The sequence below is a fragment of the Trichoderma evansii genome (assembly GCF_050947405.1).
Source record: "Trichoderma evansii strain SZMC 28006 chromosome Unknown GGI43scaffold_15, whole genome shotgun sequence".
NCBI classification, from domain to species: Eukaryota; Fungi; Ascomycota; class Sordariomycetes; order Hypocreales; family Hypocreaceae; genus Trichoderma; species Trichoderma evansii.
This window is the reverse complement of record NW_028145191.1, coordinates 1-111,110: the sequence shown is the minus strand read 5'-3', so window position 1 is coordinate 111,110 and position 111,110 is coordinate 1. Positions and strand designations below refer to the sequence as shown.

Sequence of the window (111,110 nt, the reverse complement as noted above, 5' to 3'; positions counted from 1 at the left end):
AAACTAGCTGCCAAGAGCCGGGCACGGTGGTTGCCGTAACACAAACATATAGTCTTGGTGTGATCTATTCGTTCTAAGTCTTTTTAGGCAGCTTGATTATCTATACTCAGAGACTTGGCACGCAATTCGCAATAGATTGATGCTGGTAGACGTGGTGGAGGCTTCAAATAGCGAAATCGATATTAAATCCGCAGTGATAATGAAAACTATTTAAGCTGACTACATTCGCAGAAAAATATTTGGTAAATCAGAGTAGCAATCAAACCCTCATTTCATCTCCGCCATTATATAAAGCACATCACAGCAATGACCAGCATCCGTCGTCTTGCTCTCTATCTCGGAGCTTTGCTCCCGGCTGTCCTCGCCGCTCCCGCAGCCCTTCACAAGAAGCCTGATGCTGTACCTAACAAGTTTATTGTCACTCTTAAAGAGGGCGCTTCAATTGATACCGACTCTCATCTCGCCTGGGTAAACGACATCCACCGTCGTTCTTTGACCAAGCGTAGCACTGCTGGTGTTGAAAAGACTTATAACATTCATACTTGGAGTGCTTATGCGGGCGAGTTCGATGCAGAGACGATTGAGCAGATCAAGTCGAGCCCCGATGTACGTGTTCTCTATATACTAACGAAAAGAAGAAAAGCTAATCACGCTGCCAGGTCGCGTCTGTGGAGCCAGATTACATCATGTACCTGTCGGATATTGTCGAAGATAAGCGTGCTCTGACCACACAATCTGGTGCTCCTTGGGGCCTCGGCACTGTTTCCCATCGCACATCTGGGTCTACGAGCTACATTTACGATACCTCAGCTGGCTCTGGAACTTTTGCCTATGTGGTTGACTCCGGTATCAACACCTCTCATCAGCAATTCGGCGGGCGCGCCAGCCTTGGCTATAATGCTGCAGGAGGACAGCACGTCGATACCCTTGGCCACGGTACTCATGTTTCTGGAACAATTGCTGGATCTACATACGGCGTTGCTAAGCAGGTGAGTAATTTTTCTTCCTCGATCTTGTTGTTATCAATATATAAGTGTATTTAAGATTGACTCGTTACTATTAATAGGCTAGCCTAATCTCCGTCAAAGTCTTTTCTGGAGAGAGCTCCACCACCTCCATTATCCTTGACGGCTATAACTGGGCTGTAAACGACATTGTCTCGAGGAACCGTGCCAGCAAATCTGCTATTAATATGTCACTTGGAGGACCTGCCTCATCCGCTTGGACGACCGCCATTAACGCAGCGTTTAACCAGGGTGTGCTTACCATTGTCGCCGCCGGCAATGGCGACTCTCTAGGAAACCCCCAACCAGTCTCTAGCACTTCTCCTGCTAACGTTCCTAATGCTATCACTGTTGCGGCGCTGGACATCAACTGGCGCACTGCTTCCTTCACCAACTACGGTGCCGGCGTTGATGTTTTTGCTCCTGGCGTTAACATTCTGTCGTCATGGATTGGATCCAACACTGCTACTAACACAATTAGCGGTACATCTATGGCGACACCTCACGTTGTCGGTCTGGCTCTCTATCTTCAATCTCTTGAAGGCCTCACCACTCCTACCGCTGTCACTAATCGGATCAAAGCTCTGGCTACCACTGGTCGTGTAACCGGTAGCCTTAACGGCAGCCCCAACACTATCATCTTCAACGGAAACAGTGCTTAAATCGATGATAAAGTGAAACAATCAGGGGAAAGCAGCTTAGCCGTCGCGTAGTTTCCTTAAAAAAAAGATGATACCCATTACTGGGTGTGGTCGGTTCATCGATTCTGCGGCATTTTTAACTGAATTCACTTTTAGAGCGCTAAAAAAAGAATTATATAATAAATACTTGTTCTCGATGTTCAAATGAAGTTGCGTAATTTGTTCGAAAATGGCGAATATTTTAGTGGTGGGCTATAAGCCATACATGTCTTATTAATATGACGATGACTGTAATTCACAATTAAAGAAAAAGTTCGTTAAACATACAGATGAAGCATAGAAATTAAACCGGTGGTAGTAAAATGGTACCAAATAAATTATCAAGAGTAAAAATATGAAGGAAGCCTTCAAAGAGAGGATAGAACGTTTATAGGTGCTACTAACGCAGCCTGCGCTAATGACAATACTATTTAGCCATTAATACCCAAATTCTGCACGATGTCAATCAAAATATCCTGCAAAATCTTTCTCATAAATTCTTTACTAAAATATCCATCATTATAGGCCACTGAGACCGCCAGCCTATCACGGAATGTATAGCCATGGCATAACGCCGACGGGGTGGCAACAACACTGGCCTTCCACACGTTTAATACTTCGATTAGACCTTTATCGTCCCCGACGACATACTCCCGCTGAAGGTATTTTTCGACCAATCCAATAGAGCTATAGTCAAAAGGTCGAACCTCGGGCATCTCTGGTGGTGGTGATGAACTAAAAACGGCCAAAACATCTCTAGTCAGACGTCCGTTTATGTCGATTACACTCTGCAGTGAGCTTCCATCTTTCGGCCGATACTTCTTCTCTGGCACGCTTCGGTAAATAGAGTTTAATTCTCTCGAAAGATCTTTCCAATCTTTTTCCGGTTTGCCACTTGTTCCAGGTAGGATGTCTCGGACTGCTAATGGTAACACTGCAACCAGAGAAGAGGCACCAAGGTTAGGTCCAGGGCTTGGTAGATGTGGTCTCATATTGATATATAACACGCTCGCATAAGCTTGAGCAGCTGAGTGCTGGGCAAAGCGACTGGTGATACTATCAAACTCGTATGTAAAGCACTGTTTACGCTAATCTCGCGTTTCTGACATTCGGTAACTATTGCTGCAGTTGTTTCTGACTCTAAAGATATGGCAATATGGCTAGCATTTCTAGGAAGACCGCTCTTGCCGTCTGGTTTGAGAGGCAGTCCAATAGTAGGAAGAGCTTGTAAAAAAGGAGCCAGTACATCTTGAGAAATTTCTTTGAGACGAGTTGCTTCCGTAGAATCATCATCCACGTAGCCAGTCAATTGATCACCGCTTGGACTGTTTATCTCGTAGGCAACTTGCTCGATAGCGTAGTTGTCTAATGTTGTGGATAGTCCCTTAGCGATGACAGACGATAAAATGGTCATAAACCGATGTGCGAGTATGAGAAGCCCGGTACCATCAGTGATCCAATGCGGTATGTACATTACCAGTTCCTGTGAAAGGGGCAGCCAATAACACAAAGGAGTTTCGGCATGCCTTAAAGATGAAAGAAGTACATGCGCTTCTGGAATTGACGTATTAACAAAGAAAGTATTTTCAAGCCAACTGTCATGATCATATGGCCTCAAGTCAGTAGTAATGGCGTCCCCAACTGACGACGGTGCGAACACAGCACCGAATTTGGGATGTCGGTCTCGTAACACAAGCCATGTTCGCTGTAAATGTAGCACCGGTTCTGTAATGTATGAGGGAAATTGCAAGTGATGGGCTTGGAATAATCCGAAATGGGTCTTATCATAAGGTGCGCCCAATGTGGCTGCCCATTTCACAAAATGCTCGTTTGCGTCTAGAGCGCGAGTGACAATACTGGTTGGCTTTGTTCCCATTGGGGCGGCCATAGTGGCTATTCTATAAGTTTGGATCAAATATTACCTGGAAAATGATGAAAAAAAAGAAAGATTTCGCTACACAGCTGTGATTTAAGTTATTAAAGGACGGAATACTTGTAGGTGAATCGTGGATTATTATAAAATACCAAAGTAGTGGACCAAGGTAGTATCTTGCTAGCGCTTACGAGAGTTAATAGCATACTAAAGTTAAACATACTAAAGTTAAAAAAAAAAAAAAAAGAAAGAAAGAAAGAAAGTGCAGCTATGAAATAACAAACTGAATAAAATAAATAAAAATCTTTGTAGCGAATATATTTTTAGTCATTTCAGTTGCCGATTTCTTTTTCATCTTCATCCATTATTTTTTATTTTTTATTTTTGCTATTTTTTCATTTATTTTTTCATTTATTTTTTCTTTTCTCAAGCAAAAGAAAACAAAAAAAATTGTCAATCGTTTGTTCAAATATATACCTATGTTAGCACCTCTTCCCATTTCCCTTTCTTCTTCTTACCTATCCACTATTCCTTCGTTCCTTCGTTCCTGTCATCCTCCCCCACCTTTTCCTTTTCTAGACCTTTGTCTTACACCTTTTTTTTTCCTTCTCTTTCCCTTATTGTTATTGTTATTCCCTCAACGTAGCATTCTTTGATCACTATCTCGGTAATAAATTCTTACCAGTAACATCATATATATTAAGATTATCACAACGTTTTACTAATTGCTTTATATTTTTTTTTACATCCACGACTCTCTTAAAACTGTCATTATGAGTCATTATACATATCTTACTCGCATTATACAATATGAAGAAATATGTTAATATATCCATGCAGGAATAGTTTTGAATAAATTATTATTTTCATCACTATAGAGAGTATTTCGTTGCATATACCTATAGAATTATACTACCTACCTTAGTTATACTCTGCACTCCGCACTAGTATGTACATGCGGCTAAATTGGTATGGCCTTGATAGCACTGGATTTGTCGATAGATGGATGACATGTAACCGCTTGCATACTAGGTATGTACGGTAAATGCACTTACCACCCCTAAACCAAATTTTATGGCTAAAGCTGTCATTACTTGGTAGAACCATAGTTCATCTCAGTAGTTTGATAGGATAAAGCACGGGTATGCAATTCGTTACACTATTGCGTCACGCGCATCTTGCGTAAAATGAAAATGTTATTATTACCGTCTTTGCCGTCTTATCGCAATATAGACCCCGAAACTCACTAGTTCAGTTAGAAGTGAAGTAGCCGGATACGGCATCTAACGGCACTGTTAACCAACCATATACCAGATAGCTGCTTAACACGTTAGCTTAGCTTCATCTACAGTGGCTTCGATCTTTCTGAACATGTTTAATTCTTCTAGTATTTTTCGATTTCTTTATCCTCTAAAATCTGGTAAGCACTCAGGCGCCGTTATAGAATACTCAGGGTTAGTTCAAACGCTCTTTCTCCTTCAAGTAAAATGAAACTATGAGGAGTTTGTTAATATGACTTCTAAGATTTAACGGTAATCGAGTTTGACAGTTGCTTACGGCAAATTCTCATGAAGTCCACCAAATCCCAATAGGGGCCACTGACTACTGCTTGTTTGCAGATCTTGATGCATCCCCTTCATACGGCGACTACGGCTAGCGTATTGAAACTAGCAGGGAAATTGTATACATTACATCATGCAGTATATTATTCCAACACCATTGAGTTAAAGTTGTAAAATCTAGCTGTCGAAATTGCTTAAGCATAATACTGCATCGGGGTGTGTTTTCTCCTTCAGAAATAGTAGATGCACATGTTCTGCCCTTCGCCAACAGTGGCTCCGATGGTGCACCCGACTGTGTTGCAAGGGAGAGATCTTAGGATTAAGACATGCGATTATTTGCGTGAAAGAAAATTCTCTGATCCAAGATACGATAAAAAGAGACTGTGTCCTAAATATATACTATAGGCCATAGTCGAAAATGCAATTTTGGTGAACCGCCAACCATAACGGTGCTTTTCACTTTTCATAACGACGCCTCTTTGCAGTTTTATGCCAGAATTAGCACATTCAATAGGCCGACATTTATACACTAGGATGTAATAATAAACTCTAAACTCGAGATTTCGAGATTGACAGGCTCTGGGGTTATCTCCAAGTGACCATAGTACAACTTCTTAAGATGACATTTAAATAAACACGGCACCCTCTCTGACACGTCAAACCCAGGTTCTTAATGTTACATTTAAAAAGCTGAACGTCGAGTTTAAAACAGCCTATGTATTCAACGTTTATAATATAAATAAGTACCTCTGCTAATATTGGCTGGGATTATATTAGCTGTGGCGATGTTAGCTGCAATTGTATTAAGAGTAATACAAACCTGTAAAAATAGACAAAGGAGGCTATTTTTGTACTCAATATCATAGTCATGTGAGAGATTCTCATGATTGGATTAAATACGATGATTTTCGTAGGTCTTTGGTTATAAAAATTGGATATTTTGTTTCCAGCACACAAGTGATCAAGAGCATGCCGCCAATTTCGTGACTCTGCTTATCATTACTTCTTTCAATTAAAGATATCACAAAGGCATTGTATGTTATATGTAAACTTTGAAGTTAAATTTTGAACATAACGCTAAAGCAGCTTTCTATATGTATGGACTCAATCCACGATCTATAGTTTTAAGATGCGTTGAAAATATGTAGCTCGTATATATGTACCATTTAGTTAACAACCTTCAGGGTTTCGCTGAGCGGCAGCTTCTCAGGCACAGTAGTGTTGTGAGGGCCAGGCTCGTCACCATAGTTCAGGTGGGCCTTCAGTGAGTAGTCATCAGGTACCTGGAGGAACTTCTTGATCTCTGCTTCAACAGGAGGAATGGCTTGTAAGTGTTGGAGGTTTGCACCCAGACCCTCCAACTCAAGAGCAGTCCAGACGAGAATCTGAGCCATACCAGTCGCGTGCTCCGCAAACTGAGGGAACATGTGTGCAGCAGACTGGTGCTTCTCACCTGCCTCCTTAATAGCCTTGCCACTTTCCCAGAAAACAACCTGCCATTATGTTAGTATTAAGAGAGTGATTTCCTCTGACTGGTCTCTAAAAAGAGAATAATGCACCTACCGATCCATAAGATGCTTTGTGCGATTCGAAGACACCGCTCATAGTATTCCATACTGCCTCACCGGCGCCTTTCAGAATAGGCTCGGACGTCTTGATGATGATATCCCACAACTGCTTGTGCTTCTCGCCAGTAACAAGAGTAATGCGACCTGGCTGGGTGTTGTAAGAAGATGGCGAGAATGAAAGAACCTCAGAGACAATCTCTTCAACTCGCTTGTCAGAGACAGCAGAGGTGCCTTTAAGACCATAGACAGTGCGGCGATGCTTAGCAGCAGCCAAGAACTGATCAGCGGATACAGAGGGAGACATGTTGGTTATACGGTGTAATTTAGATGCAGAAAAGAGTTATGTTGGTATGATGCGAAATCTGAATGTTGTTCAATTTCTATAGCGGCTATAGCACAATAAATAAACATTCCTGAAGTCTTTTCTTTTTTTTTTAGTTATTTATAACATCCTCTAAATTAATCAAGCTTAGAAATGATTATACGCTGGCATTACGGAGTAGCTTGCTGACACATAGTTTGTAATGAGGTAGTCATTGATTTCTCGGAGAGCGTGGTTTTCAGTACAGAAAGCGGCAAACACGCCGCTTAGATAATTCCCGCGCGGGTAACGCAATAATCAGCGCCTGCTAGTCACATTTATAGATAGGCGTCAACATCTTAAGATGCTACCCGCCCAAATGATTGGTAATGCAGGCGCTTGCGGATGCAAAAAGAGTAAATAGTACACTAAGGTGCTTTTAGTCGGTTGCAGATCGGAGGAGTGCAGGACGTTGGCGACAATTTTCTGAGCGGTCAGCTCGTATCAGTAGTGGCGTGCACGCTTTTGGAGTTTGCGATGTGTGTAGTTCGTACACCGTACATCATTGGATAACAAGTGCATTATAGTTTGAAAAGAGTATCTAGGCCCACTTTGTAGGAATATATGCAAAACGAAGAGGGGAAAACAGGAAGAAGAAAAGAAAAAGAAAATACAGATAACAATAAGAAATTGTGGGTGATTACTTCCAAGATGTCGCTGCATACTCATGTACAATACAACAAACAGTGGCTTTTGTCAACAGATCTGCTGGCGTACTTACAACTGTCAAGCTGCTAGAGATACTCAAGAGCACGATTAACCCAATGTATTGGCCATGCTAATGAAGTCTCGAAAATTGTGTAGGGTAGCCGCTCCAAACGAGAAGAGTCATTATTCGCACAACACACATTCGATAATCGCACAACATTTTAGCTTTAGCCAATTAAAACCTAATAACCCTTGTTAATACCTACTTTTTACATAAGTATATTACAGTATCAATAACACTATGCTACTATACTCCTCTATAACCTTTTATAATATATCCCACTAACTGTGACCACTAACCACTATATTATAGTGCATATTATTCCCGGTTATTTCCTATAAAATCCCCTTTAAGAAAAGCTACATACTGTGCATTTTCTAACTCTCTTAAGCCTAGTGCTTATAAAAATACGCTAAAATGTTATGTGATTAACGAATATGTGTTGTGCGAATAATAGCACTCAACGAGAAGCAGAGATTAACCTATAGCTCATCTTTATAAGATATGCAGATTATTCCTCAAGTGGCCAAGGAAAAAAAAACATTTCCAAGAACAAGAGAGTAATATTTTTTTTTTTACATTAGGCTTTAAAATTTCTACATTTTTTAAGTGTACTCTACTTGAGTAATCACAAAGCATTTCAAACATTTTCACAAAAGTTAGTTCTTTTGCCATGGGCCTCAGTCGTACAGCCTCTAACTATACCACTTTGCAGATACAGGCTACACAATCATACTTAGTGTACTCCGTAGTAAATAGGCACAATTAACGATATTTTAATTATGGTTAACTACTCCGTAATAAAGCGACAAATAGCAAGTGAAGATTCTCATCATCTCTTTATCGCATTTTGTTTGGAACGTATCTTTAATTATCTTCTTCGGAAATTGCGGCGTGCACCCGCTGAATTTAACTGAGCCGCTAGCTAAGTAATTGGCAATTAATCAGCAAGGGCTCTTAAATGGGAATTATGAATAGCAATTGTTTGTGGTTAAAAAGTGATCTTTAAATTAATTTCGTCCTGGAAGCATCAGTAGTCTATTTAAAGAGTTTTATGGCCATTGTTAAGTTATGTTATACTTGATTCGAATACCACCGGAGTGCATCAATATATATTTACCAAGTGCACTACCTTTCTTGGTACTCTTACTATTTCGCCCTGGCTTAAACAATGTGTTTAGGTGTTTTGAGGCAGAAAATCGAAGCGTCCATTTTAGTGGTGGGCTGCATGCCTAAATCAAGTCTCCACAGGGAAGTGATCGATTTATCGATATGTGAACGGCTCACTCCGCTTCAATAATCGCAGATGGTTGTGCCTCTAAACATTAGCTATAGATTAAGTGACTTAATGGAGCTAATAAAACAAGAAGCCATTTTTAACAGATGTTAAATCTCAAGGTGATCAAATTATCCCAGCGCTCAGCGACTGGACGCTACAATCCTCGGCTTCTTAATGGGTTGACATCCGCTATTCTAGCAAGTTACCAGTACGTTGCGAATGGACTTGTTCCGTTAATAACATCCATAAAGTTTTGGGCTACGATGCGGTGAACTTGCTCAGAAGGATGAAGAGAGTCATAGAACATGAATGAGTCCCGGTCTCCAGGTAAATCAGTGCAATTTACTCCTCCCGAAGACCAGTGATGTATATAATCAAGGACGTTGAGGGTACTCGTGCCGTTGAGATATTTCTGAGGATTTTGGTGAATTTCTTTGAATAAAGTGTTGACGTCTAATGGTTTACATACAGATTCCCCCAGCTGTGGCATAATTATAAAGCTTCGCCCCAGAATATTGGCTAACGTCTATCATAATTTCCATTAGATGCATTATTCGTATTAGAGTTGAAATGATATATACATACATCTTGGCCAAACGCGGCCTCCATCGGAGGCATCTAATGCCTCTGGAAGTAGTAATCCAACTGGCGGAGGCGTATTATTGTGAGTTGTGAAGTAGTCCAATCTCGACTCATCAGTATAACTGTCTCCAAAAACAACAAGGTTTTCGAATTGACCTCCAAACCAAGAAGATTTACCGATGTGGTTGAGTGCGTTGGATTTGATACTGTGGTCATCTTGAGCTCCAGCTAAGCTAATTGCAATGAAGAGATGTAAGAACCGTCGCATCTTGTTATCAACGACAACTAAAAGTTGCACAGAGTAAAACGGGAAAAGATACACTGGGTAAAAACTGAATAAAAATGAACGGGCGGTTTTCAGAACAAGCTTGAAATTTAGAGGAAGAGCTCGCTCAATTGATAAGGACATAAGAATATATGTATGTAATTCTTTTTGTCTAACAAACGCGCGCACGCACACACACGCGCAGGAAAAAAAAAGAAGCACAAGATATCTCGTAGCTTAATTACTATATAAGTCTTAGCTTTAATATTTGCAAGCAGTACTGGGTAGCCAAAGAAGCAAAGCGATTCAGCTTCGGCACTGATAAACGATACTTTTGCAATCTCAGTGATCAAGCTACTCTCGTCCTTTGACAGACATTAGCCCCATACTACGTGGCGCCCAAGGGCCAGAGACCGGAATCAGTCTACTAACTATTTTAGGTTAGCATATCTGCTTGCAAATAGCAAGTTTAAAATAGCTCGGAATACGGAGTAAACTTTGTCTCTGTGCCTGCCGGATGCTATTACGGTGTCGGCGCAAATCATTTTCCGCTGCCAAGCTTTCTCAATATTAATGTTATTGGCGCTCTTCCGAAGAGCTATGAGCGGCACGGGTAGATTGAAATCTAGGAAGAGATATAAATAGAACTAGGCGATATTTGGATGGAGTGCGGCTGGTATGCTGGCTGTTTGAGGATCGATCTGATATAGTCAAGGTACCATCTTGAAACCAGCTTGCTTCCATCACCTTGATCTACTAATAATCTAGGCCTACCTAGTTATGGCTGCTTATGGTCATGGCGTTCCAGCGCAGAGGCGACTGAAAATATAGACATAAAACAATATGACCTCGAGAAATAATTTTGTAGCAAAGGCTATTGTTTAGTCATTTATAATAGTGGTTCAATGACATAGAATATTCACGTCGGGAAACGTTTTTCTTAGTTCAATACATGTATTTGGTATGTATTTATATGATAGTATTTATTTATACATAAAATGGTACATTGGCTGAATTTTTTTTTAAAAATATAACGCAAAAGGATTAAAATCTCATTTTAGTAAGCAGATATTGTTACTTCGACAGTCACTCAACCCCACTCTGCCCAACCTCTTCTCAACACAGCAAAGCAACAATGGCGAAGTTATATGGCATTTCTGACTTGCACGTTGCATATCCTATTAACTCTTCCCAGTGGGATCTTTTGAAGCCTAAACCGCCTGGTACGGGCTTGATCCTCGCAGGCGATATTGGTGAATCAGCTGCGCACTTGATTAGTGTGTTTGAGCGCGCCAAAGCTTGTTTCACACATGTATTTTGGGTCCCAGGAAACCATGAGCTCTACTCCATCTCTCCCTCCGTGGTTAAGCACCCAGCTGATAATCTTCGAGGAGAGGAAAAATATAACGCCTTAGTGGAGCTAGCCCGGCAGTACGGTGTCCTTACTCCCGAGGATGATTGGATGGTCTGGCGGAGGCCGGATGGTGTTGACGTCGTGATTGCACTCATATTTACGCTGTACGACTATTCTTTTCGCCCAGCAGACGTCTCTCGAGAAGGCGCGTTGGATTGGGCGATGGAAGACAATGTTTGGGCAACGGATGAGGCGTTATTACACCCAGACCCTTATGAATCACGGGACGAATGGTGTACAAACCTATGTGAGAGGTGGGAACAAAAGTTTTCCGAGTATGCAGCACGGTATCCAAATACTAAATTTGTGATCGTGAATCACTGGCCGCTACGAGAGGATTTGGTATACATTCCCAAGATCCCACGATTTTCCTTGTGGTGTGGGACTAAAAGGACTCAAGATTGGACGGAACCTGGGCGTTTTGGTGCCGACTATGGAGGGGCACAAGTGGTCGTAACAGGACATCTGCATGTTAGACGTACTGACGTAAAGGACGGTGTGAGGTATGAGGAGGTCAGCTTGGGATATCCAAGACACTGGGAAAGGGCACGAGATGAAAGTAAAGGGGTGAATGAGATGCTGAGGGAAATCTTACCAGGGAATGAATCTGTGACAGAAGGACAACGTGTATGGAGGCCGCGAGGCTAATACATTCCTTGAAACGCGCGAAAGCATGATTTAAGATAGCTTTATTATCGACAGTAGTTTTAGTATTTATCGAGGTATGTCCGAAAACACAATTAGCAATACCGTGAATGGCCTTTGACGAGCTATGATCCTGCACTGAGATGTGACTATACCGACGGGCGTACAGCATATCCATTTGCGAGAAGGCTTAATAGCTATTTCACGAGCTTTTGCGATGATTGTTAAAGTTTGTTTCTCCCTTTCTGTGTATTGAAATGGTCCTCGATTGTGTACTCCTGTGGATCAGCTGCGGGTGTACTTCGTATCTAGCATTTGTCTTCTTTGTTTTGCAGTATTGTCGTAATCATTTTCGTCTCTTATCTAACCAAGATGAAGGCAAATGGAGAAAATATGATAAAAAGGAAGGGTAAAAAGATCAAGAAGTCTTGGTTTCCAAGAAATCTCCGTTTCGTCGTTAGAGTGCTAACGTTACAACTTGGCCCTACGCTCACTTGTTTGTGCTTGTACCAAATAAGTTACTGCGGATGATTCCGTGCGGCTAAAGTCGAGATTAATGGCTAAAGGAAAGTCTAAAGAGCATAGTATAACTTGATGCTTATCCAGGAAAGGAAAGTACTGCTGCGGTTACTAATAACAACGAACGGCCGATTTTGCATCTTTGTGGATCCCAGCTTGGAAGCCCAAGACAGTAGGCGTAGGCAGAGAAATTACTGCCGGACGTAGGTGATGCACGGCCCCAATAGATTATGGGACAGATTTGTAGGTGTTAGTGGTATTTATTTGCACACTCTTCTTTTTCCCCTCATTTATTTATTTATTCATTTTTTTCTTTTAAGATGTAAAAGCATCGTGTCTTCATGTTCCATCCTGATGGGAATGAAGGCACGTGCTATACTAATCGTGTAAGACTTCTTGTATAGAGCTGCTTCGCGCCGATGTTACATGCCTCTCGAATGTAACCCATGACTAAGTCACAAGTTTCAAACCCATACTAGTGCGAATTATTGTAGCGCATTACTCCGTACTTGCGGTTCTTATATACCAAGGCAAGCGGGGCCTCCGCTTTTACGATTACAGCCCCTTACACTGCTAACTGCCGTCTTCAGGCACTGAAGGAGCGCTTTTTAACCATTGCCCCAGATTACTCTATGCCGCAACGAAATCCTACGTTACGCGCTTGTGAGGGGGGCAACTTTCTATTTCACCTTCCTATTAATGCATAAATTTTTATATTAAGATAAGATAAGTGATGTTCTTTCATCCGTTATCCGGCTTGTACGCACTGAAATGTGCTGAATATGAGAATCATGCGTCAAGCTTCTAATTCCTTGTACTACTGAGACCAAAAAAACCCCCCCATCTTTTGCGTGACTCTATGTATCTCAATAATTTCAGCGCGTGTCCCTACATTGAGCCGAGTTGCGGTGGGAGAAACATGTACTTTTAAAACAGATGAGCAGCTTACAAAGATTGATTCAGCCAACAAAGTAATGTCAGGAATGTAAGGTTATCATTTGACAAAATGGATGATCCATAAAAAGGAATTTAGCTCACCAGACTAAGTCATGATGCTACCTTCTTAGAATAGGCAAGGATGAGGAGAGGGAAATAGGAAGCCAAGAAATCAATGGAATACGTTCTATAAAAGCGCTCTGTATGCCTATCAATGATTACAAGTTCTCATCGGTTGGCTAATAAGGCTGTGACCTGGTCTATTCTTTCTGTTGACTTTTGATTACATAGATTGATCATTTTTACCTTACTTTATATCTTATCAGGCACCCTAATCATGACACGCCTCCTCGACGCCAGCTTTCTGCTGCTTCCTGCCATCGCATCGACGCTCTTTGGCACTGTCTCTGCACAAAATGCGACATGTGCACTCAAGGGAAAGCCAACAGGCAAAGTCCTAATGGGATATTGGGAAAACTGGGATGGATCAGCTAACGGTGTTCACCCTGGATTTGGCTGGACACCGATCGAAAACCCCATCATTAAACAGAATGGCTACAATGTGATCAACGCCGCCTTCCCCGTTATTCTATCAGATGGCACAGCGTTATGGGAAAACGACATGGCTCCTGACACTCAGGTCGCAACCCCAGCTGAAATGTGCGAGGCTAAGGCAGCTGGAGCCACAATTCTTTTGTCAATTGGCGGTGCTACTGCTGGCATAGATCTCAGCTCAAGCACAGTCGCTGACCAGTTCATCGCGACCATTGTACCAATCTTGAAGCAATACAATTTTGACGGTATTGATATTGACATTGAGACCGGCTTGGTCAACAGCGGGAATATCAACACACTTTCCACATCACAGGCCAACTTGATTCGCATCATTGATGGTGTTCTTGCTGAGATGCCTTCCAACTTCGGCTTGACTATGGCACCTGAGACAGCTTACGTTACAGGTGGTAGCATCACGTACGGCTCTATTTGGGGATCCTACCTACCTATCATCCAGAAATATGTTCAAAACGGCCGGCTGTGGTGGCTAAACATGCAATATTACAACGGCGACATGTACGGCTGCTCTGGCGACTCATACGCAGCCGGCACTGTTCAAGGATTCATCGCTCAGACTGATTGCTTAAATGCAGGTCTTACCGTCCAAGGCACCACAATCACGGTTCCATATGACATGCAAGTACCTGGTCTACCTGCGCAATCAGGAGCTGGCGGTGGCTACATGACCCCGAGCTTAGTTGGACAAGCATGGGATCACTACAACGGTGCTCTGAAAGGCTTGATGACGTGGTCAATCAACTGGGACGGAGCAGGCAACTGGACTTTTGGCGACAATTTGCTTACTCGCATTGGTTAGAACAAAATGAAGAAAGGAAGAATAGGCATTGAAGTCAATATATTTGACTTTTTACCGGAGAGATACCATGTTTGATCAATGACACACCTTCAAGCAGTATATAGTTGGACTGACTATTTAGTCTATGTACATAAAAAAATAGCTTCATAGCCTTTAATGAATACGGGCAAATATGAAAAAAAGAGCAATTTTACTTTCAGTATACTGCTCTGATATATTAAATGAAGACTCCGTGTTAAGTCGACGTTATTCGCCTGTGAAGTACTACTTACGGAGTGGTACCTAGGTAGGTACATGTAGGCGTCAGCGATTACATAATCCAAAATAATATTTTCACTTTTGTATACAAAAGTAATTCCACTAATTTTCAAACTACGTCGCTTGAATAAATACAAAAGCTCTATTGCGGACCCAAATCACCTTCATCATGAGCCAGCACAATGAGCCGAGCCGCATTGCAGCTATTATGCTTTCTTGGCTAGACCTCGAGCTGATTTCATGCACAACCATTCAAGGCCTATGGGCGGGCTATGGCCACATTTGTGCTATTTCTGCCAAACCAGCCGCCAATTGCGCGTCCGCAAAGTGGCACCGTCTCTCCAAGGCTCAGGGGAACGACCAAGACAGTGCTATCCGTCTCGTCCTAAAAATTGTCCATCCACCCACTAAAACAGGAGATGAAGGACATCTCCGTAAGATGTTCAGCTACGAAGTCGAACAGTATTTCTATGATGAAGTTGTACCCCGCCTCACCAGTAGCATTCCCGTGGCCGAGTGTTTTGCTTCGACGCGAAGTATGCGGCAAAAAGCCATTGATCACGGGATTGACCACGTAATGGCTACTCTGCTCAATGATTTAAGGCCCGAGTTCCCTGTTGCGGGTGAAAAAAGGGCAATTTTATCGAGCAACCAGGTATATGCAGCTTTGTCATGGCTAGCCAAATTCCATAGTAGCTCTTGGGCTCATTTGCCTCAAGACCTGAGCGATTTTCTTCTGCCACCGCTCGAAGAATCTACGAGGCGTCAGAAAGATGCCAACTGTGGTGGCACAAACCTCTGGCTAAACGGTGGTTATACATATCTCGCCACTAGACAAGAAGAATATAGATTGCTCGCGCATGATCACTTCTCGGAATGGTCTGATGTATTCTGCAGTTCAGTAGATGGCTTGCCATCCATTGCTGAGGCAGCCGCCGACTTTTTAACCCCATGTGGTAGACCATTTGAGACATATATTCATGGAGATGTAAAGTCTGAAAATCTCTTTTCAACTAAATCTGGCGATGATGTTGTGTTTTTCGACTTTCAATATGCGGGAATCGGGTTAGGCGTGTGTGACCTCGCAAAGCTTTTCACTTGCTCTGTGCCTCTTAGCTTGCTCACAAGCCATAAATCGACTCCTTCTTTGTTAAAAATGGACGAAAATGAGAAGATACTGCTTAAGCACTACTGGTCTATCCTGATGAGTAATCGACCTCGGGGCGATATACCTGAATATGAATGGGATGTTTTTCTTCGACATTGGGAAACCGCACTTGTAGATTGGTGTCGATTTCAGGCCTCGTGGGGCTTTTGGGGAAATACAAAATGGTTGGAGGCCAGAGTCAGGTTCATTACTCAAGATGGGGGCTGGAAAGATTGGCTTCAGCACCAGCTTCAAGTCTCTAGCAATTAAATCAGATACCCTGGTATGGCTATATATATCTAAAAGGGCTAGGCTGTTATTCTTCACTATTACAACGTAACACGGTATATGCTTTCACCAGGTTACCTCAAATGGCTCGATTATTTGGGATAAGATTATATATTGAATGGCTAGGGGGCATATTTATTATTACAAATATGCTGTCTTCCAACCTCGACATAGTTAATATTCAATACGTTAAAGATGGAGATGCAAGGATCATAGCCTCTAGAGGCCATGTCGAGTATCTTTTTATAATTGGCTCACAAGGCGACTAAATACTATGAGGTAAGGCTCAATATTTGGTAGATTAATAATCTAATAGCACATCCGGACCGACTCAACAAGGAACATTTTTAATTCTATTATATATTCAAGTTTTAATCATCTTTCTAAGTATGAATGATTTCCACATATGGAAAGAAATAGCCCATTATGAATCTCTTAACCATCCATTCTCGTTCTTATAAGTAGCTCTTCCAAAGGCTCTCAAATAGTCCTTCAAATAGTACTAAATATCTGAACACCGCTAGGGTGTAACGACAGCAACCTTGCTACGCACTGGAACATTTTCGTGCCTTCCTACCTCAGGGAAATCAGATAGCTTGACCCCTTTGCGGAATAGCAAGCAGTGCGTTGAGCCGCCGAAGTGAAACATGCCGGTCTGTTCACCTTTTTTCACATGTTGCCCCTCTTTTACGGTAATATCAACTGAGCTAACTTCATCCATACCGATAGCAATAAATGCCATTAAACCAATTGCCGGATTATCAGCTTCAATGAAGATGATGCCTCTGGTTGCTAGCGCGGAAAGGTAGCCCTGGCCAACTGTAATGCCGCCGGTATCAATTTCATGATTATTAGGATCCCCAACACCTTCAAATAGAGGTTCACTGAAGTATGTGCCGTCTTGGACGAACGCACGTCGAATTGTTCCTGAAACCGGAGAGTGCCAGCGGTGGTAAGAGAGGGCAGAGAGAAATGCCTGATAAACTGTTGCTCCCGCGAACTGCTTAGCCAGCGGATCATGTGCTAACATATCCAGCACTGAGTAAGGCTGGCCTTTGGCAAAGAATTTATCCCGCAGCTGTGCGTTCCGTTGAACATTGAACACCTTGGATTCGCATGCATTCGCAATGACGTTATCATCATCTGGGGATACCACCGGCCTTGCCTTATCGTGTACCTGACGTGTAAAGAAGTCTACAAAATAGAATTAGTATTTTCATTCTACTTGGTTTATGATGCTTAAAAAAAGAGAATTATCTGGTGATAGGATAGAGCTCGTTACACTTACCATCCCAAGATTTGTAGCCGTGATATTTTGCTGATGGCTCACATACAAACATTTCTTCAAATTTCAAGGATGACTTATAAGGGGCATTCGCAACTTGCATAACATCGTTCAGGCCAGTTTCGCCAAACCAGCCTAGCTTGTGTTCACCTAAGACCTCCGCCGATTTTGGCGTCTGTCATCAGTCCAGCTCATGTCAGCCAATTGCCAATGCCTACTCGTTTTGCGTAACGCAAGGTGATAAGAAACAGAGCTGGACTGTGTAGCATTACCTCTAAAAATTTACCCCATTCATTCAAAACCTTCTTAATTGCCTTATTCACGTCTGGGTCCAGAAATGCAGCATAGCCACTGTCAAGCCAAATTAATAAGTCATCTCACCTTTGGCGTAAGCATAGTTCAAACGCTTTGCTACCACGCGCATGCCGAGGTTCTTACCTTGGTGTACCCATAGGATAATCAAGGATCGCGCAAAAGGGAACCCCTACCACGCCTGCACTTTCGGCTGCATCTGTCCACTCCGGAGCCTTGGAGACGATGTGATTCAGCACCTGTAGCATATGGCGGTAGTCGCGGATCTGCTTTGTGCCTGTGGGATCCCGCCAATATGGTCGTTTGTTCGGAATTTCCTCAAACATTTGATTGAAGTACATATAGATTCGTGTGTTGCCTTCAATAAGCTCTTTAAATTCTTGCAAGGCCGGCGTTAACTTTTCTTCAGGATGCTTGTCGACGTGATCCGTTACGCGACGAAGATATTCCCGATGAACACGATGATCCGCTGGGAGCCAAGCGCCCGGCCTAGACGACGATTACGAAAAGAAAAAGTTAATTCCTCAAGGTTTACTGAAAATATTGCAAGAAAGATATGTGTTCATACTTGTGAACCCGCCATTGGCTTGGAATATCATGGTGATCACCGTGTTGCCAAACCATTGTGGATGAAGCAATAGAGAAGTAGAAGCTATACGAATAAACTCTGTATGAATTGATGTAGTTGAAGAGCTATGATATGACCTATTATATTAAGGATTTTGGTCTATTCTTTATATATTTTGTCAATATGCAAAGTATGACGTACGGTGGCCAGATCGTAGATTTATCAGTCCATCTTTCGTGGCTGCGGGATTTCGCTAATATATAATGATGCAATGGTGATGTGAGTGCCGCCCAATAGCAGTATTGAGAATCTGCTTGCTGCTTAATACAAGTGTAATAAGCTCCGTAATAAGCGATCGTCAGCCGCTAAGCTGCCGATTTCCCGCATGCTAGCGCAGTAGCTCGAAGTAGATGCGGTCATATCCATACTTTGTCTCTAGAGATTCGCATGCGTGAAGTAATGCGATGCCGCAACGCCTGGGGGGAAATTAGATAAAAGTAGAAGTCACTATGCTTGTACCAGTTTTTATTGTGCACTCCAATTATTGGCAGTGCTTTATGTCATCCACTTATCTGTGTGAGTGATTGTGACTTCAAAGCGTCGCTAATCAATTGAACTGGCCCACTCGAAGGATATATGATCAATTCACAAATAAGCTATGATATCCGTTCAAATGCATTTATGAATTAAGCTAGAAATGTTGAATCAAGCTTGGAAATGGTAATCAAATTTATATGATGACTCTCAGTACCCTTTCGTTCACAGGTGCCACGGCGCTACAATTCGCAAAAGAGAAACACTACACAAAGAGTCCAAATCTCAGGATATGTTTTTAATTTTAATTTTCATTCTTTGTAAAGAGGGTCACATCAAGAGTAGTACGCTTAATTTCATTTAACGGGCCTGTGAACAACACCTCGAGTATTTTGGGAAGCTCCGCTATATTACACTTTCTGTTTCCCTTTCTCTCTATTATATCACAGGGCTTAGTGGGAAAGCTACTGGGAAGCATCTGCCAAAAGTCAAAACTCTAAAAATCTGGCCCCCTTTTTGTTTTCTTCCCACATCAGCAGCAAATGTTTATCTATGAAATGAAATTGCGCTCCCAAACACTAATTTGGTGGCGTACAAAGGCAAGGCACTGTATAAAATATACACTACCCACCCCTATGCTTCCAAGAGCAAGCTGCAGGCAATACCATACCTCGCGACCTACCAATGCTGAAGACTTTCTTCTTGCAGCGCTTATTTTCACCAGCTGAGCAATCAATACCAGAGCGAGAGCCTCACATCCACCATTTTCTTTATCGCCACATCCTCTTGATTCATGTTCTAACTATGGATTCTAGCTCCAAACAGTCGGGTGGTATTAACACACGGCTTCTCATCATTTCGGATACACATGGAATGCAATTCCCGGTTGGCGTTAACGTACCTGTAGATGTGGCAATCCACTGTGGCGATCTCACTCAGCATTCCAAATTAGACGAATTCCGGGCAGGTATCAGTCAAATGGAAATGATTAACGCATCACTCAAGCTCATAATCGCCGGAAATCATGATTTTTCGCTCGATATACCCATATTTAAACGGAAGATATCTGAGGCATCCAGATTGGAATCTCTGGATGATGCACTGGTCAAAAAAGAATATGGCGACTATGGCGCAGCTCAAGAAATCATGAATGAGGCGAAAAATAAAGGCATAATTTTTCTTGACGAAGGATCGCATCGATTTTCTCTTAAAAACGGCGCTTTTTTGAAGGTTTACGCAAGCCCTTACACGCCATCGACAATATCGTCCAACGAATGGGGATTTCAGTACAGCGGTAATCACAGTTTTAGTATCGACAGCGGAACCGATGTCGCCATTACTCATGGACCACCGCATGGGCTGATGGATATGTCCGCAGAAAGAAAAAGAATTGGATGCCCGCAGCTCTTTGCAGCCGTAGCAAAAGCCCAGCCTAGGATTCATTGTTTCGGGCACGTCCATGAGGGATGGGGTTCAAAATTGGTTACTTGGAGATCCCAAATCTCAAATAGTCCCTCTCATTTCACCGATATTGATAATGACAGATCAAGGCATATTGAGAACCTATTGAGCTTGAGCGGATCAGAATTCGAGTCGCTGGAGGAAAGCAAAATAAGGGAGAGAAAAATTGCAGAATATAATTTACGTGGATATTGCCAAATCAGCCCCTCTATCGATAATACGGTCTCTCTGGAGGATGGAAAGACTTTATTCATCAATGCAGCAGTTAAAAGTCACAATGATCTAGATCAAATGCCCTGGGTTGTCGATATTCAGCTACCAGCCTACGAATCATAGATCTTGTGAAGCGTGAAGTGGTATATATTTAATGGTAGTATAGTAATAATAGCACATTATGGCGAATAGTTTTTATTAATTGGAACGCACTTTGCCCGAACCATATACTGAATGACAGGTATCGAATTGCTCAATTATCCAATATCATATAAGTCTCTTGTAATAACACTGATGAACTCATCGCAACCCGAGCAACTTCAAAGCGACATCCTCATTGTGTATACCCATAATCGCAGCCAAAATTAAACGATTGAGGTCTCCAATCTGTCCGCTACCAGCCAAAATATCTCCAATTTCTTTCTTATTTAATTTTGGAACACTTTCACCTTCCCTGGCTAACCCTTCCAATAGCCATAGAAAATCCGCCATATCTCCATAATCTTGGCGTTCTATTATCGCTGTCTCTCTTAGTCTCAAAAGATCCGCCTTAGATGCCAGGGAGCCTCCGAAGTATGGTATTGTGGTACATATCCGGTCGATATATTCACCAGCGTCGACAAGGTCTACTCGAACGCGGAAACCTTGTTTAGAGTCAAAGGCGATTTAGCCATCAGCTTCGAGACTAAATTCAGTAGCACCAAGCCTAACAGCGTTCCATATTTCGATAAGGACATCAGCAGCTGCAAAATTGTCCACGTCTTCAGTGTACTACGCGGAAGAGTCAGCTACGCTGGCTGCGCCGCCCACAAGGACCAGTTGCTGCTGTATTTTAGGCCGAATCAATAGTATAATCGATTAGAAGCACTCTGATAATGCTTCCCGTAGTGGCGACGTAATAGCCCGGTTAGATTTAGGCATTTCGAAAAAAAGAAAAAAAAAAAAATTCGAATATTTCACGTGCGAGAACTAGATGGTCTACTATAAAGTTCAAATTACTCATAATCATTTACAAGTTTTTGAAAAATGTATAGTACTCATAAATAAAGTTTGCTATCGCTACAGAAACGTCGACACGTTCTCCCCTTTTCGCGTCGACTTAGGAACAATATTTTCCGAATGGAATTTTAAGTATATATTCCATGTCGTATTTATCATTTCTTTATTCAATATAGCCAAAAGTTATGGTTACTTCAAGTTATTCTTACTATGAGACTTTAACTTGAATGGGTTCAATTCAACTAGAGAAATCAGCGACCGAAATTTCAGATAGGTTCAAATCCTCTGCCGTGCGTTTCGGCAGCGCTGGCAATAGCTCTTGTATCCATGCAATAATCTGTGGCGCCTGTAGACTGATTCGCACACCTGTCTCCGTACTTTGTATCCGTGACTTAGGGCTTGACATCGAGCTCTTATAAAAGTTGGAACCAAATTTAAAAGGGCCCCAGCCAACTGATGCCCTAGCTTCCGTCGCTGATGCCTCCAGTGTGTTCTTTAACCACTCTGTATTGCCATTAAACTCTAACTCCACATTAGAAGCGATGACAAATGCATTTGGATAACTACAAAATTGCGCATGAGCTACCTCCGCGGGTACGTCCTGCTCTACGGCTTCCTTCAAAATATCACGCCCGGGCGAAATTGTGAATCCTGGAGCGGCATCAAGTTGGTGATCTGCAAAGAGCTCTGCATGTAACCAAGGGCGCTCGATGTCGACAACCATGCAATCCATCGAAACTTCGACTTCGAGACCATCTATAGCTGAAGCTGGCTCCTCTTTATGATATGAATTGGATTCACTGACTCCCATTGACCAAAATCCCCATCCAACGCCGAAGTTTTCACTCATAGACGACTGGCTCGCCGCTTTGAGCGAGTCATACTTTGAGATGGCTACCTTCGTTGTAATGCGAGTCCATGGCGATGAATCTTTAACCATCGAGTCTTCGAGAAGATTTTCATTGGCGATAAGCTCATGGTCATTGACAGCTTTGCCATTTGCGTAAACCTCTGGTATGACAATGGTGTTTGGTAGAGGCACCAATTCAGAGCTCACGCTCTTCAATTTGGATTCAAGCTTTTCAATCTGCCATTTGATAGTTTCAATACGCTTTCTAATATAATTTTGCGTCTCTTCTTTGCCTGCGTCATCGACGGCCCGCATAGATCCAGCTTTCTGTGCTGTGAATGCTTTGTTCCAGGTATCCGCTTCGGCATTTATAGCGCCAAAGGGGTCAAAAAGCGCTTTCACGTTCAAGTCAATATTACCAGTTGATGTTGACGGTACATTGCCTTCTTTTTGGTCAGTTGTCTTACTGTCCTTCCCTGTCGATCCTTTGGTCTCCACGGTAAGTATTTTGGCGCCTTCTGCTACAAGTTTTTCGGCATCTTTCGCAGCAGAGATTTGTTCTTGATCCCACTTGTTTGCATCAGCATTCGCATAAGCCTGTTCATAGTGGCCTCGTAATTTTATACTGGCTTCATCTTCAGGCTCACTGAACTGATGTGGGATAAATTTGCCATTATCAATAGCATCGTAAAGACCCTGGTGCGAGATCAAAATATGATGGAGTCGCTTGATTTCTGCACGAAGCTCGATTATAGAGGGGGCATTGTTGAACTTTTGCCACTCATCCATCTTTTGTTGTACCAAACTGGCCCAGTTGGGAGGCACAAGGTTGACACTGTTGTATTCAGTAAGACCATCGGCAGCTAGTAGAGTAAGATTTCTGAACGCCTCTTTGCTACTTTCAATCCGCTTCATGGCAGAAGTGAGATCAACCACTCCAAAATTGAACTCCACTGTGAATTTATTTCCATACACAACCCAGTCCATGTACTTAGCTTGAATGGCTGCCTTGTAGTCGCGACCATTTATCTGCAACCATTCCAGGAAGGAATATTCCTGTTGCTCCGCGGTCAGTCCTTTATCCTTGATAGTCTGCCGGTGTCTAATTTGAGCTTCGTTGTAACGTTCAACAGCTTGGTTCCAAGACTCTTGTTTCTCCACATAAGTCTGCAATCTCGACTTCCCGGATGCGCTACAATCACTTGTCGTCAAGTATTTCATGGCTTGAGTATATCTATCGCGAACTTCGGATTGAAGTTCAGTCAGTTGTCTATTATCTTCGCTGGATGAGACAGATGTTTCGACGGAGACTAGGCAGTCTAAGGCGGCAAGATAGCTTCTCGCGACACTTTTCCCAGTGCGATCGATCTAAACACATCAACCCTTTGATCTTTGTATCTGAGCGAAGTTAACTTACTATTACTTTGCTAATTGGTATTTGGTTGTCAACTAATTGAGCTTCTGCAATTCGAACACTCATAGGTTTGATCAAATCCTTGCCTTCAGTCCAGCGAAATTCACTTTGGCATAATTAGTATAAAATAGCATACGCTGCCATCAAATACGAACATACTTTGGATCAATAATAGTTCCTGGAACTTGAACAGTCATCAGTTGTGTCGAAGACACCGTGAATGCTGAACCGATGGCTTCCCTAATCGTAGAGGCTACTGTAGTTACCGTACTGAGGGCGCCTCTGTCCTGGTTTGTTGGCTTTACAAGCTCCAGGCTTTCGCTGGGAACCGCGGAGACAACAGCAGTGGACATAATTCCATCGACGGCTGTAGCAGCAGGAATAGCAACACTAGAATTCGCTTTGTTTGACATCGTAATGTTCGACGGTTCAAACTTCGATTGTTCTAAAAGATGTCAGATTAACATTGGAAATGCAAATTTGAAGGGCTTGGCTACTCAGATGTTTATAGATGCAGGACGATATACACTATTAAGATGGAAGTGTTATAAGCTTCTACCTTCAAAATATGACGACCAGCTGGATAATTCTTGAAAAGAATGCACCAAGGGGAAATAGAGCCCCTAGAAGGTAAACCGTATTCAGCTTGGAGCCAAGATATTTTATGCCATCTTCAAAATTGGTTCGTTCTAGAAGTAGGGTCTATTAATAGTCAATGTTCTTGGCGCGCAACGTAAAAATTTGAGGGTATTGTAAATAATAACGTTAACCAGTACCATCCAAAAGCTGAACATCTAGTTTTGGTGTGTCGCATAGCTAGCCCATCTTCCAGCTAAAGCTGTACTCTACTAGCAACGTCATTTAGATGCTACATTCTAGCTGGAACTGCTATAAATTAAGGCCTGCCATTGGATGTGAAAAATAAACCAGTCATTCGAGTATATATTTTTCTTTTTTCAGCTTGCCACGTACTTGTCACCAACGATTACGCGCAGAACAATAGACTACTCGGAATGCAAGCTGAGATTGTTCAAGTGGCTTGCGCATGAACGCCATGCTCAGCGCCAATGCTTTGCAGTGGCTTGCCGTACAAAGAACCTTCTTCATCGCGGCGAATACGGACTGCATGCAGAATCGGAAGCGCATCCTGCTCGACCCAAGATGAAATAGTGTTAGTGTTCACATTTCACCTGTTTTCAATATTCTGCGAATGCTTCGCCTAAGGAAAGAAGCTATGCCCACTGTATTTCTAAGCTCTCTACCAGCCCAAAATTTGACCTGTTTGTGTGATAAATGTTCCTGAAGTCTCACTAGATGCTTCATCGATAATTTTCAGCATCCCTTCTACACTGGACTCTATTGTATCTGGAGGTCCAGAAGCAAAGCCCCATTGATCAGCGGCAAATTGGCCCGCTCGCGTTTTTACCCAACCAGGATGAAGTGCAATGGTGATGAGGCCGTGATCTTTATTTTCCAGATGCAAGGCTTTTGTCAACCAGTTTTGAGCTGCCTTACTTGGGCCATAAGCGCCACCAGGCATTGGCTCCATCTCTGCAATGCTTCCGACCGAAGAGGTAACCATTACAAGCTTTGGTGACAATGACTTTTGTAAGAGCGGCAATAGAGCTTGGAAGACTAGTAGAGGCGCAATTGTATTGGCTTCAAAGGCCGCACGAAGATCTTCGGCCGTAGTCTCGGTGGCCGGTATCAGGGGCGACGTGCCTCCAGCATTGTTGATAAGAACATCGATGTGATCGATATCGGATTTAAAAGCCTCCCTGACTTTGGCTGTGGAGTGAATCCCGAGAAATCCAGCTCCAAGATTTGTAGGTCACTACCTACAGCTTTGGGAGCTGCCGTGGTCTCGCGAGTAAGAGAAGAAGCCCCATCTTCGTTTCGAACGGTTGCAATGACAGTTGTGTTGGGGCGGGCAAGGAGGGACTTGACAATTCCAAGACCGAGACCCCGATTTCCGCCGGTCACGACGTAAACAGTATTCGAGTCATTAGCTGCCATGTCAAAAAGGTGAATGTATATCGTCGTATCCTGAGTAACTATGATTTTCAAGCAAGGAGAGAGAAATGGATTAGAGGGAATCCACAGGAGACAAGTTTCTAGCTTTCAATTATGTGGGGATACATGTTACACCAGGATAAATGAGGGTCCGTACTCTGTAGTGAAACTAGGGTGATATTCTAGGCATCCTACGCCGCGTGAGGCTAATCCCCTCATGTAATTGCCCCTGCTCCTATCTTCTAAACATGGTTTTGATAGCTGCTCACTCTGTTATAACGTAATATAGAGTTTAAGATGAAAGGCCGCAACAATAAATGAATATTTCTCGCAATATTTTGCATTCGATGTAATATTAACAGTCTATTGCATTTCAAGCGACCGCATATAAAATATATTGGAAATACAAGTGGTATATCAGTGAATTGTCAGCTATCTTCGAGGCCTCTCTACATAGTAGCGTATCAATATTATTCCAGTGCTTGGCACACCGAGCGACTAACTTGTTATTAGGGTTATCTTTCATATGTAAGTTCATGTACCAATTGAGTGATCCAGTTCAGTGCAAATACCAACAATGCTTCTCGCCCGTAACATATGCAGGCGGGGTATGCATGGGTGACTGTAAAAACCATGTGATACTTAGCCAATAAAGTATGGCTCAATCAGTGATAGGACATTTTTGTACATTGTGGCAGCGATGATTGCCGCTCAATACTTAATCTGATCCATCCGTTGGCCTGGGATCTACCACAGATTTAAGATTCATCATGAATTAAGTATACAGTTACACGAGAATAGCTTCAGCAGTCGTTAGCTTACTGTTCAGCCGGGATTGCTCATACTATTGGCCTCATAATGAACTTCAGCTTTGAACCAAGTCAGAAAACAAAATTTAGTCTCAACAAGATACTACATGCGAATCACAAAAAAAAGAAAATGTTTTTTCTTAGCTTCGAAAGAGGCTAGAGATTGAAAGGAGGAGATAGAAAGGAAACGAATAAGAAATGGAAAATTTTCCGTATATATAGGTCGCTTTCATAATTTAAACTTTCTTTTATTCCTCGCTTATATTTTGTGCGATCCTTGCTTTGCCTCCTAATATGCAGATAGTCTAGCCTTGAACCATGGCATTGTAATCTCGCTAGGAACAATCTTTACTATAATCACATGATACTTTCACCAGCAATTCAAATCCCCTGTGACGCAGTGGCTAAGCGTCTGGCAGGGTTTATGCGCGTTCATCATATAAGGTAGTCAGGTTAAATCCGGCCAGGGTACCCTTTCTAGCTAACCTTCCTATAAGACACACAATTAATAAGCAAGCCTCGGCTTGCAAAGACATACTAAGGCCATCCAGGCCGCCAACACAACACACAACACACAACACACAACACACAACAAAGCAAGCTTCAGCTTGTAATAACATAACGCTTAAGGCCTTTTAAGCCTATAATAGCAGCTATTAATACAGCTGTAAAGACCACCATCTTCCCTTTGTTACAAGAAATATAGCGAACAGCGGTCAACACCTCCAGCTATTGGTTAATAAGCTTGCTGTCTAGCTAGGCCGGTCTTGAAGGAACAAGACCACGTGGAGGTGATTAAGACAGAAACTGGCTCCTACCGTCCTATTGCCTAGAAGGGATTTTATATAACTAGCTTACTTAGTGGACGTTAATAATAAAATAAATAAACAAATAAACAAACCAGCAATGCAAATTCTTTTTCTGCAGTCACAAGGTCAGATATAAGGCCTCATACACGTCCAATATCTTGAGATCCACAAGCTAGAAGAAGGGGCACCTTTTCCTCGCTGGCGGTTACAGCGGCTTGCCCCGGTGTTGGGCCCCTGACGGGAATATGATTGGCAATTACGGTCTTGTGAAAAACTATATGATGTCGATCGTCGCTTATCATCGCAGCTCTCAATGCGAAACTACTACTTGCAAACCCTAATCGAGCACGATGGACTGTTCTTTGAACTTAGAGGGGTACAAACGAAAATATTGCCAAAGGGGAGGATAATATTTTGATGGTAAGCGAAGATTCAATTATGGTATCGCCAAATTGAACTTTGGAAGTGCAGTCGCCCAAACTTTGGCCGCTTTCTTACTCATCCTTGATCCGCAGCTAATCCTACGGTATCATCAATACGAGAACAGCTACTCTCTCGGATTCGACAGAGGAACCCTGCCTTTCAAGCATGTCAAGATTTACGAAAGTCTTCGTATATTTCTCCAGTGGCATGACGAATCAATATCAAGCTTTTCCAGCTTATCCACTGTTATTTTTTGCTCAAGCGTTGTTAATTTAGTGTATGGATAATTGCCGCCCGCTCTGAAAATATGTTTATTTTTATCCTAAAACCAATCATATATTCATTCTTTCAAAGAATTAAACCCAAATGGGCCTAAACGACTCCTTTTTAACGAGCTGTTTACTTTTCTGCGTTCAAATTGGGGTACCTGTTGTTGAACAGGCTCAAATTTAGGATGTTTAAATATATTTAATTCTTCTTAATGATATCATTACAATTCTCTGGTATCTTAAGATTACTATTATAAAACACTCGAGTGAGCAAGATGTGCCATCCCTCAAGCACTCTAACCGAGGAATGTAAGTGCAGCGTCCGCATATCGGCCCGACTTTTCTTGTGCTTGATGTTAGCTAAAGCTTGTTAGTCCACATATCTCAGCCTTTATATCATGATAGCCCGATTAGGTATATGCGTCGCCTTTTTAGGTCTAGATTCGGGCTCAGCTAGCGTCAACCGGACTTGGAGCACTGTACTCCGTATAGATAGTTTATATGCCGGGCTTTAAATGCTTATAAAAAGGCACCTTGGCCGTAAATTGAAGCCATTGAGTTTTACACATTACTCGTAATTCAGCTATCTCAATAGGTTTTATAAGAAATATTGTTCAAAGTATACGGAAATGACGGAGCCTAACATTCTCCTTCCCTCAGACGGTGCCTCTGGCGTCAAACCCGACGGGACAGCCACAGCGACCTGTCTCTGTGGTACTGTGCAATTGTCGTTTGTGAGTCCACAATGTGAGACTAATATATATATCACTAATACTTATTTATTACTAGCCTGTTGAAGGCGAAGATCTGATCAACACATTTGTCTGTAACTGCAGCGATTGCCACAAACTCAGTGCCTCCATGTTTTGTTCGAACTTCACTGTCAGCGACAAGAGTCTCAAGCACGTTCGAGGGCAAGATAAATTGACTAGATGGGCTCAGAACAAAACTATTGCGTCTGGAGCCACAATGGAAGACAGCTTTTGTTCTGTGTGTGGCAATTTGATGTATAGGAGGAGCAGCAGGTTCCCGGGAATGAGCATCCTGAGAATTGGGACTGTAGACGACTTCAACCTACATGAGTCAAAGCTGAAACCACAGTTTGAACAGTTCATAGAAAACAGAGCCAACTGGCTAGCTGGGGTACAAATTGAAGGAATACCACGTCACGCAAAGTCTGGATTCTAGGCTGTGCGGAGACGCGTGCTCTATTCGAATGACTAGCTCCGATGGCAATGTTTTCTCTGATCTATAAGTGAACCAAAGAGCGCAAATAATTGAAACCCTGTTCCCACAGCTCCTATTGGAAGAGAACTGGCTGATTTTATAATTTTCCCAATTGGTTTATGGAAATTCTATTGTAAGTAAGGCATACTACGCCATGAGAATATTAAGGAATATTTCCAAGTAAGAATCATTGAAATGGGCCGCTAGTTTCTTTTTAAAAATATTCCAACAGAGCGAATTTGCCAACGAATCCTTTTTCTCTTAAATCAAGCCTCTTATCAAACTTCTTCTAATTGGTATAAGCTTCGCATTAGTATCTGACGTGTGTGGATGGTGGATGGATTTAGGCTTGATGGCATTGAAAGTATAATGGCTCCAATCCCGCTGTAATCCGTGAACAGCGCTAAGCCGCAGAACTGGTGACGTCATTCCTCTCACACCGATATATACAGCGGTCAAAAAGAAAACTCAATTTTTGGAGTGTCAAGCGTAGCTCATATTTTGAATTCATTACTTAGCCGCCATGAACAGAGGCCGTGGTTGCTTGGGATGCAAAACTGCAAACGTCAAGGTGCGTGACTAATTCCACTTGTCGAGCACATTTGGTAACACAGTATGACAGTGCAATCTTAGCCGTCCCGCCTGTGGACGCTGCGCTCAACAGGGATTGATTTGCTCTGGCCTTCCGCTGGATGACGTATTCGTGTTTCGCGATGAGAATGAGGTGGCTAGGAGAAACTCCCAGCGCGCAAGGAGACAGCTGGGACACAGTTTCATAGCACAAGCGGAATCTTTAGACTTGGCTAATTCTACTTCTCAAAGCTGGCCACATCAAACGGCTACTGTGACGATCGGATCATCACGTTTACAACAACAATACTCGTGGCTTAGCGATCATGCACTTGCAACAGTACCAGAACCGTTGAAAAGAGATATTGAGACGAGAGCTGTAGAGCGATTTTTTGTTAATTGGACGTTACATCCCAGCAATCACGGAGGATTTCCAGGTAAGCTTATCATGCTGGGCTAGCGGGAAACTCTCGGTCTACTATTTCTATTAATCATAATATATGTAGGCTATATGCATGAACTTCCTATGCTTTTTCTAAGCGTAAAGCAAGATTCTGTCCTATGGCTTGCGGTCCGCGCGGTGGCTTTTGCAGATATAAGAAATGAGAGCGTTGGAAATGTACCATTTCACACCAAGTCACGACAACATTACGGCGCTGCGTTGAATCGCATGAGAACAGTATTAAACGACCAACAGAATCTTGGAGACGATAAGATTCTTTTTTCCATGCTATTAATTGACAACTTTGAGGTATTTTATTATCCAACTATCTGTGGAATCGTACTAACAAACATGGGATTATGCAATAGTTGATGTACCTGGGTCGAAATGATCCTTTCAGTCCCCATGGCGAGGCCATCAGGCATATAATACGCTCTAGAGACGATGGACAGTTGTATAGCCCGAGCCGCTTTTCTCTTTGGCGTTTGACTCACTATCGACTTCAATTTTGGCAAACCTTGTTCTGTGAACACCCTGATGCTCAGCAAATTGCATGGGTGAGTAAATTAAACATGGAGCATCCAGATTTGCGCATCTGTTCTTACGTTCTACATATGAACATTCTTACTGCGCTGTCAAAATCCCTCATACATACAAATGAGAATGATGAAACGATGCGACGAGAGAAGCTAGGCCGAATAAACCAACTAGCTAAAGAGATGCAAGATCTTATTTCGGCTATCGAGCAATGGATGTCGGAAATGTCTGAGCCGTGGAAAGCTAAAAAATACGACTTTCAGAATATTTTAGTTTCTGGAGATGTTGATGAAGTTTATAGCTATCCAATTCCGCGTCTTCAATATTCGCAGATTCTTGGCTACGACGACATTTGGCTGGTATGAGACACATTCAACGCACAGTACATACAATGGCACTAACTATAATTTAAGGCCTATATCTGGAATTTCCATGCGTCAAGCCAGATTGTCTTGCGAGAGTCACTAGTGGAAACCATTGAGCATGCTTCTGCACTACAAGGCAAGGATGAGCTCGATGAGAATGACGAGTCAGTTACGCTGAAGCAGCGAGAACAAGTCGACAATTTAGCCGCTACAATTCTGGAATCATTTCCTCAGCTTCTGGGGTTTACGTACAAGTATAAAAAGGCTGGACAGCCGCAAATTTCTTTACAGGGAAGGATGGTTGGACGCCTTTTTGCCCTTTTCTCTATGTGGGTAGTGCAAAGGGCCAAATTTACATCGGCCCAGCAAAAGCAGATTGCGTCCGATGTAGTGGCCTGGATTAATAACCATCATGGGTTGGACTAGTAGAAGAAATAGAAAAATGAATATATGGGTAGCAAGAGAAGGAAGCGATGAAAGTAGACTACTACTCGCCAATGTCATGAAAAAGAGTCTCTGTAAGGGGCATTGTCCGGTAAGCATCCAATTCAAGTACTCCGTGTTGGCGAACACTTTGCCTGATGGTTAGGTTAGCGCTCGCTATTAATAATAAGCGCTAGACTGCTTTGCACGAATTACTGTGCTAGTATCTGAACCTTCGCGCGTTATAGTTAATCTAACCGAATTAGGCCACTTTCCTAACGCTCAAATTTTACGTTAAATCTCAAGTGGTTAGCTCAGTATAATATAGTGAATAAGCTACTGTATTATAGTGAGTGTGCAGTATAATATAGCAGGTATTTTTAAATCAATACCATGCGTTAACAAATACAGCGCCTTCCTCTTTTAATGCCAACCTAAGCTTTCTGTAATTTAGCAAGTCCATAACTCAATTATATTGTGCAATATATTATATTTTATAATGCTGATAATTTATTATTAGAGGTAAATAAGCAGTGTTGTACGGTAGTAAATACTCAAATCTCAAATACCTAGGCTAGACTAGTAGCGGAGCCAGAGACGGTGTTAAGATTTTGAGCTTCCGTCGGCGGCGTATAGGGCGGCTCCTGTGGTGTGTTAGTGCTGTGGCAGTTATATCCTTGGCGGCATTACCACACCTAAGTCTAACTACCATATAGGATAACAGAACTTACACCTGCTTAGAACTCTTTACGAACGCGAAAAAAAAAGGGAACTAGAAGATATTGTTAAAATATCTACTGTTAAGCAGTCTTTGAGATATCAGATTAATCAAGTGATGGTAATAAAAGACTCAATAATTATACTTGTTTATTTCTGCCCTGGTATATACGTTCATAGATGCGCCAAGATCTCCCCATTTAATAAAAGATCTCCCCCCTCGTTTTCTCAGGCATGGATTGACAGTTTCTTTTTGCTTCTTAATTTGTTCCTTTACCTTCAATTTTAAGGCGCGACCGCCAAAATTGATAATATTCTTCGTGCATAGCCAATTTTGATTTAGGTGTTTACTCTATACACCTACATATGCACATTACCACACACTACCTATGTGCTAAATTCGTAGGAGCTAATTCACCACATTAAAGACGGCACTGGAGGGCAATCACTTTTCAAGTTGGCGTGCATGTTATCTTTTTTTTGAGAATTAAAAAAATTCTTTTTTATTTTGTGTAAACTATATCGGCCTAAATAGTCTTAAGGAAAGTAGGTGGGTAGTAAAGATAACTTGGTGAGAGCTGTCTTATTGCCCAAATAGAAAAGAACCAAATTCCCCTTTTCAACACACTATCTCACATTTTTCAATCCAAATCCATGGCTGACAAATTAAGCTATGCTTATCTTATAAGACTAAAAGACTCGTAAATAAGATAGCTGCATGCCTTAGACTTATGCAGACAAATTTATTTGTAAATAACTTTCTGTGATCCAAAGGCGCTGCACGACTGGTTGCCACTGCCGTTGTCCTCGCTGTTGTTGTTTCCCTATATTTTGTGGTCAGTTAGGATACTTGATATACGGACCACGTATAATGCACTTAAAAGTAGTCGCAGACGCAGTTGAGATTGAAGTTGTTTTAGGACATACCTGCTGATTGACGTTTTGGTTGTTGTTGTTGCAGCAAACAGTAATAGCGTTGCATGTATCGCTGATGTTGGAGCACTCCCAGTAGCTTGAGCCCAAAGCATCGGTTTCAGCGCTGCAGCAGTAGGGTGCGGCACCATTGCCACAAGAGTTGGACTGGTAGTTGTTGTTGGTACCCACGTTCTGGGGGGGAGGGGGGGGAGGGGGAGGCTGGTGAGATGGGCCGCTGTAGCCACCGGGAGCTGCAATGGCACCAGAGGCGGCGGTAAGAAGAAGAGCGATGGCAGTAGTGAATTGCATTTTGATTGACGGAAGTGGTTTTAATGTAAAATGAAGAGTAAGAAGTGTTGCTGTGATGATTGCTTTGCTGAGAGACTGTCTGAGATTGGCAAGAAAAATTTCGAACAAGGCAGAAAGGGCCTCTTTATACTTTTTCTTCTAGGACATTTTGCGTGATCTCGGATAATCGTTCCATGCTATTCAATAATGCGGTGAGGAAGCAATACGAAGTGGCGACGAACCGAGACTGCATGAAGAATTAAAATTCATATTCATAACACTATTGAACTTAGTTCGTATAGTTTTGACACTATTTTCAGAAAAATAAAGTTATATGCGATAAATATGTATGCTCCATGCGAGTTCGTTTCTATAATTGGCCAAAGGCGACAAATTAGAAGCCGGGGGGCTGTGCCATAGCAGATCTTGACTTGGTGTTAAGGTTTGGGGGATTTCGGACTCTAACAAATCTAAACGAATAATATATTGGTCTAATGTTATCTAGGCACTGTATCCAGACACTGGCATGTATAGTAATACAATATTATGTCCAGTCAACAGAATTCTATGTTTGCTGCACTTTATTGAGGCTTGTGAAATTGATCTATGTGTCTGAGGACTGAAGGTTTAGAACTTGCATTAGGTTGAACTTTCGGAGGTGTTGGGGCTATGGTACAGGAACGAATTTCCAATGTTGAGTAGTATCTGAAAGGGTAATTCAACAGGTGTACAGCAGTAACTAACAACTATCCAGACCATTCAACAATTTGTAATATTAACTGACCTCTGTTGGGGACTATTAACTTTGTATTATGCATGAAGTGGGACAGAGTTAGTCAACTTGAAGTAACTCATTATGGTCACATGTTTTGCTGCAGTAAATACCCCTTTAGGCTTTTGATCATCTCTTTCTTTGTAACGTGTAACTTATCTTCATTTCAGCAAAATATAAGAAAGAGTTCCTGAAAATAAAGCATTTTGTATAAATAGGCCATATTCCCTCTGTTACTTCTCAAGCTTCTCAGTACAATCAGACAAACCCTTTCACCCAATACATCTTTACCAATCTTTGAGCCTCAACCATGTATGCCTCTGTGATTTTTTATACACTTGCTGCTCTCCATGGCATCATGGCATCTCCAGTCCAAGAGACTGAAGTTGAACCTCGAGCCATTGCGCCTCGTGCACCCAGCTTAGCAGATATTCCGTTTCCAAAGATGCCAGCCCGCAACCCAAACAGTAATGCAATGGGCAGTGAGTTTTGTACGATTCCTTAACTATACTAGATCTAACTTGGACTCTAGAGCCAAGCGGAAGTGGAAGCGACTGTGGTACGAACACCCAAACAAACGCTTGTTCTGCAGGAAACCCATACTGCTGCAGCAGCGACGGGAGCGGCGGTAAGTGATGAGAAACATTTCCATCTGAGATCAACTCTGAAATCTTGTAGGCCACGTTTGCTCGAACACAACTGCGTGCGATCAGACTATTATTTGCTGCAACAATAATGCCGGAGTAGGTTAATTGGCCATTTGTTTTTTTACCATTGTAGTCATCTGACTAGTATATCTAGTTCCAAATTTGCATTGGCGACCTTGATTTCAACATGCCAATCACTATCAACATCTATGAATGAGATGCTCATTATGTCAATGAGGGTTTTGAATAAGTTGGTGGAAAATAAAGGGTATAACCTGAGTTAGCTGATTAGTATTTTGGGTATCCGGCCTAGATTCAGAATACATGAAATTATAAAACCTAGGTGAAAAATGGAAAGTGACTGTTAGCGTATGCTTACAGGTTGAGTTGTATCATAGGAATGAAAGGAAATCAATGGGAGAAACAGAAAATTGGCATTGAGAAGAAAGAAAAACAAAAACTCGAGCAAGATTGCAGCAACATCAAGCTTGGTTATTGAAGACGATCCTGTTGAAAGAGTAAGCCGACGAGCCGGCGGGAATCTTTTGCTTGGCAGGGTCCAGAACTCTATTAAATGGATAAACCAATAATAAGGGTAAGGTTTGCGGAGATCAAAGCTTGTTTCAGCTCCGGTCAGATATTAGTACACCGGGGTTAGGGGAAAAAGCCGCACATCAATTTACTTTCGCTGCAGTATTAATAAAGTGGCGTTATTTAGACTTTCGGCAGTGCTACAAAATGTAATCTGTAGGCTATGTTGCTGTAACGTTGATTGGACGGTGCCTGAGCCAAGCACGGGAGAACGGGTTTCGGCACATTGCCGACATTAAAATACGGGGTAGTTTCCATCTCTACCAGCAATTAAAATTAAACTAATATTTAGAAGACCAGTTGTTCCATTGCTATAGGCTAGCAGCGTGGTAATGGACTCGGAAAGTAGAGTTAGTCGAGGCACTGTTATACGGTAGCATGGTTATAAATAAGTAATAGTTTATGCAGCTGAGGATATCAAAATAAAACGAAGTTAAAATTTTTATAAGTAATTTAGTAAGTTTCTTTTCACGTGAGGAGAGTTAGCAAGGAGGTTTCAAAGACAAATTCTGGGCTTTAGAACAAGCACAGTGTTACGAACCGATCTCTTATGATCATAACATCGGTACGTACCCCGGAGAAACTACGGCACGACTAACCAATCCAATCACAGGAGGAGCGACGAGCCAGAGCGCTCCTTGGTATTGGAGCGACACACGCGAGCGCTCCTTAGTATACTGGAGCGATGGGCAACAGCGCTCCCTAAGAAGACGACTTACTATATAAGGACGTCTATTACATTCATTAGTATAGCTTAGATAGTCAGTCGTTAACAATATAATAGTATTAGATACGAGTAACATCTTATCCCTAACTAAGTGATATATTCAGACGCTTAATTGTATACCCTATCTTATCTGCTAGCATAGATATACGCCTGTCCCTGGGAATCTGCCTACCCTATAACGATATAAAAGGAACATGGGAACGATACGTTATACACAGGGTGTTGCTAATTATTTTTCAAGTTTTATTACTTACCTTATTACATATAATACTATTCAATTTAAATATCTAATAAAGAACTTAGAAGATAATTTTATTATAAAATACAATTACTGATATATTGTGATTTAGCGAGGTCTGTTATAATTATTTATTTAAAAGCTGGTTTCTTTTATAAGTTTCTAAAAATCTTTACAACTCTTCAGGCCTAGTAAATAAGTAAAAAAATATATTTTACTAGCTTATTTTTTTTTAAAAAAACTTCTATTAAAAAGAGTTAAACTATTTTATATTTAATAAAATAGCCCTGAGTTCTGGGCTTATTATATTTATAAATAAGCTTATTATTATATTTAAATTTCTTATAGTACTTTATAAAATTACCGTGGCCTAGATTATTTTATTAAGAGCCTATGAAAAAATAATTTTAGTAATTATAGCTTAAGAGGGTTTAGGTAAGTGTTTACACACTATTATTTATTATATAAGAGTTAGTTAATATTCTAGTCTAGCACCTGAAGTATTTTTATTTAAATCCTAGCTTATCTTTTAATATGGGTTATTATAGTGATCTTGGTCTGTGTTATTAGAAGCTTTAATTCTTTTTTTACTAATATATCCGGTACTTTATTCCCGTGTATGTCTTTGTAACCAGGTACCTAGGCGACTTTAGTAATGATGGTTGGGAGCGAGGTCTGTTATAAATATATATATGCTATTTTAAGAAAGGCTAGTAATGTTTTATATTTACCTGGAATAGCTGTAGAAATTTGAGTGTTATTGATAGATGAGTTATTGATTGGGAATATCTTTGGCTCCAACTTGAGTTTAAGGATTTCCAAATCTAGTCTAGAGATAAGATGTATGCGGAAAAAAGCACCTGTAAGAGATGGTTTTAAAGGCTTTAATTTAGAATTATTAGTATTGATGAGTTGTGCGCGGAGATTTGTGCTTTAATAATGTCTTTTAATTATCTATTCTAATATCTGGCTGGATTGAATATAATAGGGTGATTGAATATTTTAATAGCTAATATGGAGTAGTAAATTAATTTGAGTATCAAGCTGGGATGGCATTTAACTTAGCACTACTTTTAATTAGATAGGAAGCATTGCTTAATGTAGATATTGAAGATCCTAGTATTGGTTTTTCTTATTTTTTTCTTCGAGATGATTTATTATGCGATAAGTAGTATTTTCGGGTTACCTCTTGAGTGTTATTAGTAGTTATTAGTATTAAAGTTGGCTTAATATGTGCCCTATTTGGAAATTGTACTATTAGAATAAGGTATATGTCAAAATCTTTTTTCAAGAGCTGTCATAAATCACGGTTAATTGACTCACGATTGATTATGCTTGCTTTATTACTTACTGAATAGAAAATCGTCATGTTGCCATCGTTCAACTATCAGACCCAGTTCAAAAGCTTCCAAAGTCCTGTGGCTTCGATTTACGAGATTGCAATTCAGTTCTTTTTGAAAACTTGTATATACTAATAATTTGTTTGGCATATTTAATATGGAAAGAGTAGAGGTATAGATAGGTATCAGCGGTGAGCTAATGGTTTAACATATAGCTTTTGGGTTGCCCATTCCTCTACCGGAGCTTCTTAGAGTGCCTGCAAACCACCTAAAACTCCTATAGAGTTTCGGAGGTAAGTCGCTATAATCTTATGATTCTTCTGAATAATAAAGACCCCATTATACTTAATATATAACTATTGAAAAATACACTTGTGTGTTTATACAATTATATCGCCCCCCCTCCCCCGAAACTTATCATAATCCTCAAAGGCCTAGATAAAGTGGCATTATCGGCGATGTTGTTCTACCTTAGCTTGTCATAAAGACTATCAACCTCAAAAGTGCCCATTTCAACTTTAAAAAGGGTGCACAAGCCAAGATCCGGCGGTAGTGAGATGAGCTAAATGAGGTGGAATATCATGTTCAAGTATACCTGGATGAAAAGGGCAATTGTGCCAAAGAATGGTGCTATCTATCAGTCGTATCCAATGCTATAAAAACTTGGAATGGTCATCAAGACCTCTTCATTGTCTTCTTTCACCTTGGTCACATTTTATCCGAAGATGAATTTTTAGAGATCTCAAAGGATATTACAACTGGCTTTAAGGAAACGCTAATCAGTAGAGTAACTACTTATATTATAACATAATAAATGTTATAAGTCAATTTTTTTATAATATATATTTTAAAAAGATCTTACTTTGTTTTTAAGTTATACTTTTATTATTTATAAATAGGTTAAATTTTGTTAATATTACTTACGCTTGTTTAAGGGCCGAATAAGTTGTTTCCAAATAAATATTTGTTATATGATAGATTAATAACATTGCATACCATTGAGAGTTCCATAGAGTTTTGAATCATTAGTAGTTGTAATCTCGTAATTTGTCTAGATAAGAAAGGCTATAATATGGTCGATATGATTATTCTTATAGCTATATAGTCCACCGACAAGCTGGGTATCATTTTCTATAGCTTAGGAAAAGTGGTTGTGTCGGCAACGTTGACCTGCCCGAACCTATCATGCGGACCATCGAGGCCAGTAATGCCTCATACAAGAGGCGCGCATATGGCATCAAACTTCTTATATCCCACACCCGTGACAAACGTCTGCATCCACGGGCACTGCGTCTTGCCATGGGCCAGCTCCCAGTAGAGATTCGCATGTGCGTCACCGTCAATGCGGTATTTGGGCGACCCGTCTGGCTTTCGTTCATCGGCATAATAGAATCTTCACGTCATTTATCTTCCTGGAACAAATTACCACAGCGAATTGTATGGCTTATTTATATCCACGGTTTTTGTAAGCATCTGTGGCGGCCTAGATCATGTGAGCGGCGCCTGACTTGCCGATGCCTTGGGAGAGAAACCTTGATAGGATGGAGACATTCAAAACATTGCCAGTATAGATGAATGTGCGAGCGGCTGAAACTGGAAGCTGTGCAAAGCCCGAGATAGCCTGTTGTGCGGCAACAAAGACACTATAAATATTGATGGTCATGTCGCGACTTAAATCGGCCAAAGAGAGGGCGAAGGGATCGTCTGCGGGATTGAAGCTCACAGCGCTGACTACAACGCGTCAGTTAACAAACCCGGTACTGAGAGGATGAGGGCATACCATTGTAGACGACGACGCTAGGGATACCGAATGCTTCCTTAACTTTGGCAAATGCATTGACCATATCATCGATTTTAGAAAAGTCACTCGAGATGTTTAGTTGGTTGTCAGTACTGTCGACCTCCTTCAGGGACCGGGCGGCGAGGCCGACCTTGTAACCCTTGGAGGCAAAGAGACGGGCGACAGCCTGGCCAACATTGGGGCCGGCACCTAGAATGAGGACAACAGGAGCTTTAGCGGTCATTATATGATGATGGGTCAACCCAGGATGAGCTTCCCAGGATGAGCTTCCCAGAATAATGTTGCTTGCGACTATGTTATGCTTGTGAGTGTCTCGAAACATGAGAAGCTAGGCGCAGTCTCTGCTATATATGGCTAATTGCAGTGGTCAGTAACTCGTAAATTCACCTCCATTAGACTATGGCGTGCTATGGTGGCTTGCAATACAGCATAAACGCACGAACATCCTCCCATCCCGGGTAATATGGCTACCGGAGCAAAACATTGTTCACGGATGTCCGTGAAAGTAAACACGGAGATTTTCAAGGAAAACCTGGATAGAATATTTATAAGCACAATCAATTTATAATCTGCATTCCGAATTCATAATATTAGAAGTTATCTTGAGATTGATTCCGTGGAATATTACGACTGAAGTCATACATTACTAGGCGGGGAGGGAGACTTTAAATGGACTTCACTGTGTTTAAGAAATGGAGCAGTCATAGTGGAGACAATACAATTCGTGCTATCGTTCATTGCACAAATTCTTGATGTGATTATAATCTCTTTGTAACTCGCTCAATATGAGCCAAGTCCCCTGATTGTTCACATAATTTCCGAAAGAAAGCACCGTCACCTCGCTTATGGAGAAGCTCTGCGACCGATCCCTGTTCTACAACTCGACCGGAATCCAAGACAACTGCACGGTCATAATCTGCAATAGTCAGCAGTCGGTGAGCAATAGTAATTACGGTAGTTCCGGTCGCAATGATAGATCGCAGTCCTATCTGGATTAAGGCATCCGTGGCGTGATCAATGGATGCCGTGGCTTCGTCCAAGACCAAGACCCGAGATTGACGGAGAAGTGCTCGTGCAATACAGACCAACTGACGCTGACCCATTGATAAGGCTACAGCCTGATGGTTTAGGTCCCCAGATGACATAGATTGGAAGAACTGCAGCCTTTGGAGAACGTCGCGAAGATCATCATCGGAATAATGGTGGAGCGGATCCAGGTTATCGCGTAAGCTGCCCTTAAAAAGAGTGGGATTCTATGGTACCACAGTCACCACTCGTCGTAAAAGATCCAGATTTACTGAAACAATGTTTATATCGTCAATAGTGATGCATCCTGCGTCAGCTTCAACTGCTCGAATAAGAGCCAGTGCCAATGTACTCTCACTGCCCGCCCCTGTGCGTCTAACTACCGCCACCCTTTGCCCAGCATAAATATTGAAACTCAAGTCGACCAGCACAGGGTCAAGTTTTGGAGAATATTTTATAGTATATCCTTGGAAACGCACATGGCTTTGAATAGGCCACTGCAGTGATAAATCGTATGGTGATGGCTCGAGTGGCTCGCTTGGTTCTTGGCTTATTTCTGTGTACTCTATAATATACACTACTGAATTGAAGCTCTGCTGAACAATCGCATATAGTTGGACAAACCAAAGCCTATTGTTGCTAAAAGTGGCAGCGTATGTGAGTACCAGGCTAGTAATTCCTGGGGTTACAGTTCCTCTATCCAGACCCCAAAGCAGGAAGGAGCCTGTTAGCTATGAAATCAGAGCGCTTAAACAAGCGATGCGCAGTGTCAACCATTCTTTAGCTGCCTAAAGTAGGATGTAAGGCTGGTTTAGCTATCAATAAGGATCTGGTTTTCTTTTATATATCGCTTGACATGCCTATAAGCACAGACACTGACATAGCCGGTAAGCGCCTCTCTGAAAATGCTAGTATAGCGGAGATCTTTGAACAGACTCAAACCTTTTTAAATCTCGTGCGCTATTAATGTATATGACGGTGATGATATAATAGGCGAAGCAAATAATAGCTGCTATAGGTAGAAAAACAGGTATTATGGCAGAGATCAATATCATAAACGTAGCAAGTGAATAAAATATATAAAAAGTGCTCGTTGAACGAGAAGCAACCTCTTGATCAACTGCTTCCACATCTCTAGAAAAACGATTGACGATTTGGCAAACGGAATCTTCTCAAAAAATATTAGGCGGGCATGGAGAATAGAGTTTAACAGACCATCAAGCATTCAAGCTGAGGCTTTGAGAGCTCCGGAGAACGTCATGAGGTTATGAACAAATGAAACAAGAACGTATGCTAAGCAGATTAAACTATATACTGCAAGATAGTAAACGGAGTTCACAGAGTTGGGATTTCCTTGAGATTTTGATGAAGTTTCCCTTAAATTGTCAAACTCATAAGCCCATGTCTTGATCCAGAAATTCGTTCCTAGAAAGGTAATTTGCTGAAGTGCAAATGCAGAGAACACAGCTGACCAGAATAACCAACTCCCCATAGAGGTAAGATAGGCTTTGATAACAGAAAATGGCATAGCTCCAGTTCCTTTATCTTCGTGGTACGCCGCTTCAGTTTTGGTCTCCAAAGACGCATGCACATCTTCAGCCCAGCTATCCGATGCTTCTGCTTCAGATACTTCGGACTTCTAAGAAAACCGCAAAGTCACATTGAGGAAGAACAAGTTGAAAATGATGTGTCGCAAGAATACATGTTCTGCCTTCCATCAAGGGGCCTTTGATTGCGTGAAAAAGTATATGTCTTCCAGTACGCGAGTCCAGAGCACTGAGACAATCATCCAAAAGAAGGAATGGAGCATGAATATACAGCACCCTTGCTAATGCGATTCTTTGTTTTTGGCCGCCAGATAAGCGGCTACCGCATTCCCCCGCAATGGCAAGATCACCGTCTTCAAACTCTGCAAGATCTCGACTCAGAGCCACTGCATCAAGAACCATTTTATAGCGGCAACTTTGGAATCGTAGCCCGAACAAGATATTAGCTCGAATAGTCTGGTTCAAAATCCAAGGCTCTTGTGGACAGTATGCTGCATTGCTGATCAAAGAATCATCGTTCACCGGCTGCCGCGCCAGAGGTAGATGTACATGGCCTCGTAGAAGTTTTATCTCCCCTAACAATGCCAACAGCAGCGGCGACCTGCCGGATCCACTAGGTCCGCAAATTGCATTGAGGCCATTCTTATGGAATTGGATTTGGAGATTTGATAAACGAAATGCGTGTGTGGACGAAATTCCGGTGACTTGAATATTTTCAACGCCATTGGTGTCTAAGTTGCCTTCAGCCGGCCATTCAAAGGTAGCATCTTCGAAGCCAATCATCAGTCCATCACCTCCCGCAAGCTGTTCATCTCAACTTGTCCCTTTCTCCTTCAGGAATTTTTCAATACGGCTGACAGAGACATGTGCCTGGAGGATGAACGATATCATAGACGATATTCTATCAAGTGGGATGCGTAGAACTGCGAATATCACCAAGGCAGGAAAAGCAGTCTTGGTTTCTAACGTATTATTTTCCACAATAGTGTAGAGGAATAAAGTCACGATCGTAGTGACGAAAGGCAAGGAATAGAAGACGGTCATAGATACTGACCACCAAAAAAAGCAGACACGAAGTTCTAAGAGCTCCATTTTCCGCAAGCGATCAACCTTTTTACAGAATTTTTATTCCCATGCACAGAGTTTGATGACGCGGATATTATTAATAAGTTCATTACTCGCTTGCATACGAGCATCAGCTGCGCTCAACACTTTCACCTGAGCTGCTACTTGGCGTTTCAATACCAAGATGTTTAATAGTAGGAGAGCAATCATCAGGATTACACCTAGAATGCCACTAATCCCAAGCATGCAATACAGCACTATAGATGCAATCGTAATCTGGAGAGGGAAATTAACCCATACGAGATGCATATGTGCGCCAACTTCGCTGACGCTGGAGGCATCCACTGCTATTAAATTAAGAATGTTCCATCTGTAGCAAGAGTCTCCCGAGAAGGATTTTCTTGCTCTATCTTTAGAGGCCTTGTGGTTCTTCTATCCAGTATTTTGGTGAAAGTCTCGTCGATCAGAATAGCCCGTAGCCTTACACTGATCTTACGACCTATCCATTCGCACTGACAGTCTGCGATGCCTGAAATTACTCCGGCGACCAGTAACCCCCTAACATAAAGCCAGGCGTCGTTTTGAGATATGATATCTGGTGATACTATATAATCAAGAATGAATCGAAGGAGAATAGCCGGGCAAAAACTCACCAGGCTAAACAGGGTTACCCTAGTTAAGCATATCATGCTTAGTCATTTGATACAGCCTCCAGATAAGTTTAAGGGTGGCAGGTGCGCGATTGTGGAACAGCTGGCCTGCGACTCTGACCGTGTCGCCCCAGTTGAGATCATATAGGTCAGATGTGCTTAGATGATCCCTAAACGCCTTCCAAATAACAATGTTCATCCAGGAAAAAGTTCAACGAGACATTAGACTTGCTGAATTCTCTTTCCCTAGTTTACCAGGTTCATGCAATCTTCCCAAAATTGGCCCTGCGATTACGTTCGGCGCTGTGATATGGAGCAGAAGAACGACTGTAAATAGGATACCAATAAGTGTGGTAGTAAGAGTCCAGGCCTTGTCTACCGGATTTGTGTGAGTCGATAGTATAGTGAAGATGAGACATAGCCAATAGAGTGCATAAAGCACAACAGAGTGAGATCGGATTCGGTTCTTGGATCTTGGTTTCAAAGGCAAGCCCCATTGTGGTATGCACCATAAGCAAAGGTAGTACACAGAAGAGAAGAGAAGTCCAACAGGAAAGCTTTCCGATGACAATCCCGGGTGCGCAATGAAGAAAAGAAGTATGGCTGTGATTGCCGCAGGTAGCGAACCTTCAAGCCAGTTGAGCCACCGGCCATGAGCAGCAATCAATGACGTGGCGGTCAGGTCGATTTGGTGATCATTAGAATCCAAATTTGCTATCGGCACAAATTCATCTAATTGTCGACGAAGACTTTGCCGATGTTGGAATACAGACAGCAGCAGTAGCGCGAGTGATATAAATGCAGTCACAAATAGGACAAAATTTTCCAGATATTGTTGCCGAACACAGTGTGAGAACCCGCCATTTGCCCAGAATGGTACTGGACAAGTTAGGATTGAAGAAACCATAGTTTGGTCTATTTTCTAAGATGATCGTTGAAGAAAATGAAGAACCAAAGGCCTTTGCAGATTTGCAGCCAGCAGAGTATCTTAAATATTGGTAATGAAGGTTGCCTAGCAGCTCCCCAGGTACTCCCAAGGATAAAACCAGCTGCCTGGAGCAAGGCCGATAAAACATTTACCCTCCTTATATTTTCCCTTTTATCTCTAATCTCCTACTACATAGCATGTAAAGTTTCTTAATCCAGCTTCTTATACCCTGGTTATCTCAACCTTATGGTAAGGTCATTATTCGTTTAGTGTCATCAAACAGATACTTACATTAGTATCATTCTCTGTTTTCTTTACCTTAGGTAGTTATTGATATTACCCTACAACTTTCGCACCTTAATGAATGCTATCAGGTAAGAGGCAGCCCCCCAAGATTGCGGTTATTACTCTATTTTAACATTACCTTTGTATCTACGTCTCATGTTATAGAGTGTTGGTCGATTGCAAAATGGCACAAAATAACCAGTCCATTATAGCGAATTAATGGGGAGGAGCCACACCACCGTTCCTATTTAGGCAACGATTCCGTGGATTATGACTACATTGGGTAATCCAACTCCTGGGTAAACTGAATGTTCAAACCTCAGGAGATTACAGTGGACAAGAGTTTGGGGCTGTGCAAAAGTGCATTTGTATGTACCTTCTTTGACAGATTGATTTCAGATAGCTTTGATCAAGCTGTATTCTTGAGGATATGCTAATAGCCGCGACAGCAGACTAAACAATTGCTCGATTACTCATCTTTATCCCATAAAAAACAAACTCAGAAAGATATGTACACGAAGGCCGTAGATAGTCCGCGTGATCGCGTCTGAGCCGGAGAGAACAAAAAAAGGTAATAGTGAAAATTATGCTCAGGAATTCAATTAGGCTCTGATAGTTTCTTCCAAGGCTGGTTCCCTAGGTCCGTCGTATTAATCGTATATTTGATGACTTCTACGTATTGATGCAATTACATGTATTGTTATTCCTCACTAGAATATAAGTTACCACTGATCAAGATATTTTTATCCCGCGGCCCCTCTTCCTTATGTCAGCCTTTGCGCTTACAAACGTAACTATATTAATCTGACTATTTGATTAAGGCCCACCCCTCTGTACATACTCGGGGTTAAGTGAGGATAACTGATAAAATTTCCTTCGGTATGTATCCAATGGAGGGAGAATGATGTTGGGACTGTGTTTGAAGTGTAGCGCCGCAAGGCCGACTAAATTCTATAATTCAGCACATGTATATATAGCCAGCTACTGCGTCCAACTCATTGCTCTTAATATTACTGAATGATAACTTGTGTTAAAGACAAGAACCTACATTCAAACTATAAGCCAAAAGGCTATTGATATATTAGACACGCAATATACCATGTCGTCTCTCCAGCCATGCCCCGAGGAGCTAAGCTCTAGACTGTTCTCTGTCGTCATTATTGGCGGAGGCACGGCTGGTCTTGTTCTTGCCGCTCGTCTCTCCGAAGATCCAAGTACCTCTGTGCTCGTGCTTGAAGCCGGTGAAAATAGGCTCAGCGTAAGTCTTTCTGTCGATATAGCGAGATTCAAGCATAAAACCCACTAAAAATGTCACCAGGATCCCAATATTGACACGCCCGCGTTCATGGTGAAAGTATATGAGAAGTAAGCTACTTTCTTTTGTTAGAAAACATATGCTTAGTTATTTTCTCGATGCATATAATGCCTACAATAGTAGACTAAACCATAACCAACCAGTTCCAACTACGACTGGTGCATCAAGAGCAGCCCCCAGCCGAACCTAAATAACCGTATCATTGCCCAGCCCCGCGGGCGAGTACTTGGTGGCTCATCCGCTATCAATTTCATGATGGCAACGCACCCGAGCGCGTCCGATATCGATGCATGGGGGCAGCTTGGCAACGCTGGATGGGACTGGGCAAGCCTTGAGCCATATTACCAGCGGTCTGAAACCCTGCAAGTGACATCGGAGAATATAGCAGCGGCAAATATTCTAGACCCGAAGCTCTATGGTACTGACGGCCCCGTTCAAATTAGTTTGCCATATGGTAGTGAGAACGAAAATACAGTGGATACGGCATGGCTTCAGACTATGAAAGCTTTAGATTTAAGTGCCAAAGATGACCCACGGAGTGGCGCGACACTCGGCGTGTATACTGTTTTGAAACTCATCGATAAGACGAAGGGGTGGACGCGAAGCTATGCGGCGAGAGCCTATTATGAACCAGTACGATCAAGAAAGAATTTGGTAGTATGCACCGGCATACGTGTCAGCAAGATTGTGTTTGAGGAAAAACCTATAGAGAATGATGGTCCAGGGTTTGTTGCAAAGGGTGTAGAGTTCGAGTCAGATGGGAAGAAGCATATGGTGAGGGCAGGCAGGGACGTGATACTCTCTGCGGGAGCTTTACTAAGCCCTCAGATCCTTGAACTGTCTGGAGTCGGTGATCCTGCTGTCTTGGGAAAGGCTGGAGTGGAAACAAAGATGGAAAATCTAAATGTTGGAGAGAATCTGCAGGTGAGAGGAGCAAAGCTTGCATGGCTTTATCGTATCCACTGCTAACATGAAACTCATATTGCAGGATCATCCACTTACCTGTCTTGCTTTTGAAGCCATCAGAGATGTCTCTACAGGAGAGGCACTTAGGAACCCAGAAGTCCTTGCATATTCTATCGCAGAGTTCCAAGCTGGCCGCGGAGGGCCTCTTGCAACTGGTGTTCACGGGACATCCTTTATCACGCGCGATTCTATGTTCAATAACGCCGCTTCAGCACCGCTTCTCGTTAATCAGGCCAAAATAAGCCACTCACTACCTCGACCTTCTCAAATACACATTCAAAAGTGTGCTTTGCAGTCTGCTACGGAAGCAGACGTTCAAATTAACTTTGCAGTCTGCTACGGAAGCAGACGTTCAAATTAACTTTGCAGTCTGCTACGGAAGCAGACGTTCAAATTAACTTTGCAGCAATGGGAATTGATCCTTACTGTGGAGAATCCCTTCGTCGTGCCTTTGCTCATACAGATAGAGGTAACTACCTCGGTCTTAGTGGTGCGTTAAACCATCCGTTTTCACGAGGCTCGGTCCATATCAAAACTTCAGATCCAAATGACCTTCCTACAGTTGATCCAAATTATTTTGCAGATCCTTTGGGCTTTGAGATGATGGTAGACACTGTCATATTTATGCAAACAATAGCCGAGACATCGCCGTTTGCAGATTTCATCAGCGACAGAGAAAATGGACATGGGAAGAAATTTATGCCTGTGTTTGGTATTGAACAACGCCTGGATCGCCAGAGGGCAGAGAAGCTAGTTCAGGAGTCTGCAATCTCCTCCTGGCATCCTATCGGAACATGTGCTATGCTTCCCAAGGAAGATGGCGGTGTAGTAGATCCCCGACTGCGTGTTTATGGAATAGAGAATCTGCGAGTAGTAGATGCAAGCATCATGCCGCTCCATGTCAGGGGAAATATCTGCAGCTCAGTGTATGCAATTGCAGAGAAAGCAGCTGATCTAATCAAGGAAGATTGGCTCGCAAAGAATTAAAAGGGAAAAAAGGTGTACATATTACAGCTCAGGTGCCACCCTTCTATATAAGTTAATATACTATAAAAATCATTGGTTCAATACAACGTTGCAACAAAGGCTAACCGGAAGTATAATAAAAAAAATTGAAAAGTAACAATATATATAAAGTTTCATTTTTTAAAGCAACTATTTTTTATTCTTAATTTATTAATCTATTACAGTTTCGGTAATTCCTAACTCTATAAGCCTGTCATAGTTACCTTATATATTAGGTTATTTATTTCTTTAATTTGTGAACAATATAGGCAAATCGATTAACCCCTTTCTTGAAATCGGACAGCTGTTTCTGGCTTAGAGACATTACTGTTGGACCAATCTTGGCAAGAAACCACGTTTTGTTCCTCTTAGCCGCAGCAGCACCTGTGAAACACAACCAAGTATAAATTTCTCTCTCCAACTCTCCATCATCATTTTTGGGAAAGACTGTTATACAAGATCGCAGCTTTTCTAATAGTAACTGATTTTCGTCGGATGCAAAAGGTATACCACATTTAAGAGAATTTAGGTGGATATTTGCTGCATACCAACATGCGGCATGGAAAGAGTTCTCTTGTTCAAGATCTCCTATGGTAAAATTACCACTTAGGAGTGGGGGCGGTTTCCAACGATGTTCCGGTATCGTTTGGCAATCGAAAGCCAAGATGGTTTCGTGAACTTCATTAAGTAGTAATAGCAACGGTTTACTTATTCCAATTGAGGTTAGTATCCTGTCCGGTCGTTGCAAAATGGCTGAAAGGAGAGTAATTGGTGCTTCAGGGAATTGACATCCCTTCGTGGTTCCAAAGATCGGTTCTGAGGAACTGATGATGGCATCGCCGATACCTATCCTAAATAGAGATGTTACCAACTAGGAGCTATAAAAATATTAGCAAACTTACAGTGTAATCATATGTGACAAGAATCCGCCAAAACCAAGCTTTCTTAAACCACCATTCGCATTTACCATTTGCAACAGGCCCTTTTTATGGATCTTTGCCTCTGTTATGTGACAATTCATGCTCTTCATTATATTAGCTTTGGACTATTACCTCATACGTAAAATACACTTGCCTCATAATGCCACAAATACATGGCTGTGGCAATGGAGGTGTCAGATACATTTCGTGACTGCGAAATATTTTCCAGAAGTAGTTTTATCGCTTGTTGCCGATGATAGTGGGTTATAGGGTTACCACTCTCTCCTCGGATTACTTCTAGGTGGGATGATGCAGCAAAGAGAATGCCGTGGAACATACACGGATCTGAGAATGAGGCTTGCATCCATTGATTGCTTGAAAATTGGTGGGTGCGATCAAAATTGCTTCTAACAGTCCTCGGGAAACACAGGTCATAATCAATGAAACGATGAGTTACTCCTGTGGTGAAGCGCAATATTCTCTAGAAAAGACTTACAGTGGTTGACTAGGAATGGCATGTACCACTGAGATTGAACAGGATAGCACTGCGTGGTAGAGTCTAACGTTAGCTGAATAGGCGAAGGCCCGCTGAGAATGTTTATTCCATTTGATAGGCATTCTAATTGTAAGCGAAGGGTCCGGATTTCGTGCTGAGATCGATTCTCTTCGTAATTGCAGCTGATGAACTTTCTGTTCTTGTCAGTATGCTTCAAATACAAATTGAAGGAGGTGCCCCACTTTCGACACGTTGTGCAACTCGGAAATACCTTGTCGCATTTCTTCTTTCTCACTTTACAATTGCCACATGCCTTTAGCGCACAGCTCTCACCAACAGCTAACATTGCCATCGCGTCTATTGCTCAATGAGAACATCAAAGAGCTGTATCGCGTGGTTTGGGGCTCTTTTGCCAGTAAATATTCTCCAAAGCCACTTCGATGTCGAATTAAGAAGGGTTTATTTGCGGAGACTGTTCCGGAATATTGATAGAAATCCTCAAGTTGAACGCGACTTTCGACTCAGCCCAGCGGAGTCCTGATAAGCTCCGATAAATTGGTCATCTTGAAGAGTTATTGGAACTAAAATCTGACACTAATTGTTATTGAACTAAAAAAAACTCAAATACTATAATAACGCTAAACAAACGGGAAAAAGAAGAGAAAGCGAAACTACCTATGTATGTTTCGGACCTAGATTGCTGCTAATAAGTCCGCCTTTGCAGTACACAGCCTGCTTAGGCGCACCTGAAGCTATGGGCAGAACTTGTATCTCCTCCCAAATACTGGGCGATCTGAGGATAAGGACATATAATTCGAGCGCCACCTTTGGGCCCTGCTATTTCCGCATCTAAATGAAGAGGCGCCCTCTCTTCTTCCACCCAGTTTACAAGCGCCGCTAGAGGATCCGTGGGCACTGCCCCAAGAGATGGAGTTCCTGCACAATGATCCACACCAGGAGCCAGGAACAACCGAAAGAATTCGTTCACCTTTGCAGAGCCGCCCATTAGTCGCTCAACTCTGTTCCGGTATTCGATTGTTCCTTTAGGGAAGATGAGTTGATCGGAGAGGCCATGCCACATTAACAATTTCCCTCCCGACCTCTGAAATCTTGAAAGATCAGGGTTGTCAGTTCCGATGATGGCGTCATATTCTGAATTTGACAGAGCAAAGAGCCGATCCAACGTAGAATAATCGATTGTACTCAGGTCGTAATGAGGATCTTTGGCAATCCAGTATCTAATCCAAGCATCGTTGACGAAGAATGGAAAAGCACTTCGCTTTCCGCCCGTTATAGTAGTATTTGCTAGGCTATCCAATGCAGCACCAGCATTCAAGCCATACCACCTTGCCTCTCCATTTGGCCCAAAGGGGCCTTGGAGCACTTTCTGAACAACTCTTGCGGCCGCTTCGGTAATAGTGTCGTTTACTCCATCGCATAGAACCTTTTGTCCCACTAGGCCGTATGGATCAAAGTGACAAATATCCGGATTGTTGATGACACCATCCAAAATACCGTCCAATCCATCGCATTCCGCAATCGCAGCATCGGTAAACCTTTTCAGCTCGCAGGGCGATGGATATGAATTTTCCATCTTCATAACCACTTGCGGCCATTGTTCTGCAATAACATAAGTTGTCCAGTACATTGCGGGGGCACCTGCTAAAATCCCATCAAAAAGGTCCGGGTATCTCTGTGCCGCAGCCATTGCTTGTCGGCCGCCCGTTGAACATCCGTTCCAATATGAGTATTTGGGTTTCTTGCCGTAAAATTGTTCTGTTATCTCCTTTCCAACTAGAGCCATATCATGGATTGAGCGATAAGAGAAGTTAATCAGTGCATCTCGGTTCACAGTACCATCTTGCCGTAATGCCCATGCTTCGGGTGTTGAGGGATCGAAGCCTACACCTGCATCTGTAGATGCAGAGGAGTAGCCCTGCTTTATAGTAGGGCCAAGGCTAAGATCCAGTTCGCCAGCCGCATAGCCGACTCCGCCGTTGGCTTGAAACCTCCCATTCCAATTCTCAAGGGGCATCCAGACTTTAATAAGGACTTTGTCGTGCGCACCCGGATGTGTAAGGACCACATCTACGGCGCAAATGTTCAGGCCGGAGACTGGACTTGGAAGCAGCCCAGGGACGGCGGGGACAGTATGATTCCATAACTCTGTCCCATTGATAGATATTATCTCGGCACCGGGAACATGCAGAGACTTAAATCCAGTACATGATTGATTCGGATGCTGAGGAACCTCATTATTGCCCGCAGCACCGACTATGATGGTCGAAGCAAGAAAACATAAAGAGAGAATGGTCATTGTTACTACCAGACAGTTCTTAACTATCAATAGCAGCGCATTGAGTTGATCGTCTTGAGTTGGAGGAACTGAGGCATATAGGCAGTATTTATAGTGGCTCTTGCAAACACTCTTTATCCAGAGAGCTATCTGAAAAACGTCCTACTTCATACCGTGAAATTCTAGATGAAATCTACCCTGGCCTGGCGGACTATTTCCGATCCCGGTCAAAGCATCTGTGCAATGGTAGTTACAGCCAGGCTTTATAATCCAGAGTGTAATGCACTAAAATTTGGCATGTTCATAAAGATCTCTTAGTAGTATACTGATGCATCTGCTGAATGTATACCTGGTCTGTTTACTCAATTGACCTGTTATCACGACCGTTGACGGAGCGAGGCTATGTAGTGGATGCTGACTGTAGGGATCGGCCCCACTCCGCATACCAAGACAACGTTAACCCTATTATAATAGAGCTAAAATAAGCGTGTATGTTATGGTTTTCGTTAGCAGCGTATACCACCGAACGGATAACCCGATTTAGAGACACTTAGAAACAAATGAACCAGTTCTCATTTCTCGTTGTAGAATTTATAATGAAACTCTTTGTCAATTTCTTAAACTTGATATACTATTAAACATCTGGCCGTGAAGAAAATCTTCCAAAAGCAACTAGAGGTAAGAACCCAAGACTTTAACTTAACAGTAATTCGCCAAATAGCCCCCAATATTACAATTTATAGCACTAAATTTGCTCAGGGAGGACTTGTGAAGATACGTGGATAAATAAAAAATATTAATATATTCCTTCAGTTTATCTTATTCTTATTTCCCTACAATTTTACAGCGCAGCTCTAAATTGTCTCGCTTGTGGTTACATCGCCAAGGTACAATTGCAAGTTGGTGGCTGTACTACTCTATTAGTGCTGATAAATTAGGTAATAGAATACTTGTTTAGGCTTCATATTAGTAGCAGTGTTAGTTAAGCTAGGGGTAGTAATTATAGCGTTCTTATCCTATGAATTAAAATGAGTACCATAGAACTAGTTTATAGAAGTCCTTGGATAGTAATTACCTACTATGAAAAATTCGATTGATAATTAGAATTCTAGTAGTGATCAATAGCAGCCATTTCGATGCATTAAGTCTAGACCATTACTACCTAGGTACTTTAAGCAACCCACAGTGATTCTCTTCTGTCGGCCATATAGATGCTTTAACAACAGCTTTTTTTACCTATCCGCTGTCATCTTTAGGCTTAATATTTAAGCTGTTAGCCCTGAAAGCCCTCCCTGTCATATATTTTGCTAGGATCATTATGCTCTGTCTACACCAGTTCTTTGACGTTGGATTCCATAGTGCTCAAAGTCATTTAATGCATCCATAATAAATTGTCGCCCTTGCTCGTTACAAGACTCAAAAGAGAGCACCAATGCCAGTATAAATCCGCGATAGCTAAAGAGTGGCTTTAACTGACGTGCATACTTGATGCATCTTCCTATTCTGAGGCTCATTTCCGTAACTTCGATTGCAATATCAGGACGCTGGGTGCCATGGATTGCCAAAGCATGTTTAACAGCATAGCCTATGGCAATTCGCGCCATTGCATATAATGCAAATAGCATTGCTATCAAAGGCTCTGTAAACTTATAGCAGGTGAGAAATGGCGATGTGCAATCGGGCTGCTCAGTAAGGTTGTCGTGGTTGCGCATAGAAGTATAGCATAGCTCATCAAGCCGCTGAATAAGATTCATCTCTTCAGTTGCTGTCTTTGCTACAATGAGCGCAATACCAGAGGCTTCGCAATCATTATTTTGCTGCAAATTCTCTAGTTGTCTAAATAATGATGGCCAATTGCTGGTCCTCAGTGCAAGGCGGTAAATATCAGCCTTGGCCTCATTTTCGACTATACCAGAGTCTAATGCACTTTGAATGACGCGCTGCCATTCAGGCTTATTATATATATTGGGTTAGTTGCTTATTAAGGAGTCCATATACTAGCGATATATTAGTAAAAGATGGTTTATTTCAAATCTTGAAGATCTCTTCCTTACCATAGTACCAATATTACCTAATTCAAGAGAAAGGCCTAGCTCATCATCAAGCTCAGGTGGTCCACAAGCTGTCATAATGGCATATATTCCTCGTAAATGCACATTTAAAAATTCACAGAGCTGTAGTAAGTATAGAATATTATATTTAATTAGATACGACAAAAGACCCTTCCTCCAATGATGCTACTTAATTCGTTCTACGACGAAGCTACACCTTCGCCCTGCGGCGTTTAGTATTTATAGAAACGGTAGCGGCCACACGAGCTTCTCGCTCCAGGGTGATGCAGCTGATAGCATTACTGCATTTCTGGTAAATGGATCTATTCCAGAGGACGGTACTATATATCAGTCCCAGTATTGATATATCGGCCACAGCAGTAGGTATTCCTACCAGTTGATTAGCCAGCTACTCTGTAAAATTGAACTTAAAAGTATCATATCTCTAAATTTTATTATTACTTTTTCTTCTTAAAACTAACTTGACTATAACATAGACTACATTACTTTTCGTAAGTATAGTAAACGCCCATTGACCAAGGCAAAAAAAGAACTTTTTCGCCGTATACAGGGTAATAGGGTGGATTTAGTCCCCTACTCTCTTTAGCACTCTAATATGTAATCTGCGTCTGCTGACAGGCTCTTAAGTCGGCATACGTTTGATGAAAACATCATGGCTAGGTGGCACGCTGCCGTTATCTCTGTCCCCGATGTGATTTAGCTGGCGTATTCCTGCCTACTAACTTTCGCAACAACACGGCCAGAAAGCCGCCATCGGCCTTAGCTTCCCGCGGGTCGATCCGCTTGCCGTCGCGAAGAGTATAATTTCGAAATGCTGAAAAGTTCCTCCATACTTTGATGGGTTGCCCGGTCCTAGCATTGTCGATATAGTCGACAATGTTAACAAGTACCGTCCGTAGGGCGCGTGTACATTCCTTTTCCGTAGTGTACACTGGTAGATGCACTGCCCGGCACATGCCTTGGTAAATGTGTAGACGCTGGACCTTGACCCTCTCTATCTGTGACAACGAGGGGTTATACGATTCTTGCTGCGAAGAATAGTGGAACTTTATTTCATCGATGATCGCTTTCGTTCGTTGTCGGGTGTACTCGGCCGTATGCGGTGCCACGCCTTGGGATGACATATATCGGGAGAACTCATTCTCAAATGGGGCACCTTGGTCTGGTTCAAAATCTTGGGAATGCGCGAAGAACGAAGAAGGTGGGGGTTGAGCAGAGGGCGGAGGGTCGCTCTCTATGTCTGATGGCGGCGAGGTCTGGCGGCTAGCATTACACGCATCGGCCAAGCCCGTCGCGTATCGAACTGCTCTGGGCGTAAACGGCTCTTGGATGGTGGGGTCGACATCTGTAAAACTATCATTGCGAGTCAACATCGAGCTGTCATTATCCCCATCGTCTGATGAAATTCTGGCAATGTTGCCGCCCTTGTGAATTGCGTCTTTCATCCCCAAGTGCAAGGCTAATGCATTCGCATCAATGTTTTTGGTGTGCGTACGTGGTGATCTGCGGAGTATTAAGGAGTGGATAGCGAAGCGCTGCAGTTCCCTTTTTTTTTTGCTATAGGGTATTAGTATCGCCTACGGGGTACATGTGAAATGCACTCTGCACAGATCCCATGTTGACCAATTCTATTTGAGCAATTGGATCGGTGCATACATTTACTAAGAAGTGCTATCTTGGTATATGTTTTTGTGGAATAGTAAAATAACGCCATGGTTGAAAGAAATATCAGCGGCGATGAATGCGACACCTTCCTGGAGTCGGAAGGGAGAATCTTTTAATTCCGTATCACAATCTTTTAATATAGTCCTGATAGAACCCTGCAACGCGATTTAATAAGTTCCATATGTGAATGATTGATGTGGTACCACGCCCTTCTGTAGACCACCAAAACAACTTGCATACATGTACCTAGCTGGCAGCACACAGTGCGAAAGACCCCATCTATTGTTGCGGAGCCGCTGGGATCTCAACACGGCTCCGACCCCTGCTACCAATTGACATTCGAGTATGCTCGCCAAACATTATGACGAATGACGGAACGTTGGACTTTGTCCAAATACTCGGTTGAATTGTCTTGAATCTCAGATTTAAATTGGATGAAGACACATTGACACGCCCTGCGTGCAGGATCTTTGCTCTTAGAATAATTATGTAGCATCTCCACATAGGTGACGTTCACAAAATGATGGTAATGGCTAATAGAAGATTCGTTCGCACTATATTGCTCTCTTTGATATACAAAAATAAGCGTTTTGCCGTAATTATGGAAAACGTCCTTTCGCCGCTAATTTAGAGATTGCTCCAGGCTCTGTTGTTCTTCCCTTTAACCAAAACTGAACTGCTCGGTCGTGGATCTATCGCTAACCCATTCAAAGGGTTCGCACATAGTTGTCTCCCTCATACGTCTGGGATGGGAGACAATCCGCATAGAGAGCTCCAATGCCAGCAAAGCTCGAATATCCATGTCCGCCATATGCTCGTCGAGAAATCTCTAAGCTTTGGGCGGCTATACTAGTAGCAAACACTTTTAACCCACACGAATTTGCGTGTAACTCCGCAAACAGATCCTTGGTATTTTGCGATTCGTTCTCGTTCTTGGGTCCGTTGTGACCGTGAAGCGCTGCTGTTGCTTTGCGGTACAGCGCCATCATGGCCTGCCCAGTGAAATTCAGCGCTAGGCATTCAGCAAGCCGGGGAAATAGTCAGTGTTGCACCATGCTGTAGTCCAGGCCCTGAAGCTCTCTGCTTTGATCTGAGCCAGGATCAGGGTCCTGGAACTGGCATCGAACCGCGCAGTAGCGAATAGCAATAGTAAGACCACGCGCTAGGGTGCGTGCCGACTCGATGACAGGGGCTGCGCGGAGCAATGCGAGAGTACCGTAGACCAGAGCTGGGGATTCGGATGCCACCTATTGATTCGTCTCGGGATCAACGAGAGAAAATCTGATGACAGTGAGTTAGCATATTGATGGATAATAAAACACACTGTTTTATCACCTACCTGGCCAGAATATTCGCGTGTGGGACCCTTAATTTGTTCAACAGAAGGAAACCATTGTCAACGGTGCTTGTAATGTCAGTTATTCATTCATAGAGTTGTCCTGATTATTATAAGAATTTACTTGTACCCTACTTTTGGGCCGATATCGCCAACGTAGATTCCATCAAGGGTCTCATGTGTAACTAGATCTCTCACCTGACATAAGAATGGGTGTGGTCCGTAGTCCTTGTCGGCAATAATTAGGCGTGCCATGACTGTGGCATAGTTGGCCGTACGCCCTAGGGTTCCAACCCACCATTTGGCTGCTGTCAAACTCGGCGAGTGAAGAATGAAACCTCGGTCAGTTGGATCCCATGTGACTGTCGTTTCCAGTCCCCGAACATTAGAGCTATGGCCCAGCTCGGTCTGGGCGTAGCAGCCAATAATGTCCATTACTTCAGCCGATCGCAGAAATTGTTCGTGTTGCTCTGGCGTTCCTTGTTCGTAGAGGGCAGTCTGTTAGACTGCCATCTGAATGACAGATCCATCAGAAATCTCTCTAAGACATACTTACAATAAAACCTTTCCAATGAAGAGAGTGTGCAGGCGGCTCTCCGATAAGTTCAATGGCGATTTCGACTTTTTTTAGAATCTTAATGGAGCTTCTTCAGCAGCTGATGCAGTCGCTTCCCTCTAAAGACGGGCATTTTGAAGCGTTCTACGCGAGAATGGAAGTAGCTGTCGCTCTTGTCGAATGCCTTGTCCTTCTGAACTGCATCTAGTACCACGCGCCTCATTTCCAACTACTCTTTGGTGTATATCAACTCGGCCAAATGATCTGTATTGATTGTCGATTTGTGTCACTCAGATGACAGCAGGTCTGAGCCATGGGGCCCTGATGGCCGTAGTCCCACCAACAACACCTGAAATAACAAAATATAATCTCACTTAGCATTTTGTAACTGCATCGATACTAGCCGTGAAACCGAGCAAACGATTAGGCTGGAAAATTATAGCCTACAATTTGTGAGTTTCAATAATAATTATTTTGTAACATGTAACTCGACAGTATTGCGACACTGGAACTACAGCCTCTGCAAACTATCGGGATCTGGTTCAAAAAAAAAAAAAAAAAAAAAAAAAAAAAAAAAAGAAGAAGAGTTAGATGATGGTGGATGACAATGTGAAGATATATTGTGTTTAATAATAAAAGCAAATCTTGTAGTAGTAGTGTTCTTAGGACTATGAATTACATCCTTGGCTGCGTCTCTCGCTTTGCGCTCCCGGGAATCCCCTTACCTCGATGGCGAGAACGAACCTTTTCAGCTTGTTCGGCTCTGATTCCCCTAGCCTCAACTGCGGGATTATATCCCAGTCCCGTCGATTCAATCACATCGGCGTCAGACATCTTCCGATTCTCGCGTCCATCCGCGTGCTTCAGAATTGTCACCACGCAGGCGCCACCCAAACCGGCATTCTGCTGCAGGGCCACCTTTCCTGCTGGCACTGAGACGAGTCTGTTGTTAGCCCATCCTCTCAGCTGCCAAACAAGCTCTGCACACTGTGCAATACCCGTCGCTCCAAGCGGATGTCCTTTGGAACTGAGCCCACCGGAAGGATTGATGACGGCATGTCGGCTGCCATACGTGAGGAAGCCTTCCCGCACGTACTCATGTGCTCGACCGGGCGGACTGAGACCCAAGGCGTCGATGACCAGCATTTCGTTAGCAGAGAAGCAGTCGTGCAGTTCAACAACTTTCACGTCTGATATGGTCACCTGCGCTTGTGCCAGGGTTTGTGACGCTGCATACTTGGCCATTTCGTAACCGACAATGTTCTTGGCTGTCTGGTCGTATAATGAAGGGCTGTCGGTGGCCAGGCATTGGCCTGGCAGCTGAATGGCCTGTGGATTTAGATGAGGGCGTTCCTCGAGGAACGCCTGAGACACGACAACAGCTGCTGCCGCACCATCACTAGTCGGGCAACACTGCAATTTCGTTAGGACACCATGTATCGTTGTGAATCGAGAATTTGTTGCTTCGTGTATTTAATTTGGGATTGCGAATATGGGTTTTGCTGCGAATGTTCGTGGTTGATTCGAGCAATCTCGGCAAAGTCTTCTGCTGTAGCGCCGTTTGTCTGTATGTATTCTTCAGCGGCATTTCCAAACATTTGTGCCGCAAACGGCGCGCGCGTGTTTTTCGACTTGTCGAGTTTTTTGGACATTTCAATTGCAATACGAAGGGGATTTGTGCGGTCGTCAAACTTGGACGTTAAACTACCAGCGGACATCTTCTCGAGTCCAACGGCCAAGATGCAGTCGGCGTCTCCATTCAATACGAAATTGCGTGCCATCACCATGGCTGTCACGTTATAAATTGGGATTCTAGTCAGTCCGAACTGGTAGAATACTCGCTGGCCGCAGGTGCTGTCCCCATAACAGTAGGAAGCTTGTTTGAAGTTGCTGTTATTGCCTTATATTGCCACCCCATATAGATGAACGCGAGTTGCAGGGAAATATCATGAAAGGCTGAAGCAGCAACAATACCCCATTGTCCTTTAATGAAAAACAGTACTAAATAACCAATACTGAGAACAGTAAGCCGAATCTGCTGGAGAAAAAGTTGTAAAGTAGGTTCATAACTTGCGACTAAGAGCGAAGGCATATGTTCAGGCGGCCCCGCAATGGAAAGGAATATAAGGCCCGGAAAGGGCGCAAGAGCCACGCAAAAAACTCCGACATGAGTCGGAGCCGACTTGATCTCGAGCTATGGTTGCCACTTCGTCACTCACCCTCCACTTGCTACCTCTCGAAAGTCTTCACAATACGCAACAGCGGGGCGTAAGCCTTATAGAATTCCCCAGCCCTATAATATTGGGTATCTAATATTGGATATCATACTTTCATAGGGAGCACAAGACAATAAGTTCTAAATAAGCTTTACAGTAAGCAATAGCATTGCAAGCTTCGGCTAAATGGAGTCAAAGCTATACGGCTATATATTAAAGCCATATCTTCGACTATATAATTCCTCTTAATGCATTTCATAGCATAATAAACTAAGGGATGGCTTATCAAGCATCCTGGCAGGCGTATTTAGCATCCAAAAAAGTGGAGTTTTGCCTATTTCTAGTTAATATGCATATAACTGTGGAAAAAAGTTTAAAGTATATAAGTACTTCTGTAATCCTGAAGCATTCAATATTGGTGAGCATGGAGTGAAGGTCATATTGCTCCATTATGTAAGTCTGAACTCCAGATTTGGGAGCTACAAAGACATAGTAGACCAGGCCAAGACCGTGGTACATGGGCAGAACACAGAGGCTTCTTCTGTGTACAACGCTAGTATCTGACAGCTGCATCTTCATCTGCTGCATCGTGGTGGTTACGAGATTGTAGTGTGTAAGCTCAACGCCCTTGGGCAAGCCAGTTGTCCCAGACGAATAGACCAAAATCGCAGTACGATTAGCCATGGCAGGCGTGGAGAGCGCTTCCCACTCAAACTCGCTTCCCAGCTCTGGAGAAGCAATCAGTGAGGCCCAGGACTGAAGTTGATGTTCTGGATATTGATCTTCAACCAACTCCAAATGAGAGTCGGTGGGGTTGACGGACAGGCTCTCAAATGTAAATACTCTTAAGTGATCAAGTCCTAGGGAACTGACCGCCTCTATGACTAGGTCTGAGCAGGGTTTCGATACAAAATGAAATGAGGCTCGCAGTCTTTGATCTGGTAAGCCAGCTCACGAGGTGTGCAGGCTGGATTGCCACTAGTATAGATACCACCGGCCATTAGAACTCCTAGAATCAACACAGGACTCCAGAGGCTGTTTTTTCGAGACCAGCATTACTTGATCGCCCTGCTGCAGTCCTGCGTCAACTAAGCCGGCTGCAAACCGCTTTGACCATTCCCGAAGGCTATGGAGTGTAAAGTATTGCGCCTCAGGATGCTGACAGTCAATAATGATCCGCGTATTTGTTGGTAGGGTCGCTGAAGGCGATCCGAAGACGAAGGAAGGCACAGATATACTCGAGGGAGACAATGGCCATCGTGATTCGTAGGGCATTTTGGCGTTTCTGTTCAACGTTGTTGTTGAGAATAGCTCAAGGTCTGAAGTTTATAAAGAGCAATGCACTCTGGTGGGTGACAACTACCTAACAAATATGCCCTGCTGAGTTGACCTTTCAGAGAACCAATCCAGCACCTATATTCAGGACCATGCCACTGCAACAGGTGTATAGGACGCAAGACACTATCCAACAAAGTCCGCGACTCGCACCAACTAATTGAAAGAGCCCTTTTCATTCCTTCTTCAATAAAGCGTGAAAAGTGAAGTGTTGAGACTGCCGACCGGACCCGCCCAGACCAGCACGTCGGAGCCGCCACTACCTAGATTCTCCGGCCGACGGATCGGCATGGATGGGATCGTTTGGCACATCTCGTTTCAAATTAAAAGAAATTCAAGGGATATATGAAGCGCAAAGCACCTAAAACATTACATTGCCGCTCCTAAGATATTGACTTCCTATACCATTCATTAGACTTAATAACCATCGCCATGTCTAACCCCGAGAACTTTATCAGCGGCCTCTGGAAAGAAGGCATTTTCAGTATATTTATCCTGCGTGACCAATACTACCACGCTAACCAACAACAGGCAATAGAGTTGTTTTCTGCACTGGCGAATCGAGCGACATTTGCAGTTCCCAGGTCCGTGCCTTGGTGTACCTGGGGGCAAATGCGTGCATTATTGGCCGGAACAAGGAGAAGGCTGAACGAGTGGCCGCGGATATTGCCACTTCTAGACGCGGTGCAAAAGTCTTGGGATATGGCAATGTGGACGTTCGAGACCTCAGCAATCTAGAGGCTGCAGTCAAGAAGTGTGTAGCGGAACTAGGAGGTATCGACTTTGTTATGTGAGTAACCGCTCCCTTCCCAAGCAACACGATTTCCACTAACAGCTTGTAGAGCGGGTGCAGCTGGCATCTTTCTGGCACCCTTTCTAAAGTTATCTGCCAATGCTTTCAAAACCGTTATTGATATTGATCTAATGGGGTCCTGGAACACCATCAAGGCGACGGTACCATATCTCTTGGAATATGCTCGAAAGCATCCCGGATCCGGTACTGATTCCCTTGCTTTGCTTTGAAAGCTTTCCCTTGAAATCCTCAGCTGACCCATGGCTATAGGAGGACGGATTATCTTTCTTAGCGCAACGTTGCATTACACGTCAGCACCACTAAATACAAACGGAACTGTAGCGAAAGCAGGCGTCGATATATTATCTGCTCAAGTGGCTGTCGAGCTCGGGCCATACGGCATAACGTCCAATGTCATCTCGCCGGGCATCATCGAGGGCACCGAAGGCCAGAAAAGGCTGTTCGCAAAGGGGAGCCAGCGCACAATCGAACAGATTCCGCTGGGCAGGTTTGGAACAGTGTTCATATTCTCCGAGGCCGGGTGCTACATGAACGGGACCGTCCAAGCCGGTAAGTGGGAAACAATATGATTGATCTCACATTCCAATTAGCTCTTGAATCTCGCATGCTAATCGGTGCTTCTTTTCTTCTTCTCTAGTGGACGGTGGTGCCTGGCGAATTGGCGGTAATAATTTGAGTCCTGGGTGGAATATCCTGCCTGTGTGCTTTTGGAGAATATCGCAAAGGGGACGACAAAACCGGAAAACCTGAAGCTGTGAGCAAAGCTAATGAGAGGCAAAAGAAGCTCAATTCTACTAGAGACATAGCCCTTAGTGACTGCGGAGCTTCTCTGTAGGGGGTTGGTATCCGTTCTGTGGCGTACATAGTACATAGAAATTTGTGCCGTGTTTGTATCGAATCTTACGAAGTGCTTTCAGCTTGATAGTTGCGCCACAACTCTTATGAAAACGATTTAAGGCAAGTTGATTAGGCTACCTTTCACGACGCCCTTGAATAAATCTTGCCTATAACATATGATATTATCCTATTTATCCACGAGAGCCGTTCTTCTCGGCGATGGCCGACCTTGCTGGCTTTTGGTGCTGCTAGCATGCATGTCCAATCGCCTGTTGGCCATGCCGTTTTGCTTTGGTGGTTTAGTCTCATGCTTCGAGTCCGTCATACCAACAATCGAGAATAATGTCGCTATACTTGTAGACTAAATTCTGAAGTGCCGGGCGAGCAAGACATTTTCCAGAGACTGTCCTGTCGAGAGTAAAGAGGCAGACAAACAGATGCCGTATTGATACCATCCAAGCCTCCGGTAAAATTGTTAGAGGTGAAGCTCTGGTTGTGTCCTTCGAGTCCTCTGACGTTGATGGTTTCTTGAGTGACATGACATAGTTGATCGTATGCTCAATTGCCTTCTGCAGTGCCCACACCACCAATCCCGTATTGGCATGGTATGAGATGAGAGGGAGTTTGTTTTCTGAGATTTCGTTGAGTTGGAAGTCGCCGCTGGCGGAGGCATCATTTATTGCTTTTGCGATGGATGCTAACTGGATGACTGCGCATCTCTCGTAATTCATGGCCCTTTCAAGCAACGTGTCTCTCTTTTCCGCCGCTGCCGCCGCCACCGTTGTATAATGGGCCTTTCTGATCAATTCGACATCGTGAAGCACGCACATGTTCCAAAAGATAATGAAGAAAGCCACATGAGGCTCACATCAGATACCGTCACTTCAGATATGATACAGCGGCTATTAAACCCAAGGTAGGACATGAAAGCTTACCAGAAAACTGTTTGGATGACGTCGATAAGTTAGAGAAGCCGGATATGCACCGTGTCATCCACTCACCGTGACTTGCATCGAATGTGTCCACCATTGTCGTCAGAGTCTCGATCGTCGCCTCAATATAGCCTTGGGTTGCCCCCCTCGGAGATCCTTCAAGCAATTCCCTTAGCAGTGTCGTCTGTCTAAATAGTGCAAACAGGGTTGCTTGTGAAGACTGGCATATTTCGGGTGTATGGTCATCAATAGCAACCATACTCATGGTGATCCAATCAAATGGACTGAAAACTAAGAGGTACTCCTAGTGAGTTGTAGCTTTATAATGGAAACATGGGCTTACAAACCTGGAGTGGTAACCTGAATATCATCCAGAACGCTACCACGGACGGGGATCGAAACAAAAGAGGATATTGTATCACGTACGTAGCCGAACCACTGGACTATGGGCATCGAAGACTCCAGCATAGAGTAATACGCTGATTTAGGATCGATCTGAGAGCAGAAGGATTCCACAAGCCCCAGTAGATCTTTGAGCTGGTGGAGAGCATCATCGAGAAACTGGGCAGTATCATCAACAAAATCCACTTTGTCGGGAGCTTCTTGTGGCCGTGCTATCATGTGAAACAAAAAAACCGTGTGTATGTGGAGGAAAGAACGTATATCCCTGGCGTCCAGCAAGAGAGAGTGGGCCTTGAACCAGGCGGAATAGAAGGCGTCTCTGTTTGGAGCAGTATTATTGCTTCTTGAGAGAGAGTTGTGCAGAGGTTCTAACCCCAAGGCACCCAACCAACTCTGTTGGGAGTTCTCGTCATCGGAAATCGCTTGTAGTGCAAAGGCGTGTAAGACAGCCGTTAGCGCCGTCTCGTCTTGCTTGCGCCTCTTTTTGTCCAGCTTGTTTCCGTACAATGTACCAAAATTATCGGCGGCACCGATCAGGGTCAGCCGCCGGTATGGTTGAGCTACCCTTTCTGAGACACAGTTCTCATCATTGAACCCCTGGTTCGCATACAACGGGGGTGTATTTCCCTTCGTCATTGAAGCCCCAGAGCACTCGAGGCCCAGCAATCCATCTGAGTCCTGAGCTTGCTGGGAAGGGCTGGTTGTACTTTCTTTGTTTTCTTGCTCGAGAATATAGCTGTGTTTCCCGGCAAACTGGTTGCATCGATATGCCAGGTGCCTATTGGCAAGTCCCATCATCATCGAGTCGTAGATCCTACACAAGGTCTTGATGCAATGCTGTGCCAACACCTTGGAATTCAACAGCCTGGCTGGGCTCCCATGCCAGGCGCCTAAGAGTGTAGTCTGACTGGGCTGCTGCGGCTCCATGTATGCTTGACGAGGCCGTGATTCAACCAATCTCGGACAAAATGATGAGGTGTTAGTTGCATTGAGCTCCAAGGCCCTAGCCGATGATTTATCAGCGAGGTCCATCCAATCATCTGTGCTACTGGCCAAAACAACGTCATAATCGAAAGCATCTTCGTTGAGATCGAATTCGGCCCAACGTGAGTGATCAAGGCTCATATCTATATTTATCCCCGTGTCTGTAAGGGGAAGAGATTGCATCCATGGCATCCCCGTGCTTGACGTCCCCGTTGAGGATGTGAGCACGGGGCTCTCGGCTTGCTCCTGCGTCACTGACGAGAGTCGACGAGTGGCTGAGGATGTCAACTTCTTAGCTTGCCATGCCGCTGCCCGTGCAGTAGCAAATTCTAAGGTACATTTGTTGCCCAGATGGTTACAGTTCTGACAGGCCGTACCCATACCCGGCTCGAGGCTAGCTTCGAAGGCACATCGTTTCTTAGTACGTCGATAAGGGTCACATGATGTGTTCTGGCGACGAGCTGTCGACGTGGGCATGCTGAGTAACAAGTTTACGGGGCCAGTGCCGGTGCATAGACAGAGAGATGGACAAATATTGAGATACAGACAAGATTTTAAATTCGTTGTCGTTGGCTGCTGTTATCATGTCTGGTGTGATGATGGTGTGTAGTTGGACGGGACAAATGACGAACGAAAAGGACGCCAAATTAGCCCCCTAACACATCCCCATATTGGAATAGGCGAACCCCGTATTCTCGAAAAGCCTCTTAGTACACCCGCACGGTAGCTTGATGTAATAAGTAGAGACCGGCAACCAAAGGCATGATGCAATGACGTTAGGTACGCACCCATCGAAGTGGGGCTGAATGTATACATATATGGCGTACGGAGTTAAAACTTTTCTATATTTACGATCATTGCCAGCGCCTCTTTTAATGCTAAATCGAACTCAAGTAAACTTCATAGTAAATTACTGCATACAATTACTTCGCTTATCTACTATCTCTTACTAACAAGCTGGGAAGCCTTGGCATCATAGGATTCATTTCAAGGCTGGTAAAGATCTGGAACAAATCCAGCTAATGTAGTTGTCGCCCTCATCTGATTGAAGTTTTCTTTTGAGGCTACCTCGTTTCCCCGCACTCTCGATCGTTTGATTCTTCGATCCATGAGTCAGTCTGTTTGGCAGTGGCACGGTTCGCCTTTTCGTAAAATGGGAACACGATGGAGGAGTACCTCCAAGGTTTATACACGCCCGATTTCAGAAAGACTAGCGGCAGACTAAAGGCCGCTCCGACTTCTAGGCTGACAGGGATCGGCTCCGACAAAACCTTGGGGGCATATTACGTACTAGACCCGATATCTAGTATGGTAGTAGCCTTCCCCATAGCATACACACAGGTATAGTCGGAGCCGGTACCTTGATATTAACTGCTGAGACGTAAGGAAGAAATAAGAATGCCGTCTTCGAGCATTTAAGAAAGACAGATAGATATCTAAAGTATAAGCCGGGAAACTACTGAAAGAATTTCGCAGAATGACGCTGTCCACTTACAATCAGAAAGTGGTCATCATAACTGATGCAACCACAATCTCTGCGAGGAACGCTGCTGCTCTTTTGACTGAACGCGGGACTAGACTGGTCGTAAATTACCCCCCTGGTTCAACATATGTATGCCCTGCATGGCCTTAGCGAACACCTCCACGAAAGAACTCCATAAGCCATAAGCTTTGCTGACGCAGCCATGTAGAACTCCGAAGGTCCTACCACCGCGGTTAGGACGCATAAAGAATCTCACAATGGAGAAAAAATTGTCGAGGCAGCAATCTAGCACTATGGGACAGTCCATGCCTTGATCACCAATTATTCATTTCAAAGCCTAGGCCCGTTGAATGACATCCAGAACTCAACCGCCTGGGACTTTGTTCTAAACTCTGTCTTGAAAGGGGCGTACAAGGCTGCCAAAGCTGTTTGGCCCTGTTTTCGAAAACAAGGATACGGCCGGATTGTTTTTACGGGTTCTGAAGTCGAGGGATCTTCAACATTTGAAGATGGTATGCCAGAATTAAATGCAAGGCAGTGTGTCTAATACCTAACAAGCACTAGTTTGCCGATTCGCCCTGTTTGGGTTTGCACAGACTCTTGCACGAGAAGGCACCAAGTATGATATCAAAGTCAACACAATTTTTCCATCGGGTACGGGCTATTCTTCCCCGTCGATCAGATCATGTGCGCTAAAGCTGGATTTATGCCGCTAGACTCTTACTTCGTCACTGGCCAACCACATCGCCTGGATGGTCTTGCCAACAGTCCTGATATTTCAGCACTTGCCGTCTTCTTGGCTGACGAGGATAAAGGAGGTACATCCGGGTCGATTTTTACCGCTAACACCTCTGGTGTCGCTAAGCTTTGTTGGGAACGATCAAAAGGCATCTTCCTGAATCCAGATGTGAACTTCAATACAACCGCATTAGCCGCCAACTGGCACGATGTAGATAACTTCTCAGAAAAGGACTATCCGACCTAAGCCATGGACTTTGGGAAACTATTGCCAAAGATGAAGGCTCTGCCTGGCAACAAGGATATCCCATTCACAAGTTTCCAAGGAAAGGTAGTCATCGTTACCGGGGGCGCATCTGGGTAAGCTCAACCCTGTCCAAAGCCGCACCTAGTGGTACATGGTACATGCTGATACTTGCGTCCATTTAGACTTAGCCGGTGCTACTCGCTAGCTTTCGCCAGATTAGGTGCATTCGTTGTGGTGAATGATCTGGCTGACCCTGATGATGTTGTCCAACAAATCCTTCACGAGGGAGGTGATGCTATCGGCGGAAAATCCTCCGTTGATAATGGATCACACATCGTTCAAAAAGCCCTGGACAAAAACGGACACGTCGACATTCTTATCAACAACGCAGGATTTGTCCGGGACAAGTCTTTCGTGAAGATGGATGACGACCTTTGGGACTCGATTTTGAACGTCCACCTCAATGGAGCATATCAGATGACAAAAACCGTATGGCCACATTTTGTGCAGCGACAACGTGGAACCATCATCAATACGACAAGCACCAGCGGCATATACGGCAATTTCGGTCAATCCAACTACTCCACCGCCGTACGTACGACCCCATTCACGTTTATTACTTATCCTATCATCACTAATCATGTCACAGAAGCTCGGGATCTTAGGTCTGTCAGAGGCGACTGCTCAAACGGGGCAGGAGTACAATATCAAGGTAAATACTATTGCGCCAGTGGCTAGCACTGGCGCCTTGGCTGTGGCTCTTGCCGGCTCAAACGACAAGAACAAAAAACCAGTCTTCAAGCCTGAATACATTGTGCCCATCGTCCTGCTGTTGAGCTCGATGTTATTACACGGGTTTATATTCGCCGCTGTGCTACGATGAACCGTTTTTGACGAAATATATTATCACTATTAACCCAGTGGGGATCAGCGCATGATATATGATCACCAAGTGATATTAATCCCATCTAATCACAATCAGCTCAACTAGTAACTATCAGTGTGAAAGCTTACACACAGACATCGCGAGAGGGAAGAATTAGACAATAAAATCAGATGATAAACATCATCTTGTGCTTCAACGGGCAATGGCTCGGCCAACCAACGTCGCGATGCAGCAACTACTGATGTTGCTCAGCCTCTTGGATCAGAGGGGGAATCAAAAGATCAGCAGAATGTATCGACGGAATCGGGGCAGATGATGTATAAATTAGACAGCTTTTCTTAAAGATTAAGACAAAGATAAGACACAAAGACAAACCGACTTCAGTAAAAAGCGATTAAAAGAAAAGAATCGTGGACAAATATAATAACATGAATATTCAACCGCTCGTGACAGCACTGGCTATAATAGTCCTCGTGTAAGTGTTGAGGGTTTCTCATCGAAATGGCACACTACTGACATGATTCAATGCAGGACTGCCTCAGACACAGAGCATATTATTCTACGAGATGCCTGCAAAGATACCTGCACTGGTCGCGACTTCGGCATCTCTATCTTTTCCAGCCTTGGCTTTCATCCTGGTCCGATGGCTGTGATTGAACTCGCCGACTTTTCTATGATTAACGCTGCATCCGGGGCCAGCAACACAGATGTGTGCGGCGACTACAAGGACAGAGACGACCTCCGCTGCTTCTGCATAACTAATCATTCGTCTACGTTGCGTAAGTACTTTACTTCCGCTATACGCTTGGCTTATGGCAAGCAGCTTCATTTGCCGCTTAATCTGCAACATTATTACCCAGCATGCCGTATTTAATGAGACCCATCGGAGTTGTAACTCTCGTCCCTGGCGTCGCAGCTCATGTAACTGCAAGTTAGAAATCTATAGGTAGGTAGTCCATAGTACACCCAGCTTGGGTATATACTGACTCACGAGAATGTAACTTCAACTACTGTACGACGAATGAGATACAACCCCGCCGCGACCGCGCGACGCTCATACCATTATTCTTTCGGAGTAAAAAAGAAGGCCAAGAGGAATGTAATATTAGTCATCAAGCTATTTCCGCAGCGGAGGCCGAACTACGCTCCATAATCTCCGCAGTGATGTGGTTGCCTACCGCTCGTCGATCGTATTAGAAATCAGACCATCCTATCGCCTAAATAGAGATGCTTAGAGCATACTCGACTCTGATAGCATTATTGCGAGCGTATTTTTACTACCACTCGTTCCTTTTCACGACGTAACATTGGATAAACCGTTTTTTATATGCTCAGTCATGGGGGGGCCGAAACTATTCATGTGAGTAACGCTAGTCCCCATCCCGTCACTAGTCACTCGTTGACCTTGGAACAGCACTGGAGCCACTGGCTACATTGGCGGAAGTGTGCTGAACAAACTCGTCGAGACTCATCCCAATTTCCAGATAACGGCGCTTATGAGAAATGCAACCAGCGATTTCATCTCCAGGTATCCCAACGTCAGCGTTGTCCAAGGTACCTTCGATGATTTTCAAGTTATAGAAAATGCGGCCCAAGACGCCGACATCGTCATCCGTGAGTCTCCTACTCCATTACTCTGCGTCTCACCCGCTGAGGAAGCATCTAGATACCGGCGACATTGACCATCCTGGCTGCGCGAAAGCAATCCTGTCAGGGCTAGCTAAGAAAACATCCAAAAGCTTCCTTCTTCATCTGACTGGTACGGCTTGCATCTCAGACATGAATGAGCAGTCTTGGGAAGGCAAAGTCAATGCGCGCGTCTGGGATGACATTAAGGACATAGACGAGATCTACAACCTCCCCGAGACCGTGTGGCATCACGCCATTGATCAGTGGATTGCGGATGCCAGTAACGACAAGGTGAAGACAGTGACCATTTGCCCCCCAGATCTGTATGGTCAGAGCACTACAGTCGGTGGTAGGACGACGTACATGGTGCCCGAATATGTAGCTGCAATTATTAAACATAATGAGGCATTCTATCTAGGTGAGGGACAGAACATGCGAGCTGTCACGCACATCGATGACCTTACGGAGCTTTTCGTCCTCGTTCTGGAAAAGTATTTGGATGGAGATGAAGATCTACAGTTTGGTAGAGAGGTACGTAAAACACAGTCACTCCCAAGCTTGAGATATCACCAACCTTTGACTCAACCTACATGCGCAGGGCTTCTATTTTGCCACCACAGATGAGGTGGCCTGGAAATCGGCCTCAGAAGCCATAAACAAGATCGGCCAGGAGCAGGGCTGGTTGCCTGAGGGCACACGAACAGTGTCTTGGACCAAGGAACAGCTAGCTTCAGTGCTCCCTGACCAGTCCGCGTTGGTCTTATATATATGGGGCTCCAACAGCAGGGCCAAGTCGACGAGGGCAAAGAAGCTAGGATGGAAGCCGCACGGACCCAGTTTCTGGCAGGCCTTGCCACAGGATTGCCAAATAGCTGCAAACAGGCAACCGTTTTCCGCCCTAGGTATATTGTAAAGTTAGAGCCGTCTTTAAGCTCTACTTTATACGTTTATCATAAAGATGAGGAATGTTAATTAACTACAAGTAAATGTCAATAGCGCCAACTATTAAGCTTCATCAGCCCATAATCAATAGCTAATATATTGAACCTGTTAAAATATGCAGTAAATAGCAAAATAACTAATTACTGACAGAGAATCAAAATTGGAATGCCCTTATCCTCTTACCTAGGTACTTGTGATTTAGGCACTTAGGTATATGACTTATAAGGTTAATCTAGCGTATCTGCTAATACAGTCATAGATTCTAAGTTTATCCTTTAAAAATACTACCCTATATTAGTATCTAGGGAACCGGATTGTAATCATACTACTTCATATTAATTATTCTTGCTATCCTATTGCAATTTAAGCCTTGAGGCCTAGCCAGTTGAGTAAGAAGTGACAAGAGACATGGCATCTATCCATGCTGTTAATAATACTAAACAAAGAACACTACTTTTTTCACTTACCTCATCCAGCATGGCATCGATTTTTCTGGATATTTTCAATTCTCCTAGTATATTTAGGTTGCCTTGTGTTCACATGGTTCAAGTATCTCTTATAGGGTAGGCACCGCATCAGCGAGCCCCTTGTACGCGCCACAAATGGGAGACAGATTCTTGTCAGAAGTTGTAAGATTAAAATTAAAAATGCCATAATGCTCAACATTTCATAACCTATGTTCTGCTCTAAGTTAAAAAATGGTAGATTACAATAGTTCTAAAAAAAGGTTTGGAGTAGGTAATCTTAAGGGCTTAAGGGTCTTAACCAACCTTGCAACTTCTAATATGGACTAGCCTAGTGGAGTTTGTTCAGTGCAAGGTTATTTTTGCGGAGTATTGCTAATGCAATATGGGAGGCATTACTGAATCCAATTCTACTCACTACGCCATAATTATCAAAGAGCAACAAACGCACCATAGCGTTAAACAGCAACGCAGATTCCTGTCCTTGCACTACCCAAGCTCCTCTCAAGACGGTCGCCCCTAAAGTATAGACTCGCTCCCATAGTCTAAAAGTTTAATGCAGTGCAGTGCAGTAGCAGCCTATACGCAGATCTCTCGGGCTATCCGGTGGAGCATGGCGATGATCCGACAACTGTGGAGGAGACCCCCCTGTTAAGCAACCCCATTCCCGCCATTTTAGCTTTTATTCATGGTCCCAGGCAAGCCAGCTCTCAGCGACAGCTGATCTTGAGAGAGGAAGACCAGAATTACTGCAAGGTAACGTACCGATATATGATGCTTGGGCTGTTGGCATGGATCGGGTTATTCAGTGACTCGCTGAGATTAATGTTGGGGGAGGCGATGTCAGTCTGTTAAAAGTATGAGCAACTGCATTGTATATAGAAGGCGACTGAGTTAAGGACGCCTGGAGGGTTGTAAAGGAGGAAGGTATGAAAGAAAATCTTCTAAGGGTACGTCGAGTTGGCGTCGGATTTAGTATACTTGTCACACCACTGGGCAGCTTCCATTATCTCTTTTACCGTGGCAGAAGAATTTACGACCAGTGCTCAAGGGGCCGTATACAAATCTATAGTACATACGAAGTACTATATAGCATTACTATAATAACCCATCGGAAGTAAGAGCGGATACAGACAATGCTCAAGCGGATCTACAACCTTGGCAAGTAAGCAAAGATAAGCTGAGTATAGGCGGACTATTGTTTGGGATTAGCAGAAAAAAAAATGCTAAGGCTCATATCCATGCATGTGACGTCGTATCCCGAAGCAAGATCGACGCTAAGTCAGACTAGTGGCCTTCCGACCACCCCCCCCTTCCGACCACCCACATCCGTAAAAATCTGGATCAACTAGAAGGGAGAAAAACAACACAACAGCATCGCGAGAGTGTTTTTTTATTATTATTTTTTTATTCTAGCTGCCAAGAGTAGCAGAGGTCTTGGAAATCATTTAAAGCTCTAGAATTTGACGCTGCTTGAGGTTATAGTTATTTTTCAAGCCAATTCCTTGTGTTTATTATCTCCTTAATCCTGATAAATCGACTATTCAGGTTTTCATCTACTTTCTATTTCTTTTTCAGCTTAAGACTATCAACTTGATGCTGTAGAATTCGAATCTTTACTTCAGCTGCTGCTAGCTTTATATTCTGACGGTCTAGATGACTTCCAATCTTCCGAAATAGCAGCCGGGCAGTCGGATCAGTAAGGCTGATTAAATTAAGGACTGTTCGAATTTGCTATAATCGTCTAGGGGTATTAAAAACGATAGAATTTGAATACCTCTTAACTCTAGCTGCCTGCAACGGCGTTCTAGGTGTTGTTTTTTAACTTTCTTGCTCAGGAAGGACAAATTTGCTCATCAGCGGCTTTGCCATATTAACCGGCCACAGGCCTAACCCTAACCAGCCTGCTCTGATATTTCATTCCGTCAGGCCAAGCTTCCTGGCTTCGTAATAGCAACGTAGGAAAACCATCTTGCCATATAGCGTAGAGTCCTCGAGGTCAAGGTACTTGGCAAGGGCTTGACGATAATACACTTTAATCAGCGAGAAAATCGAGATATCAAGAGGTTAAAGGACATAAGAGGTGTGTGGCGGCAGGAAGAGCAAATAGATATCATTTTTATAACATTCGTAAAGGAAGTCATCTATACAGTGACTTCCGTGACCGTTAATAATAAGCAGTCGCTTTAATGGCTTCTTTAGCTTTGTCTGAGGGATAAAGATCTCTTACAGCCACTTAAGGGCAATAGCATCACTAGTCCACCCTTTCTCTAACGCCTCGAACACCCAGTCTGCGAGGAAATCAACTTCTAATAGAAACCACTAATTCTGCACACTCAAGCCCTTAAAAATAACCAGCGGCATAAGGGCCTGACCTGTTACTGAGATACACTCTACAATTATAGTCTAACATCGCGAGCCAGGTTATTTTTTCATCACAGCCTTGTAGTCAGCGCTCCCGAGCACTAGCCCGTTACTTCCACGACCTTCTAAGAGCCCAGTCTCGTCTATATTAAAACAGAGGTCTAGGGAGATCTCTAGGATAAGAGGGAGAAAAAAAAACCGAAAGAAATCCTTTATTATCTTAGTAATAGCTCCATTTAAACAGCAAGAATCCAAAAGCTTGCCTCTAACAGTCCTAACTTCAGGATTTATATGTAAAAAGCCTTCCATTTACGCTTTTCCAAGTAATATATCATCGCCGCCGGCTTTAATAACCCGGCCTGCGAACTCCCTGACCTGCTGATGTAAAGGCGCGAGGCCTAGGGCCTCTTAGGTCAAGATCCACTGGACAAGATAGGTTTCCTGCTGCCTGGAAAGGCGTTAAGTGTACTCTTGTACATCATATTTATTAAGGGTGCCGTTTAAACGGTCATGAAGTGTAGTCTTTGGGATTCCCCAGCGCTGTGCAGCCTTCCTTTGCGAAATACCGCTCTCCACATCTTTAATCGCTTTAAAGATATCCTTTTCTGAATAAGAAGGCATTATTTTATAAAATAATAAGCTGGCTAATAATAAAAAAAATTACTGCGTAAAAAAACACGATTTGAAAATGTGATGTTAATGTAGGAAGTGGGTTGAAAAGGCGGTCGGAAGGGGGGGGGTGGTCGGAAGGGCACTAGTCTGACTTAATGTAGAGACCTTGAAGGATGAGCCTCAATCCAGTTAAAGAAAGGCTCTAAGCTTCTCTTCCCGATAAAATATCCCCTGGACCCTGGACGAGGAAAAGGAGAATAGGTATCCGCCCCCCCCGGCAATTGGCCCTCTTGGCAGTCATAGAGACTCAGCCTCGAGATCCAACAACAATCTTTAACGACGGTCTGAGGCTCTACAGTACATACAGCCCCGACCCTGCCCAATTAACCCCATTCTTGGGCCCATTCTTGGACTGAACTAAAGGACAAATTCTTGGAGTCTCTTCCGCCTCGTAAACCCTAGAGCCTACTATCACGCAGCACCCTTAGTGAATAGCGGCACAAATAACCACCAGGCTCGGGTATACGGCATTACCCTAGTTTTGTTTCTATTAAAGGAATAGGAGCTACTGTAGCCATAATGCAGTATTATCTGACAGATGTAAACAGACAAGACGGCTGATTAGTCTGCTAACTTGTTAAAATTCATCCTGGCTCCCGGGTTATAAAAGAGGCTTTGGTACCTAATGCCCAAGACAACCTTCACCCTCACTCACTGATATTACAAATACAACTGGGCATTCATTCGCTCGTTCTAAGCAACCAACACGGCTAAACCGTACCAGGCGAGACAAAATGAAAACCAATACTGCTCTCCTCGCTTTCAGCGCTGCTGCCGTCACTGTCTCCGGGACTGAGACCTCGAACCCTTGTGTTCAGGACGGCACCCTTATCCCCGCTGCGTCGTGCCACGCCTTGATGGCCACGCAGACACCGACGTCTACCTCCTCCTACCCCTGTGTTCAAGACGGAACTCTTATCCCCGGTGCATCGTGCCACGCCCAGATGGCTACGCAGACCACGCTCACCACCGGCACCGGCACCGGCACCGGCACCAGCAGCTCTGGCTCTGGTTCTGGTCCTGGTTCTGATTCTGGCTCTGGCTCTGAGTCTGGGTCTGGGTCTGGGTCTGGGTCTGGAAATGGGTCTGGAAACAGCCCTGGAAGCAGTACCACCACTGGTCCCAGGTCCACCCCTACCTCCGGTGCTGTTACCTATAAGATCAGTGCCGGCTTCGCTGCTATCGGTCTTCTCGTCGCCTACCTTCTCTAGCTTGAGTTTCCTAGGGTTAAGGTTTATATATTATTACTAAAGGTTTACGGCTAATAGTATTTTCAGATTATTATCAATAATTTAAAGACTACTAATAATGAACTGCTATGGCAGGTCCCTACAAGTAGTAAGGCTAAGGGCGGGAAAATAGCTATCGAGCCTTGTATGTATTGTATGGTATTTTCATTTTAGATTTTTTTTTTCAATAAAAGGCAAGCATCCTCTTTAAACAATTCAGATACATGTATATTGGTTTACCGGTGATCACAGAGCGTAAGCTCTATGTAAATTTCGCCAAGGCTCTAACCAGAAAATATGTATATCCTCTAGCAGGCTCTTTAACTTCCTTTCTATTCCCTTTAACATCCTAAGCTTCTATATTTCTGCTAAGATAGTTAATTGTATCGCAAGTAATATACCTTGCTCCAATAGCTTTGCAGTTTCTCGCTATACTTGGTTCTAAACAAGGCTCTGACTTATAAGGGTTTAGCTTGGTGCAGGATTTTGTCAGTTGAATAGACCTGGTGGAAAGACTATGATGCCGATGCAAATGTCCATGATGTATTATCGTTTCCAATGGGTTGAATGTTCAATAATGGTACAACTTAAACAAGCCCCCATTATTTATTGCCAATTTCTCCGAAACCCATTGCAATGGTGGTCCGGCACTTATGCAAAAGTCTTCGTGCTCCGGACGGGCATATCCTCCTACATTACAATATTCGACCTCTACTGTGGGCTTTGTTCTAAAAACTACAATCTTTGTAGTACTGAATTTGGTGGTATTTTTATGAACTACCGATGAATCTATAAAAGGTTGATGCTGGATAGCACAGGATGTTTACCCGAACTGAAGTAAGTATAATGGCGACAGGACGATAGCCGAGCTGGCCACTATTTTCTATTTGAAGAGCTGCGTGGTCGAAACTTATCAGTCGAACTATTAGAATTCCTAAGCCAGTGTATATAGGCTTGGCAAGGTCCAAGAGAGACCGATATGCTTACTTCTGCCCTTCTTAGCTCTAACCCTAGTATGAAACGTCACTGAAATTTTCACTGGTGCTACACATTTGACTGGGTTAGTGTACACATGTTAGATTGTCAAGATCAAGATGTGCCTGTATTAACTGATAGAGACTTTTACCACCAAATGCTCCATTACAAACGCTCTCTCCACCATTGCTCACCTCCATCTTGTTTGCTTACATGTGCGTCGCTAGGTGGTCTTTGAGGGTTCCGAGAGACGGCGCATATGAATCGAATATACTTTTGATGCTAAGCCCTGTTGTTGTCGATGTTATCAACTCTCTCGATTGCCTCTGCGCGTAGCAGTGTTGGACATTTAAGAGATGCGATGGAGAAATTGCACAGCCCCTATGAGCATTGATTTTGGATTCCTCCAATGGCTGCTGATCTTCTAGGAGGCATAATACAAGACCCGTCTCTTGAAGTTATTCGAAACACTGAATCCGTTAAATTTTATCACAATTGTGCCGAGTGCCATGCTTAGAAATACACTCGAGCTTGAAGGGCTGGCCATGTATATGCTTGGCTGACGAGCCCTTTTGGAGCCATGTCAGCTGGACTCCATAACGCAAAGGTAGCATACCTAGAGAATTTTCACTGTTCAGTCGTTATTAATGACTAAACCTGGGTACTTGTAGAAGTTTTACGAAATTTTAGGCATTTTGTAGATGGGTAGGTGAGTAGATAGGCATTTAGTAGCCATTATTTCTCCGAAGAGTACTAATTTAAATAGAGATGCTATTGCTCCATTAATGTTCATAGCGCTAAGCGCACGCCACTTTACTTCGTATAATTAAGCTAGGTATTTCAGCGCGTTAGTTTATTACCTATTTATATAGGTACCTATCCGTACTGTATAAAGTTTTACTATCTTATAAAGTACATACTGACAGGCGCTTATTCTTGGCAGATAGATAGCCTTTTCAAGTATACTCCGCACACTTAAATCGCTGACTGGCCGTGCCGTGTTTAACCACAAAATATTACAGTAGTCTGCCGCTAGCCACAATGATTTCTCCGCAACTCCGCAGCCCGACAATTAGTTGATTGCATGGCTGCTATTGCACCATGTAGGTAGCTTAGCTGCTCGCGTCCTTGTGTTGCAGCATTTTCATCTCTCAACATTCTACACTTGGGGTACCAAGCAATTTAGTTCAAGTCCAAGTATTCGACGTGTTAACAGTTCACAATGCCTTTCTCTGCTGGAGAAGGCCAACTGTTCCGGCAGAATGAAGAGGAATTCGACTTCAATATAGAGTTTGAGCAGGTGTTTTTATCTATTATACCGTCTGCTTTGTTTCTAGTAGTGTCATTATGGATGACGGTCTCCCAGGCACGAAAACCTGCTGTGGTAAATGCACCAATTTTCCGCTTCATCAAAGTTGTATGTTCTTTTGCCATGTATTCGAACGCAGAACTACCGCGTGCTAACTACGTCGCCGTAGGGCGCTATCGCAACCTATACTATACTTCAACTCACGCTTCTCGTTCTGGCTGCGATTGGCCACTTCCATGCAACACGCATATTCATAGCTGCATCGGTCCTAAAATTGTTGTCAGGCGTCTTCATGGTATCGCTCAGTGCCGTTGAACACAGCAGATCCCCAAGGCCTTCTGTGCTATTAACCGGCTACTTATTCCTGTCTCTTCTGCTAGATGTGACCCAGGCAAGAACACTTTATTTATTATCGGCCATCTCAGCCGAGCGCACCTATAGCAATCTCTTTACTGCCGCTGTGTCTCTGAAAGCCGTAGTGCTTGTTTTGGAATCACAACAAAAGTCTAAATGGATAATCTGGAATGAGAAGGAGCATAGCCCAGAGGAAACTAGCGGCATTTTCTCTCTTGGTGTCTTCTTCTGGATGAACAGGTTATTTTTGGCTGGATACAAGAAAGTTCTGTTCATCGGCGATCTTTACTCTCTTGATAGCTCCTTGGACCCCAAAACACTCCGTGAAAAGTTCTATCTGAATTTAAACTATTCTAAAATGAAAGGTGACAAATTCGGTCTTACGAAAGTTCTCATACGCACACTTCAAGGACCTCTGCTTCTTCCTGTAATTCCACGTTTGGGACTACTTGGATTTACTTTTGCTCAGCCTTTTTTTATTGAAAGCCTGTTAAATTACCTCTCTGAGGATGAACTTGACCCGAACATTGGATACGGTTTCATCGGTGCCAGTTTATTCATTTATGGAGGAATTGCCCTTTGCTGGGCCTTCCACCGGTATGATCACATTTGCGAAGAGATTTTAACGATATACACTGCTGACATATAACTGCAGATATTACCATCATCGAATGCGAACTATGTTGAGGTCGATATTAGTCACTGAGACCTTTATAACAGCTACAAAGGCTCGTATCGGGACGGGCGACGACACTGCCGCGCTGACTCTAATGAGCACAGATATTGAGCGAATAAGGGTTGGCTTTAGACAGCTGCATGATATATGGGCAAGCGTGATCCAAGTCGCACTATCTGCATGGATGTTGAATAATCGACTTGGAGCGGTCTTTGTCGCACCTATTGGAGTAGTTATTCTTTGCTTCATCGGCCTGGTGATCCTCATGAACTTCATCGGGAACGCGCAGAGAGACTGGATGGCATTAGTCCAGAAACGAGTTGGCCTGACGGCTACCGTCATCGCTAGTATGAAGAACCTGAAGATATCTGGCATCTCTTCTTCTGTTAGCGATTTTGTACAGAAGCTCCGCGTTGAGGAGTTAGTCGCTGGAGTTCGGTTCCGCAAGATTTTCATTGGAGCGGCTCTCTTAGGGTTTATTCCGCTGCTGATCAGTCCTGCCCTTGCCTTCGCATTCACTCAAAATCTACTAAATGCCTCCAGGGTATTTACAAGCCTCTCCTTCCTTACGCTTCTGACGTTACCGCTATCGCAAGTCTTCCAATCGATCCCTGAGGTCATCTCAGCACTGGCCTGCATAGGTCGAATTCAGGCCTTCTTAGAGTGCGAGACTCGTGATGATTTCCGCCAAGTTTTTACTGATATCAGGCGGAGTTCAGGGGAAGCCCCAGTGGACAATGTACATTCATCTGATTTGGAAGTGGTCATCCAGAATGGAAATTTTGGTTGGGAAGCAGATAAGTTTGTCTTGCGAGATGTTAACATCCAGATACCCAAGTCTTCACTTACTCTTGTCGTCGGACCCGTTGGCTCTGGGAAATCTACGCTCTGCAAGGCACTACTCGGAGAGATTCCTTTCCACAGAGGTCAACTGATTTTGAACACAAGGGTTCCATGCGTTGGATTTTGCGACCAAACTGCATTCCTGTGGAACGGGTCAATTAAAGATAATATCGTGGGGTTTTCTCCGGTCAATAGCGAGAGATATGCCGAAGTCATTGATGCTACAGCTCTAGCCTTTGATTTCGCCAGTCTTCCACAAGGAGACCAAACAAATGTTGGTTCGGATGGCATCTCTCTATCTGGAGGCCAGAAACAACGCGTTTCTCTTGCACGAGCCCTGTATTTGCAAACTAATTTGCTTATTCTCGACGACGTTTTCAGCGGCTTAGATGCGGATACAGAGAAGCAGGTCTTTCGAAAGGTTTTTGGGGCAGATGGATTACTCACACGAAGACGCTCTACAGTCTTGCTATGTACCCATAGCATTCGACATTTGCCCTCGGCAGACTATGTTATAGCACTTGGAGACGGTACCATTATCGAACAAGGAACCTTTAAGGAACTAATGGCTAATCAGGGCTATCTCCAACGTCTGGGTTTAAAGAATTCTTCTGACGACGATACCACCTCAGAAATATCGACCTCAAAGGAAAGCGTGCAGGAAGTGAAGCCGCAAGTAAGCCAAGCGAACACGGCCAAGGTAACTGCCGCACCCGAGATGGATACATTGCGGCAAGTTGGGGATAGCACAGTATACAAGCATTACATGAAGAGCATGGGATGGTTCCTGGCAACATACGCTTTGTTCTTTGCTTTACTCTGGGGTTTCTTCTTAAATTTCTCCACAATATGTAAGCTGTCTTTCCATTTTTTGTATTTGAACGTTAGATATTTTGTGAGACCCGGTTTAATGAAACTAAAGCCACGCTACAGGGCTCACATACTGGGTCGACGATATTAACGCAGAACATCCGGTGCACTCTTATGCCTACTGGGCTGGATTATATGCTTTACTTCAGGTTTGCGCCTTGATATCGCTGTTTCTGCTCGGCGCCTCGATCTGGATCGTCTCAATCAAAAAGGCTGGTGCCAATCTACATCAGGATATCTTGCGAACACTATTTCGAGCACCACTACGCTTCTTTACTGCCACTGATACCGGCATTACTACGAACTTGTTCTCGCAAGATTTGAACCTTATAGACACAGAACTTCCAGATGCAGTAGTTAGCACTCTGTTTTCAGTAAGTCTATCATGATGGAACTTTCATAAGATTTAGATTCAGCAGCTGACACCGTTTGTAGAGCACTCAAGTTGTGGGACAAATGGCTGTTATGCTTACTTCCTCTCGCTACCTGGCCATCAGTTTCCCATTTCTCATCGCTCTGCTATACATGGTGCAGAGATTTTACCTGCGTACCTCACGGCAATTACGGCTGCTTGACCTAGAAGCTAAGAGCCCCCTGTAGTGAGTCCATGAAAAGTCTCTCGCCGTAAGCTACCATGCTCTTCACTAATCTATGATTAGTACGCATTTTCTTGACACCGTCAGAGGTATCACAACTCTGCGGGCATTCGGTGAGTACAAATCGGTTAACATCTTCCTCACTTAACCATGGCGTTATTGCTAATACGAGACACACAGATTTTATTCCTGATGATATCCACAAAAATGTTCGTCTACTCACTTCTAGTCAAAGACCATCATATCTACTTCTCATGATCCAGGAATGGCTGAATCTCGTTCTCAACGTGGTAGTCATGTTGCTAGCAGTAGCCATGACGACTCTCGCTGTTCGCCTTCACTCTAATTCTGCCTTCGCTGGTGCTGCTCTATACAGTCTTCTCAGCTTTGGAGAAAATCTTGCCGGCATTGTACTTTTTTGGACTAGTCTTGAAACTTCTCTAGGGGCGATTGCCAGACTCAAGACCTTCAACGAGACTGTCAAGCCGGAAGACAGGGATGAAGAGACCACTGTTCCACCTCAACAGTGGCCTCAGCGTGGTGTGGTGGAGTTAAAGGGCGTATCTGCCAATTATGCGTAAGGGTCATATGCCGGCTACGTTACTATTGCAATGCTAATTCTCCGACCAGCCCTGAAGGTCAAGATAGTGCCGCAACCAGTCTTGCCCTCCGCAATATTCATCTGATAATCGACTCGGGAGAGAAAATTGCGATCTGCGGTCGTACCGGCAGCGGTAAATCCAGTCTCATCGCCCTACTTCTCAAGATTCTTGATCCCATCTCAATAACGGCGGAGAACATCTGGATTGATGATCTGCCGCTCCACCGTCTAGACCGATCTGTGCTACGCCAGCGTATTATCGCAGTGCCCCAAGAAGCAGTCTTTCTACCCGACGGATCTACTTTCCAGGCCAATCTCGATGTATCTGATGAGGCAACCCGCGAAGAATGCGAGGCTGTACTTGCTGCTGTCGGCCTATGGAAATTTATTCAGGAACGTGGCGGCCTGGACGCAGGGATGAGCGCATCGACTTTCAGCGCTGGACAGCGGCAGCTCATGTCACTTGGACGTGCTCTGCTCAGACGCTTAGTTCGAAAACAAAAATTCGGGACCAGTATAAAACATGGGGGCATACTGCTACTGGATGAAGTGAGCTCCAGCGTAGATAAAGAGACAGAACGCGTTATGCAGGAGATTATCAAGACTGAGTTTAAAAATTATACAGTAATTGCTGTAAGTCACCGACTGGATATGATTATGGACTTTGATAGGGTGGTGGTCATGGATACGGGAGAAATTGTTGAGGTGGGAAATCCGGTGGTGTTGGCACGAGAGACGGGGAGTAGATTTGGAGATTTAGTGAGAGCGGGGAACAAACAGGTAAACGATCCATGAGAAGTCGCTATAGTGCTGAGCAATGGACATAGATGGAGTATTCATCCTCCTTAGAGTTTGACCTTATCTAGAATACCTCACATAATTGGCAATTTATTCAGGAGCATACGTTTTTTTTCTTTCAATAATACATCATAATTAACTTTTGTGCTATTTTTTTTTTTTTTTTTTTTGCTGCAATATTTATTTCGGTGGTTAAACTAGAGCAATAGATTTCGAATTCGGTCTTCAAGCCGCCCCCGTGTGCGACCAGATACCAATCCATTAAGTAATTATGTTTCTGTTTATCCTTAAAGGTCCAGCTGGTAAAAGCGTGGGGTATGTCAAGAAAACAGAGTACCTTGGTGGAATTTGTGGTTCGATTCACTAGCATAGTCTCAGGGCATGTGGCTGACGGTGCATTCCCTGCAACTTTATCTTTTGTTTGGCTGACAGTGCATGTTTTGCATTAAAAATGCTTACCGCTGACATTTCATTAGGGCTTATTATTCCGCTGGCATTATGAGTTTAGAACCTTGCGATCCCCTGTTATAGCGTGTTATACAGTCTCCGGTCTATAGGAGCTCATAATCGACAAGCACAAAGAGTAAATGCCTCTTTCGATAACCGTAGTTTATTTCAACCGATTATAACGCATAACGCAGCAAAACTAGGACACTGGTCAGGTAGACAAGAGCAGGTAGCTGCGCCATAAGCTCAATTCCATTAATTCGCGTCCATGCTAAGCTAGGTTAACAGCTTGTTATATCCAAGCGCCGGACTCTATTAGGTCTCCGTGTCTTAACTTCTATGCTAGTAATATATAGAAAATAAGCCAGGTGCGCTGGAATTCAGGACATTTTGAGAGGGCGTCAACACGTCATTGTCTGTAGTATAAGGGTTCGGCAAGTGTCCGAAGTCATGAAACATGTCAGGAGCTTCTGGGAGGGCGCAAGTTTTGAGGGGGCGTCGAGACGCTATCGCCTGTAGTATGAGAGTCTGTGTTTGTCTGAAAACATGGAAAGGCAAAACATTGGATTTAAGGCTTCCAACGGGGTTACATTGCGCGGTTGGTTTTACACCCTGGATACCGTTGGATCTACTAGGCTAACCTGGGTTATGAAAATGGCGTTGTGCACTAATAGAAATAACTCTATGTCGTGTTCTTTGTTCCGGAGCTCTCAATCTGCATTCTTGTCTACACCCGCTGCGGCTTTGATGATTGTAATAATTTGGTTGGCTAGCCCAGAGAAGAGATTGTACAGAACTAGTTACTCTAATGCTATTACCCAAGCCTCGATTTAGCAGCAGATGAGCCTAGAGAAGACTGGAGCTTGGAAGACTTCCTCTAGTGGTAGACATGCGGTTAGTTGTTGCAGCTGTTGATCGACGAGGGAAGGCAATCCTTAACCAAGGGTCCTACGTAAGTGGATAGGATAATGTACTCGAAGAACAATGTTCATTTTAACCTAGGCACTTGAGTGACACATCATAGTATAGAAACTCTTCTGGCTTAGTTCTCTCATCCTTCATTAGGCCCCCTTGGCTTTTCCTGCGCTAAGCTCGGAGATAACAGGTCTCCTTCTCGGATCTATTTTTGTTGCTGCCTGCATTAGCATCGCAAACTTATTCCTGGTGCTCCTAAATACTCACCAGTATATACTACTATGTAGCATTACACAAGCTATTTGTTTGCTGCTGAATTATAAAGCTTTTGGATTCTATATGTCAGTATTTTTCTTGTCCATAAATAGGTAGCTTGTTCGCTCAGTATTCAAATTTGAGTATACATTATTATCTAATAATTTTGCTTGACGAAGGCTTTCTTTACCAATCAACATAAATGGTCCGGCAACTTCGCAAGAGCTTTTGTTGCTAATTGAACACGTTCAGCTTAACTCTTTGCATTATGACGCTTCAAGTGCTTACGTTAGTGAGCACTGTAATATGTCTCTTGGGGCAAAGCTCTATTGCCTGTGGAGAGAATGCTGAGAGAATTCAAGAGGTCAAGGAGAGAATATCACAAGTAATTGCGCCACAGTCCTATCAGCCTGAGACTAGAGCAACAGAATCTTTCAGATTCTTCAATGATGCTACTTCCAGTAAGTTTCTATGATATAATTCTACCTCCGTCAGATCCGAATATCTTACAATTGAATAGAGCATTTCGCGAAAAGTCTTCCGGGCTTTGACTACGATCTCGGAGAAATTTATTCAGGTCTAATTCCTATCAATAAAAACGACCCTTCACGTTCAATGTTCTTTATTTTCCAACCGACTATCAATGAGCCAGTTGACGAGATCACAATATGGTTTAATGGTGGCCCTGGCTGTAGTTCCTTGGAAGGTTTCTTCTAGGAGAATGGTAACTCCCTATTTCGAAGTAATTTCAATTAGTTTGCTAACTCTGGCAAGGGCGATTCATCTGGCCGGTGGGAGGGTTCAGCGCAATAGAAAACCCGTACTCTTGGGTTAATCTGGCAAATATGCTATGGTAAGCAATAAGAAACCGGAATACATTTAGTATTGCCATTAATAATCTATAATAGGGTGGAGTATCCTGTTGGCGTGGGATTCTCAGAAGGCGAAGTAACCGCTACAACTCAACAAGAGACTGCACAAGATTTCCTTGGTTTCTTTAAGAATTTCCAAAAAACCTTTGGCATCTCTAAGTTCAATACTTACGTCACTGGGGAATCATACGCAGGCCGTTTTGTGCCATATGTTTCCGCCGCTATGATCGACGCAAAGGATGACACATATTACAATCTTAAGGGAGCAATGATATATGATCCAATTATTGGAGAATATTATTGGCAGCATTGTGCTGTGCCAATTGTACCCTTCGTCGAAGATCATGCCAATTTTTACAACTTCAATGAAACCTTTATGGCTCATCTTAAGACGGCACACGAGTACTGCGGTTATGCAAACTACACCAGTCATTTCTTGACATACCCCCCGCCAGGCAACCAACCGGCGCTATACGCCGGCGCCAACAATGTAAGCCTACCTTTCTTGAATACTAGAACTAATAGTATGAGCTGGGATGGTGATATAAATTGCGACCTTTTTGAAATTGTATCTAAAGAAGCATACCGCACGAATCCTTGCTTCAACGTCATGATGATCAGTCAGATGTGTCCGCTCCCGTATGATCCGCTTGGAGTGCCAACGGAACTTCCGTTCACGTGGCCGAACTCAGGTGGTATATACTTCAATCGCACAGATGTCAAGGAATCTTTGCATGCACCCATGAATAGGACCTGGGGAGGCACTTGTGGATATCGGCCCTTCAAAGGTCATGGTGGTCCCTATGGTGTCGGCGACACAAGCCTTGATTCAATCCAACATGTCCTCCCCAGAGTCATTGAGGCAACGAATCGAGTGCTTATCGCGAATGGTGACTACGACCAGGAGATTCTCACATGGGGCACCATGTTGGCGATACAGAACATGACCTGGAATGGAAAGTTGGGGTTCCAGAACAAGCCGAGCACGCCAATTGATATCAAACTGCCAGATCTTCAATATGCGCAGCTATTTCTAGATACTTACTTGAAATACGAAAATGACGGATTCGATGGGCCTGGTGGACAAGGGATCATGGGTATCCAGCACTATGAAAGGGGACTGCTGTAGGCCGAAACATATCAGTGTGGGCATATGCAGCCGCAATACCAACCAAGAAGCTCTTACAGACATCTACAGTGGTTGCTTGGAAGGATTGACAAGCTTTAAGAAAGCTTACTCAGCTTATATGTCACGAGCATATGCCTTACATCTTCAAATGCAAACGTCTAGATCCGGAGTCGTGCTGGACCTATACTTAAGCTTTTCCTCTACTTTCTTCAGATATATTGCTATCTGTATTATTTCTGATAACTGTCTTCTATTATAGTTTCATTCTAGTAATGGTAAACAACTTTTTGAATTTTTAATTAAAAAAAAAAACTCCTATTCTGCTTGATTCGCCGAAGGAAAGGAACGGGCACTAAGACTTGGTGGCTCGTTTTACCATTCGAGCAATACGCCTCCGTTAACCCCGCTAATGCTGGAGACGCAATTTAGAAACCTTGGAAGTATTTACCTTCGGATATAGTTAAACATATGCCACCAGGCGCATTTGCCCTTGACTAACTAATTTGGGTGATGAATTGCAGTGGAGGCAAATAACCGACGCTGGATGCTAGGTGCTTTACACACTGCATTGCTCCCTATACAAGCGCAGTGTAAAGAGAAATTGGTATAATATCGGCTTATAGTGTAGCATTTTTGGGTATAAGCTTAATAATTTTATTTTATTATTTTCATATTGCTTTTAATGATTCTTAAGTTCTTGAATCTATAGCAGAGATGGGTGGCAGGTATGAGAATATATTACAACTCAGCTCTTATCGTCGCGATAATTGATCTACTTGGTAGACTATCTCGGATAAAACACAAACCGGCCTACCAATCAGAGATGGATCATCTAATTATTTTAATGATCCAATAATCCCAAGCGGCCAGGTCATCAGAATCTTGATAATCTATTCGAGTTAACTGGATATGTAAATTCACTTCTCTACATTCATTAGATAGCTTACATTATCAACTGTTAACATAGCAACTGGGTCGGAATTTAGGCCCCTCTACTATCTACGTGATGCTGCACTATCCAATACCGACCTAACCTCTTCACTAACATAAACCAGATAGCTCACTCGCTAGAACTAGAGCGACCAAAGGCTTGTCTCTTGGGAACAAGTTTATACTAACGTATAGATATCTGTTCGCCACATCCGTTGGATTATTAGAAGCTAACGACTTGGTTGTCTGTTCCTGTGGGAGAAACTTTTAATGTACCCACTTGCTTAACCATCGGTACTCAATGTACAGTGTTGTCGCGAATACCTAATCACAACGTGAACACTAAGAGCCCCTAAAACCCCAAAAGTAATCATTGCATGCTACATGCGTCTGGTAATTTCGCGATGCATTTGCTTCCACAAGGGGGTTACTTCATTTGACTAGGAGGGAATGCGGCATATAGGGTAGCGTAAGCGTAACCGACGATTACTGGTACAAGATGGTGAAAAGAACGGTCGAAATGGGGATTGGATTCCCAACTCATAGCTTTCACGATCGCATTTCTTCGCATCTCGCTTCCATTCACGATGCTTGCAATTGCCCTTCTTTGGAATAGTTTTTTATATCTTGTTCCTGATTAGCTACGTGATGATTGGAGTGGCTTAGTCACCTTGTGCCTAGGTTTAACCAGATCTCAGCCAAACACCAAGGAGGTACATCTCGCTCAACTTAGCATAGTAAATCGTCACCAGCAGATTCGAAGCCCCCCAGCTGCAAGGAAATTTAGGATAGGGGATAATAGCAAAATAGAACCAATGCCCCGTTTGGACAAGGGACCGAAATTCGAGTTTATCATGTCAACACCCTCACACAATGCATTGGAGCAAAAAGAGACAAAAAAATAATAATACGGAAACATGTCATGAAACCTTTTGCCAAGAAGGGATATCGAACTAGGGCGGTTGTAATAGAAGGCCAAGCGCTGGCCAGCTATCTCTCCAATAGACGACAAACCAATACGAATGTATCAGCAAACACAGCTGATCTCCTCCCTGAACGACCACCCTCGCCTTTGGATGCCTCAGTTTTGCTTGGAGCCACACGAACAAATCCGTTTGCTAGATATCCGATTAGAATGGATATGAAAGACCATGAGTTGATACATCATGGCAAGTGAAATTGTTTCTTAGCAATTCTGCACACTCTTTCACCGCTGCTGCCAAGTCGCTGCATTTTAGGTAGGGCTGATCTGATGATGCGATTTAGTTTGGTCTCCAAGTCAGGTCAATTTTCAGCCATTCCGGGATTACTGGTTCTCGCTTGGCCTGCTAGATACGGTAGCTATGCACATGGTATTGTCCAATGCAGCAATACATTTAAACGAACTCCGTGGTAATCGAAGCGAGGATATCATTATCCTGACGCATAATGCGGCTGCTATGGAATCTGTAAGCAGACGGATAAGAGACAACAAAATCAACACTTCAGACGAGCTTATGGAAGCAATTCTCGGTGTATGTAAAATTCAAACTCGATATTGATCAATGGTACTAATATAAAAAGTTGATGTGCCACGATGTGTGTTATAGCCTGCAGATCTTATGTACAATATCCTTCTGGCTCCACATACAGCATCTCACTTCCTAGTACGAACGATGCTCTCTACATATGGCAGGGTTTCAAAAGATAATAAGGATGCGCGGCGGTTTAGCCTCAATTCAGTCAAGCTAAAATATCAGGCTCAGCCTATACTAGATCGAATACAACATCTCAGTCGACCAAGATATCATCCCATTGCACCCGCCGCCATTTCATCTTTTCAAGACTCCATACTTGATACTGCCGAGATCGGCGGGCCTACAGCATTCAAACAAAGCAATGCAGCTCTGCGGGATACCTTCCCTGGTCTCTCTCGAACTGTCTATATTTTATCAGAACTGAGCCTTATAACGGTGGCATTGAAGATGGAATGCAGTGAAAGAATAGTATGGAATGATTCTAACTGGGTGGGCTTCGGCGTTTATCCCACCATTTTCAAATTGCTATCCATTCAGGCAAGATCGGAAGAAGACGAGCTAAAATCCCTTATCCAAGGAGTGTGTAGACTTGGTGGCATTTTATTCCTTAGTGAAATCAGACGCAAATTTGGCGTGGCACCAATTGTGACTGAGGTCCAATCTGTCAAGCTCCGGAGAATATTTGCTACCAATAACCTGATCTGGCATAGATCTGGAGACGTTGCGCCTCTCGGCGCTAATTATAGCCGGCTGTGCCATTTCTACGAAAGCAGAGCGCGCCTGGGTGATGGAGGCGATGGCAGCGTCACATCTCTCTTTGAGATATCGTCAATGGGATGATATTATTAATGTTGTATCTCAACTATGGTGGATTGACGATGTGTTTTTTTCGAAGTCTACAGAATTGAAAATGGAATATTTAGGAGCACTAAATGCACTATAATATGTCGGTCAAACGATGAATGAAATATATCTAAGTTTACTTCACTCTAAGAAGCATTAGTCTACCAAGGATATTTAGTGTCATCAAATGATTGAAATGTGCCAGAAGTTGTCTGTCTTGTCGCATGATCAATCTGTAGATAATAGCGGATATAAGCTCTGAAAGATTCAAATCTCGAAATGCTTGGGGGGAAAGCGTACCTTAGATAGCATCCCATTTATACTATCTTCTAGAGTGACCGGCGCTTCTTCCATGCCGTTTGACTTGGCACCCTCATTTCCCATATCTGTTTGAACCCGCCTATATTCTTATAAACAATTATTCCAGTTGCATATAGTAGAGGAAAGACTTGCCCTGGGCTGATGACAAAAGCGGTGATTTCAGGATTCTCGAAGTGAATTTTGCGAACCAAGTAGTTGAGTGTAGCTTTGGAAATACCATATGCTGTAGCAGGAAGAGGCAAGTTTCCCAACTCACCAATACTTCCGATCCCAATTGAGAGAGCCACGAAAATTGGACCGGATGAACCTATAAGCAACGGATACGTAGCTTGAAATAGATTGAGCGCTCCGATGGTGTTGACCTCGAAATGTTCTTTTATTTCTTCGACAGGAGTTACGCTCGCGAGTCCATAGTACTTGGAAATTCTAGCACTTGCAATGACAATGTCGATTTTGTTGATTCCATGTTTATCTTTAAGTTTTTCGACAGCGTTTTTAGCTGAAGATGGATCAGCGCTCACGATAGCCACTACAACGACTCTGCTTCCAGATGCGGCTGGTAGCGAGGTAAGAGATCTAGCTGAGGCATCATCAGGATTTCTAACTCCAGCAACAACCGTCGTGTCTGGCCGTTGAATGAGTGCTTCAAGTAGTCCTCTCCCAAGTCCTGGTGAAAAGGCATCAGTCATATTATCGTAGAAATTTCTTTAAGAATCATCAGTATAATGCGAACCTCGATTTGCTCCGGTTATAAGATATGTCTTTGGATGCGTTTTCAAATATTAAAGTGAAATTGCAGTGGCTAAATTATAGATATAGAAGCAATTGGATGGTTAGATTTTAGCGAAAGCCTAAATAATTTGCAAGAGATGGTTGGGAGATATGAATTTCAAGATACCTAACATTTGAATTTATATAATATTTCGTGAGCTTCCAGAACCATTACTAATAAGATTTCCAAATCATGTAATGATTATGATGCTTCATAGACAGGTGAAGGAGTAAACGAATGGCCCGCTCGGAAGTATGCAGACAGGGATGCTATTTTCCTATTTCGGCTTTAGCGTACTCGATACTGATGCAGGGAGAACGAGTAGTGTCAGTTAGCTCGCATTGCTAATATTCAAGCTAGCAAATAGTTATACTACAGCAAATGTGTCAAGCCACAACATCAGATATTGAGAAATTCGCGCAAATTTCCCACCTTAACATTTCCAGGCGAATAGCTATATTACTCATTCTACTGCGATTTATAATACAAATTAGTAAAATACAGCCTGGTGTTAAAATCTGACTCTTATAGTTACACCCATTACTTATTTATATAGAGTTATCGTAACGTCCTAGTCTATGCTAAAGTATATGCTAACTCCCAAGTGATAGGCCTAAGTCGAGTTTACATTTGTAGGGAGATAAGTTAAATATTAAGAGCATACTCAGTTATATAGTCAATAACTGGGTTATAGTTAACAAGTAATCTCACATGCGGTTCAGAACCTCACACTTTCTCGACATGAATCTCCAGCACACTGTCATTTCGATCCTTAGTTTTTAGCATCATGGGGGACGTTTTGCTTGCGCCAAAAAGCTCGTCCATCTTCTCCAGACTCAACCCCTTGGTTTCTGGAATGAAGAAATACGCGAATATAGTCATGAGAACACAAAACGATCCGAACATAAAGAACATACCCTTAGGGGTGAAAAAACATTAGCAGAGTTCGCGAAGCATAGTGATGAAGCTTACGTATCCGGTAGCACCTATTGTGGCTTGTATAGTTAGAACGGCTGCAGCATCGTTAGCTGGTTAAAATATGCTGTAGTAGACTTAACGCACTCCTTGCAATGACAAAGTTAAAAAGCCACTGTGTTGCAGCGCCCAGGGACACGTTCAACGCGCGCAAACGTGCAGTAGGGATCTCCGACGTAAGGACCCATGGACACGGACCCCAGCCCAGTTGATAAATTCCTCCCCAAATGTATATACATACAATGGCGACATATCCAAAGGGAGAGATTGGTCTCCCCGTGACCGGGGGCTCCACCCTGGTATAAATACCGATGATGAACATCGTAATTGCTTGAGCAGCCCCTGTCCAGATGAGACTATCTCGTCTTCCAACCGAATCAGCAACAAAAACAAGGAACACGACCACTCCCAAGACCTTCAAGATACCGTAAATACCCGTGGCAAACAATGAAACTTTGGTGCCTGTCATGCCCAAGTTGCTGAAAACCTGGGGCGCGTAGTAATTCTATCACGTTGTCAGAGGACATGGGCCGTTCCAAATAGTTTCGTACCCACCACAGCATTGACGCCAGTGAGCTGCTGCCAGATCATAACCATGACCACAATGAGAGCGCGCTTGCGATTACTAGGTTCCGTGAGCAGTTCTTTGACCAGGGCTTTGGTAGATGATCCACCGACAAGCTGCCGCTCTGCCGTTAACTGCTTGGTCATTTCTTGCACTTCTGATATAATGTAATCTGAATCTGCTGGTAGTCTGAACGCGTGTGTGTTAACCAAGCTGCCGGGAATTGACACATCGGGAAATATAGTCTACCTTCGAAGCTGAACGAGAATAGATGTGGCACATTCCCAGTCGTCTTTTCTAGCACACCATCTTGGACTTGAATATCGGTCAGCATTATAATTTGCGGCAGGCAATATGAAGCCCGGGAGTTACCTCTCGGGGCAATTGAACATGCCAAATAGCATGAAACTGAAAGATGTAAGCGCTAGCAATTTGACGGCAAGATCTACTACATACAAAGCTGGTAGTGCTTGAAGAGCCAATGGTACAATATACACCGAGGGCGAGGATAGATGCAAGACACTGCCGTAATTCACCCAGAATGCCAGCATTATACCAGCAACAAGGAAGAGCTGATAGCACGCTATACTGATGTTAACAAATTCAATATCACGTTAGTGAAGTATTTACCTATGAGTCCTCCCCTAATGGCACGTGGAGCACATTCGGAAATGTAGAGAGGCACCAGTGAAGATGCTGCCCCGACGCCTAGACCAGCAACGAAGCGGCCAACGTACATCACACCAAGATCACCTTGGATAGCGGAGCACGTCTGTAGGACTACCCCCACCATTGTCGTTATTCCGGTGCCAATCAAGCACAATCGGCGTCCGAATCTTTCAGTTAGCCAACTGACGAGCAAACAAGCTAAGAAGGCCCCTGCTTGAAGTGTTGAGACGATATTTTGACTCTGATTGGCCTTCGCAGCGTCAGACAAGTCCGCGTAGCCAAACTTCTGTTGTGTGCCGTCCATGGCTAAGACGCCGCCAATGGCGCCTGTTTCCCAGCCGAAAAGCATGGCACCAAAGCATGAGGAGATGACGATTGTATAGATTGGCCAGCCGTAAATCTCAGAGGGATCTTCCTGCATAGCGTCGTTACGCACAACAGTGCGCAAAATCTTCATGCCGAGAGCCATGCTGAGAAAAGGAGTAAGGAAACAATGGCCACTTAGGTTTGACTCGGGTGTTTGAGGATTAAAAACTCAATAGAAACCAACAATGTGAGGAGTGCGAGAAAGCAAAGTTAGAGAGGAGGGAAATCTACTCTTATCGTATTTATAGGAAGCCGAGCGGTATTGCCTCTGTCACCGGCTCACTAATGCGCAGATAGTACACTCATAGTAGTGTCAGTGGCCATAGCCGATATCCGACAGAACGCAGTTTCTCGGCTGACACAGTGAGGGTCTCCCTCAAATAGTGACGGGAAGGGGGCGTGGAGATGTGGGGTAGAGTATGTGTTCGGGAACAGCGTTATTCTCTAATCTTGAGACCCCAAAGGAAAACAATTATGACGGATCACGCCCTTAAATGGTTCTCAATAATGTTGCGTAGGGCACGGATTTGCGCTTCGGGAACCAAAGCCCGTCCTATGATTGGCTCTCTTTCCATTCAAAGCCAAGCTTACCAAATTTTACTGCCTATACTTCACTAGTTCACCTGAAGGCCAGTCTTTGTGCCGCCTCTTTTCTGTTATTCTTTTCTTAATGTATTAGAATTGAGGCCACCCTGCTCATTTCATTCTCATCTACCGAAGTAGAAGTATGTAATCAATACAGTGGCAGCCCAGCTCCGAAATCTGAATTAATATCTACATCTATAACACCCGGAAAGAACGGCCGGAAGAAATACTCCGCAACTTCAGGCGGCAATATGCATTCGTTCTCTTGCTGTATCGTCCCAGGATTTGGTCTTATACCCTCAGCTCCATGGATCCATTCAGGATTTGTCTGATCTTGGCCAACGGAAAATCCATTCGTGTCGTGGCACTGATCACTCGGCCAACTAGTATGTGGCTCTGTACATTCCACACCGGGTATAGCATTAACATTCCCGAGCGTCCAAGTAGATTTTTGAGCCAAAGCTGTCCCATCTAGCTCTCTTGTACGATCATGCCCTGTTGAATAGTGGGAAGTGCCTTGACGCTGCCAAATACGTTTAAGCATGTCGCTGTACCTGTGACAAAGACTCAGCTCGTCCGTCGTGGTTTGTTCTAGCTTCGTGATGAAACGTCTTGCTGCCAGAGAATTCTCCTGTTCCTGATCGGTCGACTGAAATACCCCAGCGCGTTGAGCTTTATATAGGAATACCGCAGCGTATACCCCGTACCTACCAGTTCCGATTCTTAGCGATGATCTGTACAGACACATAGTCAGAGGCCCAACTTACAAATGATATCGTGTCGGCAGGTATCGTAACATATTTTGAGAACTCTGCTCCTCGAATAGAGCAAGTATCTTTCGCGCAGAATTGACGGCTTCGTAGATGTAAGGCCCGTCTGGCGAGGTCATAAGGCCTTGCGAGAAAAGTGATGGCTTGAAACGCCCGCTTGGAGGTCTCCCTTCAACCGCGTGGCTTTGTTTGCCAAGAGTTCTTGTAAGAACGGCCTGGAAGGAGAAGGCGTTGACGTATAAGCAAACATACTCGAAAAAGAGAAACAAGGTTGTTCTGATGTTTGGTGACATTTTCATATCCCGCCAACAGACGTGCCACGTGGAAGTGGACCGTTGGAAATCATCCAGATATCTAGCATAATCCCCATCATTGACTAGAGCGAGGGTTCTTCTTGCTGAAGAGTACAGAACGCCATGAGCGTTATACATTATCTGCGTAAGTTCGAGATGTGCTTGCAGGATCAGGGCGAAGTCTCCGCCTTCAGATCCTGGTAGTGGTTTGAGACTCGGGAAGTCCTGAGCAGTGAGAGTCGATGAAAGTGAGGGGCCTCTTGACCAAAACGACTGGCCCATGCGGACAGATATTTGCCGGTCTGCAAGATATACGACTAGAAGTAGGTAGAAGAAGAAGTTTAGCATACGCAGGCAACACCAATAGTGGAAACAGGGTAAAGCACGCACATGTCCAAATAAGACGCTTCTCTTCCTCTTCTTCTTTATTGTGAGAGTGGCGATCCTCAACCTTTTGAAAGGCGGCGCGGTCCAGCCGAAGCAGATAGGCCTGCCTTACAGCAAGACCTACAATAGACCATGCTGATTGATCATCGCCGAGCAAGCTGACAGAGGACGCCGACTCCTCTTGTTTTGATCGATATGGCAGCCATTCTGCAAGCAACAACAGAGCTTGAACAGTTCTTGGGGTCTGTGCCCAACGGTGTGCAAGCAGTACCTCGAGCAAAAGACGTTCAATATGATCCCAGCAATACCGATGAGTTAGTAGATGACGATTGGAGTCTCGGGATGCTATAGCAAGGATCACAGTCAGTAGAAAATAGTCGTGTCTTTGTATTTTCGACATAGATTGGGATCCTAGCATATAAGACGGTGCAATCGGACAATATGCGTGGTATTTTCGCACAAATCTGTATATTTTCAGTCCTACCTCGCTTCAGACACGCACAATTGAAGGTTTCAACATACACATGTAATAATTCAGGAACAACAGCGGGGTGCAACAAGCCCCTTTGTACCAATTCATAATCATCAAGAAGCGTGATGGACGATGAAGTATTCTCGGTCACAGCCGCATTGATACTAGTATGCATCGACGCCACTGAACCTAGCGCTGAACGAGGCTGTGAGATACTAGCCTCAGAGAATTGAGCATTAGGAGTTGCCCATGACTGTTGACTTGATCTACACCCATGAGGGCTATCTTGAACTTGCGACAGGATTTGCAACGCATCCGAGGGATTTCGAAGCTCCATGTGTAGGTCGTCGACGTCATCATCATGCAATCTTGAGCGATTCGACTCGTCGTTGGAGCCCGGGCAATAGTCAGAAGGGCTAGTGAGGTCTGAGCCTGGCACTGCTGGCAACGGATCGGAAGCATTGACACTGCTGTAGCTTTCAGTTGGGCGCTCTGCACCCGTAGCCGAAGACATAGTAGTGGGCGGGGTTTTGTGCTTTTGACCGCGCACTCCAGACGCCCCACGACGAGAACGGACGAGGATGCACTCGCTGTTGGACCGATGGCAAGACTCGCATGGAGGCTGCTTGGGTTCGCCGATGCTATCGCTATCGATCGCAAATGTTGGCATTCGAGGCCCTCGGCATGCATGGGTCTATCTGCACTCACAGGTTGCATTTAGTTTTCCGTCGCCGGCATCTCAAGCACGCGCGTGATATTCGCTTTCCTCTTCCCTGTGTCATTTTAATGGTATGCTTCCAAAGCTACATCGGCTATTGGAGAGTGTTTCTATGATGCTCGGCTGTGGATGCGGAGCTGACGGTTATTTATACTGGTCAGCGATCCTGCCAAGGGACCTACCTGTATGTTCTTTCCTTGTTAGGACATTATGGGGCTAGACGCCTTCCACCTTCTGTAGGCTGAACCAATCACTAATCTCAAAGCCTAGGCGCCCCCAGTCTAGATCAGTTTCTGGGGAAATGGGAACACGATGCTCAGTTTAAAATGAAAGAGAACAGTACCTCATGATTCAAGGAGCTGGTGACTAAATTTACTGTGCTAAGTCCTCGAAATCTCTTCTGATGACAAGAATCAGGTACAGCGGAAGAGCAACGTCACACGGTGAAGCGTTCCACACTCTAGGCTACCCGCTTTTCACCCCTGCCCCGTTTGGAAATGCTTCTGGTGTCACTCACAATCAAGCAGGCTAAGACATCGGCGGGACAGAACAGTCGCAACCCTACTGTGTGAAAGAAATCCCAATCGAGTATAACGCGACCGTAGCCATACCTCACAATCATGAATATTCCTCATTACATTCACGAGTATTAAATGCATGTCGAAAAGGCCAACAGGATTGGGCCGTCTATAGCATTACTTATATAAGTGCAGAAGACGTTTGCGGAAGCAAATCAATCACACAACTTGACTAGAGTACACAAAACATTTATATGCTTAGAGCCGAAAGCATGGCGTCAATATTGGTATTGCAGCACAATTTTGGTGCGATCGTTGATGATCAGACCTAAGAGTAAATTCATATCATTATGTGTCCCACACTGTTCCTATTCGTCTCGATTTCCAAGGGCATGGTGCTCATGGCAGCCCTTGACGAACGTCAGTATGCTCGTTAAGCCCCCAAGCCTGACTACTATCATCGTGGACTGTAGCACGCCTCATATCTCGTCGGAACTTGGCCGCAAAATCGCCCCCCATAGCTCGGTGCATCGTGCACGTATTGTCCCATATAACAATATCTCCAACATTCTGCCAGTCCACAGTTACACGGTACTTAGATTGAGTAGCGTGGTTGAAGAGCTCTTCGTACAATGACTTGGATTCTTCTGAGCTTAGTCCTTCAATATGATGGATGTGTGTCGCGAGATACATGTTGATGCGACCTGATCGTTCGTGTTTTTGGATCAATTTATGCCGTCCCATAGGATAATCTGCTGGGTCAATGTTTGCGAAATGCTCTGGAGCTGCCAACTTCTTTGAATGAAGGATGGAATGGCAGGCCACATGATCGGCCTTGAGCAACTCCTGCTTTTTGTCTTCACCCAGATCATCCCAAGCCTTTCGAGTGTCACAAAACTCAGTGCTTCCACCAGTGTCAGGCGGTGGCAGCTCGTGAGCCAGAAGTAAGGAATATCCGGCACGGCGAGGGTTGAAGCTGGAGTCGACATGGAAGAAACTGTTGCCCCTATTGGCTTGAGCGCGAGGGCTTAACGGGTCCACGATAGAGCCATCCAGCTCCACATTCCCAACGTCAAAAAGCTCATCGTACTTAAGGCGATTCTTCCGACCAGCCTTAATGTATGGTCGAACATCGTCCAGTTCGCCGAATCTGCGAGCTAATTCAAGGTGCGTTTCATCAGTCAGGCCCGTAGCTCGAATGACAACCACTCCGAACTAATGATCAGAATTGATTAGTTTGGAGAGACTTTAGCTACTCTCGTTATATATTTACCTTGATTGCCAATTTTTGTATGGTTGAGAATTGCTCGTCAGTAGCTCCGTTGCTGAGATCCCAGACTCCTAGGTCGACTCCGAAGCCAGGAATGAGCTCACGAACTTGCGGTGGTGAATTTGGCGGGTGAATAGCTTCGGCGACCGACGTAACAGTGATAGGCATGATCATCCAAAGCGCAAATTGTTGAATTTCCACTCAAAAAATGTGATTGTGTTTTTCTCTTTCTCTTTGTTATATTGTGACTTAAGTATCCAGAAAAAATTGTCCAGTATTTGTTGGGTGTTCATACTCCATCACACCAGGATTCCTACCCTATTCTGATGCTGGCTACGCTGGCTCCACCCTTCCATAGTCTCCGGCACAAGAACCCAGCACGTAGTTGCCCTACTGTCGGCTATGAATGTACATAGTAGATGAGAGCCGAGACTCCATACAGTAACCGCCTCTTGTTTATGCACTGTTCGGCCGCCACGGAGGCTGATCCCTTAAACTTCCACCCATTGGAAACCCATATACGGAGAGACGGTACGATTGCTATGCCTTACGTATATGCTAGCTGTGTGCATCAGCTTTGAGCTAGTTAACATAACGCATTATTATGCATTGATCTACGCCGACGGTTTCCGTCAACTTGGTAAAGATAGCGCCCATATAACGGATAGCACTTAGTCGCACGTTTGAACCTGGTTTGAATCCGAGTTCGTCGACCTGACCCATGATACTCTACATATTATATTGTGTAGGTATGTAATATAATTCAAAACTCATCTGCATGGGCCAATCCTTCTCATACGTAATTGTCTTGAGTCACATCACTAGGGTTCCAAAATGTGCTAGGTTGTCCACAGTCGTATTCATTGTTCACGATGTTGGCTCAGCAAGCTCATCATAACTATCTGAATTCATCATCAGTGCATACAATTCATGAAATTTAGCTGCTGATATATCTGTGTGGTATCATACTTAAGGGAGTCCTTGTCTAACATCGGTATGCTCATTTAAGCCCCAGGCATGAGTGCTCGAGTCATGCACCGTCACGCGACGCATATCCCTCCGGTATCTACCCTCGAAGGCACCTCCAAGAGCTCTGTGCATTGTACAAGTATTATCCCAAATCAAAAGATCCCCCTCATCCTCCCAATCAATCTCAATGACATACTTGTCTTGAGTACAGTGTTGGAAGAGCTTGTCAAAGAACTCCTGGCTGTCCTGGCGTCCTTCAATATGATGGATGTGGGCTGCAAGATAAAGATTCATCCGTCCTGACAACTCATGTTGTTGGAGAAGATGATGGCGTCCCATGGCGTGCTTCAAGGGATCCACATCCGCAAAGTGCTGTGGCGCAGCCAGCTTCTTTGAATGGACTATAGAGTGGGCAGCGATATAGTCATTTCCAACGAGATCCTTTTTAGTCACTGCATCCAGCTCATCATAAGCAGTACGTGTATCTGCAAGAGCAATTCCCCCACCATTTCCAAGGGGTGGGAGTTCATGAATCAAGAGCAGAGAGTAGCCAGCACGGCGGGGGTTAAAGCTAGAATCGACATGAAATAAGCAGTTGCCCTTAGAGTCTGTTAGTGCCGGATGGCCATAATAACACTACTGTCATCTGAGAGCTGCTCTTACTTTGTTTGCCTGACCTCGCGGGCTGTCAGGATCCACTAAAGAGCCGTCTTCTTCAACATTACTGACGTCAAAAAGCTCAACATACTTGCAGCGGTTTTTACGGCCAGCTTTGATATAGGGAGTCACATCGTCTAGTTCGCCAAACTTCCGGCCAAGGGCAATGTGAGTTTCATCTTTCAAGCCAGTTTTGCGGATCATGACTACTCCGTACTTCAATATGCATCAGCACTCGTGTTTCTCGTCCGGTCCGTCGGGGTCAGTGTGGCCCACCTTGGTTACCGCATCTTGCAGCACTCGAAATTCCTGATCACTAACCCCCGTTGTGAAATCAAGACCTCGAATTTCGGCACCAAAGCCATTTTTGATCTCTGAGAGCTGGTACTGGAGACTCCCTAGATTGGTGGTAGTTATTGAGGCTGCCATGTTGAGTGCAAATAGGTGCTCTTGGGTTAGAGGGTAAATAGAGGTAGCGTCGTTATGTCCCACGGCCGAAGTTGTTATATTGCGAATGTGTATGTGAATTAACTGGAGAGTAGATTACGTTACATCGAAACGCTCTCCTACTGCCTTATTATCATTATTTCGTTCCTGAACACGAAAGCTTTGGAAGGTCGCTACCATCATCGGCATTTTGACAAATATAGCATTCCGGTTGTTCTCGCCCCTCTGTGGCCATTTCCGATTTCATGGGGGTCCGGTCGGCTACAGATGTATACCCGAAGGCTTGCTATCTAGCGAAATAGGCGGTTACCACTATCAACCTTTCACGGACATCGTGCGCTCATCCTGCCAAGCATGGCAATGTCGGTAATGGAGCTTGTGATATCAAAAGAATCCTGTCGGCTATCGATGGTTCCATTGGCTATGGTGCGATTTAACAGATTCGCGATTCACAGAGTCGCCGAGAACGTATCCAATCTACTAGCTGGGTCTAACCAACTTCACCATGGGTTAGAAATTGAGAGCAGTTCACGCTTTTGATACACTAAACTCCAATCGAGACCCCATCGGCTATCGGTAATAGAATCGGCTATAGTAGCCTGTAGCAATCCTTGTTGAATTGTGGGTATTTTTTATTGGGTTTAATACCTTCGGCCTTAGATTAGTAAATGTTAGATAGTGCTCATCCCAAATTAGTTTGTGTTACAACAACCCGAATTAATGAATTAATTTATTCATAGATTAATAACCGTAGCTTGACTAACATCCTTCTGTAAAACCCTACAATATGTTAGTTAACTAATAGTTTATATATATCAGGTTTCGCCATTTACAATATATAGATAATAAAGGAAATTAAAATGTTATTGCCTATTTCCTTTTATATAATTTATATAATTTATATATCTATATATAAATAAATATTATTTATACTATTATTCGGATATATATGTAAACTAACTAACACAGTATTCTGTGTTATTTAACACAGTGCTTAAGTATTATCCACTAGCTTTGCCTAAATTAATAAAAAAAAAATGATACCTTTTCTATTATCTCTCTATAGCTTATCAATTGATAATAACTACTTATTATTAATAAAATATATTAACAGTTAACCTCTATATATAATTCAGCTGTGCCTTTCCTTGCTATTATAGTATCGCCTTGGGTATTGAACTTTCCGTGCAAAAGCAACTTGCTGATGAGCTTGATTTATTTAACAAACCAGTGAACTAAGGGAGTATAACGAAGGATTTGTCTAAGCTTCCCTGGTTTGCTATATTCAACATTTTCTTGAGCAGGGGGTGCTGTATTGCGCAGATATAGGGCAATGAAGGTATAGAGTCCTGCAATGAGCCATTCGGGGACAGCTTCGAGACAAAGCTGAATCGTCTCGTTTCCATTTCCAAGAGGGGAAAACTTTTGATCCTTGTCAAAGATTGAAAGCAATGAGTATGCAGCGCGTACAGCTAGCAACAGCATAGATGCTCAGGCTGGTCTGATGAGTGTTCGGGGGCACAGCCTTCTTGGATTGGCCATAGAGTAGGACGGCTGCACTGGCTATACAGGCAAAGGTTGCGACAGAGGCAGATTCCTACTTCGAGCGCAATTGTAGCATCCAAACTGCCTCCAGAGAGGTTTGCAGGCTTAAAAGACTGAACTCCTCCCACGATTGTGACAACAGTCGATACTATTGTGCACAGCTCAAATGTAACTAATGCACGCTTTATTTGATTTGGAGTAGCTTTGATATCGATGAAGGCATTATGTTGCGTTAGAAGACGCGTCGATGCCAGCAGCAATGGACCTAGTCCGATTGTGTTACAGATGGCCGCGCCCATTACGAGGCTCTTATTGCCGCCACTGCTCTTCGAATTCTCCAACGCTAACTGAAAAGCATCTCCGACGATTCGTAATATTACGAATAGGCTGAGGGCTAACCATGGGAAGCGGGTGGCAAAGGATTTGCGCGTAAGAGCGTAGACCGTCTGCGGAAAGATAATTGCGTATATTACAATCGATGTGATAGCGATGGCCCCTCGGTAGTTGACCATGCTGGGCTTCGTGGTTCGAATATCTAGCTGTGGTGTGCTTGGCGACACTGAAATGCAGTCGGAAACGAGGCTTGCTTCATACCGAAAAGAGTGTTCCAGGTCTGCTTGAGTTTTATACTGCAAAGACAGGAGTTCATTGAGTCTTACGCTTGGGGGGTTATAATAGAAACGAAATATTTGAAGGGATTAGTCCGAAAATGGAAATTCATTCGAGCAGCTTTTCTGAATGACTGCATATGGAAAAAACCTAATGGGGCAGCTCTTTCAAGGATGTCTGAACGCACCTAGAGGCCTTATTTCGAAAGCAATTACCACAATGGACTTAGTCGATAATTTCATACTGTCCGAGGGCCAGTGCTGACGACACGTCGGAGTATATAAGCACCGAAGAGACGAATCCTACTACGTTCGGCCCCATTCTAATCTGGGAAGCGACATTTCCAGATGCTTGGGATAGTGGAAAACAGTCTTTAGTTTTGAGTAGGTCTGTGGCTTGTGTGTCGTAATGCTTTGGGATCGTACTCAATCGTGGAACACCTTGCATCGCATCTGGTGGCAGATAGATCTTGATTAAGATATAAAATACGGCAGAAATCTCCATCTGAAAAACCATTGAACACGCAATTCTAGCCATTCAACTACATCTCACGCTGAACGACCTCTTCTCTACTTTTTATCCAGATCAATATGCATTGGAAGCTCCATCTCCCTTCTCTGCTCGTCTTCCCGACCCTCGGCAATGCTTCGCCTTATCCATCTAAGGATGAAATCACGGCCATTTTCTCCCATTTAACGGGAACTAATTCTTCATACTCTTCATTCTTCTCTCATGTCTCACCAGCTGTGAACTGGACCATTCAGGGTACCCATCCTGCTGCGGGTCAATACACCAATCGTACTCTTCTCGAAGCTACCTTCGCCAGAATCAATGCCATAGGCTCTAAAGAGAGACCATTGGCACTCACTTTGACCAATATCGTCGGTGGAGGAGTTGAAGAATGGAGTGTACAGGAGTTAGAAGTTTTAGGCTATTGCAAGAACGGTTAGTTTTTACCTATTCTCATTGAGACTGAAAGTATGTAGACTGTAAGTTTACTGAATCTTCTCAGGGTTGAAATTTGATAATCGCTATGCTTGGGCGACTCGATGGAATACAAATGCAACTATTGTAGAGGCTCGAGCGTATTTGGACTCGATGTTAGTTTCGCAGGCGTTGCAACAGAATGAGCTGGGGATCCTCTTTACGTACAACAACCCTAGAAATGTTCTTGTTCCATTTGTCGAGCTTTCTGAAGCTATCGCCCTCGAGGCTACGGGGTTGTCATGAGGATAAAAGTGCTCTCCTTTGCTAGTCTCTATATAGTAGCTCTATACCAGCACGGCACTTTGTTTAATGATTGGCTTACAATCTTACTACTTTACTTTCTATTTTATACCTAATAGATTATGTTATATAAAATTATAGTATCGACTATTTAAAAGCACGCTCTTTGAGTATATTTCGCTACAAGTTATACTATAACCTAATAAAAATAGGCATATTAAAAAAAAGTATTATAAATTACTTAATTAATAATTACTCCAGTGTGATTTATAAACTTCATATAGAAAAGTTAGTTTAATAGTATTATTATATTAAAATATACTAAGAAAATTAATGGTTTTAATCAAATATGTATTAATTCTTTATTAATATTTAAAGAAAATTTTAACTGCCCAGATATACCAATAGCAAATAATTATCCGGCATGACCTTGACCTACAAAAACTGATGTAAAGAAAGGAATATCCGCATCAGTGGATAGAATATGCGTATATTATCATTTTGCATAGCGATGATAATCACATACTAGCCATTCTGCAGGATTCTCTTGGCACGACTATATATCAACCTACCTGAAGACAGGTTTTCTTCGAATGAGGCTCGAAAGACTCTTCAAATCTTCCAACAGCAACGTCAAGGGTCTGACGAAGATGAGAAGATAAAGATATTAGCCCATGCCTACAAAAAAAAAAAAACTATGGAGAGAATAAACGGATAGCAATCAAATGCGAAATTGTTGGTAATCAAGGCATTATCATGGATTACATGTGCAAAGACAGAGCTTACAAGATCGATACTTTTGCATGCCGCCGTGACAACGGCAGGGTTGTCTAGCATAGGCTATGATGATATGCTGGTATGATATCTTATTAACAAGTTCGGGATTAGTCATAATCGGCGAGTACAGTGGATGAAATTCGGATAGTTTATGGCACGGTCCAGGAATAACTCGACCGGACAGTTTCCGGATGCAAAATGAATATCACCAAAACTTGTCTTATTTATTTCTCGTTACAACTATCGTTACAACTATTTAGTGGGGGCCCAAGTGAGATAGATGTGGAATTCGAGGATCGGCTTCAAGAATACCCGCTTTACCCATATGCAGCAAGGAACTGGGAGTTGTATGCCCGCGAGACGTCAACTTTGTTTCGAGATTTCTACAGTGCGATAACCTAGTAGAAGCCATGAGCCAAGTAATGCTGGCTCTTGGACCCCCCTAGTACTCATCATCTTTGAGGAATAAATGAGACAGGCAACGAACGCCAAAACATGTCCAAGGTTTATATGTGGCAACACATTTTGGACTCAGTGAGGTCCTTGAAATGTTACTCACTGCGCAAATACCAAACTAACCTGATACTTGGCACCGCACACCATTGCGGTACGTTGGGAATAATGGAATGTTTGATGTGGTCACTATTTTGTAAAAGGACCGAAGGGTGGATCTAGATTCTAGAGATAAACCTAGTTGATATTGAATCAAAGGACGCATACATAGATAGACGTCATTATTGTGGGCTGCCGAGAGGCATGAGGCGGTTATGAAGCTGTTAATCCAGAAAGGTGCTAATGTTGACTGTCGCGACAATAATGGCAACGCAGCACTATGTCGGGCTGCGGAGAACACCGTCCTACCAGTTATGGAGCTGAGAATTGGGCGAGGCGCTTGCGTAAACCTTGCTACAATAGTTATGATGGCTGTACACCGCTAATCGTGGGCTGCCGGGCGGGGCCGTCAAGCTGCTAATTGAGAATGGCGCCTATGTAAAGTCTCCTTGTGATACTGGTGATACGCCACTGTCTGGAGCTGCTGAGTATGGAAATAGCAAAATTGCGAAGCTATTGCTCGAAATTGTCGCCTATATTGATTCTTTTAATGACGAAGGCCGGATTCTGCTATTGCGGGCAGCAGAGAATGGGATGGAGGTCGTAGTTAAGCTACTGGTCGAGCATAGGATGGATACCACTTCGTTGAGCTTTAGAGAGAAGGAAAGAAGGACTCAGCTTTATCTTCTTAAACAATACCAAGGACACCACTTTAGTTTAGTTGAATCAATGCATTCCGAATTGATATTCGAGCCAAGTGCAGCAACAAGTGGACTCTCAGCTGATGACGAGTCTTGCCAGTCAAACAAGTTTGGGCCTGTGGGGCCGCTACATGCAATTAATTACTATAATGCTGATCGATTCAGCTCCAGGCCAATATTAAAGTGGGTAGCACATTTAGCGATCAGGTCCGAGACTGGCCCCCCTCTATAGGCGCTACTGGAAATATTGGACTTTAATCCTTTTTTCACCTTCCGGGTCGAGAGAATGTGAATGAGATTAATGGCTCTAAAACGTGCCATGTCGGACACAATGTACGAGTGGCTGAGAAGGCACCATGGCTTGGATTTTCAGATGCTCAAATCTTCAGCTGCTTTGCGCCTTCGCAAGTTGTCGAGAGCCTCCATGCTGTTCATCGTGCTGAGTCTGTCGATCATCATTTTAATGTCGTATCCAAAGGCACACATTGGCCCTCACACCCTCGAACATCTACGAGGCAACCGGACTTTGGAGATAGAACAGCATTCAGGTAATCAGCCTTTGGAAACCGAGCAACATCCAAGCATTCAGACTTTAGAAACCGAGCAGCATCCGAGCAATCAAACCGTCCAAGTCGAACACGCCAGCAGCTGGACTCTGTCTCCTCTTCCTGAGAGCACTACTGAGCTGGATACTGTGCATCTTGATGTTGTGACAGAAGGTCTCAAACCAACACTCACACCTGAGTCTGTTATTGCAGAGATTGCCGAGCCGACTCCTGCACCTGAACCAACAAGGCCTGTGGACCCTATTGATAACCATAGCTCTAAACCTGACGCGCCACAAGAACAGCAAAGAGACCGCCGCTTCGCTTTAGTAATACCTGCTACTTCGCCGAGTCCGGATCTGTGCAAGACGATAGTGACGGCGCTCGCTCTTGGCTATCCAAGTCCGATAATCATCAACTGGGGAGTAGACTATCATGCAATAACAAAATGGGACGGCGGCCAAAATCTTCCTAAAATCCCGGGATTTGTGAACTATCTCGATGCGGCAATGCATCCAGAAGCCCATCCCGACGAGAAGCTAGAGGAAGATGACCTTGTGCTTATGGTTGATGCCTACGACGTCTGGTTCCAACTGCCTGCCGATATTCTTCTGAGAAGATACCATGAGATCAACAAGAGAGCCAATATCAGACTGCAACAACAGTGGGGCAGAGATGAGCCTGTTCCTATGCGACAGACCATAATTGCAGCGTCTGGAAAGAACTGCCACCCGCAACCGAACTCGGGCTCCAACATGCACTGCGAAAGATTGCCTGATAGCCCATTGAGAGCAGACCTATACGGTCCAGACACGGAAAAGGATGCAGCCAAGCACCGGGATCATCGACCAAAGTATATCAACGGAGGTGTTTACATCGGCCCAGCAGGTGACATGAGGCGACTGTTTCGCCGTGCCGCACAGAAAATGGACGCAGGTCTTAGCCAAGGCGTCCACTTGTTCAGCGAACAAGGCATTCCTGGAGAAGTGCTGGGCGAGCAAGAGGTCTGGAGACAATGGCTGCGAGCAAAGAAAGAAGCAATCCATGACAATGACGCAAAGTTTCTAATGGATCGAGACTTTGAGTATCACTTTGGACTCGACTATAATCAAGAGCTGTCCATCCAGACCTTTTGGACAGATACTAACGGTGGACTATTTGACGGAGCCTTTGTTTTACTGAACAACCAGTCCGTCATTGATGCACACTCCGAGGCACTGGGCATATCCCCTGTGCGACTCAAAGGTGTTCCAGAGGATGTCAAGTTGGCAAGAAATCCGCTCGCCGAGGTGATTGAATCACCAGACTGGGGAGAGATGGAGCTGTATGCCGACTTTTTCACTGAATCTATTCCTGCCATTGTCCACCACAACGGATTCAAAGAGAGACGAACCTCTTGGTGGGACAAACCTTGGTTCCACCAGCATTTGCGGAAACTCCTCGCCATCCACATGGCACCTAGGAAACCTGAAGCACCATTGGCGACGGTAGAGACTGGGGACGGTGGCGTGAAATACTGGGCTGCGACAGCGGAGAAGTTGGATAGACGGCCACGACTAATGGGCGAGTCGGCCCAGGCTCCTTTAAAAAAGATCGGGTTCCAAGACGTTTGTCAGTATTTGGATGATTCACTTCGTCAACCGGGCGATCACTGGTGGGATGAAGTGTTTCGCGATGCAAGGGGGCCATTCAGTTGAGTGGTTGTACTTGCCCCACTGATCTTTTTAAAGGCGCTTTCGAAAATTAATGTATATATCTATATGAATGAGGTAGAGCTCGTGTATATTATCTAGCCGGCTGTTTCTCTCATCTATAGTCACCATCGTGTATTATTAACAAGGGAACATATTGCGAAACAAGGCAAACTTGACAACTCTTTACGCCGTACAATAATATTGCGACAAGAACCATCGAGCAAACTTTGGAATGCCATTTTGAATTTTGGTCTTAGGATTGTATCCTAGTAGCTTGTTGGCTTTTGAGACGTCCGCAAACGTGATTGACATATCACCTGGTTGTGCCTCGCGCCTGTCAAGAATTGCGGTTCGCCCTACGCTCTTCTCAATCAAACCAATCAATTCGCGCAGCTCAATGGTCTGCGATTCTCCAAGGTTAAACACCTCGTACTGAGAGCCCTCGTAGTCGATGGCGGCGCAAACACCTTGTATGATGTCGTCTACATAGGTGTAGTCTCGACGAGTGGTCCCGTCGCCAAAGACAGGAATCGGCTTGCCGTCACAAATGAGCTTGGCAAATTTGAAAATTGCAAGGTCAGGGCGCTGGCGAGGGCCATAGACAGTGAAAAATCTCAGGCAAATGCAGCGAATCCCGTAAAGATGGGAATAGGTATGACAAAGTAGTTCGGCGGCTGCCTTAGATGCTGCGTACGGCGAAATTGGCTGAGACGTCTTGTGGTCCTCAGAAAAGGGAACCGTTGAGTTGAGTCCATATACGCTTGACGATGATCCAAACAGAAATTTTCGCACACCGAAATCCCTGGCACAATCAAGCAAATTCAAAGTACCGGTGACATTAGTGTCGATGTATGAAGCTGGGTGCTGAAGCGACGGCCGTACGCCAGCCCGCGAAGCGAGGTGCACAATAGCAGAGATGTTGTTGTCAGCGAAGATTGCGCGCAGAGAAATGGGTTCCCGTATATCAACCTCGTACAATCTGAAGTTGGGGTTGTGAAGATGTGCGGCAATGTTTTCGCGTTTAATCTCGGGAGAGTAAAAGTCGTCAAAGTTGTCCACAACGATAACCTTCCAGCAGCCTTTTGCTAAGAGGGCTTCGACTAGGTTTGACCCGATGAAGCCTGCACCGCCGGTGACTAGTATTTCTCTTCTAGGCTTGACCTGTGAGGTCGTAGAACGAGTAATGACTGTCATGATCAGCGCCAAATAAAGTGGTAAGAATTATGCGTGGATATTCTGTGTTTTGTGTTCCTGTTTCTTTCTGTTATTTTGCTTTCTTCTCTTCTTTCCAAAGGTCAAACTCTGTGTTGTCTGCCGCGTCTCAGTGTCATTCCGATGAGCACAGTTTCCGATTTGAGATGGCAGCTGCCAGAAATGATATCCAGGCAGGTTGGAGGGCTGATTTGAGTCAATTGACAAGGTTTTTCGTCTTTTGGGTGAGCCAATGCTTCAGTGTCTACTAAGAAGACCCTGCACAGTACCAAAAGAGCACCAATGGGCAGCGTAAAAGGAGACAACCAGGGTGACCCACGGAGCTGAGCTGAGTTGCTGGGGGCCAGCCAAACTAGTTGACGCTAATACAAGAAATTAGTAAGGTAAAGTGACGCTATTGACTGTTACCGACCCTAGCCTATACTGATGACAGGCATGGCTAGTCGGCACTATTGCCGCCGCCAGGAACAGGCACGAGTCTATTTTACAGTTAGCTCCGATCGGCCTTCATGCGAAGGGCAAGGGGGGATGTGGCGGCTGTGGATGTCGCTATTCTTTTAAACTCGCTGCCGTTATTGTCGGCTGCTGTCCTTTGTAAGCGGCAACAGAAAGACAATAGATGTCTTTTTTAGACTGCCGCCCTTTTGCAAAGATTGCTTTCGCTGTACAGTATAATGCGTCTAAGTACTATACGCTAACTTCCTACACTTTATTTCTTTTATTGAACAGGCTTGAACTTGAACCATTCTAAACTAGCTCGTACCAATGCGGTGCTAATTGCCGATCTTGGGCCTCATTCTGTCCATATCCACGGCCAATGTTTCAACAATATACTGATGAGTAATGTTTCCAGAACAGTACACAACTCAAACCTTGCTTCCTCTCACATACACTACTGTATCATGGCCGAGCGAGCGCTTTGGCCCGAATACCTGAGGTTTCGCGGACGGTGCAGATGGGGCTTCAGATACAACCAGGTCGTCAATCTGCCTGCGTATTAATGCCGCCATAAAATAATAAAATAAATTTAAAATATATTTAATTAATAAATAAAATAATTAATAAAATAATAAAATTATTTATTATAAATTATTTTATAAATTTAAAAAAATAATTAAAATTAAAAAAATATAATTTAAATAAATTATAATTTATTAATTTAAATAAAAATAAAAAATTTTTATTTTAAAATTTATATTTATTTTAAAATTTATATATAAAAAATATATAAAAATAAATTA

The 111,110-nt window shown here is 43.7% G+C and overlaps 38 protein-coding genes across 38 annotated transcripts; 18 read left to right on the top strand and 20 right to left on the bottom strand.

The window, feature by feature from the left end:
* Positions 1 to 306: 306 nt before the first annotated feature.
* GGI43DRAFT_423865 (S8 family peptidase) lies at positions 307 to 1,666 on the top strand (the record flags this gene model as incomplete). Its single annotated transcript, XM_083208293.1, has 3 exons — positions 307 to 606; positions 660 to 989; positions 1,067 to 1,666. The coding sequence occupies 3 exons, from the start codon at positions 307 to 309 to the stop codon at positions 1,664 to 1,666; spliced, it is 1,230 nt and encodes a 409-aa protein (XP_083058770.1).
* Positions 1,667 to 2,115: 449 nt separating this feature from the next.
* Positions 2,116 to 3,636, bottom strand: GGI43DRAFT_428615 (uncharacterized protein; the record flags this gene model as incomplete). The annotated part of the gene is made up of 2 exons (XM_083208986.1): positions 2,750 to 3,636; positions 2,116 to 2,711 (listed from the first exon to the last, which is right to left on the bottom strand). The coding sequence occupies exons 1-2, from the start codon at positions 3,570 to 3,572 to the stop codon at positions 2,116 to 2,118; spliced, it is 1,419 nt and encodes a 472-aa protein (XP_083058769.1). The 5' UTR covers positions 3,573 to 3,636.
* Positions 3,637 to 6,267: 2,631 nt separating this feature from the next.
* GGI43DRAFT_409144 (Nitroreductase-like protein) lies at positions 6,268 to 7,196 on the bottom strand. The gene is made up of 2 exons (XM_083206467.1): positions 6,683 to 7,196; positions 6,268 to 6,612 (listed from the first exon to the last, which is right to left on the bottom strand). Exons 1-2 carry the CDS (start codon positions 6,989 to 6,991, stop codon positions 6,286 to 6,288), a joined length of 636 nt encoding a protein of 211 aa, XP_083058768.1. The 5' UTR covers positions 6,992 to 7,196; the 3' UTR covers positions 6,268 to 6,285.
* Positions 7,197 to 9,481: 2,285 nt separating this feature from the next.
* On the bottom strand, positions 9,482 to 10,211 carry GGI43DRAFT_409142 (uncharacterized protein). Its single transcript, XM_083206466.1, has 2 exons — positions 9,622 to 10,211; positions 9,482 to 9,562 (listed from the first exon to the last, which is right to left on the bottom strand). Exons 1-2 carry the CDS (start codon positions 10,025 to 10,027, stop codon positions 9,498 to 9,500), a joined length of 471 nt encoding a protein of 156 aa, XP_083058767.1. The 5' UTR covers positions 10,028 to 10,211; the 3' UTR covers positions 9,482 to 9,497.
* Positions 10,212 to 10,927: 716 nt separating this feature from the next.
* Positions 10,928 to 12,695, top strand: GGI43DRAFT_409140 (uncharacterized protein). The gene has a single exon (XM_083206465.1). The coding sequence runs from the start codon at positions 11,019 to 11,021 to the stop codon at positions 11,943 to 11,945; it is 927 nt and encodes a 308-aa protein (XP_083058766.1). The 5' UTR covers positions 10,928 to 11,018; the 3' UTR covers positions 11,946 to 12,695.
* An 886-nt stretch (positions 12,696 to 13,581) lies between these two features.
* On the top strand, positions 13,582 to 15,085 carry GGI43DRAFT_409139 (chitinase). The gene has a single exon (XM_083206464.1). It carries the CDS (start codon positions 13,735 to 13,737, stop codon positions 14,767 to 14,769), a length of 1,035 nt encoding a protein of 344 aa, XP_083058765.1. The 5' UTR covers positions 13,582 to 13,734; the 3' UTR covers positions 14,770 to 15,085.
* Positions 15,086 to 15,157: 72 nt separating this feature from the next.
* GGI43DRAFT_409138 (Ecdysteroid kinase-domain-containing protein) lies at positions 15,158 to 16,803 on the top strand. Its single transcript, XM_083206463.1, has one exon. It carries the CDS (start codon positions 15,197 to 15,199, stop codon positions 16,442 to 16,444), a length of 1,248 nt encoding a protein of 415 aa, XP_083058764.1. The 5' UTR covers positions 15,158 to 15,196; the 3' UTR covers positions 16,445 to 16,803.
* Positions 16,804 to 18,908, bottom strand: GGI43DRAFT_409137 (Phophatidylserine decarboxylase-domain-containing protein). The gene is made up of 5 exons (XM_083206462.1): positions 18,628 to 18,908; positions 18,186 to 18,548; positions 18,020 to 18,098; positions 17,751 to 17,922; positions 16,804 to 17,656 (listed from the first exon to the last, which is right to left on the bottom strand). Exons 1-5 carry the CDS (start codon positions 18,681 to 18,683, stop codon positions 16,983 to 16,985), a joined length of 1,344 nt encoding a protein of 447 aa, XP_083058763.1. The 5' UTR covers positions 18,684 to 18,908; the 3' UTR covers positions 16,804 to 16,982.
* Positions 18,909 to 19,642: 734 nt separating this feature from the next.
* Positions 19,643 to 21,022, top strand: GGI43DRAFT_409135 (Metallo-dependent phosphatase-like protein). The gene has a single exon (XM_083206461.1). It carries the CDS (start codon positions 19,846 to 19,848, stop codon positions 20,956 to 20,958), a length of 1,113 nt encoding a protein of 370 aa, XP_083058762.1. The 5' UTR covers positions 19,643 to 19,845; the 3' UTR covers positions 20,959 to 21,022.
* Positions 21,023 to 22,072: 1,050 nt separating this feature from the next.
* GGI43DRAFT_423858 (uncharacterized protein) lies at positions 22,073 to 24,511 on the bottom strand (the record flags this gene model as incomplete). Its single annotated transcript, XM_083208292.1, has 3 exons — positions 22,073 to 24,052; positions 24,102 to 24,204; positions 24,258 to 24,511. The coding sequence occupies 3 exons, from the start codon at positions 24,509 to 24,511 to the stop codon at positions 22,073 to 22,075; spliced, it is 2,337 nt and encodes a 778-aa protein (XP_083058761.1).
* Positions 24,512 to 25,356: 845 nt separating this feature from the next.
* Positions 25,357 to 26,114, bottom strand: GGI43DRAFT_385308 (SDR family oxidoreductase; the record flags this gene model as incomplete). Its single annotated transcript, XM_083203638.1, has 2 exons — positions 25,357 to 25,872; positions 25,941 to 26,114. The coding sequence occupies 2 exons, from the start codon at positions 26,112 to 26,114 to the stop codon at positions 25,357 to 25,359; spliced, it is 690 nt and encodes a 229-aa protein (XP_083058760.1).
* Positions 26,115 to 28,939: 2,825 nt separating this feature from the next.
* GGI43DRAFT_409131 (GFA family protein) lies at positions 28,940 to 29,801 on the top strand. The gene is made up of 2 exons (XM_083206460.1): positions 28,940 to 29,155; positions 29,211 to 29,801. The coding sequence occupies exons 1-2, from the start codon at positions 29,051 to 29,053 to the stop codon at positions 29,607 to 29,609; spliced, it is 504 nt and encodes a 167-aa protein (XP_083058759.1). The 5' UTR covers positions 28,940 to 29,050; the 3' UTR covers positions 29,610 to 29,801.
* Positions 29,802 to 30,143: 342 nt separating this feature from the next.
* GGI43DRAFT_409128 (Zn(II)2Cys6 transcription factor domain-containing protein) lies at positions 30,144 to 32,356 on the top strand. Its single transcript, XM_083206459.1, has 6 exons — positions 30,144 to 30,219; positions 30,271 to 30,655; positions 30,725 to 30,969; positions 31,029 to 31,556; positions 31,611 to 32,097; positions 32,157 to 32,356. The coding sequence occupies exons 1-5, from the start codon at positions 30,172 to 30,174 to the stop codon at positions 31,986 to 31,988; spliced, it is 1,584 nt and encodes a 527-aa protein (XP_083058758.1). The 5' UTR covers positions 30,144 to 30,171; the 3' UTR covers positions 31,989 to 32,097; positions 32,157 to 32,356.
* An 820-nt stretch (positions 32,357 to 33,176) lies between these two features.
* On the bottom strand, positions 33,177 to 34,045 carry GGI43DRAFT_409123 (hydrophobin). Its single transcript, XM_083206458.1, has 2 exons — positions 33,630 to 34,045; positions 33,177 to 33,526 (listed from the first exon to the last, which is right to left on the bottom strand). Exons 1-2 carry the CDS (start codon positions 33,924 to 33,926, stop codon positions 33,446 to 33,448), a joined length of 378 nt encoding a protein of 125 aa, XP_083058757.1. The 5' UTR covers positions 33,927 to 34,045; the 3' UTR covers positions 33,177 to 33,445.
* Positions 34,046 to 35,035: 990 nt separating this feature from the next.
* Positions 35,036 to 35,541, top strand: GGI43DRAFT_385304 (hydrophobin; the record flags this gene model as incomplete). The annotated part of the gene is made up of 4 exons (XM_083203637.1): positions 35,036 to 35,159; positions 35,210 to 35,305; positions 35,356 to 35,420; positions 35,479 to 35,541. 4 exons carry the CDS (start codon positions 35,036 to 35,038, stop codon positions 35,539 to 35,541), a joined length of 348 nt encoding a protein of 115 aa, XP_083058756.1.
* Positions 35,542 to 39,361: 3,820 nt separating this feature from the next.
* Positions 39,362 to 40,759, bottom strand: GGI43DRAFT_428605 (uncharacterized protein; the record flags this gene model as incomplete). The annotated part of the gene is made up of 4 exons (XM_083208985.1): positions 39,362 to 39,613; positions 39,729 to 39,951; positions 40,001 to 40,231; positions 40,741 to 40,759. 4 exons carry the CDS (start codon positions 40,757 to 40,759, stop codon positions 39,433 to 39,435), a joined length of 654 nt encoding a protein of 217 aa, XP_083058755.1. The 3' UTR covers positions 39,362 to 39,432.
* Positions 40,760 to 43,831: 3,072 nt separating this feature from the next.
* GGI43DRAFT_94404 (uncharacterized protein) lies at positions 43,832 to 44,434 on the bottom strand. Its single transcript, XM_083210555.1, has one exon. The coding sequence runs from the start codon at positions 44,346 to 44,348 to the stop codon at positions 44,010 to 44,012; it is 339 nt and encodes a 112-aa protein (XP_083058754.1). The 5' UTR covers positions 44,349 to 44,434; the 3' UTR covers positions 43,832 to 44,009.
* Positions 44,435 to 46,621: 2,187 nt separating this feature from the next.
* Positions 46,622 to 48,790, top strand: GGI43DRAFT_385302 (GMC family oxidoreductase; the record flags this gene model as incomplete). The annotated part of the gene is made up of 5 exons (XM_083203636.1): positions 46,622 to 46,780; positions 46,841 to 46,887; positions 46,981 to 47,761; positions 47,826 to 48,085; positions 48,136 to 48,790. 5 exons carry the CDS (start codon positions 46,622 to 46,624, stop codon positions 48,788 to 48,790), a joined length of 1,902 nt encoding a protein of 633 aa, XP_083058753.1.
* A 233-nt stretch (positions 48,791 to 49,023) lies between these two features.
* Positions 49,024 to 50,574, bottom strand: GGI43DRAFT_409118 (Zn(II)2Cys6 transcription factor). Its single transcript, XM_083206457.1, has 5 exons — positions 50,467 to 50,574; positions 50,225 to 50,418; positions 49,883 to 50,166; positions 49,711 to 49,832; positions 49,024 to 49,659 (listed from the first exon to the last, which is right to left on the bottom strand). Exons 1-5 carry the CDS (start codon positions 50,568 to 50,570, stop codon positions 49,050 to 49,052), a joined length of 1,314 nt encoding a protein of 437 aa, XP_083058752.1. The 5' UTR covers positions 50,571 to 50,574; the 3' UTR covers positions 49,024 to 49,049.
* Positions 50,575 to 50,830: 256 nt separating this feature from the next.
* GGI43DRAFT_409117 (Tannase/feruloyl esterase) lies at positions 50,831 to 52,892 on the bottom strand. The gene has a single exon (XM_083206456.1). The coding sequence runs from the start codon at positions 52,539 to 52,541 to the stop codon at positions 50,961 to 50,963; it is 1,581 nt and encodes a 526-aa protein (XP_083058751.1). The 5' UTR covers positions 52,542 to 52,892; the 3' UTR covers positions 50,831 to 50,960.
* A 2,107-nt stretch (positions 52,893 to 54,999) lies between these two features.
* Positions 55,000 to 56,173, bottom strand: GGI43DRAFT_409116 (uncharacterized protein). The gene has a single exon (XM_083206455.1). It carries the CDS (start codon positions 56,035 to 56,037, stop codon positions 55,267 to 55,269), a length of 771 nt encoding a protein of 256 aa, XP_083058750.1. The 5' UTR covers positions 56,038 to 56,173; the 3' UTR covers positions 55,000 to 55,266.
* A 628-nt stretch (positions 56,174 to 56,801) lies between these two features.
* Positions 56,802 to 57,871, bottom strand: GGI43DRAFT_409114 (acyl-CoA dehydrogenase/oxidase C-terminal). Its single transcript, XM_083206454.1, has 3 exons — positions 57,718 to 57,871; positions 57,597 to 57,662; positions 56,802 to 57,538 (listed from the first exon to the last, which is right to left on the bottom strand). Exon 3 carries the CDS (start codon positions 57,244 to 57,246, stop codon positions 56,965 to 56,967), a length of 282 nt encoding a protein of 93 aa, XP_083058749.1. The 5' UTR covers positions 57,247 to 57,538; positions 57,597 to 57,662; positions 57,718 to 57,871; the 3' UTR covers positions 56,802 to 56,964.
* Positions 57,872 to 58,660: 789 nt separating this feature from the next.
* GGI43DRAFT_423852 (nonspecific lipid-transfer protein) lies at positions 58,661 to 61,366 on the bottom strand (the record flags this gene model as incomplete). The annotated part of the gene is made up of 4 exons (XM_083208291.1): positions 58,661 to 58,686; positions 58,875 to 59,548; positions 59,581 to 60,039; positions 61,251 to 61,366. 4 exons carry the CDS (start codon positions 61,364 to 61,366, stop codon positions 58,661 to 58,663), a joined length of 1,275 nt encoding a protein of 424 aa, XP_083058748.1.
* A 766-nt stretch (positions 61,367 to 62,132) lies between these two features.
* GGI43DRAFT_385298 (uncharacterized protein) lies at positions 62,133 to 63,264 on the top strand (the record flags this gene model as incomplete). Its single annotated transcript, XM_083203635.1, has 5 exons — positions 62,133 to 62,184; positions 62,232 to 62,490; positions 62,543 to 62,697; positions 62,764 to 63,063; positions 63,152 to 63,264. 5 exons carry the CDS (start codon positions 62,133 to 62,135, stop codon positions 63,262 to 63,264), a joined length of 879 nt encoding a protein of 292 aa, XP_083058747.1.
* An 864-nt stretch (positions 63,265 to 64,128) lies between these two features.
* GGI43DRAFT_94304 (uncharacterized protein) lies at positions 64,129 to 66,386 on the bottom strand. Its single transcript, XM_083210554.1, has 2 exons — positions 64,631 to 66,386; positions 64,129 to 64,574 (listed from the first exon to the last, which is right to left on the bottom strand). The coding sequence occupies exons 1-2, from the start codon at positions 66,144 to 66,146 to the stop codon at positions 64,231 to 64,233; spliced, it is 1,860 nt and encodes a 619-aa protein (XP_083058746.1). The 5' UTR covers positions 66,147 to 66,386; the 3' UTR covers positions 64,129 to 64,230.
* A 1,451-nt stretch (positions 66,387 to 67,837) lies between these two features.
* Positions 67,838 to 68,137, top strand: GGI43DRAFT_385296 (uncharacterized protein; the record flags this gene model as incomplete). Its single annotated transcript, XM_083203634.1, has 1 exon — positions 67,838 to 68,137. The coding sequence occupies one exon, from the start codon at positions 67,838 to 67,840 to the stop codon at positions 68,135 to 68,137; it is 300 nt and encodes a 99-aa protein (XP_083058745.1).
* A 30-nt stretch (positions 68,138 to 68,167) lies between these two features.
* On the top strand, positions 68,168 to 69,020 carry GGI43DRAFT_385295 (uncharacterized protein; the record flags this gene model as incomplete). The annotated part of the gene is made up of 3 exons (XM_083203633.1): positions 68,168 to 68,250; positions 68,320 to 68,728; positions 68,787 to 69,020. The coding sequence occupies 3 exons, from the start codon at positions 68,168 to 68,170 to the stop codon at positions 69,018 to 69,020; spliced, it is 726 nt and encodes a 241-aa protein (XP_083058744.1).
* A 1,171-nt stretch (positions 69,021 to 70,191) lies between these two features.
* GGI43DRAFT_409096 (uncharacterized protein) lies at positions 70,192 to 71,899 on the top strand. Its single transcript, XM_083206453.1, has 5 exons — positions 70,192 to 70,383; positions 70,438 to 70,637; positions 70,690 to 71,183; positions 71,251 to 71,804; positions 71,854 to 71,899. The coding sequence occupies exons 1-4, from the start codon at positions 70,361 to 70,363 to the stop codon at positions 71,563 to 71,565; spliced, it is 1,032 nt and encodes a 343-aa protein (XP_083058743.1). The 5' UTR covers positions 70,192 to 70,360; the 3' UTR covers positions 71,566 to 71,804; positions 71,854 to 71,899.
* A 3,929-nt stretch (positions 71,900 to 75,828) lies between these two features.
* GGI43DRAFT_385293 (uncharacterized protein) lies at positions 75,829 to 76,305 on the top strand (the record flags this gene model as incomplete). Its single annotated transcript, XM_083203632.1, has 1 exon — positions 75,829 to 76,305. The coding sequence occupies one exon, from the start codon at positions 75,829 to 75,831 to the stop codon at positions 76,303 to 76,305; it is 477 nt and encodes a 158-aa protein (XP_083058742.1).
* A 2,068-nt stretch (positions 76,306 to 78,373) lies between these two features.
* On the top strand, positions 78,374 to 83,432 carry GGI43DRAFT_428593 (uncharacterized protein). Its single transcript, XM_083208984.1, has 8 exons — positions 78,374 to 78,715; positions 78,777 to 79,558; positions 79,617 to 81,331; positions 81,414 to 81,724; positions 81,786 to 81,949; positions 82,010 to 82,059; positions 82,127 to 82,523; positions 82,577 to 83,432. The coding sequence occupies exons 1-8, from the start codon at positions 78,521 to 78,523 to the stop codon at positions 83,340 to 83,342; spliced, it is 4,380 nt and encodes a 1,459-aa protein (XP_083058741.1). The 5' UTR covers positions 78,374 to 78,520; the 3' UTR covers positions 83,343 to 83,432.
* A 1,798-nt stretch (positions 83,433 to 85,230) lies between these two features.
* GGI43DRAFT_428589 (serine-type carboxypeptidase F) lies at positions 85,231 to 86,963 on the top strand (the record flags this gene model as incomplete). Its single annotated transcript, XM_083208983.1, has 4 exons — positions 85,231 to 85,423; positions 85,483 to 85,668; positions 85,737 to 85,815; positions 85,871 to 86,963. The coding sequence occupies 4 exons, from the start codon at positions 85,231 to 85,233 to the stop codon at positions 86,961 to 86,963; spliced, it is 1,551 nt and encodes a 516-aa protein (XP_083058740.1).
* Positions 86,964 to 92,282: 5,319 nt separating this feature from the next.
* On the bottom strand, positions 92,283 to 94,202 carry GGI43DRAFT_428583 (general substrate transporter; the record flags this gene model as incomplete). Its single annotated transcript, XM_083208982.1, has 8 exons — positions 93,517 to 94,202; positions 93,343 to 93,469; positions 93,259 to 93,294; positions 93,136 to 93,201; positions 93,022 to 93,043; positions 92,877 to 92,936; positions 92,409 to 92,826; positions 92,283 to 92,359 (listed from the first exon to the last, which is right to left on the bottom strand). The coding sequence occupies exons 1-8, from the start codon at positions 94,022 to 94,024 to the stop codon at positions 92,283 to 92,285; spliced, it is 1,314 nt and encodes a 437-aa protein (XP_083058739.1). The 5' UTR covers positions 94,025 to 94,202.
* Positions 94,203 to 94,390: 188 nt separating this feature from the next.
* On the bottom strand, positions 94,391 to 97,243 carry GGI43DRAFT_409086 (fungal specific transcription factor domain-containing protein). The gene is made up of 4 exons (XM_083206452.1): positions 96,479 to 97,243; positions 95,960 to 96,420; positions 95,274 to 95,886; positions 94,391 to 95,213 (listed from the first exon to the last, which is right to left on the bottom strand). Exons 1-4 carry the CDS (start codon positions 97,096 to 97,098, stop codon positions 94,655 to 94,657), a joined length of 2,253 nt encoding a protein of 750 aa, XP_083058738.1. The 5' UTR covers positions 97,099 to 97,243; the 3' UTR covers positions 94,391 to 94,654.
* Positions 97,244 to 98,063: 820 nt separating this feature from the next.
* Positions 98,064 to 99,102, bottom strand: GGI43DRAFT_428574 (TauD/TfdA dioxygenase family protein; the record flags this gene model as incomplete). Its single annotated transcript, XM_083208981.1, has 2 exons — positions 98,064 to 98,879; positions 98,938 to 99,102. The coding sequence occupies 2 exons, from the start codon at positions 99,100 to 99,102 to the stop codon at positions 98,064 to 98,066; spliced, it is 981 nt and encodes a 326-aa protein (XP_083058737.1).
* An 801-nt stretch (positions 99,103 to 99,903) lies between these two features.
* On the bottom strand, positions 99,904 to 100,989 carry GGI43DRAFT_385287 (TauD/TfdA dioxygenase family protein; the record flags this gene model as incomplete). Its single annotated transcript, XM_083203631.1, has 3 exons — positions 99,904 to 100,503; positions 100,567 to 100,776; positions 100,837 to 100,989. The coding sequence occupies 3 exons, from the start codon at positions 100,987 to 100,989 to the stop codon at positions 99,904 to 99,906; spliced, it is 963 nt and encodes a 320-aa protein (XP_083058736.1).
* Positions 100,990 to 103,751: 2,762 nt separating this feature from the next.
* Positions 103,752 to 104,391, top strand: GGI43DRAFT_385286 (uncharacterized protein; the record flags this gene model as incomplete). Its single annotated transcript, XM_083203630.1, has 2 exons — positions 103,752 to 104,106; positions 104,174 to 104,391. The coding sequence occupies 2 exons, from the start codon at positions 103,752 to 103,754 to the stop codon at positions 104,389 to 104,391; spliced, it is 573 nt and encodes a 190-aa protein (XP_083058735.1).
* Positions 104,392 to 106,682: 2,291 nt separating this feature from the next.
* Positions 106,683 to 108,895, top strand: GGI43DRAFT_409084 (glycosyltransferase domain-containing protein). Its single transcript, XM_083206451.1, has one exon. It carries the CDS (start codon positions 106,711 to 106,713, stop codon positions 108,658 to 108,660), a length of 1,950 nt encoding a protein of 649 aa, XP_083058734.1. The 5' UTR covers positions 106,683 to 106,710; the 3' UTR covers positions 108,661 to 108,895.
* On the bottom strand, positions 108,841 to 109,851 carry GGI43DRAFT_428569 (NAD-dependent epimerase/dehydratase family protein; the record flags this gene model as incomplete). Its single annotated transcript, XM_083208980.1, has 1 exon — positions 108,841 to 109,851. The coding sequence occupies one exon, from the start codon at positions 109,849 to 109,851 to the stop codon at positions 108,841 to 108,843; it is 1,011 nt and encodes a 336-aa protein (XP_083058733.1).
* Between the last annotated feature and the right edge of the window lie 1,259 nt (positions 109,852 to 111,110).

Bases quoted from the DNA above. Each gene is read 5' to 3' on its own strand.
- GGI43DRAFT_409135 (XM_083206461.1), top strand. From the start codon at position 19,846: ATGCTGAAGACTTTCTTCTTGCAGCGCTTATTTTCACCAGCTGAGCAA.
- GGI43DRAFT_409084 (XM_083206451.1), top strand. From the start codon at position 106,711: ATGAGATTAATGGCTCTAAAACGTGCCATGTCGGACACAATGTACGAG.
- GGI43DRAFT_409116 (XM_083206455.1), bottom strand. From the start codon at position 56,037: ATGAAAGACGCAATTCACAAGGGCGGCAACATTGCCAGAATTTCATCA.
- GGI43DRAFT_409118 (XM_083206457.1), bottom strand. From the start codon at position 50,570: ATGTTAGCTGTTGGTGAGAGCTGTGCGCTAAAGGCATGTGGCAATTGT. The intron at 49,833-49,882 runs GCAAGTGTATTT...AATATAATGAAG, and splicing joins TGTATTTGTGGCATTATGAG to AGCATGAATTGTCACATAAC. The intron at 49,660-49,710 runs GTAAGTTTGCTA...ATCTCTATTTAG, and splicing joins TTGTCACATATGATTACACT to GATAGGTATCGGCGATGCCA.
- GGI43DRAFT_409131 (XM_083206460.1), top strand. From the start codon at position 29,051: ATGACGGAGCCTAACATTCTCCTTCCCTCAGACGGTGCCTCTGGCGTC. The intron at 29,156-29,210 runs GTGAGTCCACAA...ATTTATTACTAG, and splicing joins GTACTGTGCAATTGTCGTTT to CCTGTTGAAGGCGAAGATCT.
- GGI43DRAFT_409086 (XM_083206452.1), bottom strand. From the start codon at position 97,098: ATGCCAACATTTGCGATCGATAGCGATAGCATCGGCGAACCCAAGCAG. The intron at 95,887-95,959 runs GTGCGTGCTTTA...ACCTACTTCTAG, and splicing joins GAAGCGTCTTATTTGGACAT to TCGTATATCTTGCAGACCGG. The intron at 95,214-95,273 runs GTAAGTTGGGCC...CGGAACTGGTAG, and splicing joins CTGCCGACACGATATCATTT to GTACGGGGTATACGCTGCGG.
- GGI43DRAFT_409140 (XM_083206465.1), top strand. From the start codon at position 11,019: ATGGCGAAGTTATATGGCATTTCTGACTTGCACGTTGCATATCCTATT.
- GGI43DRAFT_409142 (XM_083206466.1), bottom strand. From the start codon at position 10,027: ATGTCCTTATCAATTGAGCGAGCTCTTCCTCTAAATTTCAAGCTTGTT. The intron at 9,563-9,621 runs GTATGTATATAT...AAATTATGATAG, and splicing joins AGGCCGCGTTTGGCCAAGAT to ACGTTAGCCAATATTCTGGG.
- GGI43DRAFT_409114 (XM_083206454.1), bottom strand. From the start codon at position 57,246: ATGATGGCGCTGTACCGCAAAGCAACAGCAGCGCTTCACGGTCACAAC.
- GGI43DRAFT_409139 (XM_083206464.1), top strand. From the start codon at position 13,735: ATGACACGCCTCCTCGACGCCAGCTTTCTGCTGCTTCCTGCCATCGCA.
- GGI43DRAFT_409144 (XM_083206467.1), bottom strand. From the start codon at position 6,991: ATGTCTCCCTCTGTATCCGCTGATCAGTTCTTGGCTGCTGCTAAGCAT. The intron at 6,613-6,682 runs GTAGGTGCATTA...ACATAATGGCAG, and splicing joins ACAAAGCATCTTATGGATCG to GTTGTTTTCTGGGAAAGTGG.
- GGI43DRAFT_94404 (XM_083210555.1), bottom strand. From the start codon at position 44,348: ATGATATGCTTAACTAGGGTAACCCTGTTTAGCCTGGTGAGTTTTTGC.
- GGI43DRAFT_409117 (XM_083206456.1), bottom strand. From the start codon at position 52,541: ATGACCATTCTCTCTTTATGTTTTCTTGCTTCGACCATCATAGTCGGT.
- GGI43DRAFT_409137 (XM_083206462.1), bottom strand. From the start codon at position 18,683: ATGGTTTGGCAACACGGTGATCACCATGATATTCCAAGCCAATGGCGG. The intron at 18,549-18,627 runs GTATGAACACAT...ATCGTCGTCTAG, and splicing joins AGCCAATGGCGGGTTCACAA to GCCGGGCGCTTGGCTCCCAG. The intron at 17,923-18,019 runs GTAATGCTACAC...GACTGATGACAG, and splicing joins AATGGGGTAAATTTTTAGAG to ACGCCAAAATCGGCGGAGGT.
- GGI43DRAFT_409123 (XM_083206458.1), bottom strand. From the start codon at position 33,926: ATGCAATTCACTACTGCCATCGCTCTTCTTCTTACCGCCGCCTCTGGT. The intron at 33,527-33,629 runs GTATGTCCTAAA...CACAAAATATAG, and splicing joins ACCAAAACGTCAATCAGCAG to GGAAACAACAACAGCGAGGA.
- GGI43DRAFT_409138 (XM_083206463.1), top strand. From the start codon at position 15,197: ATGAGCCAGCACAATGAGCCGAGCCGCATTGCAGCTATTATGCTTTCT.
- GGI43DRAFT_409128 (XM_083206459.1), top strand. From the start codon at position 30,172: ATGAACAGAGGCCGTGGTTGCTTGGGATGCAAAACTGCAAACGTCAAG. The intron at 30,220-30,270 runs GTGCGTGACTAA...ACAGTATGACAG, and splicing joins GCAAAACTGCAAACGTCAAG to TGCAATCTTAGCCGTCCCGC. The intron at 30,970-31,028 runs GTATTTTATTAT...ATTATGCAATAG, and splicing joins TATTAATTGACAACTTTGAG to TTGATGTACCTGGGTCGAAA.
- GGI43DRAFT_409096 (XM_083206453.1), top strand. From the start codon at position 70,361: ATGGGGGGGCCGAAACTATTCAT. The intron at 70,384-70,437 runs GTGAGTAACGCT...ACCTTGGAACAG, and splicing joins GGGGGGCCGAAACTATTCAT to CACTGGAGCCACTGGCTACA. The intron at 70,638-70,689 runs GTGAGTCTCCTA...GGAAGCATCTAG, and splicing joins AGACGCCGACATCGTCATCC to ATACCGGCGACATTGACCAT.
- GGI43DRAFT_94304 (XM_083210554.1), bottom strand. From the start codon at position 66,146: ATGCCCACGTCGACAGCTCGTCGCCAGAACACATCATGTGACCCTTAT. The intron at 64,575-64,630 runs GTTTGTAAGCCC...AGTACCTCTTAG, and splicing joins TATTCAGGTTACCACTCCAG to TTTTCAGTCCATTTGATTGG.
- GGI43DRAFT_428593 (XM_083208984.1), top strand. From the start codon at position 78,521: ATGCCTTTCTCTGCTGGAGAAGGCCAACTGTTCCGGCAGAATGAAGAG. The intron at 81,725-81,785 runs GTAAGTCTATCA...CACCGTTTGTAG, and splicing joins TAGTTAGCACTCTGTTTTCA to AGCACTCAAGTTGTGGGACA. The intron at 81,950-82,009 runs GTGAGTCCATGA...ATCTATGATTAG, and splicing joins GAAGCTAAGAGCCCCCTGTA to TACGCATTTTCTTGACACCG.